General features: G+C 45.5%; 3 protein-coding genes and 1 pseudogene across 9 annotated transcripts; 2 read left to right on the top strand and 2 right to left on the bottom strand.

Annotated features, from left to right (window-relative positions):
- Window positions 1–7,386: 7,386 nt before the first annotated feature.
- LOC146185858 (uncharacterized) lies at window positions 7,387–10,164 on the bottom strand (annotated as a pseudogene).
- A 26,399-nt stretch (window positions 10,165–36,563) lies between these two features.
- Window positions 36,564–68,586, bottom strand: LOC146185859 (nonsense-mediated mRNA decay factor SMG9). 2 transcript variants are annotated; one of them, XM_084606784.1, is made up of 13 exons: window positions 68,377–68,586; window positions 68,154–68,246; window positions 64,921–65,110; window positions 60,328–60,419; window positions 57,667–57,782; window positions 55,694–55,802; window positions 51,495–51,596; window positions 49,117–49,202; window positions 44,443–44,540; window positions 43,071–43,178; window positions 42,231–42,326; window positions 37,418–37,562; window positions 36,564–36,762 (listed from the first exon to the last, which is right to left on the bottom strand). In XM_084606784.1, exons 1-13 carry the CDS (start codon window positions 68,437–68,439, stop codon window positions 36,684–36,686), a joined length of 1,377 nt encoding a protein of 458 aa, XP_084462910.1. In that variant the 5' UTR covers window positions 68,440–68,586; the 3' UTR covers window positions 36,564–36,683. The 2 variants fall into 2 exon arrangements, with proteins under 2 accessions (XP_084462910.1, XP_084462911.1); XM_084606785.1 differs by having other exon boundaries at window positions 68,386–68,585.
- Window positions 68,587–68,781: 195 nt separating this feature from the next.
- LOC146185860 (uncharacterized) lies at window positions 68,782–83,882 on the top strand. Of its 2 annotated transcripts, none has more exons than XM_084606786.1 (4): window positions 68,782–68,841; window positions 74,979–75,347; window positions 76,386–76,500; window positions 79,032–83,882. In XM_084606786.1, exons 2-4 carry the CDS (start codon window positions 75,029–75,031, stop codon window positions 79,744–79,746), a joined length of 1,149 nt encoding a protein of 382 aa, XP_084462912.1. In that variant the 5' UTR covers window positions 68,782–68,841; window positions 74,979–75,028; the 3' UTR covers window positions 79,747–83,882. The 2 variants fall into 2 exon arrangements, with proteins under 2 accessions (XP_084462912.1, XP_084462913.1); XM_084606787.1 differs by having other exon boundaries at window positions 68,788–68,841; window positions 75,008–75,347.
- Window positions 83,883–90,954: 7,072 nt separating this feature from the next.
- On the top strand, window positions 90,955–121,419 carry LOC146185861 (solute carrier family 2, facilitated glucose transporter member 8-like). Of its 5 annotated transcripts, XM_084606782.1 has the most exons (6): window positions 90,955–91,594; window positions 92,269–92,368; window positions 111,533–111,784; window positions 114,935–115,332; window positions 116,555–116,950; window positions 119,445–121,419. In XM_084606782.1, the coding sequence occupies exons 3-6, from the start codon at window positions 111,550–111,552 to the stop codon at window positions 119,838–119,840; spliced, it is 1,425 nt and encodes a 474-aa protein (XP_084462908.1). In that variant the 5' UTR covers window positions 90,955–91,594; window positions 92,269–92,368; window positions 111,533–111,549; the 3' UTR covers window positions 119,841–121,419. The 5 variants fall into 5 exon arrangements, with proteins under 5 accessions (XP_084462908.1, XP_084462905.1, XP_084462907.1 ...); XM_084606779.1 differs by lacking the exon at window positions 92,269–92,368 and having other exon boundaries at window positions 90,956–91,594; XM_084606781.1 differs by lacking the exon at window positions 92,269–92,368 and having other exon boundaries at window positions 90,956–91,594; window positions 111,538–111,784.
- The last annotated feature ends 477 nt before the right edge of the window (window positions 121,420–121,896 follow it).

Genomic DNA, 121,896 nt, shown 5'->3' on the forward strand with positions numbered 1-121,896 from the left:
AAAAAACTGCAGGCCTAAGTACACTGAGATATGCACGCGCCAATGAAAGCTTACAGAACGGGAAAATAAGAATAAAAATTAAATTGTCGCAAATCTACGCATACAGCAAGGCTATGAGTGGAGTTTTGATCGCTTCCTTGTGTGACCTTTACAATCCATCCCTCAACATCTGGCAGAACCTTTAAACACAGGAAATAAATTTGTCTTTCACTCACACCTTCCTCCCTTCCATTACGGTGCGACTCATGTGTTCACAGAACAAGTGTGGCAGATACTGCGTCTTTTCTTTCTTGTGAACTAAATATATATTCTTCATTGCTTCACACATTCTGAACACATTGTACATTTCCCTGCTGCTTTTGCCTTATTATTTTCCTTTTCAGGTAATCAGATTCTTCACACTGCGTAAATTCAAGTAATAGTTTTTTTAAACAAGTTTTCGTTAACGTCTGAGTTCAACCTATTATGCTTTCTATAGCTTTGAATTCTATCTTGAAATCCCAAAGCGCACAACTATTAGGAACCACAACCATTATTAGTGAGGCATTTGAATTCGAAATAATGAAAGCTGCACAAATGGTGGCCTTTATTAGAGGACAAACGTTTTAGTCATATGAAAACTAATGCTTGCATGTGAATGACAACAAATATGAGTAAACGGTTGAACGAATGCAATCATAAATGTTCGGGATTTCAGCGAATTGCAAGCAGAGCGAAGAGATGGCCCCAGGAATAAGCCTTGAAATAGGATTAGCACTGTAATGTGCACATAGTTTTATTCAATAAAATACTTTTTATCTTTAGATTACATTACTTATTTTGTTAAGCGGCAAAGCGATATTTACGGTGTGTTTCACAATTTCAAGAAATGAGATGGGATATCATTGTAAAGGCCCAAGGCACGTTGGGATAGTGGTTTAACCGTAAGGAGATGTAACACTGAAGGAATAACATGAGGAAATATGAAAATTAAGGAAACAATACACATAATATATAGTGACTGCCTGGCTGGTTAGTGATACAGCGCAATAGTGGCAGTGAGAAAAAAAGGAGATACAAACACAGTGCCTGTGTGCGCGTCTCCATTTCTTGTTCCTGTCACTATTGTGCTGCATATTTCTGAACCAGTAGGCAGCATGAATTTTTTTAAATAAGCTATTCTTGAAACAATCTGAATAAGAACACAAAGATGTGTGTGACAAAGAAGTTTGTCAAGGTTTTATTACAAGCATCAGTTGATTACTTGATCATTTTCAAAAATTTCTCATCACATGAGAATTATTCACGCATGTCACATGGCCATTGAAGACTGCCACATTGCATAGTAAAACCTGACCTTGCAAACTAATTTGCAAGTCATCTTGTTTATGTTAACAGAACAAGTGGACTGCAGGAACTGCTCACATAGGTTTGCTGTTGATGTCCATTTCGTGGCTCAAAAAGCAATCTGTACCTTAGAAACAGTATATCAGTTTGTAGACCTTGAATAAATAAAATATTTCATTTAGCAAACCAAACTTTGTGTCTATCTTTCACAATAGTACCTCAGTGGTATTTGAACGTTTCGTAATCGGTGAGCAGTTTGCAACTATAGTAGTTCTAGCTTCTCCGGAACAGATTAGAGCTTTAAAGTCATTAGACATACCTCAATTTGCTGACTTTCACGGAGTACAGTTTGAAGCAATCCCAAAGTTTGGCCAAAAGATTTGGGGTATGTCAGGCCGAAGATGAAAAGCGTGGCCAAACCCAATAATAAATTGTTCAATGCTGTTCCCGCTGCTAAGTGAACAGTATTTTTCCCACACATAACTGTGAGTTCTTCATATGTCACAGAAATACACGGTCCAGGTGGAGCTCCATTATCTGCATGCATTTTGGGTCTTTCAACGAAAAAGAATGTTTCTTTATTGCAGTTATAAGGATAAAAATAAGCACATGAATTACCGTCATTATTTTTCACAACTAAGTGCTGCTTTATATATTACACAAGTCAGTATATTTGTACATCCTGTCTCTTGTACGGGAAGCAGATATTGAGATCATTTTTATGCATTGAACTACTGTACTGAAACTTTTTCTTACTACCACCGAGTTTAAGCAACAAGCATTCACTTAATCCCCTTTCCACTTAGAATTCACAGCCCACTTATATCTTTTGCCACAGTTTAACAAGTAATTCTATGAAGAATTATGTGCGAATGACGGACTGTAACGAAATATAAAACACAGCTGTGAAAAATGTACAAAACTACAACCACACGCACAAAAATATTATAACTTATAAACTAGTATCAGGAGTTGCCAAGGAGATATATGCTGAGGTGTTGAGCTGTACTTGGCTGCTACATAAACAATTCAAAAATATATTGGGATTCCAACAGAATACAACATTAATCCCACAGACCCAATTGCAAATAAGCAAATTTAGAGTAAAATAGGTCCAATAGTACAGGTAATATATCTGCACAGTTCAGTGTTATTTTTTTTTTTATAGGGATTAAACGGCAACGCGACACAGGCTATGAGGGATGCCGTTGTGGACACTTTGTACCATGAGGGGTTCTTTAAATGACTTCGCGCAGCACATGGGAGCACGATTTTTGCCTCCATCGAAAAGCGGCCACAGCATCCAGAATAGAACCTGCTTATCTGCGTCCAGCAGCCTTTAATTCTTTGCTTACAGCAGAGACAGCGCTTCCTACAGGGCTGCTTTTGCGAAAACGTTTGTAGAACGAACCAACATAGAGAGGCCAACATGCAATGCACAGCATACCATGAATGTGTGCGAGATGGCTTGGTTTGAGCGAGTTAGGGAAGCGAAAATATTTGTTTGTGACGAGCCGTAATGATTTCAAACAAAGCACAACGTTTTCAAGCAGTCAACACTTACCTAGACACTAGGTCGTCTGCAGGGTGTCGTGGCGGCACAAGCGTCGCGTGTTCTTGACTCGCTTCTGACAACAATTATCCGCGGCCTTCTGGACTGTAGAAACTAGGTGCAGTAGTGGTCATAACCCATTCTAACTGAGCTTCGAAATCAGTGGGCTTTCGTCTGGTTTAGGTGCGAGAGAAAAGAAACGCGCAGGGGAGCGCCACAAAACATACAAAGTCGTATGGCTGATAAGGCGCTCTAATTCGTGGCCATCGGGAAACAAGCCCTTGGCTTATCGCGATGAAGCGCTTCGCGCCGCTTTCGTTGTGCCGCGCGTAGACGGGTCGCCGTGTGCTCCTGCTGACGCCTACTGCGTGTGAACTTTCCAATTTCGAGTTTCGTTCGCTATCTTGCAATCTTAGACTAGGATCGGGCTCGGCGTCATGAAACAAACGCACGGTCATTACTGCCTGATAGTGGTAGCTATACATCATGTTCAGTCTACTTAGGGAGAAGAACTTTCTATAGCAAGCGTCGTGCCCAGTTTTTTCAAAGCGGACGCTTACCCACGTACAATCGGTAATGTAGCTGGTGCTTGCTTGTGGCGCCATTAACATAGTTTCAGAAACTTGTTCGCAAGCGTTTTCTCGCGCGACGTTGTGGGCACGAGCTTGTGGAATAGAGAACCTGCATGTTTCGCCGGCGTTTTTGCGCCAGTTAAGTTTCTATGGTTGAGTGCATGAGGTTCAGCAATAAATCAACTTGGCCTGTAATCGCTGTTATCACCTGCTCATCCAAGTTCCTTGAAAACGTCAAAAAATATGTACAATAACTATGTTTTTATAATGTTTCCCACCCCTTATGTAGTACCCCTTCCTGGGGCCTTTAAGGAAATAAAATGAATGAAAATGAAATGAAAATGGAGGGTACCGTTTCCACCCACGCAAGCGGCGGCTTGCTTTAGCCTTCATCGATGTGGACAGAGAAGCCGCCGCCGCTGTGAATGTGACATCGAGGGTATCGTACACAACTCTCGGGGTGCCTCAACTGCAGCACAAATTAATGACCACGCTAGCCGCGTTTGCATACAGAGGCGAACCGTAAAGAGCGCCGGCGTGCAGTGGCGTTGCCGGTAGCGCACTTGCAGCTGGCCGCAGATGATATGGCTCTACACTGTCCGTGCCTATACTCGTATATAACGACCACAGGCGGAGAAATTAGCGGCGCCCACGCAATGCTGCGGGCCTTCGTTATTTTAATTCGTGTGTATAACAGACCATGTATGAGGATCTGTCTGCGGAACGTGTCGTCAGAGTGTTTGCCCTCATCCTCAAATTTCGGCCGCCGGGACGCCTGAAATCTGACCTATCCCGAATTTAAAAATACAAAATGATGTCCGACCTTAATTTAATATCGACAATTCAATGGCGACCACCAAATTTAGGCAGCCCACTCCCAAAAGTTGGCCACCTGGAATTTGATCTCGCGCAAATTTAATGAGCGCAGTCTCAGAACAAATTCGTTTTCACCTATAGTTGAACAAGACAAGATATAATAAAACAAGAAACCACAGTGGAATGAAGGTAAACAAGCAAAAAGGAGTGCGGCCATTGCATTTAGTTTAGCGGGGAAACAAATGATAAACAGTAATTTTGTGTTTTCCGACAAAACAAATACCATGCGCGGTAGAGTCAAACCTCTTTTCCAGCTAGTCATCTGAGCTGCACACTTCTAGCGCCATTGCGCTAGTGCATGCGGTTATGTACATAAATATTTCGTCCTTCAATTCTCTTTGGATCATGTATTAACTTGGCCTTCTTCAACATCGAATCATCACAGCATTTCGGATCGTCTGGCAGTAATATCGGAAAACGACAAAAGTGTGTAGAAATGCAGCTGTTCAACCGGCTTCTCCAAAAGCAAAGTCCCTTGTTCTTATACGAACAGCCAACAAATGAAAAGGACATTTATGTAATAAAAATCTGCAGCCTCATGACTACGAGACACACACGACATCAATGCACGGATCTAGAAGCTTGTTCCAATAATCAAGACACAGAGAAATAAACAGTAATATTTGCTCTAAATGGCAAGCAAGTAATAAAAAATGTTCAAACCAGCAATCAAATGTATGCAATACGCTCTGTAACGATAGCCATATTTTGTGCTCTGTAGTAACCACCCAGTTGAAAAGCGACAACTAATTCCAAATCCCAGAAGCTTTCTGAAAAATAAATTGAATAGAGTTGAAAATGAAAAATGTTCAATTGTGTTTGCTCTTTTCGTTGAAACAGTGGGAACTGTATTGTCGTTTGGTCCAAATTCCCAATGGTGCTCCGAGGAAAAAACACAAACCAGATATTTTGCAATGGAATTAACTTTTTTTTATTTTCTACAATGCCGAGTTTTATCAGGAACGCCACAAAACTTCCTTCGAACATGTATTGGGTAGGTGGAACGCGCCGAAGTTGAAAAAACGGCTGTTCCATTTAAATCGAGCATGTTCCACTCAAAAAGAGGGACAGAGACGCGACATAGGTGTACCGTTCCACATAGGGCAACCCGATAGCGTCTAGTTCCAGATAAATTATATGGAATAAGAGATTTATCTGGAACTTGTGTGGAACCAGCAGCCCAGCAGCGTTTGTGTGGAACCAAAATTAAGAGTGTAGCAACCTAATGTTCTCTGTTTTAGCCGCAGCCGAAGGCTAGAAGACGATGGCTTATTCGACACCCGCCAGCATTTGTTCGAGTACTAATTAATGTTCGTGCCTAGCCTATTGCCAAGTATACTTCGCTGCGCGTGCACGTGTCAGCCTAAGGGCCTCGTGACGTGGTGTCCGGCTTATCGCCGCAGTCGCTAATGCGCATGCGCGCCAGAACGAATTATAGGCGTACGCCACAACCTACTCGCGGGCTCATCTCGACCAGCCACGCACAAACGCACATGTGGCAATAAACGACGCTTCGCCCCTGGAAACTTGCCTGCTCCTTCGCATGAACCACACAACACAATAAATATGTCGTCCAGTATACGACATGCTTTAACAGTACAGGGCACAGTAGAGCATGACCATTATGACGTCGCGACTTGCGCGGTTTACATGCAGTTTGTAATTATATTCATCAGGGATCGCCTCCACATTGTGCCGACTGAGAAATCTACCAGGCCCTCTACTGTCTTAGAACAGCTCGCCTGTTCAATGATGGTAAACAAATGTTACCCCATGGTGACAATGTAACTGAATTTACATTTCCAAGCGCATATTCTTATTGCAGTTTTATCATTTCAGAAAGAAATTCATACAAGTTGAAGAAAAGCTTCTAACGAAGAGTCTTCCCAGGAGAAAAAAAAAAGAAAGAAAAAGATGCAGCAGTCAGACACTTATAGTTGTCGCCTATCGTACCATTCTTCAACACAATTTCTAATTGTGCACAGTAGTTCATAACGCCGTCTATGCTGTTGTGGCGTGGAATACTAGTTTGTGTAAGGTTAGCAAGTAAAAATAAGACGGTCATCTTGTTGAGCGGTTGACAGTGAAACACCACTCTTTGGACGACTTAATTTAGCAAGCTACTGCAGGTCCGAAACTGGGCGCAAACGACAAAATAAAAAGACGAAGACAACTACCTATCTTTGAAAATCAAGAAAGTTTCCTGAAGAGTCCGGAAGGAAGGGGCGCCACCCCGCGACGAAAGCCAGTGCACGGCTTTTGAAGCCCGCGTCGGCCCAATAGAAGACGCCCAAGTAGTGCGTGACTCCACAAGCTGTAATTTATTCTTGCATCTGGCCAGCACACCCAGCGGTCTTTGCGAATTGCCTACGGTCCAGAAGGCTCGTCGTTTTTGAACATGTACCCTCCACCTACGCAATAAAAGGAAACGAGGTTTTTCGGCAGAGGTTACAACGTTCGTTCACGTCACGCATCATACGCGCTATGCGTGATATTACTTGGTCATCTGATGCAAGCCTATTGCAATGTAACGTGGTAACAGCACAGGATTACGATATCATGTTCTTTATTGCGGGCATTTGAGAGTTGGATGCGAGACCTTCAAAGCTTGGAAAAAATGCTCAGAACAAAGCCGAATACCCAAATCTCAGAAATACCTAGCCGAAACATTTGTACCTGATATATTTTCTCTGGACACGTATAGCTTAAATAAATATTTCAAAGACTTCAAACACATAATTACATAGGTAGGAAGACATTTGCGCTCTGCCAGCGCGGCTACCAACATTGCCACTTTATTTATATCATTCTTACCTATATTTACCATTCTGCTCACGTTACGTAGAACGCCGTGCATACGTACCTACATGCCTCTATCGCTCCCGTAAACCCAAAATAAGAAAATAAAATAAAATTATGAGTTCTAACTTCCCTCATGGAGCTCTGCAAGAGTATCTTTGATGATTCTGACCATCAAGCAGTTAAAGATGATTTCATTATTTCAGGAGGTGAAACGCAAGACTCCTGTGCACTTCAACAAGGCTGACGACTGAGCGGGTTATTCATCTCAAAACCAGTCAAAAGAGCAACCCAGAAGAAGCGAATGAGACCAAGACAAGACCAGCCCTCACTTGCGCTCTTCTCTTCTCCTGTGTTGCTTTGACTCATTTTGAGATAAATCCGTGTACGGCGCGATATCACGTTAAAAACACCAGGTGATCGCGTAGTCCTCCACTACTGCCTTCCTTCACAAGCTCAGTATCTTCAGCTAATTAATTTCTGTAAGCCAAAACTTCACTTTCTTTCTTACTTACCCAATGTATTCTGATTTTTGTCGACCAAACTTGGAGAGTGTAGCATCCTTCATTCACACAACTTGAAATTAAAAGACCAAGCGAAATCGTGCAAACCAGTTCAAATGATCATGACTGCTCTCGAAGCTCACGTACGGTATATACATTGTGGAGTAGTATGGTTATTATATCGTATAATAATGACATGTTATTGTATGATATATAGGGTTTAACGTACCGAAAATGCACGTGAGCAGCAAGGGTCACCGCAGACGTAGGCTTCATGCTAATTTCAACCGCCTGTCGAATTCTGCTTTTTCTTCAAAAGCACTAAAAGAGCTAGGCACAGGAGCAATTTGGTATTGCACCTATATCGAAATTCGCTCGGCATAGCCAAAATTCGATCATCCATCCTTGTGCCCATTAGCAGAACGCCACAGCCCCTAATCCCTCCTTTTAGGGGGATGACGTACAGAAGAGCTGGGGTGTGCCACATCCCAGTGGGTCACAGGGGAATTCCTTGCCGTGCGGGCTCTTGGCTCCCGGGAAGGCGTACATGAGCCAGCAGCGACCCAGGCACCGGCTGCACTCGGCGCTCACCACGTTGCGCGAGCAGTGGGGGCTCTGCGACGCGCGCAGCACTCAGTTCAGCGTTGCCCTGATGTCAGCGTATACGCGACGAATCACCTCGCGCAAACAGCTGGCAGGGTCGCAGTATTTCCAGGAGCCCTCCTCGAATGGTTCCAGTCGCTCCGCCAGCTTACGAAGCTTGCCGCACATGGGCTCCCCTGCGTGCACGTCAAACACGTTATTACGCGCTACAGTTCCCGCTATGCAGCCTATGGAATGCATGAATGACTAAGGTCATCGTAAAATGTAATCTACACACGGCGAGAAAGGTTAGGTGCGTGGGTTTGCGCCTCAGTGCTTCAGCTCTCGGCACCTCATACAGAAGGCGATACTATACAGTGGGGATGGCCAGAGAGTGTGCAAGCAGCGCGATGCACACGAAAGGGGCACCGCGAGAGCTGCATTACCACGTGCTTAATTGTTACCGCTATGTGCTTCCCACTCCGTCTTGCACAGCTGTCACTCGTTCAGATGCGATTCTCTAAAAGAAGTTTGGCCGCACCGCTTTCAGTCTGACATTCCATTGCCTGAAGGCATCGACAAGTCCATCATTGCGTCGACCATCCTCTTCCATCGAGGAAGCGACGAGGAAAGACGTCTTCCAAGTTATTCATCATGACGGCGACGCCATGCTCTTGTGATGACGTCGGCTGATATTTTAAAAAGCGTCATGCTGCGGCAGTATACAGGATAGTGGGAGGTGTCCGTCTCAACGATGTCAGCCCTATGGCGTGCATCAATTATAGAAATCGAGTCAGTGTTAAAGAGAGACTGAAAAGGGGCAGAAAATGAATAAATTGAGCACATAATGCGCAGAAGTTGATGCCCAACAGGCTGACTAGCCTGGAGTAGACATATATGTGAATGGGGGAAGGGAGGTGTTGAGGGTCAAGCAAGCATCCAGCGTCTGCTTGAGTAAGCCATACTTTCCCAATCAAGGCGGACCATGCATGAGGTCTGTAGTGTACAAGTCCTATTTATATTCTGGGTCAGTGATGCTGCTAATAACACGTGCACAGGGCCAATTGACCTGCAGAGATTGTTACTGTATGCTACGCTGACGCTGAAACAATGATATCTTCATTGAAAGGCACCGTCTTTGTCAACAGTAATCGAGTAGCAGCACCGGCTAGTGGAGAAAGCTCGTGGCAGAACAGAGGCGCTGCGCTCTCATAGTGGTTCACGCTGCCTCGCTACGTAAACTGGCTATTTGCACTCAATGAGATACGAAGGCGCGAAACTACACGCCGTACTTGCTGTTCACTTATCATACAAGGAAGAATATCGAGAACGGAGACGTCCGCCACGTAGAGAGGGAACCGGTATGTAAGACCGCCGTAGGGTGCCTCGATGCACTGGCCCCTGCTGCTCTGGCCATCAGGGTATACTACGACACGAGAAAGCGTAGCGCCACCGTTCCGCCTCGAGCTCTCTCAGCCAACCGAGGCGTCTGCTCGGTTGTATTTCCTTCTTTTTTTTTTTTGGAAAAGACAATACAATTTACGTCTGCTCGAGCCAACTTCGCCACCTGCAAGAATGGAGCATAATTTATGAACTTACACAGAACGAAAAGGACACTGCTTGCTTACAGACGGACTGCCAAATCCAACTGATTAAGTAATTGTGACTGTAGCAGCAACGTACGATGTGATTTCTGCCCGATGAAGGCTTCCGGCTCCACCGAGGCAGTGGCGGTGGCGGCAGGGAAGCGATTATCGTCGACCTCTACCGGGGCGCAGACGATGTTGGTGCGGTTGTGGGTGCGCAAGTACTGGCACCGGTAGCGAACCACCCGGCGACCCTTGACAGCCGCTTCTGGCTGCCCAGGCAGCAGCAGAAGAACTGCCACCGCCAGCTGCAGCAGGCCGGCCTGCCCCATCTTTTCTGTCGTCCTCTTCTAGTTAGCTAAATAGGAGTTTGCACGTGACATCTGTGAATTGCGAAAAACCACGAGTATGGCGCTGGCATACGGCAGCTGGCAGCTGACGTGGCCGCGCACGTATTGGGCCTTGTGTTATCTCACGTTACGTTTGGCAACAGCTGCCCACTCAGGCCTCTCCTTTCATATGGGAGCATGATATCAGAATCAGCCGGCCAGGACCCTTCCATTCTAAGTCAGACACGTCGCCCCTAGGCCACGCAGTCATGGTGATATGACTCGGTTAAAACGGGGCTGTATATTTAAGGTCATATAGCGTACGCACTCATACCATCAGCGGCGAAGGGTAAAGTGAGCGAAGAGCCACACATTTCGGCCCGGTGTATGTGCCCAGACAAGTATTTGCTGCGTTAGCTAGTATTAAGTTTGTATGCGCCGGACAAGTTTCACTCGTAACTCAACATTTTCTTTCTCAAGCCATAGTCGTCATTCATCGCTTCCTGCGCCAGAAGAGCAGCCGAAATATCAGGTTGGGTGAAGCCGATTTGAAATACGGATTTTTACATGACCTGAGCCGTGTCAACAGCGGAGCGACTGCTGGAAATCTAAAAGCAGGCTGTTGAAATCTGAAATAAGCAGCAAAAATGTTCAGCATTTTTTGTCTACGCATTTTTGACCGCCCTGTCACTCTAGCTTACTCTAGCTGTCACTCACTGGACTTCACCGTTCATCGTGCGCATTTTCCTGGTATACGGATCAATGCCTGGTTGGCTGCAGCGGAGTTGTTGGTCGCACAAGCGTCGATTAACGTTGGCATGTGACACGATGCGATGCCGTTTTCCATTCCCATTACAACACACTGCGAAGAATTGCTGACCAGGACTTATTGGCAAGCCCGTTCACCGAAATTAATGATAAATAATATAAGACATATGTATTGTATTGTTTATCTTTTACATTGTTTGTCTTGGGTATATACAGGCTACAGCACCGCACAGTGACGCCCAACTAGCACATTTTAAAGGACTGAGGCAGACGCACCCTACAGTTTCCGTTTCTTTTCCACGGCTGCCTTTATGATTTACTGGACTGTTGAGATGCACTATGAATAAGCATTACGACGCATGTACCCACATCGCTTTCTGCTGTTTGCTAGAGTCTCGAGCCACTTTCTGGCATTGGGAGATACCGTCCTCAGATATAGGAACTAAAACAGCGCAGAAACAACGACGTGACGTTTCGCCACGACATTATTTCTGCGCTTTTTTCGTCCCCACGCTTCAATTCATCAACCAGCCCGCCAAAATGCTCTCTTGGATACCTTCTGTAGGCCTGCTCTCTTAGCACATCGTGCAAAGCTGTCGCGAGGTGTGTTCCGCGAATCGTTGCCGCGTACTTAGCGTCTAACGGGGCAGTCGAGTTGTGCAGTAATGCGATTTCTCCTAGAGCCAAGTAATCTTTATATCTGTAACGTGGATATAAGCACACAAAAAAGTGGCTGCGTACGCACACAGGCGAAGAAATAAATCATGAGCGGCTGCTGCATAGACCACCAGTAAAGCATAAATGCATTTTGCCACATGTTTACAGATTTGCCGCTGCATCTCTCTGCCGATGTTGATTTTGCAGAAGTTGCTTGTTAATGCTCTTAACTCACGTCGTCGTAGTTAGTTCTATACCGTACTGCAGTCCACTGGAGCACCCAACAAAACAGCCGATTTTTTAAGCAAGAAGTTAGTTTTTTCGTCTTCCACTTCACGTCTCGAGTCGAGGTGAGCCAAACCTTCCGAGCACTTACGCACCGCTAGTCCTGGAGAGCGTGCATCGTTAGCATTATGAAGGGCGCCGCATTAATTCGATATGAGTCACGGAGATGCATCGTCTATCCCGCAAGGCCGACCTTTTTGAAACAGCAAAATTGTTATCACAACCAGTTATTATGCCAGTTAATAAAAACTACGGGAAAACGTTAGAGCGTAATTGACACGTTTCGGATCATTTTATGCTGCACACTTTCACTCGTTCATTCACTCATATAATCTAATGAAAGAGGTTCTTCGATTTGTGTTTGGAAAATATCGAATATTAAAACGCCAGCCGCTTGCTGTAACCCAATCTGTTTGACACCTTCGCTCGATCGTCTTCTATTTTATCCCGTTGTTTTTTTCCCTGATCATGGAGGTTCTCTTTTCTCTAAATATATTTTCAAAAATGCGAACATGAACTCTATACTTTGTTTCTTTCTCTCCCAGAACAGCTGCGCGCAAGTGGATGCAACGTAGCAAAGTTTCCTAAAATTCTTACAAATTTTTACGTTCAAAAGCGGGGTTTCTTTGTTGTTGTTTTTTTTTTTTCAGAAAACGGAGCAGTTTTTCTTTGTCAATTTATGTGCACAGTCCCTCGACGGAATGAAAGGCTAATGGAAGAAAGCGCCCTTTTTTCTTCCGAACAAATAAAAAAAAAAACACTGAAAACTATTTCCCCCTGGGAAGATAGCTATAAATAAGCGGTTTCGATACACAAAAGAAGGGAAGTATTTTGCTTGCTGAGTGATTCCAGCTGGTAAAAAGAAAAGGATCGCATGACTAGCCTTTTCATTTGCTGGGATATACACTTAGAGAAGGGAATAGAGGCGGCCATAAATTTCACTGCAAGCATACCGCTGCTTTTCGCAGGCGCTCTATTCGGGCATTTCACAGAGACAGTGAGTCGTCCTGGAACAACAAAACCACGATTACTAAACCTCGGTACGTATAGAATCGACAGTTGTTGTGGCTGACCACAAAACTCAATTCGCTACCCCGAGTGCCGCCAGCGAAGAAGTTTAATTTAAATTTGAGAATTTTATTCTTCTTATCGGATTATCAAATAACGATAGATTTGATAGCAGGCTTTCATTGACTTCGTCCTTAACTGATATCTGGGGAGAAAAGGAAACTTTCGATAAGTTCCTCTCTCACGGCAGACACTCACTCCCTAACATGAAAGCATACTATAGGGATGAGAAGGTTGGAGTTTCTCTGCGTGCGTTGGCACTACGCACAACACACGGGAGCTATTAAACTTTTTATCCACTGATATTGCGCATAGCTGGAATCCTATCACACTATGTATAGGGTCATCTGATTTTGTGTATTCGCATGAAAACTTTCCACCATAACTACACTGAATATGAAGCGCAGTTATCGAGCACATTCGAAAAATTTGCAAATTGCAGGACTGTCATTTTCAACACGCATTCAAAAATCGCGTTCATAGGCGTTGCGTGACGGCAAAGAAAGCTGCATGAGCACTATGCAGACAAGGCCTCCAATGCTTCTGCCATTTCGCCATACACGACAGCCAACGGCGACCTGGACATTACTGGTTGCGCATTTCAGCCAGCCGGTCTTGGCAGAGCTTGATAATAAAAAAGTTCGGTCTGGCTCCAAAGGTTCATATTAAAAGATACCCGTGTGTACGGACGTTGGTGTACTGTCTCGTAGGATGTATATGAGTAACTGGAGTGGTTAGCAAGTCGTAAGATACAGTTTTCTTGAACACGAGAAGGTTCTTCAAGGAGTTACTCTGCAGCCTTCACACTTTATCCGACGATGGTGCCGAAGGCGGATGATGAGTAAGAACTAGACCGTGATTGACTACAGTCTGTGCGCTCTTTTGATTAATCCTCTAAACAGCATCATTAAGAAAAGTGATGGGTTGTAATCAAGGCCACATGTATGAGCGAAGTGCAAGTACTGTTCTTGCATTGTGCCTGTAGGCCTAAGGCCTCAGGGGCGAAGTAAGAGACAGCGGACACGGATCTAAGCCAGAACAGAACGGCAACCATGGCTTCACGTATCACCGCCAGCCGCCATCTTTATTTTCTTCTTCCAGCAGTCTTGTGTTGGCTGCGTTTGCGCAGCCAAACGAAGGCGCTAGACGGCCCTTCGCCTCCTAGACTGAATATCGAAAGCGAATTAGAGGCAGCCGCCGCAGGAGGGGCAACGGGGAGTCGGAAACCGCGGACGGTGATTGGCCGATGTGGTGCGGCACTGCGAGACACTTCCCTTAGTCTCCAGGTACGCCGGCTTAAGACGGCCCGAGCTGCACTGTCTCAATTGATGGCTATTCTGCAGCAGGATGGAAGTTTTCGGGGTGCGGCGAATGACGCGGAATGGTCCGTCGTAGGTTGGGATTAGCGGTGGTCGGAAAGCGTCGCGGCGAACAAAAACGACTGGAAGTGGCAAGATCGAGGTGTTCAAAAATAGTATTGCGGTGGTGTAAGGGCGAGGCGGAATAGGTCTGAGGTCTTTAACATAATGCACAAGATGCTACAGGTATACTCTTGCGACAGGTCTGGTAGCTGTGCTTATGTGAAGTCGCCGGGAAAACGCAGGGAAGTACCGTACACCAGATCTGCTGCCGAGCACTGTCAGTCATCTCGAAGGGCAGCCCCTAAATCGAGGAGCGCACGTGGCAAGGTGTCAACCCGGCTGATGCAGTTGAGCCCGGTAGCTGTGTATGACGCGTGTGTGTTTGGAGTCGGGGCTTTAGGCGCACCTGCCGCGCGAATAACTCGGTAAGGCGCATGCTTTCAAGGTCACTGGTGCGGAAAGACATGACCTTAAGCTTTGGATGCGAGAAATGAAGCTTCCGCTTCAAAACGCTATTAGAGGATCCATGACAAGCTGTTTACTAGAATAATAAAACGCGCACTAGCAATAGGTATCCCATCAATCCTCTCTGCAAAGCAAAATTATTTAAGCTAGTTTCATTAGCACCCAACATATGGTTGATCGAAAGTGATGAACCTCCTTGCACCCCTCAACACAACCTACACCGGCACGCAAGAAAAAAAACAACCTCCCGATAACTTAATTGCTCTCTTCATTTTTCCCACCATAAAGCTTCCTTCATGGCAGTCAAGAACTGTTAGTGGAGTGTTTCTTGAAGGAATATGTGTGAAAAATAAAATAGTTGTCTGTAATTGTACATACATATCTTGCTCGAACTCTTTGCCTCAATCTATCGAAAAGGCGAAACAGCTGATGAGCTGCGCTGAAATTTCGCATTAGGAAGTAACGTAATCGTCGGAAAATTTTTTCCTACAGGTAAACGGTCAGCTGCCAGGTGACAACCTCGGGGTCCAACGAATTGAGATTTTCCAATCTCTGACGCCGCTTAGCATCGATCTGGCTTTCTTTAACATCGCTCTCCATGGAAAACTCTGGATTAGGCTGCGTCCACCAGCTCACATTTACACGCGCGACGCTGTATCATCTCGCCCATACGCAGTAGCACACGCGCTTCTGCTCAAGTGGCGGCGCCGATGAAGTGACGTCACCCGACTTCTGATGCACCCGGCTCCTCGCAACTGCGGCGAGCGGCCGCTCGCCAGCTGCGCGCAGTGACGTTACTCGCTCATCGCGCATGCGGAGTACGGTCGCCGGAGAGCCACGCGAAGTCAGCGAGAGTGCTGCCAGTGTAGCTCACGCTACAAAACCTTGAAAGTGGCTTAGCTCAGCTCAGCCAGGATATACAAAGCAAAAACGGCTGCTCAATGAAAAATACCGCGCATGCTCAGTCAGGCGCATATAGCTAATTGATGACGTCATGCGCTGCACCCCGCGGGCAGAGTGCCCGCGGAGACCGGCGATATATGTACCAGCTTTTCTAGTAAAGTTGATATGTACCAGTATAAATGAAGTTTGCCAGATGTGAAGAGAATAATTGAGCGCCGCACGCTCCGTGCACCACACGTGCGAAGAAGCGGTCGGCAAGCAGATTGCGCGCCGCGAGGCACGCGGCTGAAGGTCAAACTGCGGCGTACGCGAAACGCGCCGCAGCTAGCCCAGTAAGCTTCTTCAAAATGTAGAAAATAGCAGCGCTTATCCGATTCGCGCGATGCTGGTACTGTCGGCAGCAGATGAACGATGCATCTAGAAATCTTGCAAAGATGTGGCTTTGTAGAAAAGGCGCGAATTCGCCTTGATTGGGCATTTCGATGCATGATTAAACATTATATGCTCGCGATATAATTCATACAACAAAAGTTGGCTCACACAGAGCTCCCTCTTCAAGTGTGCCTCGATGCCAGCGCCGCCGTTGAACGTCGGCGCGCTGATGTCGAGGCACCCTACCCCTTTCACGCCAGTTGATCGGCCGGGCATGGATGGCCGTAATCGCCAATGTTTTCCCGGACTTCGATGAACATCGCCGTTAATTACTTTATGTTAATAAAGCTTCGTCTCTCTCACGCGCGTGATATAAAGAGCGCCAGCTCGACAAGATGCCTAGCGCACACTAATTATGTCAGCATCCGCATATGTTCCAAGGCTATCAGGAGAAAACCTAGGCTAGTATTTAGGTTAAATGTCAAAAAGCAACAGTCGCAGGCCAGTCGCATGCTGCTCTATTTTCCGACTTCGAGACTGCGGTGGTCGCAAACTGGTAACCAATCTTCGGTGCAGCTGAAGTGAACGAAAGTTAGTGTTAAACCCGACTTTTTGTTTCTGGCGAACAGTCAAGATCGACAAGCCTCGTTCCGAACGAGGCCAATTCTGGAAAGCAACTTGAGGTTCGCTCCTGCTAGTGTGAACAATACCTCAGTTACCCGTCATTCAAATATTGTTACAAGCAGTCATTCATCGGCCTTCCAGGGTTGAAGCTCTTACAGTAAAACACGGTCTAAATGGAAAGCTGCAGAAAACCAGTCCTTGTTTTGTACCGCGAAGTTTAAAACAGAATAGAAAAGCAAGACACTGGCTTATGTATCGATTGAAAGTTGCTTGACGTTCTTCGTTATCTTGTTTATCAAGAAGATACACCTGATTGTATCTGGGGGTATTGTTCCCTATTTGTCATGGTCGTTATGTCCGCGCATATATTTGTAATAATTTGGCACTATTTTATTAACTACGTCGTAGTTATTAGTGTTTTGTTGCTTTGCTTTGAATCTAGGTCTTGCTGGCTTTGATGGGGCTTCGTCTTTTTTGTAGTATAAGTGGAAATAAAAATATTAATTCAATTTTTATTTTATTGAAGTTCAAATACAATCAGAATGTTTCTCATGAATATATTCAATTTAAAGAGACCATACGGTACTTCGGTGCCACTCGTGAGAGCAGACGAACGCCAAATACATACATCAGTGAGAAATATTAATTTATGCAGAAAAGTCAAATGAATATTTTGCTAACATTTTCACTGCTTTCGTAAGCTTTTTATTGGTCTTTGCAGGAAGCATCAGATATGCATACACGTTGTTTTCCTAAAAACGCATTATTTCTTGCAGATTTTCTGTTTTGGTTTTCTTCCTCAAAGCAGCGGCAGTAGTTATGCTGAGGAATTCTTTTATCCCCTGTCCGATTAGAACCCTGCGACTTCTATCATGCATCATAGCTGGAAAATGTACGGGAGACCGAAATATATAAGCAGAAAATAATAGGGGCGTTGCATCTGGCACTGTCGGTATGCAGCGCCTAGGCCTACTTACAATGCGTTTCTCAAGTATGCGTCGAACCTGAACGGCTTTGAGCTGAGGTCAATCGCTTTTTTTTTTTTTTTTTAATGTTGTTCACACATGTTCACTGCAAAAGACAACAAAAAACTTGCAGTCGATGCAGTCGCTTGCTATGTTGTAAAGATCTGCATTTCATTCGTTTTGCTGGCTTGCTGAATATTTATCATACTTATTCTTCCTCTATCCCACTATAGCCGGATAAAACTGAAAACTGACGTGACAAATGTACCCCAAAGGAGACCCTCCACAGCCCCCCTCTCATGAAGCCATTGTCAGACAGTTCTTGCTGCTGCTGAAAACGTCCCATCAAAAGGGGCAACAGCGTCATGACAATACGTCAGACCATTTTTGTGGTAGCATTTCTTGCTGCTCTTCTCTCAAGCTGTGTACAACAAAAATAACCATGCTACCAGCCGTTATGGTATCAAAATTAACTTTAACCACTTTCAAAACATCAGCTGACTTTGACAGGTTTACCAATCAGCTTGCAAGGGGTTGAGCTACTCCGCTCATAAGATATGATTCATGTAAAATTGTCGAGTTCAAAAGTTATCACCAAATATTGCCGTGAGGTTCATTTGGATGCATGAACAGAACCACTTTCCGTCCATCAGCGACGCCAAATCGGGAACGCAGCTAGCTTCGGCATGTGGGCGAGCAAAGAATCAACGTCTGGCGCCGCATCCCACTGCAACGCTATGGTTATATAACTCATTAGCTCTTACATGTGTCTACGGTAAAATTACGACAGTTCAACTCGTTACTCCGCGAGAATAGAGAAGCACAGAAAACCAAATGTCAACTAATTGCATAGCAATGTCCAAACTAAACGATCACACTGACTGGATTATTATTCTCTTGCAGGGTTTCCACCTCTACAAACATAGGACATTTTGATGCCACCAATATAAAGCTAGCTTACTACAAAAGCTGTGTCTATTTCAAACTTGATGCCAAGTAAATGTTCGCACTTGTTTGTCTATTTACAATAGTTGAAGGTAATTTTGCATTTCAGTTGTTTCAGTCATTGTTCTTAAGAGTAATATGCCGTCTCTGTCAAACGTTTAGAGTGCATGGGCTGCTTCTGAGCCACATCGTTTGGCTCTTAATGGATTCCCAGAGCTCTAAATCTTTGAACACTCCCCAGCTGAAAAGACTTCTATGAATGTTATAGGAGCGCCACTATGCAACTTGGATGCAGACCCCTTGGGCTCTATAATTTTGACAAAGACTGTATGTGCGGATCAATGGAAATAATATCTGCGATATCCCTCTATAAAATCGGCCGCACAAATGAACAGACAAAGAAGAACATACAAGTACATCGCACGTGTTGCTAATGTTTTCTATTTTTGCTTGCTGCAGCTCTCGTACAACACCTCTACATGGCTCACAAAGCTGCCTTGGTGTATGGCACTTTCGTCATTGCTATTGTATTAGCACTATCAATGCTGCCTCTGTCCGTGTCCCGGAGGTATGATCCACGCGAATCCTGCGAACCGCCCAGGTGTCACAACCATTGCGTACGGAGTGGCGCTTCGGAAGGCCAATGCTACGATGAAGCCTGCTGGTGCTGGACGTTTAGCCACGATGACAGGCCCCGCCGAACGCCACTTAATTACTAAGCCGGTCTACCACTTCGCACGAGCAGAATGCTGTACCTTGTTCTGGGATGAAGAAGGCATCGAATATAGCACAAATACCAGCTGCTAAACTGCTATACCAAGAGAATTAAATGTGGCCCTCGGTTCACTGATCTGAAATTTACTTTCTCAAATTAAACGAATGCTGCACTCACCTTTAGTCGACTTAATTCTCCTCCCTCGCTCAAGACGACGGGGCTTCCGATGCGCATATCTAGGCTTGTGTGACGTATGCCCCTCCCACACTTGTAAAATTTCAAAGTCGACAGAAAAAAAAAGACACAAGCACTCCACAATTTTTTTTACGTAGTAGGGGGGGGGGGGGGAATTTGCCAGGTCCTAATTGTTATTTTTCATTTATTCTCATTTTATTTTTATTTTATTGTTTCCTATGAATTTTTAATATAATTTAGCCCCTATAATTTACACTTTGTAAATTTATTTTTACGCAATTTGAAAGCATGTTTTACCCCTAAAGAAGAATGAGGCCATGAATAGTTCTCAAATAATCTCTTCTAAAACACTATCGCACTTCATACTTCTAAAATACTCATTAAAATTTTCCTATTCTCAGTATTCCCCTATTCTCAATATTACCAACATGATGGAAGTTCAAGCAATCTAAAAGTTCGTTTGAGAGCTTATAGTTAATAGGCCAAAAGAACATATATACGAATATACATATGTAAAACTTCAAGGAGCCAATAAAAGGTTGTTTGCAATCTAAAAGTTCGTTTGAGAGCTTATAGTTGATAGGCCAAAAGAACATATATACGAATATACAGATATAAAACTGCAAGGAGTCAATAAAAGGTTGTTTAAGGGTCCCAATAACTTGCCTTCATATTCTTTGCGAGAAGAAATTATGTTGGATCAAGGGTGCCCTAATCTTGCAATCTGTCAGTTTATTTTCACCTCCACTAAAGATGCCTGGGCAGAAGGTAATGGACATTTTTGAAAACTGCTTACACCATGGTTTAGTCCAGGTTGACAAGAACGTTGTGTTCTGGAACGTAGTCCGAGATTACGGTTCTGCATTTTTCTTTGAGATATTCCACAGTCGTCGTTTCGCTCTCACGATCCCGAGTGTGCAAAAACCTTCTTCCCAAGACCCTGGATTCGCAGCCTATAACAAAAGTGGCAGCTTGCAGTTCACCCCTTGTTCGAAACGTCAACGCCGGCGCTATCGAGTGGACCGGTCTGTCCTGACCACGACCAGCTGAGGTGCGTGCCGTCGTTTTAATCTAGGTGGTTGTTCCAGCCACGTTGTGTGAAAGGTGTCCTCGCTGATGACGGTGCACGCCGCTCCAGTCCGGAGTCCATCTCGAACTCCACCAAATGGTGGTTCATGATCAAGTGAGCTGTTAATTAGACCGTGTGCAGAGGTTAGCAATGGTGTCAAGGTCATACAGCATTGACGAAGCTTACTGATGTTGTTGTGTCCCAAATTGTGTAATTGTGAAGCATCTGCGCTGTGGCTAAGTAAAATAGCTGCTTTACCTTGCTCCTTGATAGTGATGCAGGCCATCTCCGGGTGTCCACACCAGTAGCAATTAAAAGTTGCACGTAACTTCTTGAACGCCAACAGCAATAAACTTTTGTAAGCTTTTTTTTTTTCTTTTTTCAAACTTACATCGTGTTGTGGCTCTGGCTGTGCGAACGGCTTGTCTGCTGCACTGTCTCGATGGGTCGCCACATGCTTTCTAGAGCGCGATGTTCGTTCCAACGAACCGACGCTCAGGTAAGGAAGGATTTGTCGCGAAACATAACCTCCAATGGGAACACAGTCGGGTTAACAAGCGATAGTGACGACACTGCTCCGGCTGATTGTTCGGTGGCTGCTGTGCTCGTATAGGCAGTGTTCCAAAGTTGCAGTCGGCAGCCAGTTTACAGTTCTTCCCTCCAACTATACAGTCTCGTCATTGGAAGCGAGCCTGCTGCTGACTTCGAAAGTCCGCGAGTTGAAATACATCTTCAGTGTAGCTACGATGCTGTAGTAATCTAGCAGACCACGGCAGATGGCATGCTTGGCTGGATAACGGTGCAGACAGTGTCGTTCGTCTCCTCCCCGCACAGCTCGAACAAATGCACGGGTTCTTTTCTGGGCGCTCTCCGTGACACCGAAGCCGAAGTAAAGCCGTCGAATTCCGGTATCCGTACGGAAAACGCGAACATTGCCAAGGTGTTGCACGGGCATAGCTTAACGCCGGACTCGGATCTGCTTCCTCGTCACCATATCCGCCGTTGACTTTACAGCAACCATTTTTCGGACGCGAGAAAACTATTTTTTTACACTCGTCTAGACGGCAAATGTTTGCTACAGGGTGTGCCCCTAAACAAGAAAGTGTAGAAACCAAGGCCACTATTTCCATGCGGTATTGCAAAGGCGCTACCTCCCCCGCCTTCGAGTCGCCGCTCTTTCAGAATCTGTTACCGAGGGTTGGGAAAAGAGGGTATGGAAAGAGGGGGGGGGGGGGGGGACACCAATGCGTAGCTTCTATAGTAACGTTGGGAGATAAGGTGCGCCGGGATGGCCAGGAGTGGTACTGAGAGAAAAACAAAAATTACGCCGAAAAAGTAGATTTACTGAAGATTTACTGAAATAAAATTTTGAAAGACAAAAATTAAGAGGTGTGGAGTAAAAATCGAGCATGTAGTTTTCCACTCAAAAAAAAAAGTCAGGTGTACGCATGACGTTAAATGCGGAGGAAGTAATCACATCACTTTATTCTGATAACAGCTAAAATATGAAGTAAATTTAATAGCGTGACCAGCCACCCGCTGGATAATATGTAGGGCGAGCCTTCATTATCCTTTCTTGTCTTATCGCGGCATGTAAATGAAAGAAAAAAATTGTTTCATCCCGAAACAGTGTTATTTCTCATCGCTGTTCAAATACGAATTATTTCACATCCGTTGAGGGACGCTTTCGGTACTTACAAATCCCTGTCGCCTTCGACGCATGCGTTTGTTGTGCTCCGAAACACTAGCAGGCAGGCCATTTTGAATGAACACTTTTCGGCTGTTAAAACGCTGCCATGCGCCGTTCCAACGTAATTTTGCACTGAAACCAGGGAGCGGCACTCACCTGTACACAAGTTTGCGCAAAAGCAATGGTCGCATCGAAGCTTGCACTATCAAGTACCGATAAGCGAGCACTCGTGGTCTTAGCCGCCAATGTGCGAACACGGTGCGTAATATGGATCCGATAAAGATTCCTACACAGTCCTCACGCCAACGCTTGCCTAAAGAATGTGGAAGATAGGATATTTCCCCGTTTTCGCTGAAACCATTCGCCTCAGTGCAGAGCCCGTACTCCTCTCGTCATCAAGCGCCCTCCACCTCAGAAAAAAGTTGCGGCCGATTTGAGTAGTTAGTCAAAAGCCAAGTAGGTGCACCGCACCGCTTGCTTCTTCTATACATTTCTATGCATTTTACAATTTCTTACCCTTTGTTTTGCTTTGATATAAAACGTTCTCATGCATATAATTCACCTTCTGTAGGCACATTGCTTATTTTAATTTTTACATTAAAATGCAGAGCATTGGTTTGCTTTGGTTAGTGGAGTTTAACGTCTCAAAGCAACTCAGGCTATGAAAGACGCCGTAGTGGAGGGCTCCGGAAATGTCGACCCCCTGGGGTACTTTAACGTGCACTGGCATTGCGCAGCACACAGGAGCCTTGCTTTTTACCTCCTTCGAAAAGTGACCGCCGCGGCCGGGATTCAATCCCGCATCTTTGGGTGCAGTAATACAGATGAATAATAATAATAATAATAATAATAATAATAATAATAATAATTAGGAGGGTTCAACGCTGCTAAACCGAATATGGAGCGAAAGCATTAGCTGCCGGTGACCAAGGTTCTTCTTCTAATTCTTCTTCTTCCCCAGCCTACATATAAAGCCCCACTTTAACCAAGTCGTATGAACGTGCCTTAGTGGTCTAGGTAACGTGAATGCGAGGGTCCTGGCAGGCTGATTCCGACATAACCGTCCCATGTGAAACGAGAGACCCAAGTTGGCAGCTCCTTCCAGGGAAGCACGGACACGGCACACAGCGACGAGCGGTTATACCTGGCGTAGTATAGCTTTCGTAATAATAATAATTGGTTCACGGGAAAGGAAAGGGTGCAGTATCTGTCGCACTTGTTCCGTGGACACTTGAACCAGTTCATACGGGAAGGGAGGAAGGGGTAGTGAAAGTGGATATAAATAGCCGTAGTGGAGGGCTGCGGAGTAACTTCGACCACCTGGGGATCTTAAATTTCGACCACCTTTGGATCTTAAACGTGCGCTTACATGGGGACGAAGGGAGGGTGGTTGGTCCTGGCCTTGATGGAGCTGGGATAGGGAGGTCAACGCCAGTTGCGACGGAGGCTAGCCTGCCACCGAATATTTATTTGTTTTAGGCCGTCATTGCACCCGCCACCGCTTAGGTGGTGGACGATGGCTGTTGCAGCGCGCGTCTTTCTCTCCCTCTTCTTTTATTGCGAAAGCAATACCTAGCGGAGGTGTGGGGGGAGAGAAAGACGCGCGCTGCAACAGCCATCGTCCACCACCTAAGCTCTTCTTTTATTGCGAAAGCAATACCTAGCGGAGGTGTGCCCCTCCGGGGTGGTGCAGTGGTAAGACGCCCGACTACTGTGCCGGAGTACCCGGGTGGTTCGAACCCGACCTCGGCGGCTGCGTTTCGATGGAGGCGAAACGAAGAGGCGTCGTGTGCTGAGCGATGTCAGCGCACGTTAAAGATCCCCAGGTGGTCGAAATTGCTCCGTAGCCCTCCACTACGGCTCCTCTTTCTCTCTTTCCACTTTCACTCCCATCTTCCTCCCTTCCCTTACGGAGCGGTTGCGATGTCCACAGAAAAACAAGTGAGACAGTTACCGCGCCTTTCCCTTCCTATAAATAAATCAGTTTTTTAGCGGAGGTGGCTCAGCTACAGAGCCAGTAGCAGGCCAGTGCATTTTCTTTTCCTTCTTCCTACAGCCACAACTAGGTTTCGAGCCTTCAGCGTGGCGCGGCCGCACCCACTTAATGCTTGTGGGGCCCTGCGCCACATATCTGTAAGGCCCGTGGCGCGCCGCGCATTCGAAGGCCGCGCCACTTCCCAATGCTTCCTGCGCGGTGCCTGTTTCCCTCTCCCCGCTCGCTCGGGGATAACCGGTCCCGCGCGAGAGAGCTATAAAGGAAGGCCCGCGCCGCCGTGTCGGTCTCTTCGCTCCTGCTCTTCGTTCCTGCTTCGCTCCTGGCGCTTCTCCACGGAAGACGACCCGCAGGCTGCAGCCCCCCGGACGACGACCCCGCGCCGTCTTTGACGACCCCCTATGAGATTAAAGAAGTTCGTTACACGACCCGCTGTGTATTTGTCGTGCGCATCCCTCGGGCGGAGGAATCGTCCACATGGGTGCCAATTCAGCCCCACGTTGGGCGCCAGTTGTGGGCGAACCCTCTGCCCGAGGGATGCGCCCGACAAATACACAGCGGGCCGTGTAACAAACATCTTTAATCTCACAGGGGGTCGTCCAAGACGGTGCGGGGTCGTCGTCCGGGGGGCTGCAGCCTGCGGGTCGTCTTCCGTGGAGAAGCGCCAGGAGCGAAGCAGGAACGAAAAGCAGGAGCAGAGACCGAGACGGCGGCGCGTGCCTTCCTTTATAGACCCCTCGCGCGGGACCGGTTATCCCCGAGCGGGGAGAGGGAAACAGACACCGCGCAGGGAGCATTGGGAAGTGGCGCGGCCTTCGAATGCCCGGCGCGCCACGGGCCTTACAGATATGTGGCGCAGTGCCCCACACGCTATGACGTCACACCTCACGTGACACTAGGGTGAGAGCTGGGCTACAGTGCCAGAGCACTGTAGCTGGGCTACCAACTCAAGCGGTTGGCGTAGTGCAGCCGCACCCACGTGACGCTGTGACGTCACACCCCACGTGACACTAGGGTGAGAGCTGGGTTACCAACTCAAGCGGTCGGCGTAGCGCGGTCGCAGCCACGGCGCAGCGCGTGACGTCACACCCCACCTGACACAAAAGTGAGAGATGGGCTGGCAGGAGCTGCCAACTTGGGTCTCTCGTTTCACATGGGATGGTTATGTCAGAATCAGCCTGCTAGGACCATGGTATAGTGCTCTAGAAGATTGAATATTCTAGAGAAGTATAACCCTGGGCATTCACGTTACCCCTCTAGGCCACTAAGGCACGTTCATACGGCTTGGTTAAAGCGGGGCTTTATATATGGGTTGAGGAAGAAGAAAAAGAGAAGAAGAAGAACGCTCGGCCGCCCGCAGCTAATGCTTCCGCTCAATATTTGATTCAGCAAGGTTGAACCCTTGTAATTTTTTTCTTTAACTTCTCTACTTTCTCTCTTCTGTCCGCACGAGGCAGCGGAGGTGGCTCAGCTACAGAGCCAGTAGCAGTCCCGTGCATTTTCATTTTCTCCTTCCTACAGCCACAACAACAACAGCGCTGACATGGCACAGCACACGGATGCCTCTTCGTTTCGCCTCTATCGAAACGCAGCCGCCGGCGGTCGGGATCGAACCCGTGTACTCCGGCATAGTAGTTGGGCGTGTTACAAAAAGAGAATTTATTGGGACATGCATACATACAAAAACGCACATTACTTACAAACTAAAGCACCATACAAAACACTATAGGTTATATATACATAGTAAACTTACAAACACTGCACGCACGCGGCACACTGTACAAAACACAGCCGTCAGTATTTTGTACAGTGTGCCGCGTGCGTGCGTCCTAATCAGTGACATGGACATAGCGTTATTGCGGAGGCCCGTCCGATGTGCCGAGTGCTCAGTGACCTAAGACATTTGCAGGTCGGCCTCAAGCAAACTACTGTCAATTGTGTCATTGTATATATATTTATTTTTGTTTTTACCTACCCTGTCCTTTCTCCCTATCGCTCACCTCGGATTTCCTCTACCCCTTCCTCGATATCCTTTTATATCCGCCGCCCCATTTCAGGTGCTTCGGATATCAGATAGCAGATACCAGGGCTGACAAACATCTTTTCCTTCCTTTTGTAAATATAATAAAATAACCACAACTACTACTACTACACAAAATATCACACTGTTTTTCAAGCCAAATCTGCTATTTCTATCTGCTTCCGCTTGCTCCGAAACCCCTAGGCATTTAAGGAAGAATTTGAGTCCGTGCGCAATCTGAGGTGGCACCACGGAGGCAAATACCTCACATAAGTACTTGTTAATGTAGGATTCTCGGCTGTAAGCGGGGAAAAGCACCTGCTGCCGCGTCTCAGTAGGAACAGCGCACGTCACCGTCGGTAGCCATCACCGCAGCGTCGCCAGGGCACAGCACAACCTTCGCCTTGGTGACCGTGGACACCACAGCATCCACAAAAGGGTGCTAAGCACTGCGCCCGAAAGTGGTCGGAGGGGGAGAGGGGGTGAAGGGTGGCTGTTCCTGATCCTACGGGGCTGGGGGCAGGTGGTGTTGGGCTGGGACGGTGGGTCGCTTGCGGTGGGGGCTAGCCAGCCACCGAATTTTATCTGTTGTAGGCCGTCCCCTTAAGTGATGGACGACGGCTGTTGCGGCGCGCATCTTTCTCTCCCTCTTCTTTTTAAGGCGAATTCCTTTAATGGCTCATGCGCCCCGCCGGGGTGGTGCAGTGGTAAGACGCCCGACTACTGTCCGGAGTTCCCGGGTTCGAACCCGACCACGGCGGCCGCGCCTCCATGGAGGCGAAACGAAGTGGCGTCCATGTGCTGTGCGATGTCAGCGCACGTTAAAGATCCCCAGGTGGTCGAAATTACTCCGTAGCCCTCCACTACGGCTCCCCCCTTCTCTCTTTCCGCCCTCACTCCCACCTTCATCTCTTCTCTAACGGCGCGGTTCAGGTGTCCACATAGCAAGAGTCACAAATACTGCGCCTTACCCTTCCTGTGAACCAATTAATGGCTCGTGCTGTGCCCCGCCGGGGTGGTGCAGTGGTAAGACGCTCGACTACTGTGCCAGAGTACCCGGGCTCGATCCGACCTCGGCGGCTGCGTTCGATGGAGGCGAAACGAAAAAACTGATTTATTTATAGGAAGGGAAAGGCGCGGTAACTGTCTCACTTGTGTTCTGTGGACACCGCAACCGCGCCGTAAGGGACGGGAGGAAGATGGGAGTGAAAGAGGAAAGATAGAAAGAGGAGCCGTAGTGGAGGGCTACGGAGTAATTTCGACCACCTGGGGATCTTTAACGTGCGCTGACATCGCACAGCACACGACGCCTCTTCGTTTCGCCTCCATCGAAACGCAGCCGCCGAGGCACGGGCCTGCTACTGGCTCTGTAGCTGAGCCACCTCCCCTGCCTCATGTGGATAGAAGAGAATACTGAGAAGAAAGAAAAGAAAGAGGGAAAGAAAGACGCGCCGCAACAACAGCCGTCGTCCACCACCAGCGGTGGCGTGTGCAATGACGGCCCACAACAGATAAAAATTCGGTGTCAGGTCAACCCCCGCCGCTGTACCAGCCCCATTACGAAGAGGCGTCGGTGTGCTGTGCGATGTCAGCGAAACGTTAAGATCCCCTGGTGGTCGAAATTACTCCGCAGCCCTCCACTACGGCTCCTCTTTCTCTCTTTACACCTTCGAAAAGCTGCCGCCGAGGCCGGGATCGAATCCCGGCCTCGGCGGCAGCTTTTCGATGGAGGCGAAAAGCAAGGCGCCCGTGTGCTGTGCGATGTCAGTGCACGTTAAAGAACCCCAGGTGGTCGAAATTTCCGGAGTCCTCCACTACGGCGTCTCTCATAGCCTGAGTTGCTTTGGGACGTTAAACCCCACAAACCAAACCAAACCATTCCCACCTTCCTCCCTTTCCTTACGGCGCGGTTCAGGTGTCCATAGCAACAAGTGTGACAGATACTGCACCTTTCCGTTCCTCTGAACCAATTATTATTATAATGGATCTTGCTGTTGTGGACAAAGTGTGTCCCGCCTTTCAGGTGTTCTGATTGGCCGAGGCGATATGCGTCCCTGCCATCCACAATGCCAAACTTGAACGCGCGCTCTGGCATCCTCCCCTGATGGGGCTGGGACAGGTAGGTCACCGCCGCTTGCGGGAAGGGCTAGCTAGCCTGCCGCAGAATTTTTATCTGTTGTAGGCTGTCATTGCACCCGCCACCGTTTCGGTGGTGGACGACGGCTGTTGCGCGTCTTTCTCTCCCTCGTCCTTTTCTTTCTTCTCTATTTTCTCTTCTGTCTGCGCGAGGCAGCGGAGATGGCTCAGCTACAGAGCCAGGTGCAGGCCCGTGCATTTTCTTTTCCTTCTTCCTGCAGCCACAACAACCACGCGCGCTCTGTGAATGGTGGCTGTTCCTGGCCCTACGGGGCTGTAACTGGTAGGTCAACGCTGCTTGCGGCGGGGGCTAGCCTGCCACCGAATTTTGCGGCAGCTGTCGCGTTGCCCGCACCAAAACTATTCTAAGCGACTCAAAAAGCGCCGTTCAAAATTTCGCCAAAAATTCTGTAAGCGCACTCGCGACGCGAATTCTGCGCAACCGATCTCTAAACCACAACATCAATCTCGTATGGGTTCCGGCTCACGCGGGTAACTCCGGAAACGAAGGGGTCGACCGTCTAGCCCGAGGCTTTACCAACCGGGATACGGGAGATCTATCGGGAACGGACACGCCTGTCGAGGCACCGCGCACATACGCAGAGGTAACAAACTTTTATCGCGAGCTAAGATGCACGTACCCCGCCCCTCACCCCGACCTCGACCGGGCGCAAGCCACGACACTCAGACGCCTACAAACAAAGGCCATTCTTAGCCCCTACCGACTATCGTTAATTACGCACGGAGAATTCAACCCTGCATGCCGGCACTGCGGTGACGGGACGCAGGCCACTCAAGACCATATACTGTGGGAATGCGCCAGCAATACCCCTCCAAAGACACTCTTGCCAGCTCCCTCAGCGGAGGAATGGGACAAGCTGTTGGCCAACCCAAGAAAAACTACGCAACTGACCCTCGTCACGCGAGCTCAACAGGTCGCTCCCGACTGGAGGCCACCCTAGACTCGCCCCAGCCCGAAATAATTCCTTTCATTTCGTGGCAATAAAAGTTACCACCACCTCCTTAGCGTGCGTTCAAATGTGGGATTGCAGATGGCAGGAACGCTGGTCAAGATGTGAATTCTGGGGGAAAGGCATAGTATCTGTCACACTTTCTCTGGCTGTAGCTGTAGTACTGTTGTATAAAAATATAAAACATTAAATAAAATAAAGAAACAAATAATCGAAATATAAAAAATAAAAGCTAAAAATTCAAAAAGGGAAGAAAACATGCGTGTGTGTGAGAGAGAGAGAGACGCTATCGCGTCATACTTTTAACGGTGGAGCTTAAGTGTCACCCTAATGTTTTATAACAGTATATAATATAAATCTGACTTTATGAACCCAGCCAGTTGCATCAAGCACTGACACTTCGCAGTAATGTAAGGACTCTTCAAATTTATTTTCGTTTCAGCCGAGTTCCTCTTCTCTGGCAGCCGCTTTTGCAGCAAGAAACACGCACCTCGGGCGCACTAGACAGCCGTATTGCTCTCTGCACCAAGCAATACAATTTCGTACGACTGTTAAAAGTAGTTTAGGTAATCATGTCCTTGTCTTAAATCAAATACGCAATGGTAAATGAAACCTACGTACAAAAGGTTTCAAAGAACGTATTTGAACTATAGCGTTCGGTATACATGTATTGCTCCTTCTCTCGTGTTCTCCATCGAAGTATAAGATTATCCTTCAAGTTATCAAGGCTCCATTGCACGCAAAACAACCTTGCTGTTTTAGGTGATAGCACGTTCTGTGAGCTAGCTCCCAGTCAGAGGGACGTGCAGTAATGCTTTACATGATGCAAGTGACACTTGTAAAACTGATTAGGATTGCAAACGAGCGGTTGCATACACGCGTATACCTTGTTTCCGTGCGCATCTACTACGATGTACTTGCTGCAGAAGGGTACGCAGCAACATGCTGGCATCATTCCGAATAGAGCTTGGTGCTAGCAGCGACTGCTGTGATGTTAAAAAATGAAACAATCGCTTGTTATCCTTCCAATGCACCTTGCGATGCAAGCACAGGTTCCACGAAGGCGCACGTTGACAGCGTACTCGATGGGAGGCGCGGCCGATGGGCCGGACTGAACAAAACATGGCCGTCGCGCACAGCTTCTGTCTCTTTCACTAGATGGCGCTAACTTTTGTAAAGCCTCTATTAGACAGACTAAGTACAACCGAGACGGGCAGGGTGATCCTTGCAAAAGTAGGCTTCAACCCAGACAGAGGAGTTCGAAAAAAAGTCACAATTAGTATGGAAAGCAAGAACGCCTTGGTAGTCCCCCCCCTCCTTCTCTAGAAATATGCATCCAGAATTTAATGTCGAAAGAAGGGCCAAATGAGCCGAAGCTCTAGAGCAACGGTTCAAGAACATGAGAGCGAATGAAGTAGTCTATGTTCAATGCGGCAAGTGGCTAGAACAGGTGCGGCGGTAGCCTCGGTAGTTGGCCGAGGGGCGCCGGTATCCGCGGCAGCCATCAGAGGCCGCAGCATAGAGACTGCGGAGGAAGTTGCGATAGCGCTAGCTTGCGTAGGAACAGAATAATACTATCAGAAGCCAAGTTCATAATTAGCGACAGCAAAACTGCCATCCAAAATTTTTAAAAGGGGAGGATATCGCTGGAGGCAGCAAAAATTCTCACTCAAAGAACGCTGAATAGGAAAATTCAGTTAATGTGGACACCCGCTCATGCTGTTGTCCCTGGTAACGAGGCGGCTCACGAGCTAGCCCGAACTCTCTACTCCCGGGTAGCCGTCGAGCCCCCCGAACACTGGGCATACGACAGGCGTCTGCAAAATTACGGTGAAATCATCGACCATTATAAATTGGGACGTAGACTGGTAAGGCGGCTACAAATTAATACGTTCATGAACCCAGTCTAGTCGTTTCACGCGCTACCAGACCTTAGGGACAATGATCTGTGCAAGCACTGTAGAGCGAGAGGGACCCTCGACCACATAATTTGGGAGTGCCCAAAATCTCCAGGAATAGGACAAAATATTACAAGTAGAGAAGCCTGGGATACCCTGCTGCGTAGCGCGGACCCTGCGATCCAGCACCGCACCGTCCATCTAGCGGAAGAGGCCGCAACAAGCCAAGGGCTACCTTGCCAGCCTCTATCCGCGGGCGCACGACTCCCCGTCTTCCCCGGCACGCGTGCAGGGGGCGGGGAAGAAGACGCCCATTTCCGATGGAAATAAAAGTTGTGCAACCAACCAACCAACCACGCGCCTCTACAAATTCTGGCGACTTTATTTTCCGTGGTTTACCTATATGGTAGCCTTGAATGAACTGAATGAGTCGCTAGACCAACCTTCCTGTTTTATATGAATGGATGGATGGATGGAAAAACTTTATTTTCGTCAGAGAGCATGTGTGGATGATTCCGTGTTAGATGGCCATCAACCCATGGCTGACGGCGACCTGGGTGGCCCACTCCACGGCTCTGGTCTGGACGACCGGGTCTGAGCTGGCCAACACGGCCTTCCACTGCTCGAGGGAAGGATCACGCATAATATCCGCCGGTGGCGGTGCTATGCTACAGCTCCATAATATGTGGTCATAGGTTGCCAATTCAGCTGACACCATTTGCACTCCGGCTGAATGTGTGGGTAGATTTTGCTCAACACGTATGGGTTGAAGAAACATCTAGTCTGCAATCGTCGCCAGACGCATTCCTGCGCCTTCACCAATTGCTTGCCCGGGGTTGGGTAAATCCTCCGCTCAAGTTTGAAATGATTAGTAATGTCATGAAAGGATACCAGCCCATCTCTCGTGGTCCTTCCCGGAACGTCCGGCTCACCTACTCGGCTGACGAAACCTCGAGCATTCATGTGAGCCGTCTCGTTCCCAGGATTCCCAGAGTGTGCTGGTACCCAGACAATTTCCGCCTCCGTAGTCCCTCGCCCCGTGGCCCGATTCAGCAATCGCGCCGCTGTGACAGATATTCTGCCCCTCGCCAAATTTCAGATGGCTGTTTTGGAATCGCTGAAGATCAAGTCAGCATTACTACTAGTAATAGCTAGTGCTATCGCCGCTTCCTCTGCAGTTTCTGGGGAGCGGGTTTTGACTAATCCGGAGGCGATCAAGCGTCCCCGCCCGTCCACCACCGTAATTGCAAATGCGTCCTTGTCTTTATACTCGGCGACATCTACATAGATGCCCCGTTGTACTTCCCGTACTTAACATGTAAAGCTTTGGCTCTTGCCTTCCTGCGGTCCTCGTGATGTATTGGATGCATGTTCTTGGGCAAAGGTTTTATGTACAAGCCCTTGTGCATTTCCCGCCTAATCTGAATTTTAGTGTCACCAGCTGGAGCGTTTTATATGAAAGCATGGTGACGTCACTGCGTGATATATATATATATATATATATATATATATATATATATGCTGTACCCAAACACACGCAGGGAGAAGGAACGTGTTTCGCATTGTTTTCAGGCGCCGTTATCAAACATTATGCGGTTTTCGAATGTCTGGCCTTTTTTTACTTACAAAACGACATGAAAATTTCCTAGGACGGTGGAGATACTTAGCCTAAATTATATATTTGCATTAAGAAGTCTTAATTACACATTCCTAATCTAATTCAATACAGACCCCTCGGTTCTAACCCCGTTTTTGTTTTTTTTTTTGCTATTCTGACGTCAGCTCTTTTGCACGTTCCCGTGTCTATATCGACATCCGCCCTATTTTGACGCAAATTCCGGAACCCTCCAGTACATCACGTCTTTTTTCGACTCACATCTCTCTCCCTTCCTAACTTTGCGGATCAGATGACGGAGAAGTGTGACAGATACATGCGCCTTCCCTTTCTTCTAAACCAAGTTAACAATTTATCGCCATGGCCCCAGAAGTTACACTCCGTTTCAATGACCAAATGTCATCGGTACCACTGCCTCCCACATGATAAATCTCGACTCGATAAGCAATTTTGAGTGCATTAACCTAACAAACCGTTTAGTACGGTCCACACGTCGGGCGATGTGGGATTAGACTATAGTTTTGAACCAAATGCCCCTCCCCCCACCCCCACCCATGGCCTGGCGTTTTGTTTTTGTTTTTTTGCTTAAAACAACACGAAAAATTTGTATTTTCTTGCAGAATTATGGCCATAGTCTAATCTCAGCGCATTGTCTCTAACACCGGGGCAATTCGTTCCATCTAATGTCGCTATGACGAGTTTTCGCCCTTGTCTAATCTCAGCGCATTGTCTCTAACCCCAGGGCAATTATTTCCATCTAATGTCGCTATCCCCTTCATGGATCACTGCCTTGTCATGGCGGAGGGGTTTGCGAAACGCGATGAAGTCGTGAGCTCTGCTGTGTAGGACCACCCAAGATAAACAGGTCATGGCAGAGATTTCTGACAAAATCTGATTCACTGGAGAAGGTAATGGCAACCCACTCCAGTATTTCCTGCCAAGAAAACCCTATGGCCAGTCACCATAGCATTAATGATAGGGCGCCGGAAGATGAGCCACCCAGATTGGAAGGCGTCCCACATGTTACTGGGGATGAACAAAGGTCGATTCCTTGTAGATTCAGAACGAATGAAGCGGCTGAACTAAAGCCAAAAGGACGCTCAGTTGTGGATGTGTCGAGAAGCGACCGGAAAGTCCGATGTTGCAAGGAGATATATCACGTTAGCAACATGAAATGTAAGATCTATGACGCAAGGTAAACTGGTTGTCGTCAAGCGAGAAATGGACAGATTGAACATTGATATCTTGGGTATCAGCGAGCTCAAGTAAACCGGGATGGGAAAATTTAATTCCGGCGACCATTATGTCTTTTATTCTGGGCACGAATCCAGGAGAAAGAATGGGGTCGCTCCATAGTAAACAGAAGAATGGGCAAAGCAGTGCTAGGGACTAACATGTTAAATTCGCACGCTGTATTTAATGGACATATATATTATTTTTCACTTAATAAGAAAAACTACACACTCTACTGCTTAGTATATATTTGGCACTTGAATACTACGATAAAAAACATTATTGCAGCAAACAAATTGCACAATCTTGAGACCACAATCATTACAGATAAACACAAAAATTTCCCTGGTAATATATCTAGTACTTTGAGGCATAATGCTCGAACGAACAATACCCATTTACACTACTATACCCAAGCACGGGTACGTGACAGCTTTAATGGTTAGCGTCTACGGCTCTCTTTCGGGCCCCTAGTTCGCGTACGTGCATGTTGCTAGCCCGTTCATCAATGATCCCTTAATTTCTGCCTTTATTATCTCACATGCACTGATTATCATATGGTTAAAGCTACTACACAAAGTACAATACCTTCAGACATAAAGACCTGTTCTACACACGTTGTACAAAAGTGCCTGCCTTGTCTAGGGTTAACTTGTCCGATTTGGAACCCAACGATCGCTGGTTCTTTACCAGTCTCCTGCCAACTTGACCAAGTCATGTGGTGCCATGAGGCCCCACAACCCACTGACCAATCAGGGCTGCCAGAGCGCGTTAAAGAAGCATATACAACTAACTAATTTTTGGGTTCGAAAAGTTTGTCTTTGTAATTGTGCCTAAGACATTGCTGTACACGGAGCACCACGGGATATTTGCCTACGAACGATGAATATTTTATAATTGCATTTCTTTTCTCAGCGGTTTCAGTTTCAGTTTCAACAGCCAAGTGATGGCTGCGATTTCAAAGTCAAATCTAGGTTACATGAGGGATGAAAAAACAGCGATATAATCCTTCCTCTGTCATCTGAATTCACTACGATGCAAAAACCAGACTGCCTCATGAACAGTGAAGTGGAAAGTTAGCAATTATATCGAGGTGTTGTCATGCCGCATGTGACCTAGACTTGACTGTGACATCACAGCCATCTCTTGGCTGCTCGGAATTAAAACTGGTGAGAAAAAAAAATTGATTATATGTAAATTATTTATTGGTCATAGGAAAAAATGACGTGGTGATTAATGTGCAGCAATGGAATGCCTTACGCATCCTTAGCAAGAAGAAAAATGCAATCAAAATTTGATGTCCATAATCCTTTAATGCTGCCACATTGAAATAGGCCCGGCACATCCGGAAGCTCTCTCAATATCTCAATACTGTTGTTGAATATGCTGTCTATAAAATCTACCGAGGATATGTACGTGAGGCATTCAATATATAGACTCCTTTGTTGTAGGAGTCATGACTCGGCCTCAGTGATCAAACCAAAAGTAAGTTTGATTCATTTGACTATCGTGATGGAAACTGTATTCTGTCATGGCATTCACCGATCGGAGTGCGCATACTAAAATGAATTTTCTGCTGGGCAGTGGACGCTCGTCCATATGATCAATACTAGTCCTCGAGTATGTGCAATAAAAATTACGGGGGATGCATAAGGTTCGGTTTGAGTCGACGTGAAGTGCCTTTAACAACACTTTCTTTCACTGGCCTTGTTGAGCCAAGGTCATCAGCTCCTATACTTCGTCTCACAAGGTCTGCAGCACTGCGAATGACAGAGGAGCCCTTGCAATTGTGCTTCTAAGTGCCTCTTGCCCTTGCGCACTATAATAGAGAATTGTGCTCCTACTGTCACCCCAGCCAATTTGGGGGGCGAGAGGTGCGTCGGAGCACAATTGCCTATTGTAGTGCACGTGATCCTCATTGAACCGGGGTGCTTCTGCCTCTCGCAGTGCTGCGAACGTCTTGTGAGACGAAGTATATGTTTGAGCTTCAAGCAAAGGAGCGAAGGTGTGTCAGCCCCGTGATGTACTATGTGATCATCACAGCTGTAACAGCACGCCACCGCTGTCCCAACCGTCACCTTTCAGGTGTGGCCACGGGACATATAGCGCAACTCGCCGTTTGCCTCAAAAGAAGACCACCTCAGCTGACACTACCATGCTCGTAATATTTCGCTCACAATGCCACCACCGGGTTTTTCTGATGAACGATGCCTTTAACGCTATCGCGTTAAAACAGGTGCCTCCAGAGCATATTCCGATCCAGCACGGGTATCGCAACCACGACCACCAGCCATAATGCTTCCGCTTCCCCCACCTCTCCCCGTCCCACTCACAGCTGTGTTGCACAGCGGCAGCGATGACTTTCACGGTCATGCTATCAGCCTGATCGCATGCCCCTCAATGTTTACGACTTTCTGGAAAGTTCACCTCCATATATGAATGACAAAACGACTGCATGGCCCAGTCTGAGTGCGTACTGCTGTGCTTCAAAATGATATTACAAGACAAGCACATCATAGCCATTTATTTATTTAGTTTTCAACACAACCCAGGTTCCACACTCAATTTCCCCATGACACACTTAAATCACAACAGCCCAAAGATGTGTCGTTAAGGAAGCAGACGACTGTATTCCATGAATACCATAGACTTCTGCATAGCATCCCACAGACGTGCAGAATAATGGAACCTGCAAAAAGAACAGAAACATGCAATAAAATAAGTGTAGATGCAACAACCTCAAGAATCATTTTCTTGAGACACCACATATGAGAAAGCTTGAGAGAAAGCACAAGCGATAGGCCAGATTTATGCCGGGTTGTGTGTCCCTACTGCAGCGCCCCCACCTTGTAATTTGATGACTGCAATGGTACTGTCCTGGCTCGCTCCAAATAGTGAACAAGTAAATTTCAGTAGATTTATCACTTGCACACGAGTACAGCTAAAATAAGACTAATAAAAGTGCAAGTAAAACATAACAATATACCCTCAGGAGGTAAATACAGTAGACTGCTACTGTGACAAACTCATCGGTCAAAATGAAACCTTGCACAAAGAAAACATATGAAACCATTTGATTGGCATTACTTCTCACTGACCTGTGGTGTGACTTTAACTCGTCAGCCTTTTACTGCTTAGTGTTAAAGCGCTTGCAGGCCGCAAGCCAAGAAGGAATTTAACTTTTGCGTGCACACAAACTATCATGCTAGACAACACAAGTTCTCAAATGTACTCGTGACGCCAAAAAGTATGGCTATCACATTGCTCGTGGCATGCAAAGGTAAGCTTTGGAACAGCAACAGTGCCACTGCCTGTGGCAGCTGATCGGCACAAGAATTACGCACCAGTTCTTTTCGGTGAGTGGCGTGTGGGTGATGTGCTGCCGTGGCATGCTGCCGACCTGCAGTGTCAGAAGTGAGACCAGCTGTTCTAACCGGCCACCATCCTCGTATCCTGGAACAGCATCCCCTTCGATCCTTCGCTTCTCCTCTGCAGAACACAACAAAAGCAGCATGTCTGTATCAACTTGCCGCTTTTACTCGGTTCTAATGTGACCTTGACTGTAACGTGCCTGTTTTCACAGTTACAAAATTAAAATAGGTGCAATGCCTCGGATCGTAATGTCGATCAGATTTTCATACTTTGGTAAGGAAATAAATTTCCTCACTTGGAACGAGCAAACTTTATTGCAACCGCTCTGACGTCCCCAAAGTATCAACAGTGCAAAACCTGAATCGACTTTCTGGCAGGTGCCATTTTGCCTTCAAAGCAAAAATCATGTCTTTTCAAAAGGTTGTAATCAAGCCGCTGCTGACTTTGAATTATGTCAAATTAGGTCTCCTGCTTTGTTAGCTGCATAGCCCTAACCTTCAACGCTTAGGCAGTCACATACCTGTGGTCAGCTTGTCGTTGTGGCCTTTACAGTGTCCGCACGCCCTTTTGATCGCCTGCGAACTGACCTTTATGGCCCGCTACCATGCATTATCACTGGCAATTGCAGGGCCATTGTTGCCGTCAATCACCTTACCCATTACGCAGAGACTGCCACACTTCCCCCGAGACGTAGCTTCGTTCTCTGACACAGCGCCCCTCGAGAGCTGCTGAGTGACAGAGGTCATGTTTTTCTGTCCGAAGTCATGCAAGAGCTCCTATCCGCTTACAAATCCATTTATTGTGCTACAACCACATACCACCAGCAAACAAACAATCTCACAGAGCGGTTCAACCGTATGCTTGGAGACATGCTCGCTATGTATGGCCCATCTGACTCTGGGCACTCAAACTGGGACCAGGTGCTGCCATTTGTATCGTTCGTGCACAACACTGCCAATCAAGCAACAACTGGTTTCTTGCCCTTCTTCCTCTAATATGGTCGTGAACTATCTTGTACCCTCGACACGATTTTGCCATACCATCCAGATGCTTCTGAGTGCAGCGTTTTGTCAGATACCGCAGAGAAGGCCAAGGAACGCGGTCAGCTGGCTCACACGTTTACCTCTGACACACAAGGCTATCGTAAAGATCAGCACGGTAGTGGCATGCCTCCTCCGGCATTCCTGCCGACAGCTTCGTTTGGCTATGGGTTCCTGCTAACAGCAAATTTGTAACCAAGTACAGTACTTACTGCTTCTTAGAACGCACGTCCCCCGTAAACTACTTCGTCGTGAGGTTGTCCATGCTAGCCCCCTCGAGCCGTATTCAACCCTCTTGTGATATCTTCCCCACGAGTCACCAGGATGGCAACTCCTTCACGCCGGGGCCATTGTGAGGAAGATAAAGAACACTCAGCGCCGCGGCATCTTTTTTGTCATCGCTTGTCTTCAGCTCCCATCTCTCGCATTGAAGCTACGGCCCCCGGCTCATGGCTGTACCCTGCTGCGTCCGAGGTGTTGCCACCATTAGCCGTCGCAACAAGCCAACAAATCCTCTCTTTAAGAGTAGTGTTTCCGTCCCGAGAATGTGGTAATCGATCGATGCAGACCAACTTTAATTTGTCCTTTGTGTCCTTTAAAACAGGTGGTAGAGGAAAGTGCACTTTTGTCACAGATTAATATGTATCAATTTATGGGGTCACTGTTCTATCAAAAATGTTCAAGACAACTTTAACTTATTTCCATCTTTAGTAAAATTTGATCATTTTGTTCTTTATGGCACTGCTGATGTTGGTTTGGCAGCACAAGAAGTGCCCTTTTCCACGAACCTAAGCAACCCCCCCTCTCTCCTTTTTATTCTGCAAAAGGAATCTTGAAAATAAAATGTTTGCATGTGAATCTAAGCACTCACTTTTTGGAAGAAGAGTGCGTATCCAAGATCAGCAAGCATGCTTCTTCACTCAGTCGTTGCGTCATTGACCTGACCATGGCATCCATGGCGTGATTCGCGGCTTCGTGTGTAGCTGTGTTCCGACACTACATAACAGGTGGCAGCACAGAACACCAAAAATCGGTCGAAAGAGAGCCCCATAACTCTTTCAGTGTGTTGTCACGTGGCTCTAGTACCAACGGCGCTTGGCAGGTTTTGTGGACATCGCAGGCATTCATTGGTCGGTTTTATGCAAGTTCATTGAGACTCATAACAGAAGTTGGATCGAGTTTGTAGAGCAACCTACAACTTGAAGTTTAAGAGAGCTGTAATTATATTTGCCAGAGATGTTTGCTACATTTGTTTACCAAAAATTAAATATTTCTTGCATCCATCTCATCTAGATGCCACCAAATAAAGACGAGGGAAGGGGGGGGGAGGGGGGAGGGGGGAGGGGTGTGTTAAATTTATACTTTTTCGAATCTAAGTACCCATCCTCACTCTGGACATTGCTATCGTGAAAAATGGGGGTGCTTCGAATCAAGCAAATATGGTACTATTACTGAGACATGTGGAGGTGAAAATCGAATATCTATTATCTCACCACTTGATAGTGAGGCCTGAATGACGACGTCAAGAGGATTATGGACTGAGTGACCACTGACTGAATGTGCATTGTGCAATGGCAGACGTCGGGTATTTTAGTGCTTTACGTCATGTGCCCCTAGGTTTGGCCGACTTGGATGCTGGCGCATATACGGTGATCGCCAAATGCATCACATGACAAGAATTTACTAAAATTTTAAACATAGTAGCTGGGAAAGCGAGCTATTCAGGAACCTATAACCCGGAGACCCTATGGGGCATTTCTGATACCCAGGATTCTGAGTGCATAAATGAACTGTCTACTTTGCTGTTCAGCTAGCAAATCAAAGATGTCTGTAACAAAGAAACAATCCAAAAATTCCTACTGGATGCTGAGAAGTAAGTGTTGAGGCTGATGAGGACATCAGATAATACTAGTAGCATTTCCCAAGCATTAGGAAGCTAGGAGTACCGTAATAACCTGCATATAATACGAGGTTTATTTCATAATTAGCGTCCTGAATTTCTGATTCATACTATTTGCTGATCTGAGCAAAAATGTACGAAGTTACTCAAAGTTTTGGTTTTTTTATTGCGGTGTGGCTACGGCTTGGCTATGTTACTCTCGACAAACGAAGTCACAATGTCGTTTCTTTGTTGTTGATCCACTGAGTGTGCCGTACGCCTGTTGACTATGCACATGCTCGCATGTGAGCCACACTTCAAGAACATGTCAGGGTCTCAAAAACAGTACTCAGCTGCTTTCAAGCGAAAAGTGATTTTAGCTGCGGAGAACATCGGCAAAACTGCGGCCAGGAGGCAGTTTGGTGTCGTCGAGGGAAGCATTCGTGGATGGCAACTACAGAAAGAAGCCCTTTTCGCGTGCAGCGGAACCAGGCGAAGCTTTCGCAGCCCAAAGAATGGCGCATTCCCAGAAATTGAACTTGGCCTGGTGGGGTTCGTACGGCAACAGCAAGCCATACATTTAGCTGTGAGCGTGGAGCTTATGCAGGCAAAAGCTAAGGAGCTTGCCAAGGAAAACGGGGTACCAAGAGCAAGCACTGGATCCATCACTACACGTGCCGTGCTGGCTTTTCACTACGCCGGCGGTCCTCGATTTCACAGACGTTGCCTGAAGCGTTCGAAGAGCTGTTTGTGAGTTTTCAGCGCCACGTTATTTCCTTGCGCAAGTCAAAAAACTTTATGTTGGGCAAAATTGGCAATGCCGATCAGACACCGATTTACCTGGACATGCCATCACCCCTCACCATGCACGAGAAAGGGTCTAAACAAGTTAGCGTCCGGTCCACTGAGAACGAGAAGACGCGAGTTACAGTCATGTGATCCTGCACGGCAGATGACCGCAAGCTCCCGTCTTACATGATTACATGATCTGCAAGAGGAAAACAATGCCGAAAGGTGAAGAGTTGCTGAGAAACGACACCGTGAGAAGTCATGAGAAAGGGTGGATGAACGAGAATCTAGTCTTGGACTGGGTAAAGTTTGTGTGGTGTAGGCGACCTGATACACTGTTGTCTCTGCCGTCCATCCCTGTGCTGGATGCGTTTCGGTGCCATTTGGCTGAATCGGTGAAGAGGCTGCTACGTGACAGCGGCATTGAACTCATTGCGATTCCAGGTGGGATGACGTCACAGCTACAGCCTCTTGATGTTTGTGTAAAAAAACCTTTTAAGGATGCAGTCAAGCAATGCTACGCAGAGTGGATGCGCTCAGGTGAGCCTGCGGTAACGCCAACCGGGCCGATGAAGCGGGCATCGCCAGCCATGCTGTGCAAATGGATTGTGGATACATGGGCGGCCATCCCAGAAGATTTTATGCATCGTTCTTTTAAGAAGTGCGGCATCTTGAATGCTCTCGATGGCAAGGAAGATGAGTATATTTGGGATGATTTGTCGGGCAAAGAAATGTCCGAAGAAAGCACTGCTGAAGATGAAAGTGATTGAAGTGAGATGTGGGATGCGATTTGAATAAACGTCTTCCCTGAGCTTTCGTCACTCATATTATACACGGGTAAAACTTTTTTTTTACATTTTGCATCTTTAAATTTTAACCTTGTATTATGTTCGGGTTCGTATTATATGCGGATTTTTACGGTAATATGATTAAGGGAATACAAGTGAAAAACAAACCAATGGAAGTGCCTTCTCTGCATTGCTTGTACAACAAGACAAGCGAGAAGTGTGCAACTTTTAAAAAATTTACCGATCTGCACACTGTTCTAGAGTACGAGAAAAGGTTGACAGCACTCACCTTGATCTGACAGCTTCTTTGGCAGCAGGAACAGGTTGGGTCCCTGACGCTTGTTCTCTTTGCTCAGTGCAACCGACGAATCCATGCTGATCTGCCCTGAAGATAGACACCCAGGAGACGACAGCTTACCATGACAGCCATTCACAAGAATTCCATGCAAAATGAAATTCTTAACCCACAAACGACAACAACAAATGAAACCCACAACCACAAAAGGCTCGTGCGTAGTTTTATTGGTGAGACAGGCTTACAAGAAATGCACACTTCACTGTAGACTGTGCTGCAGAAAAACATACAAAGAACAAAGGAGACACTAATGGGCACTCGTCTGTTCTCATGCTGCTGCTCCATCCATAATGAACCATTACCAACTTGCCCAGATGGCTATCTTTGTAGAAGAAATGGTACTTGAATAAATTTCAAGAGAAAAACAAAACAATCATTTGTCATCACTGTCCTTCGAAATTTATTCAAGTGTCATTTCCTGCACAAGGATGACCATTTGGGCAAGTGGGTAATGGTTCATTGTGGATGGAGCAGCAGCATGAGAACAGATGAGTGCCCATTTGCGCCTCCTTTGTTCTTTGTCTGTCTTCGTGCTGCACCATCCACGACGAAGTGCGCATATCCCTGTCTCACCAATAAAACTATGCACGAACCAGCAGCGATGTGGGCATGACAAACAGAAAGGGTGGTAAGGGGTTATGAAATCAAGAAGCCCCGACAATGAATGAATACAAGGAAGAGACATGGACAAGTGTATTCATTAATTGTTTGTGCTTCTTTATTTCATAAAATGCACCAACTAGCCCAGAAAAAAGTTCTACTGGTAAGAGGTACCTTTGTACTTGAGTTTCGACTTGGAAAAGATGGCATCCAGCATCTGGCTCATGGCAGCCACATTCTCAGGAGAAAAGTCGCCGGGAGTGCACTTGTTCTGCACAAACACTGCACAGTGTGAATCCAAGTAAAACATTGAATAATATACCTTTTATTGAAATGCGCTCAGTTCAAACTTCGAGCTCATTCACACCAAACTTGGCCCCATCAATATCCCACGAATTAGAAGCGAAAAGGCTTTTTTTTATTTCAGTATCCACATAACTCATGGTGAACTAAGGGGAGTTAACTGTAACCACTATCTGCAGGCACACTGAAAGGATCTGCAGGATTGCTGTGCTCCTAAAGATACAACGTCCGTGACATAATCAATAATCGTACCATTACATTATCAACTCTACAACTAGAATGCCTGCAGATTTTCCTGTGAATTGTACATGTAAAAATAAAACCGAGCAAAAAAATCAACGAAAGAACTCCGAGGACAGATGAGTCATTAAAATAGATGCTCGATGTTAGCTGGTGTGAGGGGAAAAGAGGGCTATCGGCAAGCAGGCTTTAGCTTAGGGGGAGACCCTTATTTACTGCAAAGATAACTGCTGACCTGAGTGCTTATGTTCTTAATGTCTCTGATTAATTTTCTTGATCCCAAGGTGAAGAAGTCTTGAGATCAACGAAAGTACTTCTAGATGTGAGTGTTTATAAGTGAGGAGGTATTGTCAAGAGCATGAAGTACAGGAACAGAGAGACTGTGGGGGGGGTCTGTTTATATGAAGTTGCCCCACGCCGTAAAGTAGCGATAAGAGCTAGTATAACAACTAACAATGTAAACCACATACTTTACCAATGCTCTCATCTCTACCACAGATAGTTTGGACACCAACAAACTACAGGTATGACCATTGGCGCATAAGCATCAAATACTCTGACATCAAATGTGCATCGTTCTAAATCAGAAGTTTTTAAGCAGTATTTCATGGACCCTTTGGATTCCTTAGAGAGCCTTTTGGGCTCCCAGAGCTGCCAAACCCATACATGCCTCAACCTTTCCTTACTCATCTTATGCCAGGACTGAACAAACTGTAATTGCTTACAGCCTGCTGTTCTGCTAAACAACTAATCATGATCTATTGAATTCAGGATCTTTTTTTACAGGTATGTTCATTGATGCATTCATGTATGCCGGAGAAGCAAGGACCACGCAAAGTTCCTCAGCCCTTTGTGACAAATGCTGGCTTTCCCCAGAGTTTAGAAGACTGAGTAAGCTTTTATTTTAAACCTTCAACCAATTATGCAAGTGGCGCAATAAGAATACATGCTGGCTGCAAGCATACTAAGCAGCACCACATGATAGGCCCGTGCCCTAACGTACCCAGATGAGGAAAGCTTTCGGCGACATCTTCACTGTTGCCTCGGCCTTGGTCATGTGATGAAGTGGTTGGCTTCAGCATCTCTGCTGTCAGAATAAACCTGGAGGATTACAAACCATCACCGGGCATCACTAAAAACCACACGCTGAAGCATTATAGAATAAAAAAAAATGGGGGAGGCTTAACCCGGCTGTGCCAATGACAGTGCGCTGCAGAGTACTTGTTTTGACCATGGTTTAGGTCACAGTTAAAGGTAAAGGTTAAGTCAAAGGTCAAGTCAAGGTGAGAACTCTGGCCACGGTCAGTGGTCAGTCACTGGTCAGTCATGGCTAAGCTATACCGCCCTTAGTTTGAGCTACCTGTGTGAGGCAACATGGTTGTGATGTTATAAAACAGCTTAGCCAATCAGAACGACGACACATGATGCTCAACAGTGTTCGATTGTCATCTGATCCTTCCATATACAAGGAGGTGCCCAAGCTGGCAGCTAATTCCAACTTAATCATGCCATCTGGTCTCGTGACCTAACGCAACCCACCAAACAATCAGTGCCCGGCTTTGACGCCTACCTACTACCACCTGCCAGATGCATACTGATGATTTTTTGAGGCTGTGCGCTTCAGACGGGGCATGCTAGGGTCCCTGTGGTTGCCATAGCAACCACCAGGCGTAGGTCAGTGGTTGCTATGGCATTATTGTCAGTGCTGATAATTTCATTAATAAGATAGAATGTGCTTTCGTCTCATCATCAGATTTCACGACTACTATTTGTTGTTTGTGATGTTTTGATGTTTGAAGTTGTTGTTATTGATGTACTTGTCTTTTTACTCGCTTCTGATTTTGTTCAGAGCATCTCCTGCTAGGGCAGTGTATTGGCAGTATGTTTCAACAGTGCTAGTAATAGAAATAACAGACGTGGAGTGCTCGATAGAAAAGTGATGCAAGTGCTCTGAAATGAAAAACTTCAAATTATTTTTTCCTTCCAACAGGTCATCTCTTAGGCTGACCCCTGGTCAGGAACACTGCTTCTCAAGAGACAACAATTATTGATCACATGTCAGAGCTGGTCATTCCCCGCTGTGAGTGCCACCAATGTACAAATGCCTCGCTAGAGCAGTTGTCTGCCACAAAACAAACTCCACAGCGTTTTAACAGCTCAAAATTACCCTGGAGGAAATTTTTTAACGTGTGCAAGGCAGAGTTATTATTGCCCACATCTCTTAGGCTGACCCCTGGTCAGGAACACTGCTTCTCAAGAGACAACAATTACTGATCACATGTCAGAGCTGGTCATTCCCCACTGTGAGTGCCACCAATGTACAAATGCCTCGTTAGAGCAGTTGTCTGCCACAAAACAAACTCCACAGCGTTTTAACAGCTCAAAATTACCCTAGAGGAAATTTTTTAACGTGACTGTGCAAGGCAGAGTTATTATTGCCCACGAGCTGCAAAGCCTTTTCCTTGCACCTTCACCCGATACACTCAGACCGGAAAGCTTTCAATATGCAAGTGAAGGCGTCGTCATTGCTCGTATGCAATATACTTGCTTTAGAAAGAAAACGTGATCCCTACACAGAAGCAACCATCACATTAAACCATTTTTGATTGGCAGAACGTCAGCAAATGCATTTCCTGAATTTCTCTACGCCATAGCAGCACGCACTACGCATGCACCGAAAGCCAGCTCAGCCCATTGCAGACCATAGCTGCATGGAATGCTTTCACCAGTGTGTGTAGTGAACCCTCTGCACGGCGGGTGACATGCAACATATGTCATGCGTTGAGCAGTATGTGCAGCGTAGAGTAAGCTATGGAGGGCTGTGGACGTTAAGAAGCGGCAGATTGTTTCTTTCCTTTTTTTTATGAGAGTCGTCTGTCTTTGCATCTATGAGTCAACGAAAGCATGCGGTCAGCTGTGACCGTGGCGCCGACTTTTAGCATTGTTCGCTTCAAAAGGCATTTGCAGCTATCACGCTTTCCAATGATTTTGTGGCAGTGGACTATGCCCACCCTAAGCGCGGCATGATAACTCGAACCAGGCTTGTGCATTCAAGCCATCACGGGTACTGTGACAAGTTCGCTCCCCGCCACTGCAAGAGCTAACGTCTAAAGTATATCAAAAGATAAACACGCCGTTACATTATCGCTATGCAGCACATTGGCGCGCTGCCAATAATGAGCTGTGGATGCAACGGCGCAAAACGGAGGGACCAGTCACCGATTAACTTTTTTTTCTTAATATTCTCAGCGGCAAAAGTAGGGGGTGGGTTCATTATGCGAATGGGTTGATTACGCGACAAATACGGTATTATTTTTCCCAATCGCAAGCGGCGTATCAAGCCAATTTTTGTATATCGAATTAGTATCGGTATATTGAACTATTTCGCGATCCCCTTCGAGTTCGATATGTCCAGGTTCGACTGTATCTCTTTCGCGCGACAAGTGCTTCCTTCGGCCTTCCAAACAAGCTGAACAGTTTCGTTTTGAAGATGCTTCACTGCATACTCCACAATTAGTGTGGCGAAGTATCCCCAAAGTGCCACCTCTCCACGGGGCACTTTGTGGAGAGGTGGCACAGCGAAAAGGGCCATGAAGGCACTTGCAATTTTGCACATCTTCAACAATTCCGACAGTGTGTGCAAAGGAAAGAACTTGCCGAAACCATGAAAAATCGCTGCTGTCATGTAGCTTTCATCTCACATGTACTGGCAACCGTATTCCAGGTAGTAAATACTATAATATAAAATTACCGAGACGCAAATGGTTTTTGGCAGTTTTTAGGCCCATTCAATAATTCATACATTTGGGTAATTTGAAATGCTCCCTGGTCCCTTGAAAGCCGAATTAAAGAAATTTTCTGTACACCATGCAGCATTTACTGCGTGCACGACTATCCACCAAGATAGCGGCGACTATGGCTGCAACCAGGGCTGTCAATTTTCAGAGCTGTCACTGCTCATTTACATACCATAAGAATAAAATGCAAGTTGAGCTCTCCTCATATTAATTTCATTTTATCTTTCGCATTGGTTGTAGCTTTGCTTGTTTTAGATAGCGCGATTAATCTGCAAGCAGCACTGATGAATGCAAGCGCATGTATGGAAAACACTTGCTGACAACTAGCTTGTTGGTGCTGCGTACGAATGGCACTTCTATTCGATTGTATCTGCTTCCTCTGATATGGCTGGAACTCGCTTTTAAATCATTTTCATCTAGAAGAAGCTTGGTGCCCATTATAAATAACTGAACAGGCTAGTGGAAAAATAATTCTGCTGTCCACAAACGACACCGACAATAGCTGCCAGGTACTTTTAGTGTTGCTTAACGACTCAGCTCACACTGGTTCTTCCCACTCATTATATGTGCATCCAGCCATATCAACAAATAATAATTGATTTTAGGTCACTTTGGCCAGCACTCTGTAGGATTTCCAATCAAATTCTTTAGAAGTGAAAGCGTGGAGTAAACTGAATAGCTAATATTATTTGAACTATTCGAAGTTTAGGTGCTGGTCCAATGTTTGGGGGACTCCTCCAAGGTGAGGTAACAAGAACTACTCATTAGCACCCGCAAAATGCGGCCGCACTGCTAAAAAAGGACAGCCATACAACTTCCACATAAACTAAGTAAGTGATAAAAATGTGTCCCCGTCTGGGATTTGAACCATTATGACTGCCTCACTGGGACAGTTTCCCTACCAAATGAGCTGAGCAGTATACCACATAAACTGTATTATAGGTTCAGTGGGGATATAGGTTGACCCCCTTACCTTGAAGTGACAAAAAAAAAAAAAAAGGAAGATAAAACAATAAAAAAGTAGAGAAGCGCATATATTTACATCGGCTGTGTCCCAGCATCACCGGAGCTATGAACTCATTCCAAACTTTCAGCAGCATCTTCGGAAGACAACTCTTTGCTGCTCACCACCTCCCAGAGTGTGTCAATTAGTTCCATCAAGCGTGTTGCTTAAGCAGCATTTCTTGAAAGGCTGCATGCGAATAGCTAATCTTGTCCACGGCACCGCATGTCAGTCTTTCGCTGAAAGAGCCGTTTCACCGTTCACTTCGGTGAACATCACTTTTTCTGGAAAGCCACATGCTGTTATTCATTGCTAAAGAGGCGTTTTATACTCTCATGGGTCGAACGAAAGAGTGCATGCGAAGATAAATGCGCTTGGGACGTAAAAAGAAAAACCCAGCAACAGCAGGATGTCGATACAGTATTGGCTTCCCGTTCACGAGCAGGCACGCCAGTCGATGCCAGACTGTGCCTTGAATTCTGCTAAAGACCGCTATATAAGAAGAGGGGCGACTCTAACTTGCTTTTTTTTAAAGAAAAAATGTCGGCCCATATTCCAGTTTATACGGTAGCTAGCACATATAATAGGCAAAAGCAAACTTTTCAATAATTCAAAGTTTAAAATCGTACACTGCTAACTGTCCCACCTCCCTACGGATGTCCAATGATGGGGGAAGGAGAGTTTCCTGCCAAACACTAGAAAGTAAGCAAGCTTAACTGTAGCTTAAAGCATTTCAACTGGGGCAGTCAGCCCAGCTGACATGGCAAGGAAAAATAGAGAGAGAAGAAGGAAAAAGGCAGCATGCGGGTATGGGCAAGAAAGTCCATGCCAACAACCAGGAAATTCCAACAAGAAGCTCACAAGAGGAAACACGTACCTGAGAAAATTCGGATCGGCGAACCAGTCTTGCGCAATGATGATGGTGTGACAGACAGCCATTAGAAATGACGCCATCTGCAGAGACTGCAGCAAGCATAGTGAGATAATTTTCGCATGGTGAGACAATCCTCAGACATCATCAAACATTCAGGCCAACTGAGTTCCGCAGCACCCGCCGATTTCGTTAAGTGTTCTTCATCCTACCTGAGCACTTAAATCCAGGCAAGCCTTAATCTTCATCTTTCCTTTACCCACTTTATCTTGACGCTAACCATCTGCAAATGCTTGTAGCAGGCTGTTTAACTATACAACCAGCCACAATAAATTAAATTTGATCATTCCTGAGGGGATTCTTACGGTAATGTGATTCATGGGGAGTTGTCCGTCCGCATGCTCGTTCTTGCCTGCACGTTAGGCATGAAGGAACAAAAGCCAAGGCACGCATGGTTCCTCGAGGCAAAAAAAAAACACATTTAGAACCTTTGCACTACATACAGCCTCCTGCATTTATGGAAGAGTTTTGCAGCTTTTTCTACATTCAACATGCTCGTAATCTGGGCACGGGAATGGCATACAGAAGGATAATCTATCATTTTTAACACATTGAAATGATGAGCATCTAGGTAAGGGTTCCCGCAGTTATCAGCTAGAGTCATATTTGTGATGGATGCTGTAATTAATAATCTTTAGAGCCAATTTATCTCTTTCATACAACTTGTACATAGAAATACAATAGATCAAAGCAGAGCGTCAAAATGTTTTCACAGTCAGCCTGCAATTGTGCCCTGTGCTTGTAAATGCATGAACAATAATACAATGTTTGGATGAAGAAAGAATACAATTTCAAAAATAATATTTTGCAGCCTTAAAATCTGTTACTACAGTTACTACATCGCTGCATGCGCACTACCTAGAATCGCGAGGCAATTAAAGAAAAAAGAAACATCGGGTGTTTTTTTTTTCAACGGCTTTTCCACTAGAAGAAGCCAACTTTACATGGGAGATATTTATTTATTTTATTTATTTATTCAATACTGCAGGCCTTTACGGCCCAAGCAGGAGGGGCATACAGATAACATCAGGATATGAGAGAAACCATGTAGCACATAGGGAAAAAAGAAAAGTAAAGCCATCTACAAACATGGAAAGAAGGCTCCACAGTCCAGTCAGAAAGTAAAAGGGCTGCGAGAAATAGAGAATGAAAGAAAGGGCCGAAAAATGACAGCAGTGTGTAGTATGAAGCACGAGGCGTCGCTGGCAAGAACTGCAGGCGCAGTGTGTGCAGTTTTGTAGCGCTTCACTGCTGCACACATTCCTCATCTGTTGCCTTTTAAAAGAAACAGCAGAATATGACACCAAGTTCATGCAAGGCTTTAGTTTTCACATGAAATGAAACTTGATTATATTCGTAGCCACGTTGCCCTCATGCTTAAGGGGTACTTTCAGAAGATGTTAACAAGTAATTTTATAACTGAAAAAAGAAAATGACACAAAGAGACGATAAGGGAGAGATGGCAAGTATTTTAGAGTTGCTTTTTTTTAAAATAAATTAAAACAACAAGACGTGTTCAGTAAGTAGCCATTTTAAGTACCTGACAGCATCTTCAAGACCATGACATCAACAACTGTTATAGTAAAGACCTTGGCATAGTGAAGATTTTTGCCGGTCCCAGGGACTTTACTGTAAAGGTGTTCTGCTGTATTGTAACAAGAACGCTTGCACCAATACAAGAAACAGGCCTTTTTCGTAAAACTTAGGCTTGAAAAAAATAAGAGAAAGCTATCCTGCTTTGTGCACACGAAATCAATTACTAATACTCATACCTGACATACTAACAAGCTGTAGATTGGTCAGCTAAAAATTTTCATTACAAAGCTATAAACCATTGTAATCTTTCTTTGTTCCTGCCAACAACCAAACAACCACAGCCATGCGGCCTTATCCCTTTGTCTGTAGCACGCAGAATGATCTTGTGCTCTTTTGTTTGTTTGCGCTCAGTGTCATCCAGACGTGGCTTATCACTTTTTTTGTAGAGCAATATGCCCCGTTTCTTTAGGGCAATAGCAGCCACTCACATCTGCTTTCACACTGTTCCCGACTATTCTAGTCATCTTTGGCGGTGTTATCTAGATATTTCGTCACAGAGTTTAAGCCGAGTACTGACAAGTGCAACGATTATTCGCAATTCGGCGACACATAAGCACACCTGCGGCTGTTGCTACCGCCAAGTTGCTTAATTATTTTACAGCCGCAAGACAGCCTACTAAAGAGTTTATTTCAGGGCAATCGCAGCCTCTTGTCACCACCACGTGACAATACTTTATTTGAAGCTAAATTACAACTGATGCAAAGCACACGTCAGAGTCTGCGCTCACCTGCATGACGTGAGCATTTTCCAATGAATGGAAGTCACCACCCCCTGGAGTTTTCTTCTCAAACTGGATCATGTGGTCCATCACAGACGCGCTCAGGACAGGCTGCAGGTACAGAGGAATGGAAATTTATAATTAACGAATATGTAATTCACTTCAAAACAACAGTCACCAAATTGTACATGTGAACTGGTTTGAAATCCTCCCTCCCCCACCAAACCCTCAAGAAAAAAAATTCCGAAAGCATTTCCTTTGCAAATCTGTTTTCCCTCTATTCCTATTTCATAAGCTTCTTGTCCCGGATGAAGCAACAGACATCAACAGTAAGCGTCAAGAGTAAATGACGTGAGAACTTTCCTTTGTAAGCTAATCGAAGTCGAACCCTGTTACAACATAATAACTTTTTGATGAAATCAGCCCAGAATAGCAAGCAACAGGGTATAAACAATAGTTTGCGAAAAGCATCTATTTTCATAAATAAGCTTCGGCTTCATTCAAAGTTTCTACTTAAGCACTGTGGCACAATTTTACTCCAGTGCACCTCTCAATCCATCATGCAGACACTTCTAACTGGTCCTTTCAAGAATCGCAGAAAAACAAACAAACAAACAAAAACCATGAGAAACCTCTGTTTAAACTAATTTTTGATTAACAAGCAGATGCATGGCAATAGCTTCCCCCCACTCAGTGCTCAATGGCTGCACAGCTGTATGGTTGATGATAACAGCATCTGACTGGTCAAAGCAAGGTGGGAAAGAAGACACGCCAAGCCGGAGCTGTGTAGTGCCCACTGGCCAGAGGGCCGCAAATGGGAAAGCGGAGATGGCAGAGAAGATAGCAAATAAGCAGAGAAAGCGAACACAACAACAGCAAGCCCTCTGCCAGTGTTTGTTTTTATTATTAGCACAGGTGTGTGAACACTGAAAACTTCAAATGTGAACAAAACCTTGTTAGTATTCTATACAAGAAATGGCTATTCTGGAAATTTCAAATATTCTAAAGTTCATAAATTAGCTTTCCCCAATCCTACCGTGGAAAAACAACAATCTCTGGGCAAATCATCTGGATTGATTTCAGGTGTTGCCAGGCTTAGACCTCATGAGAAATTCTGTAACTGGGATTTCTCGCATACTACTATGCGTAATGCAAACAAGATGGCCAAGCACTTGCATCGAGTAATTGCAATGTGGAAGCGCACAGTCTTTTTACCTTTCAATTATATATGTACATATTGCTCGCACCTCAAAGGCATTATTTCTGTCTCTATCACAACATTTGCATGAGCTGTAACTTCTAATTTTGATCAATTGCAATAAGCAGGAAAGCCACCCTCTTGCAGAACTTCAGGGCAATCAATCAGGGCAACCAATCGCGTAAAACTCTCGCCCATTGCTTGGTATACTGTAACATGCGCACACCTGATGTGCGCATTAATGACAAGCGTGACGACAACAGGCTAATTCAAAAACAATTATGGGCATGTGGTATGGGCTTTCCGAGCTTCGTTACTGGCTTATGACAATGAAGCCTGTCAGATGTACTTTCGCACAGCATCCGAATCCAGCAGTACTTTCGGATACTGACTGACATGTCAGTCTTCTTTTTTTATTGCTTCACAACCAGTCTCACCATTTCACCTTCATCTGTATGCGCTGTTCTTCGCACTCACCAAAACTACACATATCGGCTCCATAAAATCCCAATGTGATTGATAAGCTTGACGAGAAAACTAACTTAATAAGCATGCACAATGAAGATGACGCAGTGCAACCACTCACAGAATCAAGGTGCACAAACCAAAACAAGAGAAAACCAGCGCCCCCACTGTCTCATAATTAAAAATGCAGTCTTTTCCGTTTCTGCCAGGATCATTTCGGGAACATGTTTGTAGATTTAAAGTTTCAAGAAGAAACCATCTTTACTAGGGTTGTGTGATAACTGAAATTTTTGAATACGAATTGAATAGGAACATGGGAGAAAAATTCCTTCGATTATTAAATATCCGATCAGTGAAGAAAATAATGGAAAAATTAAATATAGCAAACACTGTTCATCTTGCTTATCTTAAAATTCACGTGGAATGTGCAAATAAAACTAAACTATAATTGCACAAAACTGATAAAAAACTGAAAAATCCAATATACATTTTATACAGGATTTCATGTACTGGATTTTTGGACAAGATATACCCGCATTAAACTTAAACAGCATCGCGTGAACGATAGGGCTTCAAACAAATGTGCGCGACTTTCGCAGAACGACGACCACTTGAGATGAGGCGTGCGATGCAATAATTGAGCTTGCTCAGTTCGGCAAGGAGAACAAACAGTCCATCGTAGTGGCTCAGCAGCTTTTGCGACAGACCCCGCTTCCTAACAGGCCACCACAGCAAGACCAAATCTCCAGGCTGGTAAGTGATGTGGTGGTGGTGGGCATCGTTCCATGCCTTCGAGCGATCCTGAGAGGCTAGGATGCGAAGGCGTGCAAGATGGCGGGCTACTTCGGCAAAGCTGATTGGCTCGGCTACCGAGGGGTCTTCATCAGTACTGGCACAAAAACGGGAGGATGGCGAGCGTAGAGTAGGACGAATGGGCTGAAGCCAGTGATCTCATGACGGGCAGGATTAAAAGCATGGTTAATGAACTGTAGGACGCTGTCCCAGTTCTTGCGATTTGCATCAACGTACATGGAGAGCATGTTAGTGATCATACGATCCTGACCTATCCTGAGCAGCATTATTACAATCCTGGCTCTTCTCTGCATTTACGCTGCCCTCCTGATTCCAGAGATCCGTGGCATGCACCGTTTGAGGATCTCTCACCGGCATCAAACAGGAGTGTGACACCACCTCCAGCTTGCCGCGCGCGCCGCTCTCTATCGCACCGGTGCCGCTCACCGCCGCTGGAAAACTAGTCGGCACGACCGAAGGGGGTGAGGTCGCTGGACATTCGCTGCTAGAAGAGACACCCCGTACCTCCAGCAAGACATTATGAGCAAGGTTTTAATGGCCGTAGGACGAACGTTGGAAACCACTCAAGCCTGATAGTGAGTCTCAACAAGAGCCACTTCTTTGCCCTCTTCATCTTCCCCTTCCTCTATTTCTGGGCGTCACAATATCGCTGCTGAATACAGTAAGCTCTCGTTAATTCAGTCATCAAGGACCATATCGAGTTTTTCGAACACAAATATGAATCGAGTAACCGACATATTCAATTCATATTCAAAATTTCAAACATCGCACACTCATAGTTTTTATAAATCCAGTACCTACAAAGTTTTATTTCTATTACATTATTCGACGTTCAATGTGTTTTAGGTGACACTTTACTGTGCTGTTTATTGGATCCTAAAGAATACATCCCGCCTTTTCTATCATGTATTATACACCACTTGAAATTTTCTGCAGAGCATCGACTACTCTGTCGAACAAAACAAGCCTGAACAAAATGAGTACCGAAAAAGAGTTGGAGTGTGAAGTTGACTATACAGGGAAATCTCAATCAAACAATATAGCCATAGAAGAAAAGAAACATGTGCTCTAGGTTTACATCTATATCAAGGCTGCATATTTCTCCTGTGTTCATGTATGTAGTATTTCTGTGTCATCTAACAAACTTTGCAATGTTCAGTGAGCACTCTTATATTATGCCATCTTCAGTTGCTACCTTTTTGTTCATGCGCATTTTAGAATGTAGTCTCGATAGGCCCCAATGACTTGATTTAATCAGGCGTAAGTGTACACTGAAAAGTGAGACACAGTACTGCGCCTTCCTTCACCTAAAACTAAGTCAAGCAAAAAATATTAAAGAAACTGTGGAATGAAAAGGCGGCGTTAAGTGGTTAATAGGAAAAGAAAGGTGGAGTGATCCTCACACTCCTCAGTGGAAGGGAAGGGGGAAGGTGGGAGTGAATGAACAGAGAACCAAGTGTCGTAGTGGAGGGCTATGGAATATTTTTGATCCCTTGGGGATCTTTAACACTACTTACCATACAGCACAAAGGCGCTATCGCATCTACTCTTACAGCAAGCCTTGTGTGTCCCCCTAATCCAAACCATCAAACAGTGTGCAACCCTGCTAAACCATGCAAAACCACAATTAACAGAGCTTTCGCTCGTGTAACCAGGTTCAAGCCATGTTTAAACCCCCATCATTTTTTGTAAAACTCCATTACTACCTCGTGGAAGCAAGGAAGCAGCTAACCTGGGTGTCAAGCAGGACCATCCTCTCAGGTGTGATGTAGATGTCCACGCCAGTTGTGCAGTGCTGGCCAAGCTCACGCAATTCTCGGCTCTGGGGCCGGAACAGCTGCCTGTACGTGTGAGAGAACAGATGCAAAAGAAGAAGGTGACAAAGCTTTCCGAACAGCTGGAGCCAAGCAAAGAGCAGTTGAGAGCACAACCGTTTTAAGGCAACATCTTTACTTGGCTCATGATGAAAATCGGTTGGGCGATACCGCAAGATGTATCCGCAAGATTATACAGGATATCGGTGGGGTTCAGATGCATAGTAACCAATAGTTATAGTGATAGATAATAATAGTCAGTGATGAGAGAGAGAGAGAGAAAAAAAGCCCTCCCTCTATATCTAGAGGGAGAGAGTATAGAGAGAGACACCCTCTCTCTACTCACTCTCCCTTGAGAAGAAGAGAGTAGAGAGAGAACTCTATAAAGAGAGAGAAAGAAAAACCCTCTCTCTCTAGAGGGAGAGAGTACCAAGAGACACACTCTCTCTCTCTCTCCCTTGAGGAAAAGAGAAGAGAGAGTTCTATATAAAGAGAGAATGAAAGAGAGTCTCTCTCTCTCTCTAGCGAAAGAGACTCTCTCTCTCTCAAGGAATAAGGGGCATTCCAAAGATCGCAGTAGGGCGGCCAGGAGACTTTCGTCTTGCTGCACGTAAGGTGACTTTTAAATTTTTTATGTGATCAGTTATTAGTAAACGCAAGGCCACCTGAACAATCATGCAGTATGCTACCTAATCAGCAAGCATGTAATGAAAACAGCTAGTTCCAAAAGAAATGTTCTTAACATCGTTTTTACCTGCAAATACACTCTTAGCAGCCAAAACGATTTGCCCTTTCAATGAGTTGCACAACAAGCAACATGCTTACTTTTTTTCTTCTTTCAGCCTTATAAGAAAGGAAAAGCTTTGCAGCTAAGCTCAGAGGCAAGAGCAATTTCCCACTCTTGATAAATATCTCCATGAATGTGCAGTCGTAGTCATCACTCATAACCAGACAAGAATTTTAAGACACGCGCAAACAAACACAGAAAAAGTAATTCGGGGACATAAGCTATATGTTGCTTTATGAATTATCACAATTAAATTTTCCGGTCAGAAGCATTTACAATTTGAAAAAAATGTATTTCCCTACAACCTCATGAGTTCCTTAATACATTATGGCTGACCTCTACAAACCTGTTATGTTAACAGTAAGCACAAGTAGCTATCTACACATGAAATTAAAATACAATACTGTTAGAGCTCATTAGTAAATTACTGTCACCTGTAGATGAAACTTCAGTGCAGAACTCAAAGAGCTCAAATACGGAATAGCACCACTTCAAAGAGCAGTGCAATTTTAACAACTTGTAACTTCTTCTTTGTGGCTGTTTTTGAAGTAGGAGGGGGAGTGCACTGGCACAAAGGCACAAGTATAGATCCTCTGAGGCAAAGCCAGCAAGGTTTATTTTTCAATGGCTTAGAGTTCTTCAGTACTCCTCAGTTCAAAACACAAGATTAAATAGTGAAAATAATAGACTTGTTCCAATTAATACTCAAAACCAGAGCAAATTATGTAATGCTGCAAAAGAAACACCCAGGTTATCTAAGTATCGAAATAACTCACATTTTCTTCCACCCTCAATGTGCAAAATGAGAGTGCCGAAAATTTCTTCAGTCAAAGATGTAGTCTTTCTATGGTTTCTTCAGAAATTTAAATGGCAAGTGATTACATACTACACTACTTCAATCCGTGAGTGCCCCTGAATAATTTATCACTGTTAAGTTTTGTTAACTTCTTTAAATAAGCCTTGTTCTGCTGTCTCAAAGAAAAAGGACTAATAATCCACTTCACTCTTTTCTTCTGGTTTACACAACAACACATTGAGCACTCAACTGACAGTAAAATTAAAAAAAAGGCCACGAGCCCACTACATCAAAGGAATGAAAAATACCTGCTCGTGCCTCCCTGGCCATATTGGCCGGCCAATACAGACATGATGGTTGACTTCCCTGCACCTTGCATGCCAATGGTGCCCACCACGTAGAAGTCTGGCTGGTCCAGGAGGTACTGAGTGAAATCAACAAAGAATACTTTACAGCGACCACATGGTTCAGTGCATATGGGTAGGACCAAAGCAATATAGTTTCCACATTTATCATAGGCTGCTGAAGCTCTTACGTTATCAAATTATTCTCTGAGCAGCAAAAAAAAAAAAAAAGTCCCTGAAGGCATTAAATGAGCTTTAGAGCTCTAAATAAAATGGGATGGACACCTTTCTCACAGAAACATTAAAACCCTCTTTCATGTATAAAACTGCAAGCTCAGAGATAACCAAGCTTGTCACAGGAAATCTATCATGTTTCAAAATGTTCTTTGAATGAGTGCTGGCATGGTTAATTTGCCAGAAGTGAAAACAGTGCCGTAAATGAGCGGACCAAGTGAAGAAAAACTTAGCCCGACCAACGAAAGCACCAGTGCGACTTTCAGTGGGGCGAGAGGAAAAACCTTCATCACTTTAACTGTAAATAAAGCTGTGTATAACAGCGCTTCCTTAGTGTAGAAAAGACACCCTAATAATGATATACAGGCGTCTTCCAAAACAATTTCTTTTGTAGTAACTGCACCTTAGCATCATTGCTATGCTAACACCACTGCTAAGTGTTTCACATTGCCCAGTCCTCTGCCCATTCGCCAATTTTTCTTTTCCACGTCTGCAGTGCGACCCCAAATAAAAAAGTTGTCTTCTCATAGCAGCTCATGAGACTGGTGGTGAAGCCTTGTGTATCCCGAGCATTGAGAGAAGAGTTGCGTTATAACCACGTCTAGGCTTCTAATGTAACCTGAAGTGCGTTGAGAAACCAATGGTCTGCAGAAAAAGAAAAAAAGTATTATATTCTTGTAACTGCGGCTAAAATTTCAGGAAGTGAGAATGAGGTTTCTATATGCATAACAATGTCATCCTATGAAACAAAACAAATTCCCTGTACGAAGGTATTCATTTTTTTGCAGAATACTGCAGACCCTAAATGAGTTCGAACAGGAGGGGAAAAAATGCATAAAAGAAACGCGGCAAATCACATCGCACAAAACATATGAGTAATAGGGCATAGTAAAAAACATTGCAAAGACATAGAATCTATCTCACTTAGGCAACAGTGATGCTGCAAACAAAACAATCATTCTACCCCGCCGGGGTGGCGCAGTGGTTACGGCGCTCGACTACTGTTCCCAAGGACGCGGGATCGAATCCCGGCCTCGGCGGCAGCTTTTCGATGGAGGCGAAAAGCAAGGCGCCCGTGTGCTGTGCGATGTCAGTGCACGTTAAAGAACCCCAGGTGGTCGAAATTTCCGGAGTCCCCCACTACGGCGTCTCTCATAGCCTGAGTTGCTTTGGGACGTTAAACCCCACAAACCCAACCCAACCCAAAACAATCATTCTAAACTTATTTAACATTTCCTGATTTGCCTACGTTACAAATAACACTAACTCTGCCGGCTGAGAACAGGCCTGTGTAAATGCATTTCCAGTGCTTCTGTATATGATTTTTGTTTGTTTTTGATTGTATAAATTTAGAATGATTCGAGTGACATTTGTGCTCTGGGGAGATGTGCATCATCGGGACTCTACTGCATTTTTTTTCTGCCTTGAATGACAGGGCCGAGAGTAGAACACTTCAAATCAGCTGCCACTCTCAGTTAGGCAAAAGCCATCACTGCTGCATTCAACGTCACTCGCAGCCTTTTAACCGCCTACTTGAAAAGCCAAAGCAAGCCAGTTAATAGGCAGTACATCACCAGGAAGTAAACACCCTGTCCCCAGAAAAGAACACTGACCTAGTAGGACACCACATGCAGTACCATGCCACTAAGCAAAGCACATTATGCAGCAATGCAGTCGGCTCTGTCCATTTTTGAGTAAAGCTATCTGGACCACTACAAGCAGTAACTGTGACTTGATCGCTGCTTTAATTCTGCAGATATAACATCACACTGTTGATGTAATTGGCACAGCTCCATTTATGGTGCCTTCTAGAACAACACATTGGCCGTTTGAAGCTGGTGTGTGCATCTGCATGCATGTACATATGTGTGCATACACAATTAGATGTTAGTTAATTAACCATCTTTTAATTGCATACTATTACAGTGTCACCAGCACACTACCTCATTTCAACAGCTTTTGAGCGGAAAAAATCGGTGTGCACATTAAAAAGATTTGTTGGTTTATAGGGCTTTTACACCCCAGAGCAACTCAGGCATGATGAATGCTGTATTGGAGAGCTCCGAAAATTTCAGCCACCGCAGATGGAATTCGATCCTGTACCCTTGGATACAGCAATAAAGTGCTTTAACTGCTTTAACCACTCAGTCACCACGGCTGAGGGATGGCTATCATATACTATTTGCTGTGCCGAAAAACCCTTTTTTAAAGATAACTTTGGTGCGATTGGCACAGTTCTCACATCGCTGAGAGCGCTGAGAGAACACCTCAGTGAAACATCCTTGTCCCAGAAAGAGCAGAAAATACTGCTCCAGACATGCTGCAAGCCTGCCTTTTAGCACCTACCTTACATTCTTTTTTTTTTTTTCGACAACAAAGATCATCCCTTACCTCTAGAGCATTATCACACCACTGTAAGGAGTCATCAACTAATTTCACAGGAGCAGCCATGTCAGGAGGAGCTGCCAGCCGATCGCTCAAGCCTGCAGCCAAGACAAATCTATTAAAAACTACAGTAAAAATTCACTTGAAGAAAACTGAGTAAAACTACAGAAAAGTATACAATTCAACCCACCAAAACAATACTGAAGTGCCGAGGAAATATCAGTGTTACAACTAATAACTGTTATGTTTGGGGCTATGGTAAAAAAAAAAAAAGGAATGACAAAGTTCAGAGCATTTAATTATTTGAAAGTTGCATACAATGTTGGTTTCTTTGTAGAAGAAGATCTTTATCAGCCAGCTTTGACTGGATCACAGCATAACTTGTCCACACCTTTCCACGGGGTGCTTAACTAGTGTACATATCCGAGTTGGGGACATTTAGCAGGTAACAGCTGAGATGACTACCTCGTGGGCGACATCTTCATTTTTCATGACTGCATTGTCAACGTGCGAGAAAGTCAAGTCTCGACAAGCTTTTGGCGCCATTGTGGGCTTCTGAATGAGGCCCGCTTTCCAGTAGCCATTCTTGACAGCAAATCTGATGGGCTTGCAGGACAGAGGAAACAGTGATGGCAGAAAGGAAAGAAGAAAACCTTGCTCGCAAGGCACGCACTCTTCAATCACTGATAGAGTTGCATATGGAGCATCTGCACTGCACCCAAACGCATTTTCTGCGAGAGGCCCACCCTCAGAAACTTTTATTAACAATGGATAGCTTCACTGAAAAAGATTCTGGAAAAATTTGCCTTCTCTCTTTGACAATGCTGCCATGGTAATGTAAGCAACTTCAGTGCAACAGACATCTGCGCACATGGTTACAACCAGTTTTCAGCCGTTGGTCGGCTCTGCCAACTACTCATGAATGCACTTTGGGATTGTGAGTATGGTACAGATGTGAATGTAGCGCTTCTGAGCATTTGTCGTATTTAAGATTAGTTCTCAGTGAGAAAATTTAACTTTTACAACCAATAATGCAGTATTTGACGGCATTTTTGCGAGTGGTTGAGGGTGCCAGTTTAGTATACTGTTGTATCTGATGCATCATATTCTAACCAGCATTAATAAGAGAGCTTGGCTGTAGACGAAAACATTTACCTGGCCTGACCATGCAAAATATAATATGATTTTAAGATTCGCGGCAACTTTAAGGGCTTCTAATGAAATCTCAAGCATTTATTTGATCTTTCTAGTTTAAAATGTTGTTTTAGAACTAAATATTTAAAAAATTGGCACCCGTTATTTCCTCACTGGGGCATTCAAAACACAATTTTGTGCTGATATACTCAGTAAATTAACCAAAGTACGCTACCCACCACATACTGCAGACGACTTACTTTTTGCGAGCTCAATATTTAGTGTTTTTGGATAAAGTCAATTCATCTGCAAGTGTTTTGCAGGTTCAGTTCAGTTCAGTCGTTCAGTCGTGTCCGTGTCACGCCATGCTTTCCGGTCTCTCACTATCTTCCTAACATCACATAACTTCATCTGCAGTGCCTCGAGGATGCCATCTAACCATCGCGCTCGCTGCCTACCCCTTCTCCGGCGACCCTCAACCTTTTTCAACATCAAATCTTTCTCCAGCGACTTCTCTCTTCTCATCAGATGACCAAAGTAGCTGAGCTTTAACTTTAGAATTTGACCCTCCAATGAGAAGTCAGGGTTTATGGTCGACAATATCGACTGATTTGATCTTCTGGCAGTCCAAGGAACTCTCAAGAGTCTTCGCCAGCACCACAATTCAAACGCGTCAATTCTTCGGCGGTCAGCCTTTTTCACAGTCCAACTCTCACATCCATACATCACAACTGGAAAGACCATAGCACGAGTTATACGGATCTTGGTTGGCAGACTAATGTCTCTGCTCTTTACTAGGCGGTCAAGGCTAACCATTGCTCTCTTTCCCAGAAGCAGGCGTCTCCTAATTTCATGGCTGCAGTCTCCTTCCGAGGTAATCTTGGAGCCCAAGAAGAGAAAATCTGTCACAGCTTCCACTTCTTGTCCATTGATGCTCCAGGACTTGATAGGGCAAGACGCCATGATCTTTGTCTTTTTAATGTTCAGTTTAAGCCCAAACTTCTCACTCTCTTCTTGTACGCGCATCAGATGTCTCTTGAGTTCCACTTCACTTTCTGCCATTAAAGTGGTATCATCCGCATATCTAAGGTTGTTGATACGTTTTCCAGCAATCTTCACTCCAGCTGAAGACTCGTCCAGACTGGCCTTCCTCATGATGCACTCTGCATATAGGTTAAATAGGCAGGGCGACAGTATGCAGCCTTGCCTCACTCCTTTCTCAATAGGAAACCAATCGGTAAGACCATGCCCAGTTGTGACTGTGGCCTCTTGTCCTTCATACAGGTTCTTGAGGAGACAGATGAGGTGAATTGGAACTCCCATCTCTTGGAGAGCTTGCCACAATCTGCTGTGATCTACGCAGTCAAACGCTTTTGCATAATCAATAAAGCAGAAGTAGATGAGTTTCTGGAACTCTCTTTTTCCATGATCCAGCGAAGGTTGGCAATTTGGTCTCTAGTTCCTCAGCCCTTGCGAAACCCAGCTTGCACATCCGGAAGCTCTCGATCCACATACTGCTGCAGCCTTCCTTGGAGGATTTTCAACATCACCTTGCTAGCATGCGAAATAAGCGCGATCGTGCGGTAGTTGGAACAATCTTTGGCACTGCCTTCCTTTGGAATGGGGATGTAAACTGACCTCCTCCAATCCTGTGGCCACTGCAGGGTTGTCCAAATCTTCTGACATAATGTATGCAGAATGTTAACAGCGTCATGTTTGAGGTTTTGAAGCAACTCAGCTGGAATGCCATCAATTCTGCTAGCTTTGTTCTTAGCAAGGCTGGCTAAGGCCCATTCAACTTCACTCTTCAGGATGCCCGGCTCAAGATCAGTAATCACAACCGTCTTATGTTGGGTTTGCACATTCGGGTCCTTCTTGTACAGTTCTTGTGTGTATTCCTGCCACCTCTTCTTTATCTCTGAGGCTTCAGTGAGGTCCTCGCCTCGTTTGTCCTTTATCACGCCCAGCTTAGCATAGAAGCTTCCTTTGATATCTTTGTCTTATACAGAGCTCTTGTGTTCCTTAATTGGCTATTGTCCTCAACTGCTTGGCACTGTATGTTAAGGAAGGCATTCTTATCTACTAAATTTCAAAAAGAAATGATAGGCTCCTTAGTGTACCTTTTTGCCAAAGTTCGATTTTCATGCACTCTATGTGATTAGCAAAACATTGGAAAGACACTTAAGGTCCGCCTTTAAGGTTATGATACGACTGCGTTATGGGCTCCCATCTGTGACTTCCCTTGCAGGTCCTCATTGGTATATGTGTGCATTGCTGATCGCTTAATCAGTGAACATTTAATTTGTGTTTCTATTACTTCTCACATATATGCATCGGCATGCAGTTGTAACTTGCCACATTATGTGCAAGGTCACCTGACATAGATATAAAATCCTACTTTGCCAAGGCAAACAAACATGTCTGCGTGGCCTTGGGGTAGTATGTCAGACTAAGGATCAAAGTAGACCACAGGGTTCAATCCGCATATCTGCAGAAAAGGGTCTTTAACGTTGTTGCAGTATAGAAACACAACAATAGTTGTCTGCATTAATCTTCATTGATTCATTGATGCATTGATTGAATTTTACTATGCTGATACAGTCGAACAGATTTCTGGTACGAAAAGGAGAGCCAGACAAAATGACAAGGACGAGAGGAGCGACGTACACCCCAATGACCGGTCGAGTTGCTGTCTAGTCGTCGTGGTGTATGTCGCTTTTCTCTTCGTTGTCCTTTTCGACTGGATCTCCTGTTCATAATGCACCAACTGGCCCAGATTTCCGCTCTTTTGAAAAATCTCTAGTACAATGTTGAATATGCTTACCAATGCAATGTTGCAATGCGATGCTGAATATGCAATGCAATGCAATGCAATGCAATGCAATGCAATGCAATGAATATGCAATGAATATGCAATGTTGAATATAGTTACTTGAGAGAAGAAGTTCTACTCAAATAAGACATATAAAAGATATACATATAATAGTGCAACTACTTTGATCGCGTTTTTTTTTTTTTTCAGCAGCAAATGAACAGCAGTGAAATGTAACAACCTTATCTGCAACGCAACACAATAACAGAGACAGAGTTTCACAGCGCACAGTCTCAACATACAGAAAAAGATAAATGGAAGAGCCACTCCCTTGAAATGCACAGAGAGATGCTGGAAAATATAACAGCATTACTAAGTAGGTAGAGGAACAATATCTTTTGAGCTGCTACTCAAACATTGATGCTCCAGATCACAGTGCCCTATTACCAGGCTATTTCAAATGCAGCACAGTATATGAGTGTAAAAGGAAATGACTCCGTAGTATTTTCTGGCTTTCTTACCTAAACGAAAATGAAATTCAAGTTCTCCATTGACAGAGATCCCAACCTTTGTGACCCCAGATACACACTTGCACTGAGCATTTTTCCCACACTGCAGAAGCAATCAGCCCGATTTTCCCCAGAACAACTCACTTTCAGCAGGAGGCTGCTTGGCAGGCACGGTAGTGCTCGTGGATGCCTGGCTGTCATCCTTGGATGCGCTCGATGAGGAAGCTGGAGATTCTGCCCTAGACGAGGCCTTGCTGAGAAGCACGGTTGTCTTTGAACTGTCTGTGGAAGACGCATCTCCACCTGCCTGAGGAGGAGCTGTGGAGGAGGCAGACTGGAAGGGAAATGAATTGCACCCTTCAAGGTTTGCGGAGCAATATACTAAACCCCAACAACTTCATATAGGAGTTCTGCTGTCTCTTAAACAAGAGAGAGCTCATCCATGCTCATACTGGATGAGCATGCAGACTGGGTATTTACCACAGACCATACCTCGCGGAGTGAGGCCTTGAGGCCCGCTGACTCTGAGGGCTACCTGACCTTCTTTGCAAGTGGTGTGGGCTTCCCTATAAAGGCAAAGATGGCCCCGACACAGCCTCCCTGTAAGTGGTCTGTGCAGGCACTGAAAACCGGTGTGATGCTCCAGCCGCATTACTGCGCCGGTGAAGTTTGCTTGAGATATAGATGGATTTTTTTAACTTCTCTGAATGAAACGTTTTCTGTTCTTTCCAATGTAATTATCTCTTTTTCTCTCTTTCATGATGTGCAAGGCCTGGAGTATGCCGGGTGCTCCTCTTTATAGTTAGTGCAGTGTGGTGCTATTATACAGTTTAGTGAGGTACATTCTTTATAAGAGGATTTCATATGTTTAATGGCTGGCTGTAGGAACTCTGGATTTCATGGCCAAATCTCAGGAAAATAAAACAACAGGGATTTGGTATGTATGGACAGATTGCCATCTTTGTCTATCCCACTGTAATTGATGCCGGGAGTATAAAACAGGTGAAGGATGGATGAGATGCTTGGTTGGAAAATCTTTATTATCTTTTCTAATTTCGATTCTTTGAGCTTTGATGACATTTTGATCAGCAATCCCATCCTTCATTTCTTGCTCGGTAAGACAGAGCAAGCCAATTGCTAAGAACACACCATAGACTGCATTGAGTGATGTGGGGTGTGATGGACGTAAGAATGCCCCCAAATGATTGGAAGTTAGGAAGTTTCATACTTGGTCTTTGTCATGTAGCTCTAGGAGCAAGTCACTAACTAGCCACTTTTGTAACCTTTTAACTTAGACCTCAGGCTTCTATAGGACATTCAGCAACCATGCTTGAAGAGATTTTTCTGGCTGTTTTTCAGGCTGTCCACTACGGACAATGTGGTATTTCGGGAAAGCTTCTGTTTTCAGGAAAACGCCACAGTAATCTCAGTCAGCCCTTTTTTTTGAAGGACAATCATGTTTAGAAAATAAAGGGCCCACAAAAAACTTTCCGATTCGGCTGCAGAGCTAAACACGAGGATGGGACGAAAACTTACAAGCAAGTCCTACACACTTCGGTTATACACCACAACTACTATAATCTGATATCATGAAAGTAAGTGTGTTTAGCCACACAAGGTTAACCCTCATCACCTGGAGGAAGGAAAACACTAAGAACAGAGGAAAAGACAGGAAAGTTGTGAGAAAGAAAATAGGAAAGTGAAAGATGGACAGCTGAAACGAAAAGGCAACTGCCAATTTGCTACAGGTGCTGTCTATAGGAAGCTGAGGCCAAAGTGACGCGTTGCCTCCATCAGAGGGCCTTAAAGATCAGATACAACTAGCGTCAGCTCAACCACCAGGATCCCCTTCTCCCTAGACACGGTGATACCACGCATGGCTAAGCATAGGCACTTGGAATCTGTGGTGTCGTACAGCACATCAGATATGTTCTAAACAGATAACTCCTGCAGGGCTTTACAAAGAGGATGCGTCAAATTTTTGGACCCACACGTGATACAGCGATGAAGTCTGGCCAGCAGTCACTTATCTTGGAAACTTTTTTTTTTTTGTTAAACTTAAGCCCTTTGTAACATGTATACATATTAACTTTTTTACACACCATGCCGTGGTACTCCTGCAGCCCCTTCTGAAACTGCTAAGCTCTGAAGGTGTGAGGAAGATAATTTCACTCACTCTGAAACGGCCTGAATACAGGTCATGCAAAGCAAGCCAAATTGCACAGTCCAGATGTAAACAGGGTGTCTTGTGAACTTTTGACAAAGACCACATATTAACCCTACATATGGACCATGTAACAATATTTCCTCTCGACTGACAGTCTGCCACTGCACGGTAACTATAAGGGTTGATCAGCGCAGCGCTATAAACACACCACATTACATGGAAATGGGAAGGATGGGAAGCACAACTAGAGTCAGTCTCAGCTAAAACTACAGACCACCTGCACTGCCTATGTTGGCTGAACTATTCTGTCCTTTCTCCGTGACTTTCGCATCCTTCTTTTTTTTTTCTTCTGCGCCCGCGCGCAAATCTGTCGCCTGTGTTCTCCAACTCGTCAGCGTTTTTGTACGCTCGGTGCTAGGAGCGTTGAAGCGTGTCCCACTCAGCTGCGCAAAAACCAGCCTCTGTTGGCCTACGTTCTGCCACGTGCATGCATGCTCCACAGCAGAGGCTGGGCGCAACGGTGGCTCGATCGTGACGAGGAGAGAAACGCAAGAGGCGCGAGCGGCCACGGTGCGATGATTCTTAATGATGCGGGGCCTGGTCAGACCGGAGGAGAAGACGCCGCCTTCGGCAGTACTACGTGACTGCAAATGCAGGACGGCGCTAGGTCGCTTTCATAAACAGCAGCTGGCGGCCTGCTCTAAACTGGTTTTCTACAGGCTGCGAGTCGTCATGGCGCTCTGTCAAGAAGCCGGCAACGGTGGCGATGGGCCAGCTAGTTACGGAACAACGACAAGTAAGTGTTCAGCTTCGTGACAATGTTAATCGCCAGAGACAGAGAGACGAGCAAGGGCCAGCGAAATGCTAACCAGTGCTAAAGGTGAAAAGTTCGCCTACTGCGAGATGCGGTCCGTTGTTTCTATGGGCTAAGTAAAAGTGGCATTTAGCACGTTTATATACCACAGTAGTTTCCCTGCTGTTTCTACTCTTGCTCTTCGCACTGCCGTAGGCACTGCTTGCGGTATTTGTATGAAGGGGTGGACACGCTGAGTGAGACTAGCTAAAGGATTTCGATCGTTAGTAAAACTTTTTACTTTAGAACAACAAGCCAGAATGATCGTGTGTGCAAATTTTTGTGCTCAAGCGTCTTGTTTACTTACTCAAAAAAAAAAAAATGAAAAGAAATGTGTTGAGAAACTGGCCACCTCACCCTGTCAGGATGTTTAGCGAGAATGACCACCGGCTTGATCTGCTGCTGACTCGAGTCCGGTTCTTGCTCGCGTTCACGATCCCGTTCCTGAAACTGAAGACACACGAGTTAGGTATTGAGCCACAGGAGCTAAAATTAAGGGATGAAATAAATAGCACTAAACGGGTAGAAACGACGCGCCAGCGTGTGCCGAGAAACAGGCGAATCGAAACCGTGAACATACATTCCTTACTTTGGAAACGTAAGGGCGCTTTTTGTAGTAACCGCGGTCGTACGGGTCCGCCATCTCCCTACTCTAAACTAAAGAACAGAATTTAAGAGCAGACTTTACACCGGGCTTCGTAAAGCAGGACCTTTTCGCACGCACATGCCTGAACTACAGCGAACTAGAATGCATAAACGAAACCGCCGAAAACAGTAAACAGAGCAGTGTGGCCGGACTGCCGGATCGCCGTTCAACTAACATTCAGAAAGTTTTAAGATAGGTGCACAAGCTAAACTTTCAAAACTAATTCACAATTCTCGAACAAGAATAATCGCAATAACAATTTAAAAACATTGATTTTATTTGCCCGATGCGTGAAAAGGTAAAGGCACATCCACAAAAGCCAGCGCCTCCAAACTAGCCATCGAAACGAGGAGACGCAACACAAACAAAGCAGCTCCAGCGCTGTGTCATCAAAGAAAGGTGCGATTAATTTTCCTAATTTTTCCTCGTATGAAACGGAGTTGTCTAGCAGAGCAGTGCGCTCTAACCTACTAAAAAATTATGCAACATGTGATGGTTATCAAAACAAAGGCTGCACTTTTTCTGATGACGAGCAGCACGAAACGATCACAAAAAAACAGCTGCGCGAGCTGTTAGAAAACAGTGGAGATCCCTTGGCAACTGCTAAATGTTCATTGCCTTTCATCTCGTTAAAAGCGATTGTTAGACGTACTTGTTCTTTTATCGTGCGTGGCATACATGCCTACATTGGCTTGTGAACTCACGGCTGTCGAAGTATCCTCAATGATCTCAGCACCATTTGCGTCGTCGACTGCACATTAAATTCTCCGAGCGCTGCAAACGCTGCAGCTCGCGGAAACAGTGTATCATAATTATAGGTTTCGAATATAATGACAGGTCATCTACTGCTCATCTTTTCTGCTTTTTTTTTTTCTTTGTCCCTCTAATACTGCATGTGTAGAAGTAATGAGGTGGTGCTGTGGTTCGGATACGATTTTTGATGGAAGCGTCGGGCTACTGGCAGTGCACAAGGTAGCACGAAAGTTTCCGCGACGTGGTGAACGCAGTGTTCTAAATCCCTTCGTTGGCCGGGATATACTGTGCAGTTCAGTCTTGTTTACATGTTTTGGTTTCGAATGTTTATCCACAAATGCTGTTTGTGGCATGCATATAAACACTGCAACAGACTTGTCGAGGAAGGTCTCACTTCAATCGTTTCTGGCTTGTTTAGCATTTGCATGCTGTTTTGGCATGCCTTCTACCTCGCCAGATTCATTTAAGGTGGTTATTACGTGCTACTGAACACAGATAAACCGTCTGTTAGATTTTATTGGTGTCATGTTTTAGCGCGCACATAGTATGATAATGTATACCAGCGCAACATGGCAAGACATGACGAAGACAGGTAGACTAACAAGCGCCGAACTTCCTACTGACATTTATTGGATGAACCTGTTATTTAAATACTGATCTCCAAACAAACTAGCCTGCACTCCTTTTTCACATAATAGCTTGGGCAGATATCGAAAGTACACTATGGATGCCTTTATATATTCACATTAGGTTTCAGCGAGTGAGCAGTCGTATCAAAGAAGCTAATTCTGCATGAAAGTATATATTGATTTGCATTCAACCTTTGAGCAACAGGTAGGTGTCAAATAAGCTGCAGTTAAATATATTGAGTTCATGAATTTGAGCAAGTTAATAACTTTCTGAGTTCATTATTTTAGCAGTCCTAATGCGATAGCTTCAAGGGAAAAACCCGGCATCCCCGTGGTCAATATTACGAGCAAGAAGTCATGATCATACTCCTAGCAGTTAGCAGTGAAGGTGGCTGGATGCCAATTGTTTGGTGGGCTGTGATGGCATGAGGCCGCATCGCATGACTGAGTTAACAAAAGTTGCAAACTGAAGTCCTTGTGAGATGCGAGGATAGTGGATCCCGAGTCACAGTACCCCTAGACTTTTATTTATGCCGGGCGGTTTTGTGCATAATGTGGCAGCTTATGACTGTATGGTAATCAGTATGCTTGAGATAATACGGCACCAGCCTCTTGTCGTTAATGAAACAAGCATTATGAAACTCACTCATGCACAGCCTCAGCTACTCTCAGTCTTACGGGGTCAAAAAGTGTTATTTATGAAGCAGCATTGTTGCATTTTGCTGCATTTAGCACGATTCACATTTGAGAGAAGTATTCTCTCTTTCTTCTTCTACTTTAGCCACAATTTCCAGTCTGCCTAAATTGTCAGCACTTATTACATAGGCACACTGCGCAAGGACTCTAATGGTAGTCAGAAGTTTTTATTCATGAAAGGCAGAGATTTTCGTTAACCAGGTCGAAAACAAACTAAATCGACATTTTGGGTCACATGTAGAGCCCTTGTTCGGGAGCTCCTTTTCTTTACATCACAGTGTTATTTTGAACAAGGGTTCTATGCAGGAGTAGTGATCCAACGCATGAAGAAAGCTCGTCTGAACTCACTGGTATGTAAGTGCCACTTTTTTAAGTATGTTGGGACCTTACAAATTGATTGTATTGTGCTGTACCCAGAGAATCAAGTGTGCACAAGGCTTTATATAGAGTAAGGAAAGACTACGGCCTTTAACTTGTATGCTAAATAAACTTTATTTGGGAAGCCATCATCAGGTACTCATGACAGCATACAAACCTAGATGTTACCACATTTATTTGGTTGGTTGGTTTATGGAGCATCCTCACATCTCACAAAGCGACTCAGGTTATGAGAGACGCCATAGTGGGGGGCTCCTGAAATTTCGACCACCTGGGGTTTTTTAACCTGCATTGACTTTGGACAGCACTCGGATGCTTTGCTTTTCCCTTCCATCAAAAAGCGGCCACCGCGGCCGGGATTCAATCCCGCATTCTTGGGCGCCATAACCACTGCTTCACCACGGCCGATCACTGTTCCATTTATTAAACAGTATGCATTCTGGTCTTTAAAAATAGTAGTGGTCCTTTTACTTATGCTACTGTTGATAGAACTGTCTGCTGAGTTGAATTAGGCCACTGACAACAAGTTCCTGAGGAAGCCTTGAATTTTGAAAAGGCGTTTTGTTACTGGGACAGAGAACAGGTTTCTCAATGATTTTGTTTTTGTACTTACTTCTTTAAGACAAACCACTTGCATCCGTGGTGCTGAAAAGCAAGGCTACCACTATCTACATTGTGCATGTTATTGCCTTTTTTTTTTTTTTTTTATATAAAACCCTGTTTTACCCTGTTAAATCTGATTTCTACACCAAAATGCACTTTCAAGTGAACACAGCTTTTCAAAATGTGAACCTGAAGGTGTCATATGAAAATTAGGGGCATTTTTATGCTGCTTTGTTGAAGAAGGAGGGTGTGATGGCCTTCATTTGACAGATGATTTTTAGGCCTCCTTTAACACTTTTAATCTATGTTTTATAGGCTAAAGCTAGGACACATACTGACCGGTCATCTTTGACATCATTATGTTAAGTGATACCCAGGCTAACAACGTCATGCTCAATGTCTTTCTACATCTGTGTTTGTAGTGATGATGAATCAATATTTTGCGGTGTGCACAATGACACAAAGGTCATGTATGAGCACATAGGTGTGATGTAGGATTTGGTAGCGTAGGCTGCAGAATAATTTAATAAACATGGGAGAAATAACTACATCATTTGGCCACAAAATAATTTTATGTCTCTTACACAGATGACAGCTAGCAGTGAATTAATGATGGTGATATATTCTTACGGCACAAGGGCAGCTCTTCCCAGAGAGCTCCATGGCACAGAGTATTTTCATCTACACAATGTTGGTTCAAAGACCCATTTCCTAAGCATTTCACCCTTTTATGTCAAATTCCTGAAGAAGATAGTAACAAAATGAAATTGAGAGAAAGCCCATCTCCCAGATAATGCAAAACGCAGGCCATGGAAACACATGCACCCATTGTATCACTCACTTGAGGGCACTCAGCGGTACTGGGGATAGAGGTTAGAACCTAGCATGTCCCGCATGTAAGGTGGATGCTTCAATCACTAGGCTACCACTGAGTAATAATAAAGTATGTTTGCCTTCAAAAATAAAAAAAGAATTGAAAACCATCTGGCCTTATCATGCAACTAGCGCGCCTGCCGGCTTGGCCATCTCACGTCATTTGACATGCACACATCCCATTGAACAGTCAGCAAATTTCATGACAGATGATGCTGCCAGATGCCGTCAGTTTCTTTCTCTGATGAAGCTTTAATGGTATTGAACTAATGAAATGCAAGAATGAAGAATATGTTATATACTTATGAGCAAGGTTGTCCTTGTTTCAAGTTCTCATTTTTCAGTAAAAGGCCCATAAAAATGGAGTAAAAGATTTGGAAGCATCACAGTGATATATATACAAAGGAGGAAAAGCATATAGCTGTCCTTATCTGCTGTATTGGATGAAATCAGCGGCCTGTACACTTGAAACACCAATTTTTTTTTAGTTTGTACCTTGCATCTTCGACTTTTGTTTTTTAGTGTGAAGACATGTCAAGATGGCTTGCTGTGACATCAGGGGCATACTGTATAATAATGAATCATGCATAGCTTAGACAATTCCAGGCCAGTGCACATGGTGATAAGTGGACCATAGAGACATGCAGGTTCTTGCTGTGCTGCTGGTTTCCAAACATGGCAGCCGATGTGTCGTTGGGACGTAGTGTCTACGCTTTCCCACACATGAGGTACAGGGGGGATGTTGCTGTGGAGGGCTTCAGATTAACATCACACATTTATTGCTTTTTGGGACGGTCTGAATAAATAGTCTATGGTTGCGCCATTTTCTGTGAACTTGATTCCGCACAGTTACATATAGGTAGGTGCCGCATTACGCAGCTGGTTGGGTATAAAGCGTTTTCTTTTTTGCAAGTTGAAAGCTTCTTTGGAAACTTTCTTTGCTATCAGTGTCATTTACTACGGCAATTAAGGCCACTGTTTGCCTATTGCTTTATGTATGATCTTATCGGTGTGAAAGCAAAATCGGTTGTGAAGAACAGCACAATGGCTGTTGCTCTCGGTGCCGACTTCAGCAGCACTGTGGAAGAAGAGATGGAGGAAGGATTGAAAGATGAGGGCTAAAATGGGATGCTCTTGGTTTCGGCGACCGTGCACTGACATCGCACACCTCATGGATGTATTTTGCACCTGGCTTGCTTTGAAATGCGACCACAGTGGCCAGGATTTTATACCACCTCCTTGTGCTCGGAAGCCTGCCATCATACTGTATGATCGTTTCAGGAGGCCACATATGTAATTTATGTATGCATTCAGTCATGTCTGGATGCAAAGCTTGCTGACAGAGCAATAATGGCTGTTCCTGTTTAGGATACACATTGATCAAAAAGCTTTCTTGTTGTCCTAGCACCTTTTCTAACGAGACTAGGATATTTGAGCCACCTCCAAATGTGACATGCAGTCACCACTAGCCACTATTCTCATTTAGTAAGTACCTTTGTTACTGGTGTAGCTTGGACGAAACCAGTGTTCTGCTAGGTAAGTGCTGTCAGAAATCTGTAACATGTGTGTTGAAGTTGTGCCATAACAAACAGATTTTTACATTTTCTTCAACCACAGCTGTGAAATTGTATGCATCAGCAGCCTTCTATAACTTGTCTCCTGCAGGGACATTGATAAAGACAGCTCAATCCAATTTCTTTTCATAATAAAAATTAGTGCTATTGCTGGTTCCTAAGCAAAATGCACATTTATTGAACGCCACTGGCCCTTTCACCCTGATAATACTGATTTTTGAACGTGCTTGACAATTCCATGCTGAGTCGACTTGGCAAACTGAAATCACAACCTTTCTTATGCCCTGGTTGAAAACCATGCAGACAGCGAATCAAACGGCCAGCTGTTAACATTGGCGAGGTGTCGTATGGTTGGTGATCGTTCGGTATGCACTGGTGTCAGAATACACGTAAAGGCATTGGCAGACAACAGTTGCAGCCAAGGTTGCGTACTGCTGTAACGAAGCAGCGACTGCAGCGAAGAAATCGCGGGGCTCCTAAAATATTGTTATGACAAGATTCAACTCTACCGCTATTTTGCTGAAAATTAGTCATTAAAAGGACTAATGATTTCAAGTTCACGTCGCACTCTACCCAGTCGGTTGACTGGGCCCTCGACGTTTTATACGCTTGGTTCACGCATGCATAACGCTATTCTTTGGCTCCCTGTGTAAGAAAAGATTTTGTTGTTTTCGGCTTTTGGTGTGATTTTGAGCTCATTTTAACAGCAAACTTACTTTTTGGTTACGTTGGATTGGAATTTTGTGTGGCAATGAAAATGCTATGCTGCTACTGCTCGTCGAGCGCTGAAGCTTGGGCTCCTTCGTCCCTCTCAATAATGTCTGTGCACTTGTCAAGTGCAGGTCCTAAAGCTCGAGAGCGCAGAGCACAAGCGCGGTTTCGGCTCGTTCTGGATGTCGGCATGCGACATTGCAGGCCTAGGGCGTCTCTTCGGTATAGGCATCCCAGTAACTATGGTGGCTTCCTATTGAGGAGTCATCTGTCAAAGGCTTGCAGCATCCTTACACCGTGGTCCTCCCGCGATTTCCAGCTCGTGACGGGTCGCGGTCCTGGTCGCAGGCACGCGGCTCGTTGTAGCTCATGGACACGTCAACAGGCGCCGCGGAGATGGCCGTGTACGCGAACCGGCTGAAGCGCCCCAACTGGACCGAGGATGAGCGGTTACGGCTGGTGCAAGAGATCGGCGAGCGCATCGATGTCATCCGCGGCAAGCTGGGCCCCACGCTGACGCTGCGTGCCAAGCGCTCTGCCTGGACCGCTGTGCAGCAGGCACTGAATGCGGGCAATGGCTCGCACACGCGTACCTTGCCCGAAATCAAGAAGCAGTGGAGCAACCTAGTGCAGCGGTGCAAGCATCGCGTGAATGCGCACAACCGCAGCGAGCACCACGGTCGCTCAGGTGAGTCAACTCCATCATCTTGGGCTCTGGGAAGTTTCAGTAAACTAAGCGGAAAATCATTTGTTAAAGGTCTCTCTGAAACGGTGCATTCTCCAGTAATCTAGTTTAAGAAATCTATAGATCCCTTTGTGAGTATTCAAGCCAAATTTAAAAGCTTTGTATGGTGCCAATGATTTACAAATAATTGTTTTTAATTTTAACTGTTTGTGACACTAGCTTAAAATTTTTTGCATTAAAGAGAGGACTGATGGGATATCTATTACTCATGTGCATTTTCCAGTTTAAGTAAATATATTGAAGTACACAGTGTTTTTAAAACATTCTTTAAATGCAAAGTGTGGAGCCGCTCTTTGGAAAAGAGCGGTAAGGGGGCAGTTTAATTTATAATTTATTTTTATATTTCAAACTGTAAGGGGGGATATTTAGTTTCTGGTTTTATTGTAGAAAGCTTAATTTCCAATGAATACCGTATGATATTTCACATGTGTGAATTCAAGAGCCTATTTATTGCCCTTGTAGCTTCTGCATTTCGATTCAAGAGCCCCAGCTTATGTGCCTGTAAGCAGATGATGCTAATATGTTTTTGGAAATCAAGCATCCGTTACTAGTACTAAGTCATCTCTCAGAAAGGTGTTAGTCACTTAATATGCATCTGTGAAGCCTAGTCAAAATATGTGCATTTATGTGTACTATTTGCAGTTAACATGTCACATGTTTTCAACCCCACGATTTTTTGCATTCACTGTTCGAATATGCTATCTTGCAAGCTGTTGTATAGGGTGAAAAGGAAAGCATTTCAAATAGGCACTTGGTGCAACAGATGTTCCATGTTACTGTTTCTAAAAGCATACGAGAAATTGAAATTCTCAATTAGTTTTCGGCATATTTTCTGTGAAGAAATGGAGCCAACTGCTTAATTTAGAAGATGAAGTCATATTCTTTGATTACCGTCAGGCTTAGTCTTGGAACTATTCCTTACCATGCTTTTCTTGCGTGTGCAATAACGCCAATCTGTTTGGTTCCAATTTTCATATTCAGGAGAGAATGGACGTGCCTTGGACTTGTCACTAGTGGAAAGAACTATACTAGATGTTATTGGTGATGACTGCTCATACTCTGACTTCCTGGATGGCGCTGGTCCTGACATCTCAGGGTATGTGTGCTTCACGATGTGTGTGTGTGTGTGTGTGTGTGTGTGTGTGTGTGTGTGTGTGTGTGTGTGTGTGTGTGTGTGTGTGTGTGTGTGTGTGTGTGTGTGTGTGTGTGTGTGTGTGTGTGTGTGTGTGTGTTTGTGTGCGTGTGTGCGTGCGTGCGTGCGCGCACATTAACGTTACAATCGCAAAGCAGGATTTTTGAGTTACCAGAGTACACAGTGTGGTTGATATTATGTAGTATTGCAAGTTACATCTAAAAATAAAATGCTCAGCTCCCAGAGATAAACCTGAAGGGACTGCTAGTCTGTAGCATCAGAGGTGCCCATGAAAATATTGTGCGAAAACAGTGAGAAAAACGGCCCAGAGAGAGTTATTATTTCGCAATGAGGCAAATCCTTTTCTTCTGACAAAGAAACAGACATAGTCTAATTTTATTGTATTTCTTTTCGTCGTCTCTTGACCTCTCTTTTTATACAGGGCTCTGCTTCTTTGTCTATCATTTTTTGAAGTGAAAGCTTCACTACTGTAGATAGAGCCATGCTTTGCATGGCTGATAGTTTGACTTTCATTTCACCTTCAAGGAGCAGGCATACTAACTGGTGCTATGTGATTCAGGTGTCCGCAGAAGAATGTGACAGATACTGTGTCTCTCCTTTCCTATAAACCTACACACAATGTTAGCATGGGCTAACCATTGACCTCAAAGGAGCCATGTGGCTATAAATATACTGGGCAGCCATGACCAACCATGCTAGTCAAGAACTCATCCCTAGTTATTGGAGACTTTAACAAAAAGACCCCTTAGAGACCCAGCCTTCATCAGAGGCCTGAATCAAAGATTCAGTTGGACTTGTATACTAAACAAACCAGCTCAACTACTCAGTAGGGATCCTGCATAGATCTAGTCTTCATCAAAGAAACACCACAGTCTGAATTCGTCATTAGTCAAGTTGAAACCATGTCTGAATAGTGAGTTCTACAAAGTGCAACCATGTCTTGAAGCTTTCACTGAATACCATGTTTAACTATGCTAACCGCTGATTAATCATTACATCATGAAAATTGGCTGACGCTATTCGCTGGAGGGTCAGCTCTGAGAGGCATTGGCCACTTCGTTCTTGAGTTATATCCAACTTTAGTGCTTTCAGGGCACCCAGCTGGCTTGCAGCATAGTGCTGGTTCTGAAATAACATGCAGGAAAAAAATCCAGAATCAGCTTTTTTTTTTTTTTTTTTTCTCTTTCTTTACTGATCCGCTGCTACAACACAGCTGCCGTTACTAACTCAGTGAACATGTGCATCATGACCCTTTTATCCAACGCGGGCGGTGCACTCATCTCCTGTTGCTCGATTTCCACGAATCGGGCCTGTTTGTGAATGTTCATATTTAAAACAACACAAGGAATAAAACATGAAGCTTGTGCCGTCTGCTTTCTTCGGTTCCATCCTTCATACTGTTTTAAGTTACTCTTCCCGGAGTCAGGTACAAAGGCATAGAGAATGTTTCTTTTTCACTTTTTTTCTTGCTTCCTTGCATTGAGTGGCCCATGCAGGTGATACGCAGATATCCAGAACTCTGAGCGATGGCTCAGAGTTGTGTTTTGTGGGAACTGTGAAAGCTTTTCATAGCATATGAAGCACGCTGCAGTTCGTACTGAGCAGCATTCTTTGCACTGAGCTCATGGAAAAGCAACCGAAAATTGGCATTTTTTACTCTAGCTGAGAGTGTCTTAAAAGAATATACACACCAAATCTTGATGGCATTTTTCTTTTTGTGAATGATGTGTAAGACAGTCCTGTACTATCTGTAAATAATTTATAATAGAATCTTCTCACCAGTTTCCGTTTCAGTGGTTGAAAAATTACTGTTACATCGCACTCAAATATAGGTGACATGCAGCATGAAAAAAACAGTTCGGTTTGTGGGGTTTGCTGTCCCAAAGTGACTCAGGCTATGAAAAAAATAAAAAAAGTAATATAATCGCCGAGTCTCGACTTGTCGTAATTTCTATTCATGAAGCAGGCTGGCTTTTGCAACGCAATGAATTCAAATGGCAGAGGAACGATTATATCGCTGTTTTTTTGTTTTTTGTTTTTTCATCCTTTTTGTAACTTAGACCTGACTTTGACATCATAGCTGTCGCTCGGCAGTTGAAAACGAAACCGACACAGATGAGAAAAGAAATTCGGGTATTAAGTATTCAACAGTCGTAGGCGAATATGACATGGTGATCCATGTACATCTTACACATCATTACAAAAGATAAAACTCGAACCCATGCCTCTTTAAATGAGGTCATTGTAGCGGGAGAGCCTTGCACATTCAAAACAATCTTGTACGTAGACCAGTCTCTATGAAACGAACAGTTACTGGCAGCGTAAGTGCTGCCTACATGTACGCTTACACTCAGGCACCTGAAATTCCAATTTATTTTGGAAGATTTTACACTACTACTCACTGTTCAGTCATATTTCTGTTTCTATAGCTACCGTGTTCTTGAACATTAAAGGGAATGTAATTTACCCCACAGGGACGTCGACGGAAGCCAAGACAACTATCACGGGTCGTCCGAGGATGAGACTCTTATCCAGGCTCTAGATTCCAGTGTGCCAGAGTGGTTTTGGAAGACAAGCGCCCGAGCCTCGAGTTCAGCATCAAGATCAGTGCCCGATGCGCGAGGAACCACGCGTCTGGCTATCGAAGCAACAAGCAGCATCACTGCGAAGCGAGAGCATGATGACGATGAATGCGAGCCCGCTCCTCAATTTGAAAATGAGCCGGACAACGTTGCCGAGACACTAGGCATTGTCTACGAACCACCGACTTCCAACAAGCCATTAGAGCCCCGACAGGTAACGTGTCCCCCAGTTGGCACTGGACGTCGATCTGTTCGAAGTGTGCAGCAGGCACAAAACACCCCAGCACAGGCTTTGCCGCCACCAGAAGTTCCTACCAATCCTACATGCCGTCAACCACGAGGTGTGCCAGAGGCCAGTGGAGACGGTGAGGATGCTGGTAATCGCTTTGACAGGGATGGCGTAGACGATGATTTGGCAACCTTACGGAAGACTCTTCTCATGGAACAGATCAAGGCTGCCAGAGAACAAGCCAGGGCATACCAGGCTGTGGCCTCTGCGGCGCAAGCTGTGCGAGACTGTGTCACGAGGGCCGTCAAGTCTCGTGTTCACACAGAGAAGATCAAGCGCAGAAAGCTTGCGCTACAAATCAAGAAGATGTCAGAATGACCCCAGCAAGGACAAATTACAGAGAGGAAATGCCGTTAGTGCCCAGACGTTGCCTAGCCGTTCTATTGGCATCCACACTGTGTCTTGCGAAGTGGTGAAGTACAGGTTTGTCTACTCTTAGGGTGAACACGTAAGCACTTGGCAGCTCTCTTCAGAGCACCATAACCTCCGACCCAGTGTGGCATCGAAGCAGAATAGCAGGCCGTGAGGATCACCATCTTCAGGTTTCTCGTGCATGCTCAACTTTGCTTCAATGTGTGGCTGTGACGGACTCAAGAGAACTTTGAAAAGAGTAACCACCTCCCTACTCACCTGTTCACCCTAAAATTGGTCGACCCTGTACTTCTTTTACATTAATTTTGCCTAATGCCGCTGCTGAGCTGTGGCTGTCTGCTGGTGGCATATCAGTGGGTTGATCCCTCAAGAAGTGAGAATGAACATTGAAAATGCCCATTCTTTGAGATTCTACGGCAGTTGAGCTCAGTTCGTGGTTTTGCTCTACCACTACATTTTATGCTTGTGCATGGCCGCTGCCGGCGTTTTATAAAATGCAGTCATTGTTGCAGCGAAATTGGCATTCTGCACTCTCACTGTTTGCCTTCTCGGACATTTTTTATGCATCCATCTTCAGTTGTGTTTTGCCCAGAGAACGTTCTAGTGCACTTGCCCAGCAAGTCCTTTTCAGCAGATGAATGACACCACTATAGTGCTTTTGACTGGTAGTATGAGCAATAACCATGGTATAGCCCCATCAGACCTTCAGTGAACGATGTAAGACGGTAATGTTACTTTGAGCACAGAATGATCAATGTTTCTTGTGATGTAGATGCTCGGAACTTAACGAGATCGGTTCTTTCATTTTGCTCGCTGGAAAATTCTAAGCTCGCTGGCATATAATCTCTAAAGCTAACTGTTCTGAAATGGTTTCTGGAGGAGCACACATTGCCAGTTCTTGAATGGAGATCGCATTGTCGTTAAGCTTGCGTCTAGCCCCTTCTTATAGGCTTACAACGAAGCATAAATGACCATGCATACACACTTGGACCTAAGACAAAGTGTTTGATGCCGCATGTCGAGTGTAGTGGCTCTGTTGATGAGCACGTTTAATAAGAGTGGAAGTAGCGATAAAATGATAGTGGATGAGGGCAGTGAATGGTGATGTTGTGAATTTTCATGTTTTTGTTGTGCACATGGCAGAGGGGTTGTCGAGAGTGCCACCGATTGACATTCCTTGTCAACTCAAGCAGAAGGTATCTGTAAAGCTGGGTTCAGACGAGTGGACTCCTACATTACTACACAAACGTCACTCTAAGCTGGAGAAATATTTGAGTGGCTGAGCTGTGGCATGCTTGGCTCACTACCCTTACGGGCAGCAGTGCGAGCCCGATTCGACCATGTCTCTTGTTTGCACAAGAGAGTGACGTTTGCGTCGTGGGGTAGCAATCCGCACTGAGAATGTACACTCCGTTCCTTTATCCTGAATCCTTATTGCATACATTTGAAACTCCAGGCAAAAATCTGATTATCGACTTATGGCACATAGCGTTATAATCAACTCCTTGTGTAGCTTTACTGTGACTTCGAACTTGGGGCCTTCAAAGCGCACTCTGTTTGCTTGTATCGAAATGGTACTGCATACTAATGACAAAGATACTGCTCTTACATCAAACGTAGCTTTTGTAAGCTAGAAAAAGGGGGGCGAAAATCGCAAATGACACATAATCTCTGCCTTAAGGGGCCGACGCAATAACTTCTATGGCCCTCTTCAGCAGCCTAGGGCTTAATTCTTCGCAGATGCAGACTCCAGTTGTTTCTTCTCTTTTTATTTTTTTAAGACTTCCAGCTAACTATGTTATATGTGGTAGTCACGTAAAGATCCTAAACGTCTTATTAAAATATTAAGAGTGCCCCAGAGGTATCGTGCCTGGCTCACTATCCTATGGACAGCAATGCGAACTCGGTTCGACGATTTCTCTTGTTGGCGCAATGGCTTTTCTTCAGAAACGCAAGATAATTGCAGTGGAATGGCGTCACGACACTGTAGGCCAATGAATAATTGTTTAGTGACATCACTACTTGTACTGTGTATTCGTTGTGGAGTCTTTGAATTGCACGATGTTCTGTGGTTGTGATGTCACAACCGTCTTGGCCAATCCGTAATTTCTCAACACAATGCCGATATGTTTTCCACTGAGCAGGTACCCTTAGTGCTTAGTACATTAACAGCGAAGTTCACCTGTCGATATCGCTGGCTGATTTCTCAGGTAAAATGCGTAACTCTACACTGATTTATGGGTGGAGAAACCAGGGGCTAAGCCACACCATCATTCAGTGCAAAACAGTGGCAACCTCACCTTTTCTGTGAAGACCATAAGTTCGAATCGGCTGGCAGCAGCATTTTAAGTCCATATTTGTCGCCGTTTAATGCATCATTTGCTGCCAGAAAAATGTCAGCATGGCTACGAAGAGCCACTAAATCAAGTCTTACTGGTAACAATAATTTAGTAGAGTTCTCCATGGTGTTTCCTCAATATAATTTTTCATTCCAGCACAAAAGTGGCATATGCAAGGCGTAAGCTGCTAATGCATGAGCTGAATGTATAATTTCACTCATGTAATATATCTGTACATTTTCATATTTCATGCAACGAGCTTTATTATTTTTGTACATGAAATGACAGCTCACAAATACAGCTGCACTAACTGTAGAAATGGCGCAAATATTTGTAGTTGCCTCTTTCGAAACAGGTGTCTAAAGTGCCACATTGTGCAATGCAAGCACAAGAGACTTGCCTTGCACCTCGCCGCCGTGGTGGTGCTGTGGTTAGGGTGCTCGAATGCTATGCCTAAGGATGTGGGATTAAATCCTGGCCGCTTTTCGATGGAGGCAAAAAGGAAAGCTATGTGTGTTGTGCGATGTCAGTGCACATTAAAAAACCCCAGGTGGTTGAAATTTCTGGAGCCCTCCACTACGGCGTCTCTCATAGCCTGAGTCGCTCCCTATTGCCCCCTTTGGTAGACCAGTAGTGGCAGTGATAAACATTTACCTCATTTTGAGAGTTTGAAAGTGGAAAATGGCTCCCTACACGAGGGGGATGGGTGAAGCCACAACCTGCGTCTGTTGGAGTATTCCCAGGCATCTTGCACTACGTAACAGAGCTTAAACTTGTGATGGAAAGCTAATTGATGACCAGCGAGACGCAAGACTAGTTAGCTACAGTATCCTCACGCATTTGCTTCTCTCTGACCAAAGCATCTCAGGCTGCGAGTTTCCACAAGCAACCAATTGCTTCTTTAAGTTTAGAAGCGTCATCACTACTCGGCGGTATAGAGGATGAGCAGGTTCTCGAGTTTTCCACACGTCGAAAATTAGTTCCTGGGTCATTTAAATGCTCAGCTGTCAGCTTTTGACTGCTGTTTATAGTTTGGTAATGGTATTTGAAACATTTGCAGATTGATCGACATGAACAGCATAATTACTTTGTATTGGAATGAGCCAAGGCTCGAACTGAAGGCAAAACGAGATTACATTGTTTTCACATTGCACTTGTCATTTATTATTTATAGCCTCGAAGCATATATCTCTCTTAATTTGCACAGTTCTTTGTATTGCCAATGCACTATGCAAAATGTGTGAGCTCGATACGTGCGTATGGTGATAGCTGTAGGATCGTTGTGCAAATTATACATTCTCGTGACTTACAGCCAGGGACAAAAGTTTGCAGGACGCAGATTTGTGGAAAAACATTTATTTCTTCGTTGTCTCGCTAGTTTGTTGTGATATTTTTTTCTCTTAATGGGGGGTGCATGTCCCCTCGTGATTCAGCACACTTCTTTCACCATATTTGGCGGACTACACAAAAGTAAATTCTTACACGAACTTGCATCCCGCAAAATTTGTCCCTTACTGTACTAGGTCCTTACTGTGTTGAAAGTTGAGGACCATTTCAATCAATTTATATTAAAGATGTGATATGTACCTGTTGTAAATAAGCTGTGCTTCGCTGTTGTTGCACATTTACAGGCTATATTCTGGTGTGTTGTTTCATGCAGTCTGTAAGGCAGTGCCACCTGGAGTGTGGCTTTTTACGACTTAATAAACCACTACTACCAGAAGCAAACACATTGTTGGACATTTTTCTACACCATTTCAAGAAAGCGGCCTATGCGGGGGCCATTCAACTTTTTGCAGATGTCTCTTTGCAGCCTTTGGTTGTTGAATTGAAAAAAATCATAGGATGTAGTATTAATCCATCCTCACAGATAACATTGATGCAAGCACTGGAGAGCAGAGCCAATTTACTCGTCAAAGATTTCCTGCTTTACAGTTGTTTAGAAAATATGTGCAGATGTGATACATGGCTAAAGCGTATTGTGCAGATGTGGTACATGGCTAAAGCGTATTGGGTAATTATGCAACAGCAATAGCAGACCCCTGGGATTCAGCACATATGAAATGAAGTTGAGAAATGGACAGCTGTTGACGACAAATATGCAGATTGCACTCTTTTCGACACAGTAAGCAATTATATGGAGAGCATCCTAGTTGTGTGGCTGTAGTCCATCCAAGACTGCCAATCAAGCAAAGATGTAAACGAAGGCGTGCAGCAGTAAAAGGGAAGTAGGGGAGAAAATCGGGGGGACACTGACAGACAGAATGGTACAAATAAAAAAATATGTGCAGAAGATTTCCCTCTTATCGCTGTTGGAGCTGCGTGGTGTTTTTGGGTGATGTTTTTGCTTACACAAGTGCCAGCCGGGTGCTTGCTCCTAGCTTCTGCCTTAAAGGCTGCAGCTTAGAAGCGAAAGTGGTTTCAGGTTGATAGCTCTACTATCATAACCCCCCCCCCCCCTCCAGTGAGTCTCAGCATATAACCTCTGGCACCTCTAAAGAGCCACAGATGACATGATGCACCATGCAGCAGAGTAGGCGACGAAACACAAGAGAGGCACACAATACACACATACACATAAACAAGGACAATGCTGCACTGACAACTGATTAAATCCAACACCACCATCCTCTTCCTTCTCCACTTCTAAGGATACACACCACTTCTTCTTTGACGGTCCTCCCAATGATCTAAAAAGTCTCTCTCCTTCTTCGACAGCAGAACAGAAGGCATGATAAAGCAGTCTTCACCAGCTAAAGATATCTCCCAAGCTTCCAAAATCTCTCTCGTTAATCTGTCCTTGTTCTTCCTCAAAACTGCTACTTTATTAAGTTCTGTTGAAGACATTCCTTTTTCACAAAGAGTACAGTCCTTGCAGTGTATCGCAAGGTTAGAAGGAGAAAGACTTTTTAGATCATTGGGAGGACCGTCAATAAAGAAGTGTGTGTCCTTAGAAGGGGAGAAGGAAGAGGATGGTGGTGTTATTATTAGTCAGTTGTCAGTACAGCATTGTCCTTGTTTATGTGTATGTGTGTATTGTGTGCCTCTCCTGTGTTTCGTCGCCTACTCTGCTGCGTGGTGCATCATGTTGTCTGACCAACTAGCTCGACTTTCAATGGTAAAGCCACAGATGTTTCTATGAAGGGAGACAATACATAAAGGCAGCAGTTGCTAACTATGGGCAGTGGTACGCTGTGTGTATTACACCACCGAACAGTAAACAGAATCAGTTCTTAATATTTGGACATACCCAAACTCTGGAGCATTGGAATTCTTGTGCTTTTAATTTACTTTGATGGTTGGCTTTTTATCTGAGTAACCAGGAATTCTTAACAATGGACTACTTTCTGTCGCGGAGGCTTAAGTTAGTCACGTACGCTGGGGTGATCACATGCGCCGCCGCGGGCCGCGGGAAGGAAGAGGGTAGTTGCCACACTGCGCATGCGCGCGCCGCCAGGGAGAGCTCCCGCAGATGCGCGCTTCAGCCCCGCTAAAGTGAGCTTTAGCCCCACCGCGGGAAGGAAGAGGTTATAGTTGCCACACTGCGCATGCGCGCGCCGCCAGGGAGAGCTCCAGCAGATGCGCGCTTCAGCCCTGCCGTGGTGGTGGTGATTCTAGCGCTCGACTATTGTGACCAAGGATGCGGGATCGAATCCCGGCCGCTTTTGCAGTGAAAGCTACATTGGCCACGAACTTGCGATTTCGCTGCGGCGGTGCTCCGAGGAGGCACAGAGCCGTTGCCGCGCTCGCTGCGCCATCTGGCAATCAAGAAGCAACCAGAATATGTCTCGTTTTTATTGCAACAACATAGCTAGACAATCAGACTAATCTGGACTTGCAATCAAGATTAAGATGGCATAGCCGAGCTAAGCCATTGCTAATTTTAAGCTGGGCCGGTCTGCATAAAAAAATGGTTGCCACCGGGAATCGAGCATCCATCCCTCGGATCCCCAGCAAGAGCTTTATTCAACTGCGCCACGCCTGGAAGTTTCTTTTTTTTTTTTCTTTATTGCATGGAAAAACGCCCGGGAGCGTGAGTAGGGCATCTTAATTATCCTTCTCTAGCGTGAGGACACCATAGTGAGAATTCTAGCCACCCTAACTAAAATGAGCTAGAATTGTAGCTCACTTTACCCTGGTTAAAGTGAGCTAGAATTGGGTAGTGGGCTCACTCCTCAGCCCGCGCCATACATTGCGATGACGCCGTCTATGTCAGCAGATTCTAGTTCTGCTGACATTTTTTAGTCTTCTAGGTGGTGTTGGCCGGACACGCTTACGGGAAAGGCGCAAGCACGAATCGAAAGATAGTGGCTCTTGGAAAATAATGGGAGCAAATATAAATCCTCCCTAATAGATATTAACACGCGATGATTTGATCACATCAGTTACATGTATACCAGCCTAGTTTTTCAGTTGTATTTTATTCTATGGCCTTGTGGAAACAATAAGCCAGGGGAATTAGGCTTATTGTTTCTACCCCATTCTAGCTCACTTTAACCCTGGTGAGGATGATAACATTATAGATTGGATTGGATTGGACTCGGTTGGACTATTTTGGATTGAATTGGACAAGATCGGATTGTATTTGACTGGAATTAACTGTACTTGATTGGCCTGGATTTAATTAGACTGGATTGGAGAGGCAGCCCATTGCAAGGCACACATGCTTTCGCTACGTATATCCTGGCCTAGCTGAGTCGCTACGTATATCCTGTTCCGTAATGTCGAAATTTGGGGTAGTTGGTATGGTTGGTAGCGATCCATCTAAAACGTGTTTTATGTGCGCTGATTTAGATGGACGTATATCCTGGCCTAGCTGAGCTAAGCCTCGGCCAATTCTTTCGATGGAGGCGAAAAGCAAGGCGCTTGTGTGCTGTATAGGGAGCTTGCACGAACGCTAAAAGCGCCATGCGTTCTAGTCAAAGGTACGCTTGCACGAATGCGACAAGACCAGGAGCGATCGAAACGCCGCAGACGAGTGTGGCTTGCACGCATCAGCAGTCGATCGTGGCATTCACAGCAGTCCGGACAAATACCAAGTGTGTGCACGTCATTTCGTATCAGGTACATAAACGATTTATCAATGTACAGCATCTGATACGTCGCACTGGTCAATTCATCCACTTTTTCTCAGCCGCGCGTCTTGCGCTTTAAGTCAGGAGCGGCTTCGCGGTTACTTTGTTTGTATGCGTGCACCTCGAATGTCGTACATAGACACGAATTGCTGCATGAGCTCACCATTCTAGCTTCACGTGTTCAGTTTGCAGATCGGCCGTCTAGACTTTTCGATGCATGCAAACCTGATTTGGGTCGCGGAAGAGTGGAAAGATACGGTTAAGCCGCTTAATTACGCCTTTGCCCAAAACATGAAATGGTAGTATATTCAGGGGAGGCGTAAAACCGGGGCAAGAATGATACAGATTATGCCAGTAAGAGAAGCATATATTGCGTGAATACAGCGCGTCCCACCGAGAAGTGCATCTGCACCATTGCGGTTGTGCATTAACGAAAGCAGGTCAACAGGCTCTCGGTAAAAGCTAGCGACGCTGTAATGCTGGCGGAAGTGGCAATTGTACAGACGCAGCGTGCTTTATGTCGGACTCGCAGCAGGCCTGCCGAAATTGCGTGCGGGGTAGGGCAGCGCTACTCGCCCGCGGAATATTATTGGTAAGTTCAGATTCTACTAATAGCAAAAAAAAAGAAAAAACAACATTGTATTGGTACCCGGTCACCAGGGGGTGGAGGGAAACGAGGATGCCCCACCCCACCTTCCCCTCGAGAGTTCTTCCCACGGGGCTTCACTCAATTTTCCGGTTATACCGCGTGCAAGCATATATGCGGAGCTTACAAACCATTTATGAGCACTCCTGCGACCCGTCAAAGAACTCGACAGATTCGAGGACTGGCACCTAGACGGCTCAAAACCGGGCCTTTCCCAAATCATCATCATCATCATCATCAGCCTGGTTATACCCACTGCAGGGAGAAGGCCTCTCCCATATTTCTCCACTTAACCCGGTTCTGTGCTAGCTGCATCCACTTGACCCCTGCGAACTTCTTAATCTCATCCGCCCACCTAACTTTCTGCCGCCCCTTACTACGCTTTCCTTCCCTTGGAATCCAGTTTGTTACCCTCAGCGACCATCAGTTATCCTCTCTTCGCACTACATGTCCTGCCCATGTCCATTTTTTCTTCTTAATTTCTACTAGAATGTCGGTAACTTGAGTTATTTCTCTGACCCACTCTGCACGCTTTCTATCTCTTAATGTTACCCCTACCATTTTTCGTTCCATAGCCCTCTGGGTTGTCCTCAACTTAAGTAGAACTCTCTTCGTTAGCCTCCACGTTTCAGCCCCATAGGTGAGTACAGGCAAGATGAAACTGTTGTATACTTTCCTCTTGAGCGATACCGGTAACCTGCTAGTCATAATCTGTGAGTGCTTGCCAAATGCGCTCCATCCCAATCGTATTCTTCTTGTTATTTCCTTTTCATGGTCCGGATCTGCGGTTACTACCTGCCCTAAGTAGACATATTCGCCTACTACTTCCAGTATTTCGCTACCTAATGTAAACTGCTGTTCCTTCCCGAGGCTGTTCCTTTCCCAAATCCCGCCTCCTAAAACATGTGGACCCGACACTTTCGGGTAGGCGTAAATTCTTCATGCAGTATGCTGACATAGCTATACCACATGGTGCGGGCGTATCAGTGTAATACAAATAGCAGTTATAAGTCAGCAAAAAAAAAAATAAATAAAATAAAAAAGCTGCGAGGCGGCCTTGTCCAGCTGGGACCTGGCGAGCCCTGGTCCAGAGAGCTCGAGCAGCGGTGGGCGCCAAAGGTGTCCCAGAATAGGGACTGTCACCCAGCACCACAACTATCACCACTTCCCTTTCCCAAATCATTCCAGTGCCTAAACAAAGAAATGCAAAACAGTGCGACGGGAGCCTGTTCAAGCTACGCGAGAACGACTGACTGCACTATGCGTCTGGACCTGGCCGCCCGTCGACATCGTCGACATTCATGATTTCTGTTCTGGCAAGTAGTGTGATACTTGCCCGGATCGACGTCGATCTCGCGTGTGTTGGCCCGTGCGAGCCATTCGCGACGGTGTCGCTAGAGGAATCCCTTGCGTTCTCGCCCTCGTGCAGACGTATTTTTGGAATCGTGAAGAACCCGCAGTCGGCCTGCCCGATCGCGCCAGCATAGTCTGCGTGCATTACGCGACCATGTAGACGAGGCTGTGTGATAGTGCCGTGCTACGTCGTCTGCTGCCAGCGACATCATCATGGCGGATTACACAGCATGCATCGCTTCATGCAAGCTCTATATATATATATATATATATATATATATATATATATATATATATATATATATATATATATATATACTTGAAGTAGGTGACACACGATGAAAAAACAACACTTTAATCCGACGTTTCGGCCGGGGTCCGGCCTTTGTCAAGGAATGTCAAAGGCCGGACCCCGGCCGAAACGTCGGATTAAAGTGTTGTTTTTTCCTCGTGTGTCACCTACTTCAAGTTTATGACCTACCGGACCCATTCGAGATTCAACCCCCTCCCTATATATATATATATATATATATATATATATATATATATATATATATATATATATATATATATATATATATATATATATATATATATATATATATATATATATATATATATATATATATATATATATATATATATATAGGGAGCTTGAATAAATAAATAAATATATTTATTTGTGTGTGTGTGTGTGTGTGTGTGTGTGTGTGTGTGTGTGTGTGTGTGTGTGTGTGTGTGTGTGTGTGTGTGTGTGTGTGTGTGTGTGTGTGTGTGTGTGTGTGTGTGTGTGTGTGTGTGTGTGTGTGTGTGTGTGTGTGTGTGTGTGTGTGTGTGTGTGTGTGTGTGAGAGAGAGAGAGAGAGAGATTGCATCATGTGTAGGCAGTGCGATACCATTATGTTGGTGCCTTTTTTACATCAAGCTTTGTGTCATTATTTTATGGTTGTGCCTGCGGACCTCTAGACGCCTCTATGAACACTACCAAACGTCTCTTGATGTCATCTAGCTGGTGATTAGACGTTTCCCTGAAGACCTGTGGAGGTGGCGACACGGACGCAATGATATTACATCAAAATGCACAGTTGTCACTTACAGTCCGACGACGCGTTTTCCTTTTTCGAAAAAGATTTCTAATGCATTAGCATTGAAAGCAAAATAGATTGCGGTGGTTCCCATATGCGAAGCAGTACAAATTATTCCGTCTCATGTCGCGATTTGCGTTCTGGCTTAGCTCTTTCATGGCGCATTGAAAAATGTTTTCCGCTCGTGCGACAGCTCAGTGGTTAGGGCGCTCGACTGCTAGCTGGCCCCAAGCACGTGGTATCTGATCCCGGCCACGGCGGCCGCTTTTAGACGGAGGTGAAAAGTAGGGCGACATCGTACTGTGCGATGTTAATGCACGTCAAATAGCACGAAGTGGCCAACATTACCAGAGCCCTTCATTACGGCTTGCCTCATAGCCCGAGCGTGACTACGTCGCGGTGGTGACTCACAGCTGACACCGAACCGCGCGGCCGGCGGCAGTGGTCACGCGAACGCAGCTGTCATTGCGTCTGCAATTTTCGATGATGATGTCGCGGTCTTTCCCCTTACGAAGAGTGAGCGTCTATTTAAAACGAGCCCGACCAAAATGTCAGCAAAATGTCAACAAAAAGAAAAAAAGGAAAGCAGCGTGTCTATGTGAGCAGCCAATGCGGAAGATAATTGTCCCGGCAGCACTACGAGTGTCTATGCAGCTGTGTGTACGCGCGAGTTAGAAAACAGCAGCGGCACGATGACACGCGACGCGCGTTCAGACTTGTGACGCCCGCTTGGCAACGGAGTCTCGGTGACTGCATCGAAGACCGCTCGACAGCTGCGTGCAGCCATCCACTTTCCCGCGTAGGAGTAGAGCTCGTTGCGCGAACGCCTTTACCGCGTCGGATCGCGTTTCGCGGCGGTGTGCATAACAGCCAGCTTGCAAGAGAAGACTCCTGTCCGCCTTGCAGAATATGGGAAACCGGTAGCTGTGCAAAGCTATCTGCGTCACATTCCGAATCACGTATGCACTAGCGTAGCGCAGCAGCGCTCGTCTACCGTTCTTGCGAGCGACGCGAAATAGTTCTCCGAGAGGTATATATGTACTGCCACTTGTCCTCATCCATGTTCCGTCCGTCAGCAGTGGCTATGCCTCTTGCTTCCACTTCCGGCTTCCGGTGAGCGCGAGCGAGGCGATATGAGTGCCCGAGTCAACGTGGCCAACGGGCTAGAGCCGCGCGCCGTCGTTTGTTACTTCTGTGGGAGTGAGCAGAGCGAGGATGGGTGCCGTCGCTCCACAGGACGTTGTCCAGCTTGAACCGCTGTGTCATCCCTCCATCAGCGGCCTGCCTCCGGCTCAGGGTATGTCCGATTTATGTACGGTGTTATACAGTCACAGTGTGATGCAACTACGCTTGTCAGCATTGTTACGGATTTGCGAGGGCACAGTCACAAGCAGCGTTAAACGAACACTTGTGATTCTAAGATAGCTGAATTTATTTGCCTTTTCTTCCTCGGTCTTTAGTAAATTAAAAGGTTCATGCGACTATTGAGGAAAACGAGTCACCGAGAGGAAAAATGCTTACTTAGTAATATTTCACGACAGGCTGATGGTGTTCTTACATTGATTTGATTTTACCTATACACGCACGTGTGCGCAAAGCAGCCAATACTTCGAAGCATTTATGTCGCGTCGTGTTGTCATCTCGTGCTGCTCGCTTGCATGCATCTAACAGTACGCGATCGAATAGGACAAGACACAGGGTTTGTGGCATCGCTGTTATGGCAGTCACGGTGAAGATATTCTCGGAGTTACAATTCCAGTTTGACCAATAATATTGCCTTGAGCAAATATGCAGGACATCATGATTCGAGGAGTTGCTTGCTTTAGTCATCCGAGTAATAAAAATAATTTTAAACTTTTTCGGATTCGGAGACCTTTAGCACTACTGATGTTTGTGTCTGGTTCTGTCGACTCGTGTCGTTATTCATCTCAATAATGTCTGACAACTAATATAGAACTAGATCCTTTCCAGCACTTATTAGTGTATAAACCTTGGTGACACAGCTATTGGGGCTGATGCATTCAACAATGACGTCTGCTCTGCTTTCTTCTGATAATCTAAGTTAGCCGGCGTAAGTTTGCGTTTATTTCTTTTGCCATTTCTGCCTCCTAAACAAAACAAAAAATGACTACCCTTGAAGCTAAGGGGTCTGGGAACGTCGTCAGCGAATGAGTACTCATCATAATAGCCATCTGCAGGTGTTGTGAGCATTGCAGAGGCATGTTTCAGGTATACGCACAAACTCGGACTGGTGCTCAGTCGGCGACAGACCTTGCGGATGGTACATTGACCTGCAGCAACATTTGTCTTCACTTACAAACACTTTTCGCGAACCAAACTTTTACTGCAGACAGAGAACTTCTTTGAGCTCAACACGTCAGGACGGCAGCAACTGTTCGCGCCGTCTTACGGCGTCTTAACCTGCTTTTTTTTTTTTTTTTCTTCTGTTTCTGGCCGTGAAACGTGCTTGCCGCAAATTTGAACATTATTGCGCTTCTTGCAGCGAAGAACGGAGTTCTTATTTCTTCAAAAGCAAATGTGCTAACTTGGTTATGAGCTTTTTGGAAGAACTTTTTGTAAGTGCGCTTTCCTGGCTGACTCTTGATACTGGTGATTCCGGACCAGGTATACCTGTTTTATCCATATAACCACCGTACCGTGCCTCATAAGCCAGCGTTGACGACGCCCACGCAAATTCTCTTAAAACCTTCGGCAGAGTCTCGCGTCGTGTACTTCTCTATTCATCATGCGTATTTGTGAGCACACTGATGGCTAGGCTTCCAGCTAGTGGCTTGCAAAGAGAGCCACAATAGCCTACTTTGCTCGCCATGTCAGACGAAGCATTCGTGGTCTAGTTGATCTCACTTACTCACTGCTCCATTACTGTGCTACTTGCGGACTTCAGTCGCCGGTGCCAGACGCTTTTCTTACTAGTAGAAAACCATAGCATAGTTAAATTGTCAGCTCCGAAATTGTAGAGTTGTTCCCTTGGCTGTCTTTTAACACAAGCGATGGTACGGCATACTGCAACGTGCCGCGCTCCGGTGGCATGGCCAAGCTTATGACTGCCCTTCCTGTCATCGGCGTAATTGCTTCGCAAACTAAGATGAGTCGCGCAACGCGCCGCACATAGCGAAAGACTGCCATCCGCAGCGTGCGATACGTGTCTCGCGACGTCTTCGGAAGACGGATATCCTCAATTGTGTTCTCGGCAGCTGTTGAAACACGAGGTGCATGACCTCTTCAAAAGTGTAGAACAACTCACAATTCCAATTAACCGGTGTACAAAGGCATGCTTTAAAAAAATAATGATACCATGATACCATCGCCTCCATTCAGATGACTTTGGTGCCACGGTGTCAGGCATGCTTTACACTTCTTTCTCATGCAGGCCGAGAACTTTGCTCATTTCTACTATAGTAGAAGAGAACGCTATAGAGTGGTTTGCATGCTGCGACACTCTGTACCTTCCTCGCTAGTGAAACTAGGCCGTTTTGGAAATAATTGTTGCTTCAATGCGCAGCAGAAATGTGTCATACAAGCTCATCGTCCTTTTTTGAGCTACCCTGACGAAAGTATTTATTTAGAGCCACAACATAATGTGGCTTGTGCTGAGATAAAAATGATGCTTAGATAGCGTGCACTTTAAGTGGAGCAAAAAATTAAGAATTAGCATTTTTCCTATATAACCTAACCTAACCAAAGCTTATTAAATTTAGCCTAACATCTTGTTTTGTGCAGCTAAAATGCAAAAGCGCCCGTACGCTCTGGGTTTACATTCTCTGAATTGGATCTAATGTGTCGTGAAGTGTCGCGATAATCGCCACCCGTTTAAAGCGTATGTGTAGCTGCAAGGCACATCTCGGGGAAGTGGGTGTGCAAGGGGAAAATGATGTTTGTACGAAGTCTCACAAACGAATTGCTTGAAATGCCTGAGATGCAAGACGTGCTCGCTTCAGCCACTAGTATTTATCTTGCGACTGGGTCATCGCGAGCTACACTAATTACGTGCGTGTGCGTGCGTGTGAGTGTGTGTGCGTGCGCGTTGGAGTTTGGGGGGGGGGGTGAAATTATCGGTTCCTTCGGTCTTTTCTTGTGATGCGTACAATTAAACTGCTTCGCCAAGGTGAACTCACAGTGACAATGAAACGATCGCAGCACACGAATATCCTGAGCTTTCTTTCTAAATGTTGAGTGATCCGTGCCTCTTTTGCACCTTCTTCTTTTTTTTTTTTTCTTCTTCTTGCTGTCTCTCGTTATAGGGGAATGCATGAACCGGTGCATTTTTCTAATTGCGAAATGGTTTTCAGGCAGTCCACGTCGCTCTTTTTTATATCTGCAACAATGCAAACATTTGCGGAAGTCAATGTGTCCCTGTATGTGGCCTCAGGCTGTGCGCGCAAACCAGAACTGTTACTCCTGGTTCTCAGGGCCCCATTCTCCCTGTCGCCTCGCCCCTTGTTACGGTCTCCATCGAAATCCGCGTTTGCTTTCCGCCTGCCTTTCCGACATACGTTTCCACTCGACTTCGAACCCTCGACGCGTATAACTATCGGAAACCGATGTTTGCTCCCGCACTGTCTGGAGGAGACGCTACGCCCGGGGCCACGAATTCGCGGAACGCGGTTCTGTCGTCTGTCTCGTGAATCTTGAAGCGTGGAAACGGAAGGCAAGGCAAGGGGAAGTGGAAAGGGAGAGAGGCTCGCAGGATAGGTTATAACTGTCGGTCATGACTTCCGACGGGAAGAGGAAGCCGCTTCTTGCGTTAGTGCGGCCCGTCTAGGAAGTGTCGATCGCTGTGTCAAATTGGCAGCCTGCACTTTGTGATTGATGCTCAAGCCATCCTTTTATTACTATCGGCTGGAAAAGATTCCCTAGAGCGTACACAATGGAGAGTCAAGGTAAACGTTTCCGCTGCTTTTATGTTTGTGCTGTTTGTGCGCGCCACACAAGACAAGTGCGATGGGTCGTTTTTTTTTTTTTTATTTCTTTTTGTCAATATGGTAACCAATTGAGAACCAAATCGCCGACAGCGTTCGACTGGAACCTTTTGCGAGGAATAGTCTGATGCATGTAGAAGGACCAAACTGCATATTCTGCCGAGCACAGAGAAAGAGTCCTTTCATAGCATTTCACTCAATTTCATTACTCCAAGAAGCGATGAGTACCGCAAGTACTTATGGCTGCTACAAAGTTTTTCATTGAAGTCCGGTCGCCGATATACCGTCTTTACAACTTAAGTGTTTATAACCGTGATAAAGATGGCCGTGTTTTGTGGGTTATCTTTAAATTTATTGGTCCAGGAAGTATTAAGTTTAATATTTAGTGCGGTTGCACATCAAAAGGAAAATAATCAAGCACATATCTTAATAGTACCAACTTCGTTGAAGGTATGATATTGAAATTTCGCTTCCGAAATCAAGCTTTTCATATAAAATTGTAGCAAAATTGCAAATATAGTTTTGTATCCGAACATTATTTTCTTTTAAACTTAAGAACATGCTAGAAGGGTACCGGTGCGAGCTAGCTCATTGTGCATGCATCAGAAGCAGCGCAGAGAACGCGTAAAAAAAAAAAAAAAAAAAACACCTAAGGAAACACGCGGCACTAACTTTCAACGACGTTCGGCTGTCCCAGCCTAGGGTAACCAATATTTAAAAAAAAAAAAAAAGAACGGTAGTGCCTTAGCGGTTCGAAACCATCTGAAAGCTGTTGAGACCAGTGTCATCTATTATGCAGTATTTTGCTCATTCAGAAGCAATTAAGTATCGGGGACTAGTTAACTTTCAAATTACTGGCTTCGAGAACAAATTGTCAATTAAAATTCGGAGGCAATTTTAAGAGAGTAGCTGTATTTTGTTTCTAGCACCAAAGAGTTGTTTCCGTAAATGAAGTTTTGTTTAACTGCTTTAAAGGATAACTGACAGAGTAAAAAGAACTCCCACATGTCTGCAGTGCAGCTTCATTGTCTCCAGGAGCGCCTCGAAGACAAAATTCGCTCTTCCCCGGAGAGCTATCTACTCGACGGGGCTTTGGTATACTTCGGGCAGGAGATATGCGTCAGCTGCTGGTCACGAGGCAACTTTATATCAAAGGCCCGTTAATATGGCTGCTTAAGTGGTATTTGCACACAATAATTTCAGCAGACTGTTCTTCGAGCTGATCTACAACTTGTGAATTGACGCTTTTCTCCAGAAGAAAATTATTAAGAAGCTTAGCTAATTAGTGTGTAATAATTGTGAAGACTGGAGGCCGAAAAAGTACTGAACTCTTTCAGTACTTTTCAACAGCCCTTAGTTGCTTTCAGCTTGTAGGCAAGTTGGGTACGTCGTTCAGCGAAACAGTCGGGCGAGCCCTTCCAAGCATAGTTGGTATCCAGTTCTGCCGAAATGATGTGGAGACGCTATAGAAATTACACTAATAATAGGGATACCATCAATATCCTTTCAAATTTCTAAATGCAAAATTTTAGCGCAGCTCTTTAGATTTTTCTTTTTTTTTTTTTTTTTTTTCTGTTCATTTTAACTGAGCGAAAGAGAACGCGAGGGCAGAGCGTAGTGGCAGGAACCCAGAGAGAAAAAGAGGTCGTCTCGTCTGGGGCGTTTGTTGATGCCAGCCTCGCCGAGGCCCGCATTCTGCCAGGCGGGCTGTCCGAGTGGCCGAGGAGCGAGCGGCGTAGAGCTTGTAGCTCTTCTTTCTTCGGAGATCTCTGGCTCACGGCTCGGCGCTCAACCGGCACTGAACGTTTGGCGGCTCCACCACCTCCTCCCCCTCCGCCGAGCCTCCTCCGCAGCGTCCTCCGAGTCAACGCAGCAAAATGAAGCGTGCAGGCAGCTGAATCACAGTGTGCCACTTTTCAGAGCGCGTCCGTGCCAGTGGAGGCGGCCACTTCCAACCTTCACGCTCCGCTGTTTTCACAGGCGGTTCTAAAATCGCCTCCACATGAAAATAAAAATACAAACTAAACCGAACTGTATAGCCTTTCAGCTTCAAAACGAGTAACACAGTATGTTCATCGAACCTGGCCTATTGCGTTGACCGACATATTGCATTGACCGAAACATGCGTTACAGTCCAACGCGTGGACAGGGACACGTTACTGAAGGTTCTGTCGCCGATCTATAAAAACGGCACAGGGGGGCATTCGAGTGCAAACTGCAGCTGGCACTTTGAGCCTTAATTCATGGATAGCTGCCAAGTAAACAGAGAAACTCTTGCTTCCTCATCTGTGAAGTTGCATAGGCCGCCGTCTGGAGCTGCTAACTGTTCTAACTATCGCTATTTATTTTACCTGCGTATGACATAATTAAATGGCTTGACGAAGTGATAAAGTGCCAGTCGAATTTTCAGCACAGTCGCTAAAAATTATGTGGGACACAGTTCCGCCTTTAAGCTAGAGCATGTGCGATAGCTTCAGTCTGCGGCTTCTTTTGCAGTTCCTCGTTCGTTCCTGCTCGCTTAATTACCAATTTCTTAATTTGTGCCCTTAATAACCTCACTTATTAGTACACGGTACTATGCTACCACATTATCTAGCTCCCGGTCGTAAGCTACCACTCGACATTGACTCAAGGCCCCGCTTTAACCAAGCCATATGAACGTGCTCGCATGGCCTACGAGTATAGCGCTGACACTTACAAAAATAAATATTGAATTTCTGATATCATGATGCAATCACGATAATGTATCCGAAAGTGATCACGAAAACAACCTCTGTTGCGTTCTTGCATCACACCGATATAACAAATTCTTGAGTTCCTGCATAAGGTTTTTATTATTTTTTTTTTTTTCATCAGACTGTCATCACTGAGTTCAAATGAACTTTTCTTGTGTAAAACATTAGAAGTCCGAGAAATACCATTTTCAAGCGCCGCTTGTACTTTTTTCTTTTTCAGTTACAAGTTGAAAAAGTAGATATATCATTAAGAGTGCGCATGATAGGCTAGTGATGCCACTACTAAATAAGAACATGCACCCCATCCACCACAGGGACCGCAGAAAGGGGCAGAATCCCCCGTCAGACGTTTAAAAGATCATTAATTAGGAGACGTGGCCTACGTGTACGCAGCTAATTTTCGAGATAATGGTGATAGCTGTAGCTACCGTCGAAATGCATTTCAGAACCGGAGCCTCGCCAGGATACTGGGAAATTGCCGAGGAAGCTGCTATCGCGCTTGCGATTGTGGGCACGAGGGCGGAAATTGTAGTCAGAAATTCTAAGGTCGCGGTGAAGAACTTCGCCAGAGCGAGGATCTCTCAGTTAGCGAATCTCTTAGTTAGCGAACGGAATTCCGCAGACCGTAACGGACAATTGAAAAATTCAAATAATTTAGACACCTGCACACGCATCCTTTGCTGATAATGACGCAGCTCGCTAACTGGCTCGAGGTCTCGCTTTTCAAGCCGGAGGTCGTACCGAGGGCTTCGCATATAGGTATCGGGCGTTACCTATATAGAGATTACACGACATTACAGATTCAGTAGTACTAGGTAACCCTAGCCGACAAAACACTAACCAAAAGCCAGGCCACCACTTGGCGTCGCCTGCAAACGAATACATTTCCGAACCCGGCGATATGTGCAGTCTTTACTACCAGGGTCATTATTCAGATCTCTGTGAGCATTGTAAAAGATAATGCTAACCTTAATCATATATTTGAGAATGCCCTTTTGCCCCTTCGAAGGGTAGCAAAATAGTCGCAAAATAGTCACTCGACCAATGGAAGGCATTACTACTAAGGCCGAGTTCAAAGATTCATCTAGAAGTCGCCCGAAGCAGCCGCCAAGAGTGAAGACAACTTGGGCGTCGTCTTGGCGGGGAGCCTAAAAAAAATTACTTTTTCTGTTGGACAATATTACTTTTTCTATAAAAAATTGATTGCTCGCCTACTGATGCAGAATCTGGGTGAATCTGGACAGCAGTTTTTCAAGTGCAATCCGCTGCCATCAATCACGAGTACTATCAGGTCAGGTGTGCCCTCCCCGTATCACCCCGTCAAGTCACCATAGGTGATGATCAACCTTCAGTTCTCCTGCATCTTCCCGGAATACTAAAAAAAATCTTTGGTGCCAGTTAGTTGACCCAAACAACTTACTTTGACGCACATCTGGTTAGAATACCAGAACTACTTTCATGTATGCACTGACAGATCTGTGTCACTACAAGCGTTGACTGCAGCCGTGAGGATACCCGCTCAGCAGAAGAATCTTCAGTTCGTTTTAGGGTACAATTCTACGTCATAATAGTTGTACACTAATAACCAGTGGGGATGGAACTTGGAGGCTGCTAACTGAGGACAGAGCAGCCAACTATGCAAACAAACAAAAATGATAAAGAACACCGCTAAGAGAGAAGGCCGTGGATTAGAGATCAATAAGAAATGCATTTTGGCAGGGAATGCAGCGAAAATATAAGCGGGGCACTTTTAGTGTCAAGAAGGCGGGACATAGCAAGGCGTGGTGGAGAGTCCAGCGACCCTACTGCGCACTGCGTTTCTTTAACATTTCTCGTCCTCCTCCTCCCCCGCCCTCCTCCCAGAAAAAAAAAAAAAAAAAGACTGTTGAAAAGACAATTTTTTTTCTATAGAATATTCTTCCTGAATCACCTCTCCCCCGAAAAAAAAAAAAAATAATAAGGAACTATCCGCTCGCGTACAAGGCATTAGCTAACCTAAATTAACATATTTCCTAATATGATCTCGGTAAAATTGCTTTTTTTTTACATAATGGGTGTGTAATGCGACATTGGCATCTGTGACACATTTCTTTTGGCAATAACATGACGACATATTGGATACAGTCTTAACGTCTTCTGAATATTGGGTAGAGCTTTAGAATAAAACTGTTAAGCAGGAGAGATGAGATTGAGGTGATGTCATAATAAGGTTATGCTTTTTTTTTTTTTTAAGTCGATATTTATTGCCTCAGGGCATCAGTAGGTTATGAGATGAAGGATGAATAAATTATTAAATGAATGGAACAAGGTTGGCTGATTTTATGAAGTCCAGAAGTGAGCGATGATGAGGTCCCTGCGTCCAAGTGACGTATGAGGCAGGATTGGTTGCTGAGGATTGCTGGTTGCTCGGTGCAGGATTGGTTATGCTTACCATCATAGCCTGACAGGGTGAGTGTGGAGAGGAAATCCCGATTCATCTTTGCGACAAGCTCAATTTGGAACCTCAATTTGGAGAACGCGAAGGAACATTCACCCTTATCAGCCCGTACCCTTCATCATTTCTCACTACTTTTCAGCATTGTGTACCTCTTGTTATCTACTGTACACAACGGGTGTTGCGAGAATGACGCGCACGAGTAGTAAAGAAGCTGCATGTTGTAGTAGTTGGCCCACTGCCACTTGCTTATAAAAGAGCTCTCGAGTGGAGTGCTGTGGAAGAAAAGAAGCTAAATCAGTGCGTTCTGTAAATGAGTGCGTTCGGTTTGATTTTCTGAAAGTTTTCTCTTCGATTGTTTTTTCTTTTCTATATAAACGCAAATAAAATGATAATAGACGGGACTATACAACCGGGAACAAGCACATTCATGTAGATGTACGAGCTATGCAGACCGCTCCTGGATCACAGCGGTGAAATGGCAGCTTTTGCTTTCTTTCATTTCCTACGCTAATCGCGTCGCTGGCACGTTATCTCAACTCGAAAAATATTGGACGCGTTCTGGAAAATGTCTGAAGATGACTAACAACATTGTTCCGCTTGTTCTCGAGGTGTGTCGTGTGCTTGACAGCGTGGTTCAAAGTCGCTCATCCAAACCGGCACGTGAACGCAGGCGCGAGTTTGTTTTTGTCACGTACGATTCTGGCGTCACCATTGCGGCGGGCGAGCTTGGAATTTTCCTCTAATGGTGTTGTCCTGTTAGCCAGCACTACGTGTTTGCTACGGTTATCTTCGCTCGCCGTCAGATTTTCAGCCAATGCCTTCGCAGTGGTTAATCAGTGTCGCCGTAGCGCCTCAGCTGTTGTCCCATGAGGATTGTCTCCGCACTGGAGAGAAAACGCTTAGCCCAGAAATGCATTATAATGGCTGTACGTCCACTAGGTTTGAGCTCATCAGACCCGAACTCACCTGGACAATGGTAGTGGTCACCCGTGCATACATGCTATCCTCGTCATGGCCCGAAAGTAAGGGCTACAGCATTGATTAATATCTTGCTTTAAAGAATAGGGAGATAAAGAACAAGATAGTATAGGTAAAAGTGGAGGAATTTCTAAATAAAGTCAGTATTCAGCAGCAGTTAAATTCATTACGTCGCTCGTGGAAATGTACCATCTGTCCGCATACCGTCCGCACGACTCTCGTTTCAAGCAGAGAAGCGCCCAAGAATATAAGCGCAGGCGTTTGGATACGTTCAGAAAATGCTCTGCGAGTCAGGGAATGGTTTTTGATTTCGCAGACTATACAGGTCATTAGTGCGCTGTGCTGTGAATTACATTACGATAATAAATTAAACATAAAATAGAATAAAAAGATTTCAGTAAAACTTAGTCAGAGATTTCAAATAGGAACGCATACCGTCTCCTTCAGCCTATTGCGTTATAAGCTATTAACCTAAACTCTGTTTCATTACAAGTGAATAAAATCACAAAATTGTGGAAAAATAATAACTGAAAAGCTTTTTGCACGCTTGCACAAGAACTTCGCGTTCCAGCACCACATTCATGCAGAAAGATTGCTTCCCTGAAGTGGTAGACGCTGTCAAGTCATCAGGCTACAACATTAACTTGAAAAATGAGTGTTCCTTGAATGCTTCGTTCATCGGAACAGTCGAAACACACGATAGGTAGCAAACTTACAGTCTTCAGAAGCAAACTCTGTCCTAGAATTTCAATACCCATTGGAGACTTGTAATTCCACTATGCAGTTCGAATGCAAAGCCTGCGACCTGGACACTTTTCACCAAGTCTGTGCATACGGTAAAATGAATGAATGAATGAATGAATGAATGAATGAATGAATGAATGAATGAATGAATGAATGAATGAATGAAACAACTTTATGAGCGCTCCGACTTTGGTGTTCTCAGTACGGAAGAAGAGAGAGAGAGTTACCGTCTCTAATGCAAGGGAACCTGAGATCTTAACTCCGCGCGAACGTGCCGCCATTCTGTTGCGCCCACCGTTGTCGTTATGCTTTCTCGCCTGTTTCCTTGTTTAATTATATTGCTGCGTTATTTTACTGTCTTAGCAGTATAGTAATATTTCGGTGAAAAAAAAAAAAAAAAAAAGCAGTCTTTGAGTATGGGGATGGGAGGGGTTGGGGTGGGAGTACGGTGTGCCTCCACCCACCCGAAGCAGTCTCAGAGGTAAAACGGCGTCTCCAACATACATCTTGCCCCCCCCCCCCTCCCCCCCTTTGCACTCATACACACCGCAGTACCTCCACATTGCGCCCACAATCACCGTCCAGCCCACCCATCTCCCAAGTAAAATAGAAACTATGAAACTATATTCAAATACTGAATTACAGATGAAATGATAAAATTCAAACACGTAGTGTGAAGGCGATCAGTGTGAAAGCTAGGTGTACAAACAATTTACTGTAGATGTAGTTTCGTGGCATCACATATTGTTCGATCTCCTGTGCCTTTTTCTATTAACGGAGCTCTTACCAAACTTTAAATAATAACTTCGAGCCGCAATTGCAGCGGCTTCGGACATTTACCAACAAAAGCGCGCTCTCTTTGGTAGACCCGCTTTAGGCTTTTTTTTTTTCTTTTTCAGCGAGTCAAAGGTTTTAAGTTGCGACTGGCCTCTGATGTTTGGTGAACCGACCGCGTGCGGGTATACTATACACGCCCATCGTTATCGAGATGAGTATATAGCTGTCTGATTTCTCCTCAGGCACGCGCAAGTGATAGAAGCTGCGGCGTTTCCTCATTTGCAGCAGCACTGCGCGCTCTTGACGGCAACAAATCTCGGGCCTTCGATTCGTTATCTGCCATTGTTTTCTTCGATAACACTGGCCGGCGCGGGGGTTCTGGCAGACAGTGGCAGCTCGGAAATGTATCTCCCTGTAATGTCGGCGTGAATTCACTTTCGTTGTTTTAAGCTTCAGAGGACTGCGTCGAGGTTTAGGGAGAGGGGGAAGATGGTATGTACGTCGACCGTCCATTATCGCGCTTATCGCTGTCCTTCCTTTGTAAGTTCGCTCGTTGCGCGAATATATATATCGGAAAGATCGTGATAAGATTAAAGGGGGTGGGGGGGGGGGGGGGGTGTTGCCACAATTGTCCAGCCGCGAAAGAAATCCCTAGCTTTGTCTTTCTTGGTAGCAGTCATAGAACGCTCAGGTTTTCGTGCCGGCCGTGTGCACGCCAGTTCGCGCGCTCGAGAGAGCTGCGGCAAAGAAGGAGGCGCTCGTGACGCTCGCAAGCACGTGCTCGATCGGATTTCTGAGCGGTCAGACGACGCGCGTTGTGTCTCGTCGGTGACGTGAGAGCGGGCGTGCGTGGTGCTCGCTCGCAGCGGCATCTACTCGTGCGGAGGTCTCGTGACTGTACTGTGGATCGAAGGCGACGCGACGTGAGTTCGGCATTCCTTCCCTTTTCTTCCTGCCCCACATCATTGGACCGTTCAAAGGCCCATTAATAATTCACCGGCTTGGAACCCTATACATATGAGGTGGTGGCGTTTTGTCATGCTGTCTAGGCACTCGCTGCTTTACGGCTGTGTGGTGTGACTGTTTTTTCTTTTTCTCCTGGCTCGTAGTCTGGCACGGGTGTATAGCTGTGCTTGGTGTAGATCGTCTCTCGAATGGCTTGAGAGGTTTGGCCTTATTGCGGTGAGAAATTACCCTCTACGCCATTTTCGTCTCCTCTCTATAGCGGTTTCATTCATCCTTTTTCATAAAAGAGGGAAGGATAGAGTGCTTCTAGGGGGGTATAGTGCGGTATGAAATAAATGCCATCTTATCCGTCAAGTTCTCCACTTTTTTTTTTTCCAGTTAGAAAACATGGAGCTTTTTACCCTTAAATCATGCGTTGAATAATGACAGAGAGAGAGAGAGAGATGGGCACTTGTGATTTTTATTTATTTTTAGGAGCCTTACTTTATGCTTGTTGACTGCTTGTCTTGTGTCCCTTATGTTGTAGAGTGATAATAATGACGACGTCTTCAGTCTGGAGTGAATACCATTATTACAGTTTTCACGTTTTTTTTTTTTTTCTTTTTGCTGGTGCCGTACTAGGCAGGATGAGAGGCTGTACGGGAATGCAGGCTCAAAGGGAGCGTTCAATCAGCCTTGCTCTCTGCCCCCTTCTAAGGGCTGCTACTAGCCGCGTTCATCGTAACTTACGCTTCCTTTAAAATTATACATAATTTCCTTGTTCCGGCGTTACATTCATCTTCCAGACAATGCGTCCTGTCTTTTGTTTTTTTCCCTGCACCTAACTGAAATTATACGTATATCTCTACTTGTAGTTGGATTTTGGTTTGGTTTGGTAAAACTTTATTTCCCACAGTAGGGGTCCTGGAGGACACTCGGCTAGGCGCCAGGTGTAGAGGGCAGCTCCCACGTCGGCACAGAGCCCGAAGCTCTCCGCCGCCGCGCGGGCCTCCTGGACAGCCCGAAGCTGATCATGTAGTGAAGCACTTTTTAAAACTTTGTCCCAACGTTCCTTGTTCTTGGCGTAGGCGTCGCTCGATGCACAACCACACAGCATATAGTTTAAGTCTACACGGTCACTGCACTGTTCACACACATGTTGTCCGTCGTAGTCTGGGTCGATGTGCTTCATGCGCCAGGGGTTGGGGTATGAGTTCGTTTGGAGCAAGCGTAACGTGACTGATTGGCTGCGGGTTAATTTCTTATCCGGGTGGGGAAATGCTCGTCTGCCTAGATAAAAGTGCTTAGTGAGCTCGTTGTACGTGAATAATTGATCTCTGTACTCGATATGTGGAGTAGCAGGGGAAACCGGAGGGACGCAGTCGATGAGTCCTCGCGCCGCCTCGTGTGCGATCTCATTGAGATTCCGCAGGCCGCACCCTAAGCTGCTCATGTGTGCCGGGAACCATACGATGGAGTGATCGGTGATATTACTTCTGCCTAAGATCCGTAGCGTCGTCTTGTCTATCCCGCCCTTGGCGAAAGCTCGAGTGGCTGCTCTAGAGTCGCTGTATACAGTTGTGAAGTCCGAGTCTTTTAGAGCTAGTGCTATCGCTGCTTGTTCAGCTACCTCTGGCTTCTTGGTGTAAAGTGTGAGTGAGTTGCGCGTACGCCCGTGTCCGTCGACTACTGCTACCGAGTAGGCATGCTTTCCCGGTATGTACGCTGCATCCACGAAAGCTGCCTGGTCGGAAAACTGTGCCGCGTCCGCAACGAGGGCTTTGACGCAGGCGAGCCTTCTTCCTTGATTGTGGATCGGGTGTACGTTTCTTGGAAAGGGGGACACTTTGATTGCTTCTCGCAAGACTTTAGGTAACTGCAGGACGTTGTCCATTTCTACTATGGTGTTCAGGCCGAGCTTGACGAGAATCTCTCTGCCCGCTTTGGTGCTTGCTAGGCGTGTAATCTGTGCCGTGTGCTGTGCCTCGATGATTTCGGCAAGGGTATTGTGCACTCCTAGCTGTAAGAGTAGTTCAGTGGAGGCATTATCGAGGAGCCCCAACGCTGTCTTGAAAGCTCGGCGTATGTGTACTTCAAGCTTTCTCTGATGTTCCTTTTTCCAGTTGAACATTGCAGCCACGTATGTGATGTGACAGAGTACAAAAGCATGGACCATTTGAATAGCGTTGTCCTCGCTCAGTCCCCTATGCCTATCCATGATGCGCCGAAACATCCGGATCGCGTTTGCAATCTTGATCGTGATGCTGTCAAGCATCGCCCAGATGGACCCGTTGCTTTGAATGATTAATCCTAGAATTTGTATTTTATCGACCATGGGTATGCGATTTCAATCCCTGTCGTGTAACTCTATGCATGGTGTGTGGTGTCGGCGCCAGTCGTTGGACGGGCGCCCTGGTCTTGGGGGGTGGTAGACGAGTAGCTCGGATTTTCTAGAAGAGCAGCGAAGTCCCATTGGGGCAAGATGGGCCCTTATTTGCGCATACTTGTCTGCATTTTCTCGAAAGGGCGTGCTCGCCACCATGATGTTCTGCGTAATATTGGGACATATTATGTCCTCCGTGGTCTGCTGTGGATCAAGATTAACTGCTGCCATTATGGCTTTGCTCACTAAGGTAGGTCCGATCTTTTGCAAGTTCAAGCCGCCCTTTGGGCGAAGCACTATCTTGATGTTGTCTTGCGGCAGGAGTGGCATGCGTGAGGCTCTTATCACCCGGGTCTTAATGTTAGGAGGCTTGCGAGAAGAGCTCACCTGCCCGTCGCTTGCATGTTGTGCTTGCTGTGAAAGTTGCGCAGTAGGTTGGGCGCGTTCCTTCTTCGTTCTCCGGCTGGTCACCACTTTCCAACCCGTGTCGTCTTCTGTAGTCGACGCTTGTGGTAAATCCTCCGCAGAGCTATCCATTTCATCGGTTGCCATTCTCTTCGTGTCGCGCCCAGCGCGAAGGGCGGTTGGCGTCTCGCCGAGCTAGCGCGTTTCTGGCTAGCGCTAGCGTCTGGCGTGCACGCCTAGGCTTAGTTCGGCGGCGGCGTTCACGTGGTAGAAACGTACTTGTAGATTCTTGAAAAATGAAGACCCACCTCAAAATCAGGTATCCAAGAATTCCCTGCCACTTCACGAAACTGCTGGTGCAAGAACTTCGGTGAAAATCGACAGAAATCACTGCGGAATCATGTGAAGATGACGGAGCCGATGGGATCACGTCCACACATCTCGGCGACCGCAGCGCCACTCCCCTTGTAGTTGGATGAGTTGGGTCATGTTCATGGTGAAGGATAGCGCGAAAGGAACACTACGATGGACAGGAACGGCGATGACAAGAGCCTCAACATCATCATTTGTCATCATTAGTCGTATTTCTACGCAGGTTGATGTGTTCAGTATTAGTGAGTGACTATGTATTTTGAAAGACAATATTCTATATACCCGAAAATTTTCGGATAAAGCTTTCGCTGACCTTGGTTGCATTTAAAACTGGCTATCAAAAAAAAAGAATGCGATGTTCCCTGAATCAAAATTTGTTGCGCGTTGCATGAAGCCCATGTTTCTACATATGCATTTGCTACGAGGCCATTTTTAAGCTGTTTTTATTTTTTATTGAAGTTGACAGATGAAACTGTTGACATCTCGCATGCAAACTTGATGGAGATGACATTTGACATTCAGGAGCTGTTTTCTTTTCCGCGTAGTTGGCTGACTATTTCTCGATTACTATTATTCGGCCAGGTTGTTAAGACCAAGTACCGACGCGCAGTGCGCTGGCACAAGGAAAATGAGCACTGCCAGACCAAATGAATGCGTACTTATGTACCGGCCGGGTGTTCCAGCGAACACTTTCGAAGATGCGTAAAAAAGAAAAGACAGTTTCAAAGAGGAAAAAAAAATCAAGAACAAACTCTCTGCTGCAGCGGACGTAAGTACTCTAAAAGCTCTTCTAGTTACGTAGCTGATAAACTAAAACACATTTATTGCCTCCGTCGCTCTAAAACATAACGATCACGTAGCAGGCAGTGGCTGTCGTTTTTCTCGCACCAGGCTGGTAAGCAAAAATGGAAAATAGTAGTTTGAACGTGGTGTGACATAATAGCGTGTGCAGTTCGGATTGGGTGCCGTACTTACTGCAACACGTCAGCTGCGGACGTGTAGTTTCCACCGAACTTCCGCGCGTATACGTTTAACGCGCTCACTTTCGGTTCTATGCGAAAAAAGCGCCGGACTTCGTTGAGTTGCCGGCCCTTAAGAAATTTCCTTTTGATTAAGAAACTGATATGCCATCGTCTTATTCACAGTTTCTCATTACGCTAACCACCTAGGTTTTCTTTTTTTTTTTTTTTTTGTGTGTGTGTGTGTGTGTGTGTGTGTGTGTGTGTGTGTGTGTGTGTGTGTGTGTGTGTGTGTGTGTGTGTGTGTGTGTGTGTGTGTGCGTGCGCGTGAAACTGATATGCCATCGTCTTATTCACAGTTTCTCATTACACTAACCACCTAAGTTTGTGTGTGTGTGTGTGTGTGTGTGTGTGTGTGTGTGTGTGTGTGTGTGTGTGTGTGTGTGTGTGTGTGTGTGTGTGTGTGTGTGTGTGTGTGTGTGTGTGTGTGTGTGTGTGTGTGTGTGTGTGTGTGTGTGTGCGTGCGTGCGCGCAGTTAGAAGAGTATTTACAGTCATTACGCCCGCTATGGCTGTGAGTTCATTCTTGAAAATATATATTTTTTTTTCATTCCACATTTCCCGTGTTAAAAAAAAATTTAAACTTAAACAGATGTTCGCGAAAAACCCGGTTTATAGCTGAATATAGTATAACCAGCATAAGCCCCGCCCTGGTGGTGCAGTGGTTTGGGCGCTCGACTAGTGTTCAAGGACGCGGGATCGAATCCCGGCCGCGGCGGCTACTTTTCGATGGCGGTGAAATGCGAGGTGCTGTGCTATGTCAGTGCACGTTAACGAATCCCAGGTTATCGAAATTTCCGAAGCGCTGCACTACGGCGTCGTTTTGGTACGTTAAACCCCATAGATCTAACGAAACCTATAGGCAGTACATAACCAGCAAAAACCGCACAGACGGTATTGATTGAAAAACTTGTGGTAGCTCGATATAGTTAAAAGTAACGAAGTTTTATAAACGAGCGAATGAATGAACGAATGAATGAACGAATGAATGAATGAATGAATGAATGAATGAATGAATGAATGAATGAATTAGTTTACGGGGCTCAACGTCCTAATGCGACTCAGGCTATGGAGACGTCTTAGCGGATGGTTCCAAAAATGTCTACCACTACGGGTTCTTAAAGTGCAAGACACATGGGCACAGAACACGAGCGCCTTGCTTTGCGCCTCCATCGGACTTTTACGTCGGAGAACGGAGGTCTCGGTCGGGCGGCAGGCGCCCTTTGTCCGGGACGCGAGTGGCATGGGCTTCTTCGCTCACTTGTAGCTTTCGCTATGCCCCCAAGGTACGCATCGCTGCTCACTGTCGCCTTCTACTGCTCGAACGACGTGTGTCGTTTTTAAGGGTCTGCTCTGTTTGTGCATCCCCAGCGTATGTTCACGAGTGTTGAACAGGTGTCACATCAAAAGCAGGCGTGTTGATATTGTGTCGGGTGCATCCTGCTGCAGATGTATGTGTTTGGATACAGGTTGGTTTGAATTTCAAGCGAGGATACGGCTTCTGCTGCGTCCTTCAAAGCCTCGTGAAACCAACTGACGGCTTTTGAGAACCGTTTGTGACATTCTGCAGTATCTTTTTCTTTTCCCAAAAATAAATAATTTGAAAAGACCACTGAACCACTTGCTTCAAGGACAGTATGTTAGCCTAGAAGTTTTAGGCCGCATTGTCACCAATGTATCATTTACCAAAGTTGTTTCTTTGTTTTCCCGTGGTATTCGAAGATAAGAGGCACAATAAAAAAAAATCCATACCGACAGCGGTGCTGCTTAAACGGCCCGAAACGCGTCTCAAAGGACTAAATTCGTTTTTGTACGGAATGCTTTCACCGACGGGGCTCTTGGTATACTTCAGGCGCGAGATTTGCGCCAGCTTCTGGTAACGTGGCAGCTGTCTTTTGAAGGCCAGTAAATAAAGCCTCCTAAGTGGTAACTTCGTACGAACATTTATATGACTTGTTTTTTCACGCAGGTCTACACCTTTTCAGTTAACAAGTTCTGTTGAAACTAATGAATAAAATGTTTGATAATTACTGTTTCAAATTAATCTCCTCTGAAGAGCGAAAAATACTGCAGGCTATAGGTCATGTTATCTCAACAGTTCTCAATAATTGGCTTCACTGGGTTACGACACTTGGAAGATTTTAAAAGTTTGGTTACGTTTCGCTGGAACACCTGCACTCCAGTAGGCACCCTTATATTGTGTAATTACGTGCACGTTGAAAGAACCCCTGTGGTTGAAATTACAGGAAATAGTTTTCCACTTGACGTCATCAGGCCAGTTCCACAACATATACGCGACCCATTTATACTGAGGTGGCTGCTAACAAACTCTGTGATTGCCTTGGCAAGGCTGTGCAAGGAGCGGTCGGCTTTCGCCTCCTTTGAAGTATCAAACCTGCCTTGTCGAAACGGACACGAATGATGCGCTGCAGCTGCGTCCTAAGCATGCAGCTGCAAGAGGCTCCATTCAGCGCGAGAAGAGAGAGCGAAATTCCTGCACGGCATGGTACACCGTTTTCCTTTGATGCATTGTTCAAAACTCTGAAGAGGGACGTATCGGGTTCCTCGCTCCTGCAGGATGAAGACGCCCTCTGGAGTTCTCTTACGCGCATATCAAATCAGCTCCTCGTGGACAGCAATCACTGCATGAATCGGTGAGACAGACAACGTGTATACACTTTCGCCTCGTAGTGGCTCCAGATCCGATATCTCGAGCGGTGTTGGGATGCAAAACTGATATGACTTATAACGAACAAACCTGAACGTGGTTTTGGTGATAACTACCGGGGTGCACGTGTTGAGAATTTAGGTCATGCTCTCTTTGGATATCAGGTGGATGACTGACGAGCTGGCGATCATTATCGCGGGATGGGAGCATATAAGGAGTCGAAAAAGTGCGTGCTAAACCTTACAACTTAACAACTTGTACCGATACCCTAGGTGATTTCAAAACAGCGAATGTGTACATCGAATTCAGGGTTTATGGTACGATCGTACCATAAAACCTGACCATGCAATAATTTTGTGCCTCGAGGCACAAAATTATTTAGTCCTGCTGTCACACTCTTGCTCATCTCTTGGATACCATATGATATCAAATTCTGGCATGCTGCGACAGCTATCGGGAGAGGCTCAATTTGTATTCATTCGTGCTTTGCTCGCATGTGTTCGCCACGTGCTGGCTCGCCGGTTTAGGCAACGTGAATATTTTGCATGAATTACGGACGATATATAAAACAATCACGCCAGACAAGAACCAGCAGACATGCCACAGGAACTACGCTGGATGCATGCAAAGATTATATTCCCAAAGCGTGTGCATATTAAGCGGGGTTCACGGGAACTGTTCCACAAGCATTGCCCTAGACACCCTGGACTGTTATCGCCCTTCTAATTAGGACTCCTGCAGCTTGTGCTGCGATAAGCTTATCTGGTGTCTAATTTCCTGCGGCCTCTACCTAGCCCTACACGCGATGTCTTATCGCCTCGCATCGCTGCCAGTGCAGGGTCGTCTCCAGATGGAGGACAGGCGGGCGCTCACCGCCCCCGACGAGGGCCGCTCACCGTGGCGAGGCCCGTTGCTGCTGGCCGTGGGCTCTGCGTGCATGGGCGCCTCTTCGTTCGGCCTCACTCTCAGCTACTCGTCGCCCGCGCTGCCGGACATCCGCCGACGTATGCCATTCAGCAACAACCAGGGAGACTGGTTCGGCTCCCTGGTCACGATCGGGGCTCTCTTTGGGGGACTGGCCGGCGGTAAGCACCCTTTGATTCCACCTCAATTAACCTTCTGCGTCCCAGTGCACTCAGTGGCACTGGACACTTGCTTGCACGTGTTTGAACGTCTCGTTATAGATATGAGGCATTACTCGTCGCGTTTTTTTTTCTTTAGTGGATCTTCCTTATGCTCAATGAAGCTGAGGTAAACATGGAAGCCGATAAGGAGCAGCGCCGACCACGAGGCTTGATGCATAACTGCCCGATAAGCCGTAGCGTGCTTATCGTGCAAGCTTGGCATCTTAAGCAGCTGTGCTATGCGCGATGATGGAGCTGGCAGTTACCTACCGCGGTTCGTTTCATGAACCATTCACACCATTCTATTACTAAGTAGGGAGAAAAAAATAACTGGTGTGAAGGTCGTGAATAACTGAAGGTGAAGGTTCTTTGTTTGATGTGTTTTAATTGGAGATGTACTGAATGCTGCGATCTTGTCCAACGCTTTTATATTTTGACATGGGGGTTGGGGTACTCAACGCCTCTGTTGGAACAGCAGTCCGTTCACCATTTGACTGAAGGGAGCCACGGTTAAACGACATTCCGTGCTTGCCCGTACGGATTTCGAGAGCTACCGAAATTCGTTTTCATCGTGCCCCTGAATTTTAAACGCGCATTTCGTGGGCCCATGCTGTCTTTCACTTTTCCAGCGTTATCCCAACCGAAATTGGGGCGTGCTGCCACCTCATGCGGCTTAAGCATTGCACACAATAACTGGATCTCGATGGACGCCCTCTAATCTTGAGGTTCGTAAAATAAGGAACGCACGAAAACAAGCTACATGTATGTAGCTGAGCCCCTCCATGGCTTCAGTCGCGAAACCCGTTTATACGTCCGTTTCCCTGAAACCGCGCCATACCACTCTGATGTGCTTTCTTACGGCAAAGTGTGTTACGAGCACCATTCTTCTCAAGGCTGCAGTACTTGTGCCGTTGAGGCAATGCACAGAAAGCATGCTGTGCCATAGAAAGCATGCTGTGCTTTCGCTTGTGAACCGGTGGTGCAAGCCTAATGAAAATGCCGGAGGCTGCAATACTTGTGCCGTTGACGCAACGCACAGAAAGCATGCTGTGCTTGCGCTTGTGAACCGGTAGTGCAAGCCTAATGAAAATGCCGGAGGATGCAGTACTTGTGCCGTTGACGCAACGCACAGAAAGCATGCTGTGCTTGCGCTTGTGAACCGGTGGGGCAAGCCTAATGAAAATGCCGGAGGCTGCAGTATTTGTGTCGTTGAGGTAATGCACAGAAAGCATGCTGTGCTTGCGCTTGTGAACCGGTGGTGCAAGCCTAATGAAAATGCCGGAGGCTGCAGTACTTGTGCCTTTGAGGCAACGCACAGAAAGCATGCTGTGCTTGCGCTTGTGAGCCGGTGGTGCAAGCCTAATGAAAATGCCGGCATTTAGCTTGTTTTAGATTTGACTTATGTAAGGAAGGGGACATAAAAGGTTTCGTTTCGTTAGTGGGGTTTAACGTCCCAAAGCGACTCATGTTGTGAGAGATGCCATAAAAAGTTTAGCTGCAGAAACCCATCTACGAGCGCACAGAAAGCAGCGCTTTTGTTTCTTTGGCGTCAGCCATTGTAGCCAGAAAGTGGAACAGTAACACGCCGCATTCTTTGTTCGGCTTGTAGCTCCTTAACAATCTTACGTGGTAGCGCAGAAGTCCCTTATAAGTCGATTGATAAAACTGCAAAAATTGACATATACCAAAGAAGTGAGCTGATTAAAAGGATTAAATTAGTGCTAGACTGCTCGGATGGATCTTTAACCGAAAAGTAAAGTAAAAGTAAGTTTGTGTAAAATGGGTGGGATTCCAAAATAGGACTCTTGAATTATTAGACTGGCACTACCCAGGCCGCGCATGCTCCTTTTTTTTTTCTTTAGTGCATGGTAATTCAGTCAGATATGGAAACATCAAATATACCCGTATCTCAAATCACGGGTCTGCGCATTACAAGCACGCCATATCTCGGCTCTGCACATCACCGCACATGTCAAAATTCGGGGAGCCTGTTATAGGTCTCTTCCAGCGCATCATATACTCCGCGCATCAAAGCTCATTGCTCTTTCATGGTTCTTTCACGGTTCTTTCATCATCATCATGGCGATTCGGCGTGTGTATCCAATATACGACTCTTCCACAGACTGAACAGTCCGATCAATACAAAGAGATTCCAAGGCATAAGAATTTATATCAGATGGAAAGAATGTGATACTCTATGATATAATATAGATGTCCTTCTTAAGCGTTCGTTGTAGTATGTGCCAGAATAACATAACATCACGAGACAGAATGAGAAAATGGTCGATGCTGTCAGGCATATCATACAGTTGGCAATACAACGTTAATGGCACAAATAACTTTTTAACGTAGCGTCATATGGGTCTTGATAGGCAGCACCGATGTGTGCAGTTAAGAAAAAAAAGAATGTGTTCGCAGCAGACGAAATGCAAATTGGATTAACACGTTTTGAAACAATTATCTCAAGTAATCCGTGATAAGGTTGCCGATACAACGGTACAGGGAATTAAGATAGGCCACGAAGCATCGTTGTTTCAAGACGGATAGATGTGGGCCCAGTGAATGCGTTTTGATGGTGAAGTGTATCATGGAAGCGTACTGATGCGCACATGGTTAATTACGATTATGAAAATTAGGGATTCGGTAATTAGTGGATAACGACGAATAATATTGAGATGGTTGATTGCACCTACGCGATCGGATGCTGTCCCCAAAGCGGTGACGCTTGTCTTCAACCTTTTTAATAGCCACTGACGCTCATTCGCCACATGCTCGTGTCTTGTTTCGATAGTGCCCAGCGTTGAAATATGTCTATCATTAGCTAGCACCCATTGACCATTCTGAGCATGGCTTGATGTGCTAAGTGCATGCATGGTCATCGCCAGTTCAGCGTCACCGGTAAGAGAGCGGTCTTCATTTGTGTCATTAAGAAGTCACTGATTTGTGTGTGGGTGTGTGTGTGTGGGGGGGGGGGGGGGCACTTCCTTTGTTGCTGCTTTTTCGCACTTGACCAGCGTAATCGGCCTTTGGCGTGAGACATTCGCCTCTGAGTAAAAATGGGGGACGCTATACCCTGGTTTTTTAGTTGCCTTCCAACCTTGGCACGCGCAGGCCAGCTGGTGAATAGGATTGGCCGCAAGGACACCATCATCTTCTCGTCTCTGGGCTTCGTGCTGGGCTTTCTGCTCATAGAGGCGTCCCCGCTGCCCATGGTGATGTTCGTGGGCCGCTTCCTTACGGGTTTTTCGACCGGCACCACGGCGCTCGTGGTGCCGGTATTCGTGTCCGAGGTGAGCCCGCCGCAGATCCGCGGTGTGCTAAACACGATGTGCACCATCGCCGTTACCTCGGGCGTGCTGATGGCCTACGTGCTAGGCAAGTGGCTCGACTACCAATGGCTCGCCACAGCCTGCATGGTGCCCTCGGTACTCATGGTGCTCACCATGCCCTTCATGGCCGACTCGCCGCGATGGCTGATCCAGGCTGGACGCAACGACGATGCCCTTAAGGTACGAACACCGATATTGCTCTTCTCTCTGTATGCCCTAAGGCTACGCAGCGATAATGTCGAAGAAGGCTTTCGTGGGAACCCAACATTGTCATGTTCACCTTCTGTCCCCAAGTCAATGTGATCGAAGGATCTGCAGCGCCAGAAGTGCTCAGATTCATCTACCCAACTAGCCTGCACACAAGTGCTACTGTGATCGAAGGGTTGTGAGCTGTAAAAGACGCGCCGTGGATGAGAAAGGGGTGGAATATTTTCTCGAAGTCTTCGCGAGCGCGCGGTGCACCCGCGACACAAGCTTTCGTGCTTTGCACCGTACTCTGTTAAGAGATCGAGCTGCCCATCGCTTGTAGCCAGATTCAGGAACTAACCACTCATGCGAATTTTGCGAGTCGAGGCGTGTGATCTAGGATTATTGTAAAGTTGAGGACCTATTCAATGAGTGCTTAATGCGGTGGCGTTTAAGCTACCGTCCAGGGGAAAATTTTCGTGTTTTTTGTCACAAAATTCCCATATTGTCGCAACAGTGAGTGTCACGCATGCAACTATCGCAACTATCCGTCATGGGTCGTGTTGTCATAAGGCTTTTCAAGCTTTCTTCTCAAGATTAACAAGGCCCGCCACATTTTTCGTTCATGACTGCTCCATCAATAGGGGCCACGCACGTTACGTTGTCACGCACGTGTGGATGTGGTGCCATATATGCTACATGCGGCTGATAAATATAGGATGGAGGGTTCCGCGCCGCGGCTTATTCCATTCGCGCGTCGGTGTTCCTCAATGCTCATACCTGCCCTCGGATATTCTATGACGCGGCAAGGCCCAGGCAGGCTCGATGGTCGTGGCTCATACGTAGCTCTCGCCCATTTCATGCATGCTTAAATGTGGTGCTAATTTATACCCTCCCGCCGTCCGGCAGAAAGTTATTTTCTTATGCGAATAACTTAACGATGACAGCTTATATACGATTTGTGTTGCGATTTCCTAGTGGAGGTCAGTGCTGCGTCTGTAAATTCAGCTGTAGTTATAACTGCTTAAGCAATAGCGCCGTACTGCAGAGCCGCCGCTAGTGCCTTTTTTTCGCATCATTGGTCGTGAACTATTCGCGTATAAGTAGCGAATGATCGTCAAAGCATCCGTTCGTATTCGTGTTCAGTTCGGGACAAGTACTATTTACGTGCCCTTACTGAAATTCGAGCACTCCCATAACATATCCCATTTCGCAGGCACTGGAGTTCTACGAAGGAGCGGACAGGGCGCATGAGGAGTTCGAAAGCCTACAGGCAGCGGGAGCAGTCGTCGAGACGTTCTCGTTTGCCGATTTCAAGCTACCGTACATCTACAAGCCATTCTTGTGCGTGCTGCTCGGAATGTTCCTGCAGCAGTTCTCAGGAATAAGCATCATGCTGTTCTACACGCAAGACATCTTCGAGTCTGCCGGCTCGACCATCGAGTCCACCGATTGCACCATAATCGTCGGTGTCGTCCAGGTGGCCAGCGGCTTCCTGTCAACGCTGCTCATCGAGCGTCTGGGGCGCAAGATCCTGCTGCTCGCTTCCTGCTTTGTGTCCTCCATCAGCCTCGTCCTTTTGGGAATCTCCTATCACTTCAAGGATGCTCAGGTAGACACTATGGTGTAGTGTGTAGTGTGCAGTATGCTCTTTGCTGCTTTCATTATATTTTTTTACAAGCTATCCGATTCTGCACTCTCACTCGCCTCGCCTCCTTTACTCGGTGTTACTGTGAGGTAGTTTCACTGTCTCATAGGTATATTTGTGTGCTATGCTAAACTCGAAACTATAGGCGAGAAATCGAAGGCATACAGGGTTATGCCCCTCCTTGGTGGCGCTGATGTGCCCAAGGGTGCGGGATGGAATCCCGGCTGCGGCGGCCGCTTTTTGGTGGAGGCAAAAAGCAAGGCGCCTGCGTGATGTGAGGTGCACGTTAAAGAACCCCAGGTGGTCGAAATTTCTGGAGCCTTCCACTACAGCGTCTGTCATAGCCTGAGTCGCTTTAGGACGTTAAACACCACGAAAAAACAAAACAAACCTAACAGGTTTATGTAAAATGCACAATTCTTTGTATTTTTAGCTTGACTGTCAAATGCACATGACTCGGCGGCATTGTTCACAAGTGACGCTAATGCAGAAGTGATAGATAACTAGAAACGCTTGGACAAGCGCGTGTCTTCAGCAGGAAGTTGTTTAGGAACGTAATTTCTTTGAATATCGTAAGACTGCACAATAACAATCGATGTGTCCACAGATCATCCCTCGTGATTCTAGTTTTATGCTGTTGATCAGATTTCTACGACAGCCTTAACTGCACGATGCGAGTGCACTGAACACATTGAAATCAAGATTTTGCTGCGCGTTGAAGGGTAGATCGTTCCTATCAGTATAGTCATAAGGATAACTTATAATCCGCTTAGCGGACAATTGAGTGATGTCCAAAATACCACGACTTGCCTAAGCACAATACTATTGTCATACAAAATACTGTGAGCTTGTTATAGTAACGTCTTCGGATATTTGTGGACAGAGCGAAGAGGTAAGATTGTCGCATACGTTCAGCCCTTTGAATTCTAATTAAATGCTGGAACACCTATGGCGAATTTTATTTAACACCTTAACCAGCAATGAGCAGTCATATCATGCCACAAGAAATTCCTTATGGTAATGAGACATAATTATTGGTTTGAGACATGTGTCTAAAACTAAACATCACTCGACACTTTTCCGATTTCTGGGCGCTTTAGGTACTCTCGTCATTAAACTAATTTCTAAAATAGGTATTTCAATATGTGTTTGTTGTTGCGGCATAGTAGTACGTACCAGTTGTGATTAAAAATGTTTTGTCTGGTCATTAGTCATTCGCCTCGTGCTACAGCTCTGGCAGTTTCGGCCATTCCCGGCGCCAGTCGAAAATCTCGCGCCTTCAGAGCGAGCTCGGCAATCTCCATCAATACTCGCTGCAATCCGGTCTACGTGCCACGCGTCTGCCCTGCCCGCGCTTCGGTTTCAGTGTGCTAGATATCGGGACTCGCTGCTGTTGCAGCTTCAGTCGGTGCATGGCACCTAAGGTCACGTGGCACGTGCGTCACAACATGACGCATTTGGATGGGCATCGCTGAGCACGCTCTCCAGGAGTGCGATTTTCGAGTTGTGCGAGGAATGAGAGACAGAATTACTCTTGAAGCTGTGGCTGTACCAACTTTGCCCAAGTTATAAAAACTGATATGGCCTTTATAGTGATGACTTGTTGAAAATCTCTAATTGCAACCTTTTTACTAGGTCTGAATGCTCATATTTTGGCCTTATCTTTGAAAATCAGTGATAACCGTCGCGATGCCTAAGTAGTTAGAGCCTTTGGCTGCTCAACCCAAGGACTCAGATTCAATCCCGGCCACGTCGGATTTGGATGGAGTCGAAAAGCAAGGCGCCTGCGTGCTGTGCGATGACAATGCACGTTAAAAAAGCCCTGGTAGTCAACATTTCCGGAGCTCTTTTCATGCCCTGAGTACTCTTCGGACGATAAAACCTATAAACCTACCAAACCAACCAAAAGTTATTGCCAGTTTTTCTTGAATTACTTTGTATATTCTCAGTTCATAGGCTCTTCCGTTGACAACACATTCGCTACTCGAATTTCTAATACAACATTCTACTTTAAATTCTTGATATAGACGGGGTAGTCATTTTATTACTTTTTTCAGGTTATAGAGCAGTGCATGCACTATGCAGCATGCATTATTATGCGGTCTGTGATCGTTCCAAAAACTCTTCAGCTTTGGCTAGGTATCTTACACTGTTCACTTTGCAGTGCCTAAGTTTATAAGTTATTGACATCAGGCACAAAGAGAAAGAAAAATAGACATGTCCTGCTTTAAAGCACTAAAAAGGCGAGTGCATTTCTCAGACTTGTTCTCGTTGAGTGGTGTTCTTCATGCTTAGTTTCTTTCGACTGGCTGTTTAGCTTCAAGTTATTCATGTCTTTCAGTGTTACCTCTCCCTGTGCAGAGTTTCTGTAACGTTTCACGCCATAGCCGTTCTTTTTTTTTGCACTGTGGATGTTTACAATTTCTTTTGTGTTTTTTTTGCGCGTGCGTGCATACAGGGCCAGGTCTTCCTTGCGTCGTATGGCTGGCTCCCGCTCCTGGCCCTGTGTGGATTCATGGTCGGCTATTCGGTGGGCCTCGGACCGCTGCCGTGGATGCTTATGGGCGAAATGCTTCCACTGCGAGTCAAGGGTTTCGCAACCGGCGTATCGACGGCCTTCAACTTCGGCTGCGGCGCTCTAATCGCCAGGGAGTACCACAGCACCATGCAGCTGCTCGGAAACGATGGCATCTACTGGTTCTACGCAGCCGCCATGGCCTTGGGCTTCGTACTTGTGCTCATGTTTATCCCCGAGACGCGCGGAAAGACGCTTGAGGAGATTGAGGTTCAGTTCGGCAAGGGTGCGAAGTCCACCACGGATACAAGAGAACAACCGGACCGCGTAAACGCGTAGCGAGGTATTAGTGACTAAAAAGTGCAGAATGTTAATTTAGGACCTGATTTTGGATGTTTCGCGTCAGTGGCGAAATCTTTTTTTGTGCCTTCAGTGGAGATTGCATGTTGACTGTGACGAATAGGCTTTTAGTCGGAGCATCAGTTTTTTGTTCCTGTTGTTTACTTTGTGTGACGATTTGTTTGCATTGAAACCTTCCGGGCGTGCACTTTTTCGAACCAGGCGTGCTCGTGTTACCGCATCAGCTTGTCATGCAGCCAACCACCAGCTGCCGATCGAGGTGGAACCGGTGACCGCTGGTCACACTGCCTCGCTGTCTCTACACACCGGTGCCAGGACATAACTTGGAGGGGTGTAACTGCATCACCCGGTGTATTTCTCATTCATTTTTTTTATTCATCTTTCATCTCTTGGAAAAGGAAAATCTCAAGGTTTTGAGCAATGGTGCCAAGTCTCCTGATGGTTGCGAACAGCTGCAGATTCTCTTCTAGGCTACTGAACTGTAACTGGTCGTGCCACCGCGTATTGGTTTAAAGTTTAATCGGAGTAATTTGCCGATCAGCAGGTGACGGTGGCTGACTTTGCTGTGGCATATTTTAATTGACATATTAAACTCTGCTCTGTTGAATAAGGTAAGTATCAGTTAAGCATAATGAACGACCATCGTCACGTGTTAGTGAACAAAGCATTGCTTACTTTTATTGTTACCGACCTCTACTAGCAGTACACATTTAGCTATATGTGGACTCACTGCTATTTCTGACAGCACCTAGTGATAACAGCAGTTATGGTCATGTGAATTTTTTTTCTCCTTTGGAATGCAACGAAGCGGTGCAGGCACAAAATGAGGGGTGAACAGCAAATGGCAGACAACAGGCTGTGGCTGCAGCTTATACCAACATGCTTCTGTGGTCGACAGTGATACCGAACAGAGGTCTATTTGTGAACCGCAGGTCCATACATTGGTGCATTCCACTTGTGAACCTGAACATTGGTTGAAACACACGACCTTTAGCAATGTTGGCAACAGGCATCAGTACTGCACGCAGATCTATTACTTATGTAGCTTAGTGTCCTTCCGGTTGATATTGCAAAAACTGCATGCACTGAGAAATGCCTGCGGATTCTATTAAGCTAAAATACAGCAGTGCCCAAAATGCGTGTATCTTGTAAACAAGAGTTTTGTATTGACTCCATGGTCCCAAAAAATGCACTTTGGGACTTGTTGAATTGCTGTCTAGTTATGTGTTCCATTTGACAGTGCTAGTGTGCCATTTTGCATTTTGTGTGCACTGTCATCCTTTTACTAAACAATGTGCTCGTCGAGCCATTTTCACTGTTGGAAGCTGCTCTGAGATCTCGTGTGTCGTGCTACCTTGGCGCTACCATAGCAGTCTTGCTACTCGTGTGTGAACTGTGACGGAGAGATGTAAACATAATGCATTACGGTATATACAGCCTAGAGCTCCTTCAATAACTTGATCATTGCTACTGTCATCCTTTCTCGTGTCAAAACTGCTCATCCATTCTGCAATGTCCTACCATGATTTTAATTAAAGAAAATGTCCCCTATAGCAAACCTTGCGCTATATCTTTGCATCTACATTGATCGCGTTTATGTGATGTGTCGTAACAGTGTTGCGACGCAAGCCTGAAAATAGAGCCAAAGTCTCGTTTGCAGTGCAGTTTTTGAGTGTCGATGTTGTACTTGCAGCCACTGCGCCACCGCGGCGTGGCACCGTGGTTCGAACACGACCGCTGGCGGCTGCATTTCTATGGAGGCGTAACGGAGAGGCGTCCGTGTTGCTGTGCGTTGTGGCAGGTTAGCGGGATTGAGCGCGTTGCGTTAAAAATACATGGCGACGAAGCGACATGCGTGCAGATAGTTGGTTTTTATTCACAGTGAAAAACAAACGCTTCGAAATTCACCGCTTCAGCGTAGGACTAGAAAGCTTTCACATCGCATGACAGCGTACCTGAATTTTTTTTTAGTTCGTTTCTGCTTTATTTTTCTTGAATGCAGCTCACTTTCCATGCCCAACCAAGTACAACGAAC

This window comes from Amblyomma maculatum, chromosome 6 (assembly GCF_055883805.1).
Source record: "Amblyomma maculatum isolate TAMU_Amacu chromosome 6, ASM5588380v1, whole genome shotgun sequence".
NCBI classification, from domain to species: Eukaryota; Metazoa; Arthropoda; class Arachnida; order Ixodida; family Ixodidae; genus Amblyomma; species Amblyomma maculatum.

Coding starts and splice junctions, on each gene's coding strand:
- LOC146185859 (XM_084606784.1), bottom strand. CDS start 68,439: ATGGCGGACCCGTACGACCGCGGTTACTACAAAAAGCGCCCTTACGTT. Junction 65,111..68,153: donor TCGCTAAACATCCTGACAGG/GTGAGGTGGCCA, acceptor TTTCCCTTCCAG/TCTGCCTCCTCCACAGCTCC. Junction 60,420..64,920: donor CAAGCAGCCTCCTGCTGAAA/GTGAGTTGTTCT, acceptor TCTTGGCTGCAG/GCTTGAGCGATCGGCTGGCA.
- LOC146185860 (XM_084606786.1), top strand. CDS start 75,029: ATGGACACGTCAACAGGCGCCGCGGAGATGGCCGTGTACGCGAACCGG. Junction 75,348..76,385: donor CGAGCACCACGGTCGCTCAG/GTGAGTCAACTC, acceptor TTTCATATTCAG/GAGAGAATGGACGTGCCTTG. Junction 76,501..79,031: donor GCTGGTCCTGACATCTCAGG/GTATGTGTGCTT, acceptor TTTACCCCACAG/GGACGTCGACGGAAGCCAAG.
- LOC146185861 (XM_084606779.1), top strand. CDS start 91,513: ATGGGTGCCGTCGCTCCACAGGACGTTGTCCAGCTTGAACCGCTGTGT. Junction 91,595..111,532: donor CGGCCTGCCTCCGGCTCAGG/GTATGTCCGATT, acceptor CATCGCTGCCAG/TGCAGGGTCGTCTCCAGATG. Junction 116,951..119,444: donor ATCACTTCAAGGATGCTCAG/GTAGACACTATG, acceptor GCGTGCATACAG/GGCCAGGTCTTCCTTGCGTC.